General features: G+C 53.4%; 1 protein-coding gene across 9 annotated transcripts; it reads left to right on the top strand.

Moving 5' to 3' along the window:
* Positions 1-5,456: 5,456 nt before the first annotated feature.
* MBNL1 (muscleblind like splicing regulator 1) lies at positions 5,457-90,422 on the top strand. 9 transcript variants are annotated; one of them, XM_064165454.1, is made up of 11 exons: positions 5,458-5,884; positions 30,625-31,564; positions 61,928-62,098; positions 67,981-68,187; positions 74,530-74,787; positions 76,236-76,289; positions 77,185-77,338; positions 83,141-83,176; positions 84,105-84,199; positions 87,511-87,585; positions 89,838-90,422. In XM_064165454.1, exons 2-10 carry the CDS (start codon positions 31,391-31,393, stop codon positions 87,565-87,567), a joined length of 1,206 nt encoding a protein of 401 aa, XP_064021524.1. In that variant the 5' UTR covers positions 5,458-5,884; positions 30,625-31,390; the 3' UTR covers positions 87,568-87,585; positions 89,838-90,422. The 9 variants fall into 9 exon arrangements, with proteins under 9 accessions (XP_064021533.1, XP_064021524.1, XP_064021531.1 ...); XM_064165455.1 differs by lacking the exon at positions 5,458-5,884 and adding an exon at positions 6,064-6,157; XM_064165457.1 differs by lacking the exon at positions 5,458-5,884 and adding an exon at positions 7,248-7,266.
* Positions 90,423-103,195: the final 12,773 nt, after the last annotated feature.

Genomic DNA, 103,195 nt, shown 5'->3' with positions numbered 1-103,195 from the left:
GAGCCCAAAACTGAAGGCAGTACTCAAGATGAAGTCTCACCAGGGCAGAGCAGAGGGGAAGGAGAATTTCCCTTGATCTGCTGGAGACACTCTGCTTAACACACCCCAGCATCCCATTGGCCTCCTTGGCCACAAGAGCACATTGCTGTGCCATGGATAACTTGTTCTCCACCAGCACTGCCAGGTGCTCTCTGCTGAGGCAGGAGAAGGAGGCACAGATCAGACAGCAGTTATTTCTTTACAGCCAGCTCTGTGTGCAGCAAAGGTCACTCGTGCCAGACACTGATGTGCAGGAGGAACCTGGGCAGTGAGGAGTTTGCACTGAAGCAGCAGGAGCAGCAGCAGGAGCAGCAGCAGGAGCAGCAGCAGGAGCAGCAGCAGGGCTTTGGCGGTGCCCAGCCAACGGCTGCAGGCAGGAAGCAGCCTCACGTATTTCCTTGGGGTAGAGCAGGAAGAGGAAGAGCAAGAAGTGAGCCATGACAACACTCAGCTCTCAGGCGTGTGCCACCAGGGCTGCGGTTATCTGAGCAGAGCATCTGTGCTGCTGCTGCTGCTGCTGCTGCTGCTTTTTATAACGCCAGGAGAAGCCCCCAGGCTCAGGCAGCTGCAGACACGTGGCAGAATGCCAACTGCCACCAGTTCTACACCGAGCTGGGTTACACTCCTTTGAAACACAACTCATGGCCCATTTCCCTGGAAGAAAAAAGAATGGTTCATGTCCTTTCATTCTCCACTTTCTATTAAAAAGCCAAAGAGGAGAAACTGAACATTTCAGGAAGTATTCCCAGCTGGGGTCTTGTGCTCCCCTGGGATGCTCCTGGAGGCTGTTTGGCCTGGGCAGCTCCCTAGGAATCACAGAATTAGGCAGGTTGGAAGAGAGCTCCAAGCTCAGCCAGCCCAACCTAGCACCCAGCCCTGGCCAACCAACCAGACCATGGCACTAAGTGCCCCAGCCAGGATTGGCTGCAACATCTCCAGGGACAGTGACTCCACCACATCTCTGGACAGCCCATTCCAATGCCAATCACTCTCTCTGCCAACAACTTCCTCCTAACATCCAGCCTAGACCTCCCCTGGCACAGGTGGAGACTGTGTCCCCTTGTTCTGTTGCTGGAGGGACATTCCAGTCCCCCCCTTTTTCACCCTGCTTTCATATGCTGTCTGTTGGAGCAAAACTAGAAGTGGGTAGATTCAGACTGGATGTTGGGAAGAAGTTCTTCACTGTGAGGGTGGTGAGAGCCTGGCAGGGGTTGCCCAGGGAGGTGGTGGAAGCCTCATCCCTGGAGGTATTTAAGGCCAGGCTGGATGAGGCTGTGGCCAGCCTGATCTGGTGTGAGGTGTCCCTGCCCATGACAAGGGGGTCAGAACTAGGTGACCCTTGAGGTCCCTTCCAGCCCTGACAATTCAATGATTCTATGATTCTGTGGCAGGGCGTGACCAGAGCAGCCAAAGTTGTTAATTGTATTCAGCAGGGTGAGAGAAGTGATCCTGCCCCTCTGCATTGGTGAGACCCCACCGGGAGTGCTGCATCCAGCTCTGGAGTCCCTGGGACAAGAGGGCTGTGGAGGTGCTGGAAGGCATCTAGAGAAGGGTCACAAGGATGAGCAGAGGGCTGGAGCTGCTCTGCTGGGAGGAGAGACTGAGGCAGTTGGGGCTGTGCAGTCTGGAGAGGAGAAGGCTTAAAAGTCACCTTATTGTGGTCTGTCAACACCTTAAGTGGGCTACAGCAAAGCCGGGGAGGGACTGTTTAGGCTGTGAGGGAGTGACAGGACTGGGGGGAATGGAACAAAGCTGGAAATGGGGAGAGTCAGCCTGGAGCTTAGGAAGAAGTTCTTCAGCATAAGGGTGGTGAGAGCCTTGCAGGGGTTGTCCAAGGAGGTGGTGGAAGCCTCATCCCTGGAGGTGTTTAAGGCCAGGCTGGCTGAGGCTGTGGGCAGCCTGCTCTAGGGTAGGGTGTCCCTGCCCACGGCAGGGGGTTTGGAACTGGCTGATCCTTGTTTTCCCTTCCAGCCCTGACTGATTCTACGACTCTGTTGCAGGGTGTGATCAGAGCAGCCAAAGAAGTTAATTGTATTCATTCCAGGCTGTGTGATAGAACCAAAGCCTTGAGAAGGCGAGAGCTGGAGCTTGGCTGTGTGGAGCAGCTAATCGTATTGCCTCCTAATGTAAAGCAAGGACTTAGTCATTAAAGCTGAAAAGCACCTTATCACCTCATTTCATAAAACACAGCTCTGCTGGCTCAGCCCTGACTGTGGATCAGGGGAGGGGGAAAAAACAGATTTAAAAGCAAATTTCTTCTACTCTCCAAGCCTGATAAATTTCAAAGCAAACAGCAAAGTGGTTTGGGTTATTCTATTAGGGACTGAGGGACGTGGGAGATGCTTTCCTCAGCCATCAGTGGATATTTCAGAAGTCAGCAGAAGCTCAGTATCTACAAATGGATAATAGCAGGATTCAGTTGCAGGGGTGATGCTCCTTTAGTGCTGATGGTTTTCATTTGTAAGGTGAAAACAAATATCCTGGAATGGCTGGGTCAGGGGAACAAGTGATGCTCAGCATTATAGACACAAGGTACCAGAGTTAGGGGAAACAGAGAAGTACCAGAGGGATAGAAATGCACAGACCAAGTTCTCACAGACCTGTAACTCCCAAGGTATTTGCTAGAAAAGGAAGCTGGGACAAGGTTTCTGTGTTAACAGAGATGTTTAACACAAGCAAGCTGCACTCTTGATCCTGGAGGTAAATCCTTTGCTTTTTACCTTGTCCTCTGATGTTGATGTCCCCTGTAGTTTGCTATTTGTGTTAAAATGCATGGCACAAGAGTTGCAGTCTGTGGCAGCAGAGAGGCTGAAGGTAAACCCTGTCTGAAGACAGGAGCCCATTTGGGGATGGGAGGCTTTGGGTTTGTTTTCTAGCAGCATCCAGCCCACTGCTGTGGCCATTGGTTGCAAGAACCTGGTGTGGTGGTAATAGAAGAGGCAAAAGTTAAGAATAGAATCACAGAATCAAGCAGGTTGGAAGAGACCTCCAAGCTCAGCCAGTCCAACCTAGCACCCAGCCCGGGCCAATCAACCAGACCATGGCACTAAGTGCCCCAGCCAGGCTTGGCTTCAACACCTCCAGGCACGGCCACTCCACCACCTCCCTGGGCAGCCCATTCCAATGCCAATCACTCTCTCTGCCAACAACTTCCTCCTAACATCCAGCCTGAACCTGCCCTGGCACAACTTGAGACTCTGTCCCCTTGTTCTGTTGTTGTCTGCCTGGTGGAAGAGCCCAACCCCACTTGCCTACAGCCTCCCTTCAGGTAGTTGTAGACAGCAATGAGCTCTGCCCTGAGCCTCCTCTGCTGCAGGCTAAGAAGCACTTTGAAAAATACTACTAAGCAAAATGCCCCCAGAATGAGTGCAAGTAGCTGTAGGCTTTGGGTGTCAGCTTGGCTAGGACAGGACTGCTGCCTTGATATCAAAAGGCAGAGAATCCTGCTGCTGGTTTTATTCAAGTGGTGAAGCACAGAGCACTGAAGCTCATCATTTTCAAAGGCTTAGGAATCTTTTATAGCAAATAGGGGAGAAAAAAAAGGGGAAAAAAAGAAAGGGAAAGCATTAAGGATGTACCAGGGATGCTGAGCCTCGGGTACACACTGCCTGCACGCTGTAAAAGAAGAATGGATCAAACGGAGCAAACCTCGGAGGGCTCAGGGTTAGAAAGAGCTGGGAGAGGGATCACAAAAGGTCACTTAATCTGTGCCCTTGCCCCAGGCAGGATGGATTGTACCTAAATCACTTCTCCAGACCAGTGTCTGTCTTTGATTTAGTAGCTTTGCCAGTCTCTTTCCCCCAGCCCTGCTCCTAAACCCAGCTGGAATCTCTCTGTCTGCAGTTTAAGCCCATCTCCTTGTCTTCAGCACCACAAATAACAGCGACGAGGTGGTTCCCTGCTCTTCATCCTGTCCTTAAACCTCAGAAGATCACTGACGTCCTCCCTCCAGCCTCGGCAGGCTTTTTCCAGATCTTTCCATCACTTTGTCCTTGCCACCATCCCTGGAGCTCCCATTCTGCATCCTGGTGGGCTGACACTGCTGGGACTGGACCCTGCGTAGCCCCTGGCACCCTCCCAGCCACCATCCCTCTGCGTATTTAAGTGTCTTGTCCTCTTTTCTGTGGCTGAGGTTAGTGTCACATCCTGAGGCCATCAAGTATGGCCCTAAACGTGAGTGCCCTGCATGGGACACATTAATTTTTGCAACCATTTTTTCTTAAGGTTTATTATCTTTATTTATTGATGTTGGACACTGAGTGTGGTGAGACCTTGGCCCAGGGTGACCAAAAAGGTGGGAGATGCCCCATCCCTGGAGCCATTCCAGGTCAGGTTGGCTGGGGGCTCTGAACAATCTGTTCTATTTGTAGATGTACCTGGTGCTGGACTCGGTGACCTCTGAAAGTCTCTTTCCCACCCAACCCAGCCTATAGGTCTATGACTTACACCATCCTAGACCCGTTTTCTGCACTGCTCCTGCTGGCATCACTGGAGTCACAGAATAGAATCACAGAATCAAGCAGGTTGGAAGAGACCTCCAAGCTCATTCAGTCCAACCTAGCACCCAGCCCTGGCCAATCAACCAGACCATGGCACTAAGTGCTCCAGCCAGGCTTGGCTTCAACACCTCCAGGCACGGCCACTCCACCACCTCCCTGGGCAGCCCATTCCAATGCCAATCACTCTCTCTGCCAACAACTTCCTCCTCACATCCAGCCTGAACCTGCCCTGGCACAGCTTGAGACTGTGTGCCCTTGTCCTGTTGCTATTCCCTCTCTGCCTGGCTGCTCTCAGCCACTCTGGCCCCAGCCTGTAGCACTGCGTGGGGTTGTTGTGGCCAAAGTGCAGAACCCTGCACTTGGCCTTGTTCAGTCTCATCCCCTTGGCCTCTGCCCACCCATCCAGCCTGTCCAGGTCCCTCTGCAGGGCTCTGCTACCCCCCAGCAGCTACACACCTGCTCCTAGCTTGGTGTCATCTCCAAACCTACTCATGCTGGACTCAGATCCCCTTAGTCCAGATCATCAATAAAGATATTGAACAGGACTGTGCCCAGCACTGGCTCCTGGGGCACACCACTAATGCCAGCTGACAGCTGGATGTGGCACCATGCACCAGCACTCTCTGGGCCCAGCCCCCAGCCAGTTCTTGACCCGTATTAGAGTGAATCTGTCCAAGGCAGGAGCTGCCAGCTGTGCCAGGAGCTGCTTGTGGCAGAGTGTCAAAGGCTTTGCTGAACTGGCACAGCAGAACCGGCACCTGGGTGATGGGCAGGCTGCTCCCCAAGGGTCAGGGTCTCCCGGGAGCTGGGAGGGCCACGAGTCCACGGCAAGGGATGCCAGCCCGTGGGCCAGCCGGGCACCCCCCGGGCCCCTGCGGGTACATCTGGCCGCTTCGCACCGCGCTGCTCGCCCAGAAAGGGGCATACGGGAAGCCGGATGCGAGCCGGGGCTGGCGGGCGGGGGGCTCCGGAGCCAGCAGGCCAGCGGCTGCGCGGGTAGCAGGGCCCCGGCGCGGCGGAGCCATTCGCCGCTCGCCTCCCTCCCCCCGCGGCGCTTTGCTTTGCTTTGCTTTTATTTTATTTTCTTTTCTTTTTTCTTTTTTTCTTCTCTTTTCTTTCTTTTTTTTTTTTTTTTTCCTCTTCCCTTCCTCCCAGAGCGGAGGCGGCGGCGGGGCCGGGCACGTGTGCTGGGGCCCGGGCACCGTGACTCATGAGGCGCCGGGGCTGAGGAGGGCGAGTCCCCGGGGGAGGGCCGCCCGCCCGCCCGCCACGCTGCCGCCGCCGCCGCTTCGCGCCCCTGCCTCGGCTGCGCGTCTCCCAGACCCCGGAGCCTGCGCCTGGCTTAGGTGAGCGCTGCCGGAGCTTCTCCCGGAGCTTCTCCCGGCGCCGGGGGCTCCCCGGGGCTCCCCGCGGGGCTGCAGCTTCCGGACGGGGCGGGGGCGGCGGCGGAAGCCGGGGCCGGCTCGGGGAGCCCCGGGCCGCTGCTGCCGCCTCCCGCCAGCCCGCCCTGCCGCCCGCCGCGCCGGCGGCGCTCGCTGTCACCATGCGCCTCTGAGCGGGCCGGGCCGCCGCGGCCGACACCGCCGTGCCCGCGCAGCGCCGCCGACAGCATGCCCGAGGTGAGTGCTGGCGGCGGCGGCAGGTGCCGGGGGTGCCGCTGCCCCCGGCCCGGCCCGGCCCAGGCCTCCCCCCCGACGCGGCGGCTGCGGCCTGCCTGGGGCGGCGGCGGCGGCGGCGGAGGGGAGCGAGACAGGGGAGGCCCCGCTTGGCGCGGCGGGGCCTTGGCGGGGGCAGGGCGGGCAGAGGCCCGCTCTCCGACCGGGGAGGGTGACCGAGAGCGCGGCCCCGGGGCGCGGCCCCGCCGGCCCTGCTGCTCTTACCGCCAGGCTGCGGAAGGTCGCCCGGCGGGCCCCGGGCCGGGAGCCGCAGCGCTGCTCGCGGCGGCCGTGTGGAGCGAGGCCGGAGCCAGCGGCGTGGTCCCGGCGGGGCAGTGCGGGGCCGGAGCCAGCGGCGTGGTCCCGGCGGGGCAGTGCGGGGCCGGAGCCAGCGGCGTGGTCCCGGCGGGGCAGTGCGGGGCCGGAGCCAGCGGCGTGGTCCCGGCGGGGCAGTGCGGGGCGCCGGGGCCGCGTCCTGGCAGCGCGGGTGCTCGGCAAGCACCATCTTTGGGTCAGGTTTGGGAAGAGGACGGCGGCTTCGGAGGGCTGTCCCGGGCTGGGGACACGCTGCTGATGGCGGTGCAGGGCACAGCCCCAGCCTGATGCGCACTTCCCAGCCCTTCGGGACCGTCTGACTGAATCGGGGGGTGAGGGAAAACAGAGCTTTTTGCCTTGGTTTTAGAGAAAGTTCTTGAATTGAAAAAGCTTTTTCTTGCCTTTTTTTTTTTTCCCAGAGCAAATTCTGGAATTCAGAACTTTGTTTTCCATCTACTTAGTGCAAACCAATCTGTTGGCATGTCGGTGTAGGGGGAGAGCAGCACGCAGGGCTGCCGGCTCTGTGAAATGGTTGCACTAAGTGCTTGGTTATTTCCTTTAGGTAGAAGTTGTTTCTTTGGCTGGTTTGCGGAGAGGGGGCGGGGGGAATACCTGCTGCAGAACATGGCAGTGGCAGGAGGACTCATTAGTGGCTGCAGCTGATGATCTGGGAAGGCTTTTCCAAGGGAAATAGGTGAGCAGAGCCCAAGTGCAGGCAGGGCAGGGATGTAAGGAGCGGGACAGAGGCACAGCAAACTGTGAGTAACAGCCCTGAAGAAATATTTACTCTACCTCTTTAGCATCACAGAAGAAAGGTTCTGAGGATATAACGACGCGTTCCGAGGTGACAACTAGGAAATAATTAGCATAATGAATAATTAACCGGTGGCACTTAGCCCTGCAGGGGAAGGCTGAGAGCCTAGAGGCGAGGTGCTTGCAAGGGGTGGTGGATCTCGCAACAGGGCTGCGCTTGGGTCTGACCCTTGCCAGACCTGCTGGCTTAAAACTGTGTTATGACAACTTGAAGTTGATAAAAGAGAAAACAAGGAGAGGCTTGGCACGGCTGAAGTGGGGGACGGAACTGCTGCGTGGGCAGGTTGGGACGTACCAGTGCAGGACAGGAGGTGCTGGGGTCTGTCCACTGGCAAGGGTGTGTGGGCTGAGCTGGTGCTGCTGCCTCGGGGGTTTCCCGGGGAGCAGAGTACCACAGAGGTCCATCAGGATGGGATGAGGGTGCTGGGTCACAGTATCACAGTATCACCAAGGTTGGAAGAGACCTCATAGGTCATCAAGTCCAACCCTTTACCACAGAGCTCAAGGCTAGACCATGGCACCAAGTGCCACGTCCAGTCCTGCCTTGAACAGCTCCAGGGACGGCGACTCCACCACCTCCCCGGCAGCCCATTCCAGTGTCCAATGACTCTCTCAGTGAAGAACTTTCTCCTCACCTCAAGCCTAAGCCTCCCCTGGCATAGCTTGAGGCTGTGTCCTCTCGTTCTGGTGCTGGCCACCTGAGAGAAGAGAGCAACCTCCTCCTGGCCACAACCTCCCCTCAGGTAGTTGTAGACAGCAATAAGGTCACCCCTGAGCCTCCTCTTCTCCAGGCTAACCAATCCCAGCTCCCTCAGCCTCTCCTCGTAGGGCTGTGCTCAAGGCCTCTCCCCAGCCTCGTCGCCCTTCTCTGGACACGCTCAAGCATCTCAATGTCCCTCCTAAACGGGGGGCCCAGAACTGAACACAGTACTCAAGGTGTGGTCTGTGCTGAGCTCAGCTCTGTGGCTGCAACATGTGCTTTTGCAGTTCACATTTTGTAAGGCCTATGTCAAGGTTGGATCTAAGTAGTCTTTAGTTAAGGTCCCTTCCCTCAAAAGCGTTCTGTGTGACTCTGCTATTCTTGGTCACGTCAGGGGAAGAGTGGAGCATTATCTAACGGGGTTGGGCTTCCCTGGGTTTAAAGTTCTCGGCTACAAAACTGCTGGGGGGTCATTTGCAGCAAAAGATATTTAGATGGAGGAGTGGTGGCAGTAGCTCTGCATTCTGAGTTTTATAAGTAGTTACACTCCAGACTTGAGACGATGTTGGGAGTGTATGGCCCTGTGTGTCGCTCGTGTTGTGGAGCTGCCTGGTTTGTGTGGCAGCTAACAGCACAGAGGTGTGCCAAGTATTTAGTGAGGCTGCTGAGGTAAGGTGTACAGCCATGGATTTCTTGATACATGAGAGAGAAAGTGGCAGGAGATATTTATTGTCCTATTTCCTTGCATCCATCCTTGGGTTAAGTTGATTTTGAATGGCAGGCAAGGCAGTGAGTGCAGGGGTGCTTGGCAGTGCTGTGAGGCAGTTGAGTTTGTGGGCAAAATTGGGGCATTCCATGGCCAACTTGCAACTCACCACAGCCAGGAAACGGTGCCAGAGCTGCTGTCTGGTGAAGCTCCCCTGGGCTGCAGCAGAGGCTATGGTCTCCATCACAGGATCACAGGGTGGTAGGGATTGGAAGGGACCCAAGGAGATCATTGAGAGACCTGGGACTTTTTAGTCTGGAGAAGAGAAGACTGAGAGAGGATTTAAGAAATGTTTATAAACATCTGCGGGCTGGGGGTCAGGAGGGGGGGCAGGCTCTGCTCACTGCTCCCTGGGACAGGACAAGCAGCAATGGATGGAAGCTGCAGCACAGGAGGTTCCAGCTCAGCACAAGGGGGAACTTGTTGACTGGAAGGGTCCCAGAGCCCTGGCACAGGCTGCCCAGAGAGGTTGTGGAGTCTCCTTCTGTGGAGCCTTTCTAGCTAGGCCTGTCTGGATGTGTTCCTGTGTGCCCTGAGCTAGACTGTGTGGTCCTGCCCTGGCAGGGAGGTTGGACTCGATCTCTTTGGGTCCTTTCCAACCCCTAACATCCTGTGAGCCTGTGAGTTCATCCATCCACTGCACCCTGCCAATGCTCCCCATGCTGAGATCACCCTGGTTTTGGCATTCCTGTTCATCTCCCACAAAATCCTCCTTGCTGCTCGCTGCCTCCGAGGTGTTGTGGGGCACAGCTGTACCATGTGCTGGCTGGGCACAAGCTTTGTGGGTTTGGGGCTGAAAGCTGTGAACGAGCAGAGAAAATCACCAGGTTGGATGTATCCCGTGGCTGATGGCAGCTGGGACCCTCTTAGGCAGGTGTCTGACTGTGTTCTGGTCTGGTACTGGTCTCTCCTCACAGGTAATTGCAGACAGGCCAAGGGGAAATGGCCTCAGGCTGAGGAATTTTAGATTGGACATTAGGAGAAAGTTTTTCATGGAGAGAAAATGGAATGAGCTGCCCAGGGAGGTGGTGGAGTCCCCCACCCTGGATGTGTTTAAGGGTGGTTTGGATGTGGTGCTTGTGGCTATGGTTTAAGGTGCATCTTATGGAGCAGGGTTCTAGGTTGGGCTTGGTGATGCCGAGGGGCTCTGCCAGCATCTGTGATGCTGCACTGCATGTCTGGAGATGGTAGGGTAGCTGGTAGATTAACAAGGCAGTGCAGAGTAGCTGTCTTCAGGATTATCAACAAAACAGTTTAATTAGTGGGAGCAGAGAATATTAGACAGTTCTCTGGTACATTATCAGCTAATTGTGGAAGCAATCACAGTCCTCCTTCAGAGCAGGCTTTACTCAGGGTTGTTCTGCAGGCATTTGGGGCCAAGAAAGTTCCTCCTTCGCTGTGGCTGGTGTGCAGTGGTGTGAGGAATGTCAGCCCCATGTGTCTCAGGAGATCCCCAAACCACAAGCCTAAGCTCAGGATGCTGGAATGGGGGTCGAGGGATCTGAGCAGGTTCCTGGGGTACCTCTCCATTATGGCAGCTGAGGCTGGGCTTCAGGTGAGGCTCCATGCTGCAGGCTTCAGTGAGGGGCACCCAGCTTCTGCTGCTGCTGCTATGGAGACACATCAAAATTTCAGGGAGATTTGCTGATTTTTCTTTAGACTGGAGGTGCTTCCTCCCTGGAGGTGTTCAGTGCCAGGCTGGATGAGGCCTTGAGCGACCTGTTCTAGTGGGAGGTGTCCCTGCCTATGGCAGGGGATTGAAACTACATGATCTTTGAGGTCCCTTTCAACTTAAACCATTCTGTGATTCTGTGCTCTTTGTTCATTGTGCTTTGGGAAGCTCAGCAACCAGAAAGCAGTAAGCATGAGCCAAGCTGTTCCAAGCCTCCAATGTAGATGTTCATTTTCAGCTCTAGGGAAAGGTTAATTTGCTTTTTCATTGCTCCGCCTCTTGATTTCTCCTCCTTTGTTGCTTCCCTAAATGCTGTTCATCATTTTCTAGTGTGACTAGGGAACAAACCCTGAGTTGATCTATATTCTTCTTCTCATGATGAGGCCAAGGAGTGCACAAAGCAGCAGTCTCAGCCAGCTTAGTGCCAACTGCCACACGCTGACAAGCGTTTGAAAGTAGCAGGTGCTGCTGGTGTCGCTGTCCTTTAACACCTGCTTTGCATGCAGCTTTCTGGAGTCTGTCCAGTTGCATGCCTCAGAAGCACTGAAAATGCTACTTTCCAAACTTCCATAAGCAGGGAAGATGCTCCTGAAAAGAAGGTGTGATGGTGAGTCACTGCTACCTGTCCCTAGAGTGGCGTTTAGAGGACATGTCTCAGCTGCACCCCTTTGCATCCCTGCCTTTGGGCTTCCCAAACTCAGAGCCCTTGTGTGTTGGAGATGTGGAGACTACATGTGAAGTGCAGGAGGAGGTGATCATAGAATCAGAGAATCAACCAGGTTTGAAGAGATCTCCAAGCTCAGCCAGCCCAACCTAGCACCCAGCCCTGTTCAACCAACCAGACCATGGCACTAAGTGCCTCAGCCAGGCTTTTCTTGAACACCTCCAGGGATGGCAACTCCAGCACCTCCCTGGGCAGCCCATTCCAATGCCAATCACTCTCTCTGACAACAACTTCCTCCTCACATCCAGCCTAGACCTCCCCTGGCACAACTTGAGACTGTGTCCCCTTGTTCTGTTGCTGGATATCTGGCAGCAGAGCCCAACCCCACCTGGCTACAGCCTCCCTTCAGGTAGTTATGTCTCACCAAACAGCTGCAGCCAAAAGCAAGCAGTCAGGGAGTGTTGCTCCACTTTGCTTGCCAGGGGCCATGAAAGCTGCATGGTTTCACCTTACTGCCCAGCCTGGGTTCTGTGGCTGCAGTAAAGGTTCTTAGACCTGTGCAGTTTAAAACAGAAACTTTCCTCTCTGCTTTTGTTCCCTTTAAGCACTTCTTTTACCCTGCTTGGGTTGAATGCAGAAGTGGCAAGAGCACAGGAATGCCTATAATGAGGAGGCTGAGCCTTAGCACCTCTTGCTGTCCAGCTGGAGCATGAGCTGTGCTTAGGAACTGCCTATCCTGGCTGCAGACAGCATTTGTCTCGCAGCTAACACCGAGGAAGTCACAGTGCTGGATTAAAGAGATGCCTTGCAGGAGCTACTTCTTACTTTCAAAGGCTTAGTAGGTGTTTGCCTTATGCAGCCTTAAACCCAAATGCTGTGGGGAGGTGATGCTGCTGTTAACAAAGCCCAGCTTGTGGAGATAAAACTGAAAATGAACTTCTGGTCCCTTCTGCTGTGGTGTTTTGATGATTTGTGACCATGCTGAGGGTGAGTTCTATGACTGGGTATTTATCTGCACATTCCTGCAGCTGCTGCTGTTCAGAAGGAGTTTTGCTGTGGTTTTGTGTGTTTTTGTGATGATTTTCCAGAGTGAGCTGGGAAGGGCACAAATGTCAGCTCTCAGGTGGCAGGATGCTCCTGCAGACAAATGTGCTTGGAGTGCTGCTGAGGTGTGAGTAGATCTAAGGTCCTATTCCTGTGCTCTATGCATCTGCCAGCTGCAAGGTGTGGGATTGGAAGAAGCCTAGGATTTGGGGTGGGCTGGAGGGTAGCTGGAAAGAGGCTTCTGACTGAGGCATGCAGTGATGGGATGAGGGATGATGGCTTTGCTCTAGAAGAAGCTGAATTTAGATGAGATACTAGGAAGAAATTCTCCTCCATGAGGGTGGTAAGGCACTGGAACAGGTTGCCCAGAGTGGCTGTGGAGGCTCCAAGCCTGGAAGTGTTGAAAGCCAGGTTGGATGGGGCTTTGAGCAGCCTGGCTTGGTAGGAGGTATCCCTGCCCATGCCCGCTCTGTGGTTCACTCTGTCAGTCTGGCTGGGCTTGGTGACTTCCCTGGGGACTCTGTTCAGCTCTGCTCTGCCCAGCACAGGGCTTTCCTTTGCCTCTGTGTCTGGTGGTCCCCACTGTTTGTGTTCCTGAGGGATTAGAGCAGTTGGCTCTGATTATTGTTTTAATTTTAATTTCATTAACAATTACATAGTATAAACTTTAGTTTCCCAAGTAACGCAGCCAAGTAAACAACATTTCCTTCCTGCTACCCTGCAGTTATTTACTGAGAGGATCAAGATGGGAATGTTTTTGCTGCTGCTGCTGCCCTGAGTGACATTCGCAGGCTGTGCTGCCCTGAGCGTGGGCCATTGATTCCCATTAGTGTCAGTGGGAGCTTGCAGCAGTAGCAAAGGAAGAGAAAGGACCATTAAAGCTGTGTCACAGTTGTGGTGAACACATCCCTAGTTAGGTTGATGGGTCACAGAACTTTAGAGGTTGGAAGGCACAATCTAACCCCCCAGCCAAGGCAGGATCCCCTAGGATAGGTCACACAGGAATGCATCCAGGTGGGTACTGAAAGTCTGCAGAGAAGGAGACCCCACAACCTCTCTGGGCAGCCTGCTCCAGCACTCTGCCACCCTCACTGAAAAGAAGCTTCTCCTCACATTGAGGTGAAACCTTCTCTGTTCCAATTTGTGTCCATTGCTCCTTGGCTTATTGCTGCTGACCACCCAAAAGAGCTTGGCCCCAGCCACTGACACCCACCCCTCATATTTGTAGACATTGATGAGATCTCTCAGTCTTATCCAGAGTAATCAGTCCCAGGGCTCTCAGTCTGTCTCCATAGGGGAGATACTCAAGTCCCCAAATCATCCTCATGGCTCCCCACGGGACTGTCTCCAGCAGGTCCCTGTCTCTTCTGAACCACTAAGGTTGAAATCATTAAGGTTGGAAGAGACCTCCAAGGTCATTGAGTCTGACCTGGTGTCCAGCACCTCCATGGCCACTAGACCATGCCCCAGAGTGCCTTGTCCACTTGTTCTTTGAACAGCCCCAGGGATGGTGACTCCACCGCCTCCCCAAGCAGCCTGTTCCAGTGCCTGACCACCCTTTGAGAAAAGAAATCTTTCCTACTATCCAACCTAAACCTCCCCTGGTGCACTTTGGGGCCATTTCTTCTTGTCCTGTCACTAGTTACTTGAGAGAAGAGGCCAACACCAGCCTCACTCCAGCCTCCTCTCAGGAAGCTGTAAGAGACCAGTGAAGTCTCTTCTCAGCCTCTTCTTCATCAGGCTAAACAATCCCAGTTCCCTCTTTTTAAGACATACTCTCCAAACCCCTCAGCAGCTTCCATGCCCTTCTCGGTACTCATTGATTTGAACTCAGTGATCTCAGAGAGCTTTTCCAACCCAAGTGGTTCCATGATTGTATGTTTAATACCGGGGGTTGAGAGGTCGAGGTGGTGTGGTCTGTGGGAAGGGTGTTTAAGCCAGCAGTCAGTGGTGTTCAAGCCTCCAGTCTGTGCAGGGTGAGGGCCTCAGTCGTGGCTTTGCTCAGAGGGCAGCCCCAGTGCCAAGTGTTGTCTGCACCCTTAGGTGCATTCAGAGCCAGCAGGACACTGCCCTGCTTGGGGGCTGAGCTGCAAGCACTGCCCTGGCTCCACTGGAAGCAGCAGCCCTGGGCTGGGCAGGTGGAGGCACAGGAGGTGTTTGAAGGCTGCTGAGGGGTCGGTGTGTGCTGAGCACAGGGTGGGACCCAGCTGTGTATTGGGACAGCTGCTGTCCTCTGAAGTGGCTGCTTGCTGTCAGCTGCTGCTCTGTGGGACAGGCCTTGCTTCAGACCCTGTGCATGTGCTGCATGGTTGGAAAAGAATATTTGTAGCCAAAAGATCTTTAGTTTGGGCAGAGGAGGCTGAGGGGAGACCATTCCAGCCTCCTGGGGGGGTCAGTCACAGCTCCCTAGTGTCAGGTGATTGAAGGAGAGGAAGTGGCCTGAAGCGGTGCCAGGGGAGGGTTAGGTTGGAGATTGGGAAAACTTTCTTTGCTGAAAGGGTGGTCAGGCATTGGCACAGGCTGCCCAGGGAGGTGGTGGCGTCCCCATCCTTGGAAATGTGTGGCCATGGCACTTGGGACCATGGTTTAGTGGCCGTGGTGGGGTCGGGTTGAAGGTTGAGCTCAGTGATCTTGGAGGTCTCTTCCAACCAAAACAATCCTATGATTCTATTTAAGGTTGCTGGGAGGACTCTCTTGTAATGCATTGTAACAGAAAGCCCAAGTTTGCAGTAGGTGTGACCTGTTAGCTCTCACTGAAGCCTAGCACAAGTTTTCCCCTAAATGCAGCTTCAGTTTCCAGTGGGATAATGGCAGTTTGGTAGGAGTTAGGAACACCAGCAGTGACCTGTCACTGGGATGCTCAAAGTGAGCTCAGTTTGTTTCCAGTTGAACCTGCAGAGTGCACAGGAGGACTGAGGGAACCAGGGCAGGGTAAACCACAGCTGGCTATGAGCTTTGTGTTGCCAGGCTCTCATTTCCATAAGCCAAGAGTACAATGGGCACAGGTAGTGCTGTCTCTGCTGTCACACAGCCTGGTACCAACTCAGCCCCCACTTCAGTGTGTCCTTTTGCAGCCCCCCCACCTTCTGGAGCTGCTGGGTGGCAGCTGCTGGTGAGAAGTCTTGGAGAGAAGCATCCTTCAGCCCTTATTTGAGCATTGTCTAAAGCCTGCAATTGCCTGTGCTCTTCTGAGGCTTTTGGCAAATAGGCCAAATATTTGTTTTCACAGAAAAATTCTTTTGGGATATAAATATGCCAGCTGTTCAGCTGAACCAGAATGGATTTCAGCACAAGAAAAAGGACCAGGCAGGTTAAAATAGTACCTCTGACCCTCTGAGGTTTTGAGAGGTGGGCTCTCAGCCCTCCAACACCAGCTCAGCTCTCTTGGATTCGTTGTGTTTGATTCCTTCTGTGTTCATGTTTGGTGTCCCCCAATGTAAGGAGGACATAGAAATGTTGGAGTGAGTCCAGAGGAGGCCACAAACGTGACCCAAGGGCTGGAACACCTCTGCTTTCTGAGGGAGCTGGGGTTGTTCAGCCTGGAGAAGACTCCAGGGAGACCTTAGAGCTGCCTTCTGATACTTGAAGGGATCCTCCAGGAACGCTGCAGAGGGACTTTTCATAAGGGTGTCCAGAGACAGGACCAGGGGAAGTGGTTTGAAGCTGAGGGAGAACAGGGTTAGACTGGATCTTGGGAAGAAGTTCTTCAGTAGGAGGGTGGTGAGAAGTCTGGAACAGGTTGCCCAGAGAGGCTGTGGATGCTCTCTCCTTGGAGGTCAAGTTGGATGAGGCCTTGGGCAGCCAAGCGCAGCTGAGAAGCATCCTTACCTGTGGTGGGGAGGTTAGAGTAGATCTCTAAGCTCCCCTCTAGCCTAAGCCGTCCTATGATTTCTTTGACTGCCTGGTGGCACTTCAAACTCCAGATTTCCCTGTTGGGATCATCCCTTCCTGCCTGGCCTGAAGGAAGCCTGCTGCTGTAGAAGGGCTTTTGGTCACTTAGGCACTTGTCAGTAAGGCTGCATTTGAAGCTGGTTCCAACAGAAGCACATCAGCCTTGCGTGCGGTGGAAGAGAGAACTGAGCAGAGCAGGCACTGAGCTCCCCCTTATCTCACCAGACCACATTTCATGTATCTTCTAGCGAGATGTTTTGTTTCTACAGCTTCAGACTTGGTGTTTCAGAAGATTAATAGGCTCAGCAGCCCTGTTTGCTCAGCTCGGTGATGATAACAATGTCCTAAGTCATGAGACGGTCGCAGATCATCTGGCAAGGCAAAATATGCCTCGGGCTTGAACTTGGAGCAGGTATTATTTGGAGAGAGAAAAGTGAAATGTCAAAAGCATTATAAATAACGTGTGCCCTGGCTTGGGTGGCTCTTGAGTGCAACGTCTGCCTGGAGAGCCAGCACGGGGAGCTGGGCTGGGGGCACCTCCCTCACCCTCCATACGTGTCCACAGAGGTCTGGCACTTGGGAGGCTCAGGGGTGCTGTGTGATGCAGCAGGTGTGGGCACAGAGGTGTTGCCCTGGGTGTTTTGTTGCTGGCAGTGGCTGGAGGAGCAGCATGGGGCTGGACCCCAGGCTCCTGCAGCCCTTGCTGCCCACCCTGCCTGGGCAGCTCTGCCTGTCCCTGCCGTGCTGTCGGCTCCTGCGCAAGCGAGGCCAACTGCGAGCCATGAGTAAGGACTTGGGAACCCAGGGCATGTGTGGGCTCTGGGCCCAATCCTGCTTCCAGAGGCCTTACTGGGAGTTGTTCCTTCTAAAAAAGGGAGAGCGGGCAGAGCTTCTTAGCCTGGCCCTGCACAGCCTCAGCACTCCTCTCTTGGTCATGCCTCAGGCCCCAGCTCTGCCTTTGGGCAGGGAGGGGATGGTCTGTGAGTGCACAGCCAAAGGCCCCCATGGGCCAACCCGCAGCAGGCATAGGACAGGGCCACACTCCTGAGAGCTTTGGCTTTGATGGTGACAGTCTCTGCTGCAGTGACACCTACACAGTGCTCCAGGAGAGTCACAGAATAGTTTAGGTTAGAAGGGACACCTCCCACCAGCCCAGGGTGCCCAAGATCTCATACAACCTGTCCTTTAACACCTCTAGGGAGGAGGCATCCACAACCTCCTCTGGCAACCTGTTCCACTGTCTCCCTACCCTCACTGTAAAGAATTTCTTCCTAACAAACCACAGTCCCAGTCACAGAGGGACAGGGGTTGGAAGGGACCTCTAGAGATCACTGAGTCCAAGCTCTTGCCAGAGCAGGGTCAGCCAGAGCAGGTCACACAGGAATGCATCCAGATGGGGCTTGAAAGCCCTCAGAGATGCAGACTCCACAGCCTCTCTGGGCAGCCTGCTTCAGTCCTCTCCTGAAATTTCAGTCCATTCCCTCTGTAGAGCTTGGAGGAAAAAACTCCAAGCCAAAGCTGTTTCTTGCAGTGCTTGGAGGGCTCCTTTATGCCTGAGCAGCATTCTGGGCTTCCTGTGATTGCTTTGGGTTTGCAGTGAAACCCTTTCCATGGGTAATTTCCTATGGAAACCCTTAGAATCATAGATTGGCAGGGGTTGGAAGTGACCTCTGGAGACGATTGAGTCCAACCTCCCTGCCAAAGCAGGGGCACCAGGGGCAAGCTACACAGGAAGGCATCCAGACAGGTCTCAAATGTCTCCAGAGAAAAAGACTCCCCAGCCTCTCTTCAGTGCTTGATCTGTGGGCAACACTGAAGCTGACTTGGAGCCTCTTTCCCCAGCAGTGAAGAATCAAAGGAGCGAGGCTGTGATGCTCAGGGTGGTTCTGTGCTTTGCAGCTCTCTGATGTGCAGCAGTTTAAGATGCTCTTCGGGGAGTGCAGGCACTTGCTGCTGTGCCTGAGCCTTGCAGGCTGCTTAGTAGAAAGTCCCTGGGAAAATACCTTGCTGCTTATCAGTGTTGTGTTGAGCTCCTGTGTTTATGGGCAAATACATTCCAGAAATCAATCTTTTGAGGAGCATATTTCTTTGGAGGGGGGTGAGAGGCTTGAGGACTTGGCTGAGATAGCTGCAGGCTATGTGGCCATCCAGTGAGACCTGGACAGACTGAGAGCTGGGCACAGAGGAACCAAATGAGGTTCAACAAGGACAAGTGCAGAGTCTTGCACCTGGGGAGGAATAATGAACTGCAGCAGTACAGGCTGGGAGGTGACTGCTGGAGAGCAGCCCTGTGGAGAGGGACCTGGCAGTGCTGATGGAGAACAGCCATGGCACAGCAATGTGCCTTGGTGGCCAAGAAGGCCAAAGGGATCCTGGGGTGTATTAAGCAGAGTGTGCCCAGCAGATCAAGGGAGGTTCTCCTCCCCCTCTGCTCTGGTGAGACCTCATCTTGAGTACAGCCTTTAGGTTTGGGCCCCCCAGTTGAAGAGGAACAGGGATCTGCTGGAGAGGGTCCAGCAGAGGGCTGAGAGGATGAGGGGACTGGAACACTGCCTGGCAAGGAGAGGCTGAGGGACCTGGGGCTGTTTGGTCTGGAGAAGACTGAGAGGGGATTTAAGAAATGTCTGTAACTATCTGAGGGCTGGGGGTCAGGAGTGGGGGACAGGCTCTGCTCACTGCTCCCTGGGATAGGACAAGCAGCAATGGATGGAAGCTACAGCACAGGAGGTTCCAGCTCAGCACAAGGGAGAACTTCTTGACTGGAAGGGTCCCAGAGCCTGGCACAGGCTGCCCAGAGAGGCTGTGGAGTCTCCTTCTCTGGAGCCTTTCCAGGCTTGTCTGGATGTGTTCCTGTGTGCCCTGAGCTAGATTGTATGGTCCTGCTGTGGCAGGGGGGTTGGACTGGATGATCTCCTTGGTTTCCTTCCAACCCCTGATACCCTGTGATTGGTGAAGAGCAGACACAGCTCTGTTCAATCCTAATTAAATACAGTTGATGGTGGCAACTGAAATAGAACAACTTGAACATCTTTCACTCCTTTTTCTTCATGGCTGACAAAATGATTGGGGTTTCTTTGCTTTGTTTCCTACAGCTATGAAGCCTCCTGGCTTTAATCACCATTTTAATACAAACTGCTTTTTCTCAGGTCTTCTCAGATGCTATTAACCAAATTTCCATGTTTTGGTGTTTGCTTTGGGTTTATTTTTTTGTGTGTGTGTGAGGCTGGAATTTTAAACTTGGAATATTCAGAACTTTTAAATGGATTTTTAGATGTAGGAGTGAGAACAATAATAATAATATTAGAGCTTTGCCCCAAATTCTTTCCTTGTGCTGTTAAATTTGGGGGGCTGGCAAAGGTTGGTTAATGAAAAAGGGGACAGATGGAGGAGAGCTCAAGTAGAGGACACAGAGGAATCTTCCAAGTGTGGAATACTGTGGGAAAGTGGATGAAAAATGGAAGTAGGCTGTGAAGATGAATGTTTTGGGTATCATTAAGCCTCTCTCCTTGCTGTGCAGCACTGCTAGCAAAAATAAGGCTGTTTAAAGTGACTCTAATGACAAGGGTGTAACAGGAGTGCTTTAGGTAGTTAAAAATCTGTCTTTCATTTTTGGTCCCCAGGGCCTTTGACACCTTTACATTGACTTTTTTTTTTCTCCTGTTGTAGCAGGTATTGGGGGGGAAATGATCCATTTTTTTGCATTGGTTGAGTATGCAAAGGCCATTTCTTTGCAAGGAGTGTTAAAGGCAGCAGAGTAGGCTGGGGTGCATCAGGAAAAGGGTGGCCAGTAGGTCTAGGGAGATACTTCTCCCCCGCTACTCTACCCCAGTGAGACCACACCTGGAAAACTGTGTCCAATTTTGGGCTCCTCAGTTCAAGAGAGACAGGGACCTGCTGGAGGGAGTCCAACAGAGAGCTAGGAGGATGACTGGGGGACTTGAACATCTCCCCTGGGAAGAGAGGCTGTGAACATCTCCCCTGGGAAGAGAGGCTGAGAGCCTTGGGGCTGTTTAATCTGGAGAAGACTGAGAGGGGATCTGATCAATGTATACAAATATCTGAGGGGTGGCTGTCAGGTGGCTGGGGCCAAGCTCTTTTTGGTGGTCAGCAGCAATAAGTGAAGGAGCAATGGGCTTGCTGGAACAGAACAGAGAACTGGAACAGAGAAGGTTTCAGCTTGACGTAAGGAGAAACCTCTCGCCAGTGAGGGTCCCAGAGCCCTGGATCAGGCTGCCCAGAGAGGTTGCGGAGTCTCCTTCTCTGGAAACTTTCAGTACCCACATGGATGCATTCCTGTGTGGCCTACCCTACCTTGGCAGGGGGGTTGGACTGGATGATCTCTGCAGGTCCTTTCCAACCTCTCAAGTTGTGTGATTCTGTGAGATAGCATTTACTGGCAGGAGCTGCAGTTTGGCAGCTGACAGTGGGAGACCACAAGGAACACAAAGGTGCATGAGGGTAATGAAGGCTCCACAACACCTCCAGAGACAGCAACTCCACCACCACCCTGGGCAGCCCATTCCAGTGCCAGTCACTCTCTGCCAACAACTTCCTCCTGACATCCAGCCTAGACCTCCCCTCACACAGCATGAGACTCTGTCCATTTCTTCTATTGCTGCTTGCCTGGCAGCAGAGCCCAACCCCACCTGGCTACAGCCTCCCTTCAGGTAGCTGCAGACAGCAATGAGCTCTGCCCTGAGCCTCCTCTTCTGCAGGCTGCACCCCCCCAGCTCCCTCAGCCTCTCCTCACAGGGCTGTGCTCCAGGCCCCTCCCCAGCCTTGCTGCCCTTCTCTGAACACCTTCCAGCACCTCAACATCTCTCTGGAGTTGAGTGTCCCAGAACTGGACACAGCACGCAAGGGGTGGCCTGAGCAGTGCTGGGCACAGGGGCACAAGAACCTCCCTTGTCCTGCTGCCCACACTGCTCCTGAGCCAGGCTTGATACAGACCTTTTGTAACATTCTTCTTCTGGGTACTGAACTAACCAGAAATCTCATTTTCATCCTCCTGGAAGTTTGCCTTCATTACACACAGCGAAAGACTAGAAACAAGAGGCAAGCTGCATGCAAGTGGATGCTGAAGCAGCATTAGGCCATCTGGGTCGTTCCCACATCAGGGAATCCATCAGCAAAGTGAGTGTTGCAAAAAATTTGTCACCAAGCCCTGCTCCTGAGGGAGGAGGTGGGGGGAAGACTCCCTGTGAGCAGTGTCACAGAATCCCAGACACATCCAGGTTGGCAAAGCCCCTCAGGATCACCAAATCCAACCTAGAACCCTGCTGTACAGGATTCACCTTAAACCACAGCCCCAAGCACGACATCCAAACCATCCAGGCTGGGTGACTCCACCACCTCCCTGGGCAGCTCATTCCAGTCCCTGACCACTCTCTCCTTGAAAAAACTTTTTCCTAATGTCCAATCTAAACCTCCCCAGCCTCAGCTTGAGGCCATTCCTGTCTGTCTCCATCTACCTGTGAGCAGAGCCCAGCAGCAGCCTCTCCACAGTGTCCCTTCAGGTAGCTGTAGAGAGAACAGAACAGAACAGCTGTCACCTGCATGCTGGGCACAGCCTTGCCTAGAAGTCCCCCGAAATTCCCCTCAGTCACTTTTGGTGTTGGTGCTGCTGAGTCTGTGTGCAGCAGGAGCTTTTCTGAGCAGGGGCCATCGGCGGGGCCGTTTCTCATCTTTATTGTTAGCTACGTAAATGCAGGCACTCAAGATGAAGCAGAACAACAGTCAGTCATAGCAAACACTGATTAAAAGTGGTCTCAAAGCCATTGTTCACTTCTCTGCTGAAATAAAGCAAAGTCATTCAGGTTTTTGTTATTTCTTTTTAATGCTGGTGACTAATCTGGAGCTTTTCCTTGCTCTCTGAAGGCCACGTGTGTTCAGCTTGGGTGAGATCATTCACGGTGCAGAATTCATCAGCTCACTAAGTGTTTCTCTGCTGCTGAGTGCTCCAAGTGTAATCAGCTCTGGGAAGCTCAAGGAAAGCCTCTCCTAAACTTGAACTGGAACAGGTTGCCCAGGGAGGTGGTGGAGTCACCTGTGCATGTGACACTTTGGGACATAGTTTAACAACCATGGTGGTGTTGGGTTGAAAGTTGGACACAGGTCTTGGAGGTCTTTTCAAACCCAAACAATTCTGTGATGATTTTTTGCTGCATGGTGAAGGATTATTTCATTCTCAGTGTGTATAGCTCAGATGGTGGCAGAGCACAGAGGATTAGAAAGCTCCATTCTGTAGGACTTTAGAGTCTTAAGTAATGAAAAGAAATGACTTTGAATTCATTGTGTTTTCTGATAGGTTATCTAAGTTCTTACTGTGCTGGAAGAATAGGACTGATAAATATAAATGAAGTGTAAGTCCAGAATGTGTTAAAGCATGGAAAATACTCCCTTCTGGATTCTTGGAGAAGCAGACAGCTTTGAACTCCAGTTCAAGCACGGTTGGTTTTACCTCCTGTCTTCCACCAGGTGCTGGAGTAGTTTTCCAGTGCTATCGTTGCTTGTGACTCATGTTAACAGGAGCTGGGCAGTCTCATCCTCACCCTGCCCTGGTGGTACCTCTCTGCTGTGGGTGTCCCTGGTGTGGCAGCACTCTGAATGTTGGAGTCTGGGGTGGTTTTGAAGGTGTGGGTCCCCCCCCGGCCTTTTCTCAGGGTGCTGGGGAGATGGCTTGGCACTGTCCATAGCTCCCCTTCAGTCCATACTGCACCACCAACCCCATTTTCACCCACTCCCACGTAGTTTTCTCATCCTTGGAGAGAAGCCGTGGTGATCACAGCACTGCCACAGCTCGCCAGTGCTGAGCTGAGGTGGCCAGGCCGTCCAAAGCCGAGGTGCAGCTTGCTGTCGAAAGCGGAAGGCGGTGTAACGTGTTCCTCTTTCTCTGTACTCGTGTCCCTTTTTGGTTGCCCTCAAGTCAGATGCAAGATGGAGCAATGCACTTCATCATAACTTCGGTGTGCCTCTCTGGGAGCATGCCTGGTGTGCAGCAGGCACTCAGCCCCCAGCTGCCCCACTCTGAATGCTTCTGAAGGTGCCTGCTCCTCGCTGGTGGCCCCACGGTGTTGAGGTGAGACAAGGTGCCAGCTCGGAGCAGGCGACATGAATGACCTGCTCTGGTAGTTAAGTTCAGCTTCAGTCTCACTGATTCATTTGATGTGTGCATGGCTGTGGTGGATGCATCCAGACTCCTAGCTCCTCATCACTCACACAGCAAAGGAGCTGTTGTGCAGAGGAGCAAGGACTCTGCAGCCTGGAGCTGGGTGAGGAGGCAGACAGGGGAAGGAGGAGCTCACTGCCTGGGGCAGATGCCATTAGTCATATATTAATAATGGTGGTACCGACCGTGCCTGTGCTGTAGTGCTCACCACAGTGACTTCTCCAGACCCCCTGCACCCGCTGCTGGGGTCTGCTTCTGGGGAAGGAGGGGGCCAGGCTTGGCAGCCAGCTGCCGTGGGAGGGGAAGTGAGAAACGATAGAGGTGGTTGTAGAGCAGTGGGAACCTCTTGGAGGTAACACAGATGTCGTTTAGAAGCTTAGCAGTAGCAAGGTGCCAGGATTTTTCCCCTTGCTAAGCAGTAGATGCTCAGCATCTGACCTGCATGCAGCTTGCCTGGGTGGCTGCTGCATCTCTGGTGACCTGAGGAGCTCTCACTCCTCCTCCCTGAAAGCATCGGCATCAGCGGAATCTGCTGTCGGAGGGAAGCAGCCGTGTCCCGTGCTGAGTCATGGACCTGGCTTTTCGCTGTGGCTGTTGCTGTGGGTGATGCTAATCGTCCTGCTTTATATGTGCAACGTTTTCTATCTGCACACCCGAGGGCAGCCAGAAATCCCCTGCCTGTCTGGGGCTGTTTTCAGCGCTGTGTAGCTCTTCGTTCAGCCACCGTTACAGGAACAGTTTTCAGTCTCGGTTGTGGGACTCATCCTGAGCTTTGCCATGTGGCAAACATCCAAACCAAGTGAAATGTGCCCTTCTGGTGGCAGGGGATGGTGTGGGGCAGACAATTTGTCCAGACCAGCCTTATCATGATGCCCCAAAGGAGAAGTGGGCTTGTGGGAGACTGGTCCTGGTGGGAGGCTGTGACCTAGGTTGTCTTGCTGCTCTCCTGTGTCCCTTGGCTTATGTGTGTCTGCAGTTAATCAAACAAAGTGTCTGTAATGGGCAGGAGTCTGATTAATGAATAGCTCTGTGCTTTTGGGAAGGGTGCAGAGCTGTTTTGTTACAGCCCCTCTAATATCTGTGTTTAATGTTTGTTGGAACAGGCACTTAAGGCTGATTTTAGTCACAGGTTTTTAGTTAGTAGTTTGTTTTCTTCTTCTTTTTGTGTTTTTAATTGCTTCTGTGAGCTTTAAGTTAAATCACTTGATTGAGCTTCACTTTAAACAACTTCTCGTTGGGCTTGTGTGGGAAAGGGACTTGGGTCCCTTGTTTTAGGGCTGCAGTTCCCTCTGTCAGGATAATGCACAACTTCCTAATTCTCTGATGTATGCTGTAAATGCTGTGGTGAAGGAAGTACAGTATGGATGGGTTTATACTTAGCATAAATAGTCTGTGATGCATGAGTGCTGTGGATGGCTGCTGGGCAAGTGCTTTGTGAGACATAAATCAGCAGAAAATGGATTAAAGTGAGTGTCCTTCCCAGCCTTTTGTGGCCGTGGCATGCAGGCTAGAGGAGCAGAGCGATGGCAGCGCCCACAGCCTGGCCTGGGAGCACTCACTGACCTTCCTCTGCTGTGCTTTACAAATGCACATCCAGCTGATGCGGCCAGACGAGTGGAATTCTGCATTTCTGAATCCCATACTCTGCAAAGGAGGCTGATAATAGACTGGGTTGTGGTGGAAAAGCTACAGCAGGCTTATTTCTGGATGTTACAGTTGGTTTTAATTACAGTAACAGTGGTTAATTCATAAACATCTCCTCTTTACAACTTCCACAAACCCACTTTCCTCTAGTGGAACTTCTTGACATGAAAGCAGCTGTGACTCAGCACTGGTCAGGCCACACCTCAAGTCCTAGATCCAGTTGTGGACTCCTCAATTCAAGAGAGATGCTGAGATGCTGGAAGGTGTCCAGAGAAGAGTGACAAAGCTGGTGAGAGGCCTGGAGCACAGCCCTGTGAGGAGAGACTGAAGGAGCTGGGGGTGTGCAGCCTGGAGAAGAGGAGGCTCAGGGCAGAGCTCATTGCTGTCTGCAGCTCCCTGAAGGGAGGCTGTAGCCAGGTGGGGTTGGGCTCTGCTGCCAGGCAGCCAGCACCAGAACAAGGGGACACAGCCTCAAGCTGTGTGAGGGGAGGTCTAGGCTGGATGTGAGGAGGAAGTTCTTCACAGAGAGAGTGATTGGCATTGGAATGGGCTGCCCAGGGAGGTGTTGCAGCCAAGCCTGGCTGGGGCATTTAGTGCCATGGTCTGGTTGACTGGACAGGGCTGGGTGCTAGGTTGGACTGGGTGAGCTTGGAAGTCTCTTCCAACCTGGTTGATTCTATGATTCTAATCAGAGGAAGGAAAGACTGGGCTATGGGATCCGTAGATCAGTGCCTCTCCCTGTTGTTAGGAGCTGGTTCAGAGTTTCAGTAGGGATGTGAATCTTGGAGAAGTGATTTCAAGGAATTACCTTGTTGCTGCACGCTGCAGTAACCCATGCGGCTGAGGACACTTAGTTGTGACATGCTGCCTCTTTTCCCATGGTTTATCCAGTACTTTAGGACATGTTTTAATGGTCACAGTGGGCTTAGGTTGGCAGCTGGACTCAGTGATCTTAGAGGTCTTTCCCCCACCCAGACAATTGTAGGACTCTGTGATTTTTCAGGAAGTGAGCACACTTGGGTGTGCTGCCTTCAGATGCAGTGTCTCAGGTAGGTGGTGCTGCTAAAAGGGTTTCAGAAGCTGTGAAGCAGACTGGGGATCAAACCACGGCTGAGAGGCTCTGCCTGAGAAGCCCACTGAAGTCGGTGGGAGGTTGTGCAGTGCTGTCAGAAATAACCTTTAAGCACTACTACTGCTACAACTGTGTGTATTCTGCAGAGTATCTGGGTCACAGAGGTAGTCTTGGCAGGTGTCTTAAAATCTGATGTGGGACTTCCTCAGTACTTCAGGGCTGGTTTGTACTTGTAGCTTCAACGAGCTCTGGTGGGCACAGGGGGCTGGGAAGTAGCATCTCAAATGGTTCAGTGTCTGAACTTTCCTACTTCAGAGTTGGCTGCTTAGTGTTCTGCCTTTGCACTCTGCTTTCCCCTCAATAGATGTGGAAGTACAAGAACAGAGAAGGGTCATGTTGCTTCGAGGTGCTGCCGTACAAGAGTGGTGGTTGCAGTTTCTACAGAGCAATGTTGCAAGTCCAGCCTGGTTTGTTCAGCAGTGGCTTACTAAAGAATGTTTTTCTTTAACCAATCCTTCACTGTTATGTGGCCAAGATGTTAATTAGCTCATTGTTTCTGCTTAATTTTGTGACAGCACTGTAATTATACCCCTTGATGGTGCCACGAAGTAATTGCTGTGTCTCTTCCAAATGTTCTGTTGAGATGTGTTATTGGTAAACTTCGGATTTGGCAGAGAGGTGTTGGGAAAATACTCAAAGGCACTCAGTAATTTTGGTGTTTCTTTATTTAAAAGACAGCCATTTGGCAATTCTGAGCCCTGAGACTCGTCAGTGTAAATAGAATATTGATTTTATTCCATTTCCTATCTTGTTAGAGTCGTTGTCATGAGGATGGATTTACGTTGTGTAATTATCTGCTCTTGCTGACAGGTCTCGTGTCACTGAGGCTGGGGTTCTGAGCTTCCTCCTTCCCTGAGCATAAACCTATCGTTCTCCACTGCCATGTTCTTCCTCAGGGGTGTAACTTTTGCCTCTCCAGCTTTGTAGCCGCTGAGAGATGTATGTGTGAGTAAATAGGAGGAGCATCCAGCAGGAGTGGCAGCAGTGGCTGCGTTGAATGCTGCTGGGTGGGTACTCTTTTGTGTCCAAGGCTGTAGGGAGGGGAGGGAGAGACCTGACCCTGCTGCATTTTTATAGCAAAAACAGGAAGTACTAAAAATGGAACATCCTTAATCAGAACTTAGAAGCCATCATCACATGGGCCCCTCTGTGCTAGTTTCACTTTCTTGGGCATTTCCTGGTAACCTTTCCATTGATTGGTGGAGCTGCTTAGTAATCATTGTCATTGACCCAGCTCAGCAGAGAGTCAACTCATCTCTTACCCTCTCCCCAAACACCTTCTCCGTCTGATTTCTCTCTTGTCTTTTCTGAGAGTCACTTTTGCATCTGCATTCAATAGTTTTAGCATCTTTTCCCCTGTATTCCCAATAATCAACAAAAGGTTCAATGAAGCCTTAAGTGACCTGTTATAGTGGGAGGTGTCCCTGCCTGTGGCAGGGGGGTTGGAACTGGCTGAGCGTTGAGGTCCCTTCCAACCTAAACCATTCTATGCTTTGGCCAAACAAGTAGCAAACACTTCCACCCTTCAAAAGGTGAGCTTCCAAAACCCAGCTGTGGGTTAAGAGCAGCCTTTAGTGCTGAGTGGGGTACTGGGTGGAGTCTAGAAACTGCCAGCCTCCAAATAAATATTAAATTAGCAAAAATTAGCTCAGTCTCTCCCTGTCTTGTCCTTGCACTGTGCTTCTTCCCTCTGGATTTGCTGCAGCCTTTTCCTGGCTTATCAGAGACAGCCCGAAGTGACATCACGCTGATCTGCTGGGCTTTGGCAGACAGTGGTGTCCTTTAGTCTCTGAGGCTGACTGGGGACTCCTTATTGCACTTGGAATATCACAGGAGCGTTTCAAAGTGAAGGGAAGATAGTTTGTGCAGGTTAAAACACAGTGATCTGCTAACCTCTCCTTTTTTTGTAGTGGAGATCCCAAAGACAGACCTCTGGTCTGAACTCAGCCTGATTTTGCTGGAAGGCTATTTTTAAAGCTGACATTTCTGGCTCTGTTTTCAGGTAGATAACCAGTTCTAACAACACTATTTTTCTTCAAGTGGTTGTGCAGACAGGATATCCATCTAGCCTTGCTTCACGCTCAGGAGATGGACCTGTGAGGTGTCACAGCTCCTCAGGTAATGCTTTTCTTCTTGTAGCTGGCAGCCTGGAGCACAAAGGGTGAAATTCAACCTGGTTTAGTTCAGCTGCAGACATGTCAGTGACCTCCAAAGCAGCAGGATTTCACTGCAAGTGGCTGGTCCCACTCCAGATAAAAACTGCATTACAAAGGTAGAAATAGAGCATGGTTCTGTGGGTCTTACCAGGGAGGTTGCTCCTTCCTCTACTTGTGAGCACAAAAGGCAGCTCTGTCTGCTTTCATTTTGTGTGTTGTCTTGGTGCTCTCTTCCTTTCCTCCTTAGGTCTGACTACTCATGTTGTGAGAGTGAGATGGAACACCTTGCTTTGGCAATGTGTCCTTTAGCTTGCCTTGGCCGTAGCATGTAGAATCTGTCAATTGCTGCTCTAGCTCTTGGTGGGGGTTGGAAAAATCTGTGCTTGGGATGGGTTGTATGCCAAATGATGACCAGATGGGTTGTGTACCAGTTGATGACCAGATGGGTTGTGTACCAGTTGATGACCAGATGAATTGTGTGCCAAATGATGACCAGGAGATAATCACTGTTTAGAGCTGTTCCACAGCTTCCAAGGAGAGGTCAATCTGCCTGCATCGGCATCACCCTCTCCTCAGACTCTCACAGGGAACAGAAGTCCAGATCAGAATCTCATCCAAAAGTCATTGTTCTGTGGTGTTTAAGGGTGACATCTGTCACCTGTGCAAGGACAAAGAGTTGCTGTATGCTTCATCTGGGGTCTGGGTGATGTGTTCTAGACTGACAGTTATCTGATGTAAATGGCAGTCCTGCACAAGGTGGCTTGGGGATGCCTGGAGCCTGTTCCACGAGGGCACCCAGCTGGGCTTGGCTGGTGTGTGGTATCCTGAGTCCCAGCCTATGGTTCTGCACTTTCCAGGTCTTGGTACTAACCCAGCTCAGCTGGGTAGCATGGCACAGGGGAAGAACCAAACTAGTTTGCTGGAGCACTTATGGAGTTGTTGAGACTCGAGTCTCTGCTGTAGGCCCTGCTGCTGTCTGGGATGACTCCAGCCTCTGAGTTTGAGACAGATGAAGCAGAAGTGTTTACTGAGAAGACCCTTTGCTGTTTACTTGTGCTTGAAAGTAATTATACAAAGTTGCCTGCTGTTAGCAGGGATTAAAATGTGGGCATGATTAGAGGGCAGGGAAACCACTGTCGTAGTCTTACTAGCTGTAATAGGTGTGCTTTACTTCTGGAGTTTGTTCTAACCGCTTAGTCCCTGGGAAAAAAACTCCTTGTAGATGTTCCCTGTCTTCGTTTGCATCCACATTGAGTAGCTCCACTTCCCAAAACGTGTTTCTGGTGGCAGTGTTGGTGATGCTGCTTTGGGTGCAGTGGGAGACAGGCCTGTTCTGGAGCAGTGTGAGTGTAAAGACAGGGATAGGGATGGGGACAGCCCTTCCTCTCACCGTGGATGGGATGCTGCTGGCAGAAGTCTTGCTGTTGGTGTTGCCTGTGGGCTCTGGTGGGCATTGCCATGGATGCCTCTCTGCTTTGGGCTGCTCTTCAGAGATCTCCATGTGGGACAAGAGATGTAGTTACCACTTTTGTTACATTGGCACATGGCACCAGAGTTGTGTGGCAAGTCCAGGCACCTGAAACTCCTCTCAGAAAAGCAGCCGTCCCCCCTTGGCACCCGAGGGGAAGGTTTGCCCCCTAGTTCCTGGGGGTGGGTCGCCTGGCTGTCATTTTTGGCTGAGTGCCGTGGTCAGAAGCGTGCAGCTCATCCGCGCCTTGGGCTGGGAGAGAGCAGTGCTGTGTGACCGTCAGCATCCTCGGCAGGGCCAGCCCCACACTATCCCGCACCGTACCCGAGCTCTTCGGTGAATCCAGGCCTAAGCACCTTCGCGGTACCCCCGCAATGACCACGTACGGGGTGGCTTTGCTTAGCTACCGGTGCGCAGCCCGCCGGCGCACCGGGCCGGCCCTGTCCTGGGAACAACCTGCATTCCCGGGCCGTCGTTAGGAGTGGAAGCGCCGTGTCAGGGCCTGGCTCCAGCCGGTAAGCACCGCAGGGCTGGAGGTGCGGGCAGCCCGGTCGCTGCGGGCCGCAGGCGGCGGTAGCGGCGGCAGGAGGGGGCCGTGCGGGGCGGAGCGGCGGCGGCGCGCAGGCGGAGGGCGGGGGCGGCGGAGCGAACCACTGGCGGCGGCGGCGATGGTGCGGCGGCGGCGGTGCGGCCCCCTCGCTGCATGCCGGGTAGCGCCCGGGCCCACCCGCGTCCTGCGGCGCCCGGCGAGCCCCGGCGGGCGGGCGGGCGCTCGGGGCAGCCGCTGACAGGCGCGACCGTTCATAAGACGGCCCCCGCCATTGGCTCCCCGCCCGGAGTATCGCTGCAAGGCTCCCCGCGATTGGCTGGCTGCGCGGCATGCCCGGCGCGGCGCGGGGCAGCGGCCCCTCTCCGGCTGGCCTGAGTGCGGCCGGGCGGCGGCTGGCGGGAGCCGGGGGAGCCGCGCCGCGACTGTAACCTGTCTCTTCTCTCTGCAGGTTGGTACTAAGAAGTGCCTTTCCTGACGTCTCCGCTGCTAGAGCAGCCGCTGCTTTTGCCTTGCTTGCTGCCAGCTAGACCGCGAGGACAGCGCATCGCCGCCACCGGGCCGGGCTCCGCCGAGGGAAGGGCGCTGGCGGGCCTTGCCGCAGGCTGCTTTACTGTACAATAAAAGTTTGCCGCCAAGGTCAGACCTCTGCTGCCCGAAAACCGAGGAGAGGAGAGAAAACAAACAAACAAACCAAACCACCCCCCAACAGCCCCCGTCTCGGTCGCTGCTCTAAACTGCTGCATCTGTCTATGCCAAACTAATCGATCCCGGTTGCACCACAGACTTCCCCCCGCTGCCTGGAGACCCCTCTGCCAGCCCCTCCCTGCCAGCAGCTCGGACACCCCGCTCCCGGGTCCATGCTTGCCTTGTGGGCTCCGCTGGGCTCCCAGGATGGGCTGCTGAGCCCCGGCTACACCTTTTAACCTTCACCTCTGCTGGCAAACTCGGCCTTGCTGGGAGCGCGGAAGGCTGCGCCGGGTAGCAGTGGCACGCTGTGAGCTCCCCGCTGGCACCGCTGCTCCGTGGGAGCCTCGGCCACCCTCTTTCTGCACGTACTGTGAAAAATAGGGAGCGGGGCGGGGGGGAAAAAGGAGAGGAAAAAAAAAAAAAAAGAAGTATTCTGGAGGTGGCACTTTCATCATTTCCAGTTTGATCAGTTCAGCGACTCGTTGGTCCGTTCCGTCGGAGCTTGTAACTACCTGTAAAGGCTAAAGATGGCTGTTAGTGTCACGCCGATTCGGGACACAAAATGGCTAACGCTGGAGGTGTGTAGGGAGTTCCAAAGGGGGACTTGCTCACGACCAGACACGGAATGTAAATTTGCACACCCATCGAAAAGCTGCCAAGTCGAAAACGGACGTGTAATCGCCTGCTTTGATTCATTGAAAGTGAGTAAATGTTACATTCTTTCCGAGGCTGTGTGCGTAATGAAAGAAGCAGTTGTAGCCAGAGGAACCCTGCAGCCCAAAAAGGGAGCAGCGAGTGCTGGCTGCCGGCGCTGGGATGTTTTGCTGCTCGTGTTTTATTGATGCTTGTTCATTTGGGTGTTGTGGTTTTTGGTTGCTTTTTTTTTTCTTGCTGCTTTTCCTCAAGGGGAAAGGGAAGGATCAGGGGAACGAAGGGAAAAATATGCCTGGTAGGGCTCAGATGCTCCGGTGTGGCTACAGCGGCTGGTTCTTTGCCTCCAAATTACTCGCTGCTTGTAGCTGGAATAAAGGGCACTTCACGTAGAAACAGCAAAGTCACTGTGAGGACTCTTTGTTTTTAATAGCACAAACCACGTAAGCAAGATGAGGATTTGTTTTCCATCTCGTAACTCCCAGCGGGTTGTTGGTGTCTCTGGACAGCTGATGGTGAATCTTAGAAGAGTGTTTTCCTCCCTGGGTTATTTGGGTGGCAGTGAGCACCCTGCTTGTATTTCTGTGGCTGGGACTGCTGTGCTGATCTTGTCTCTGTTACAAATGCTCTCCCTTAAGGGAAGGATGATGCTTAGCAGAGGGCAGGGTGCCTCTAGACATGCAGGCAGAAGAGGGTACAACCTCAGGGGGGTTTTAAGAGGCATATCTGAGTTTGGGCTCTAAATATACAGCTGCTGTTATACCGTAGCTGCTGTTTCAGCAATAGGTCTTGAATGTTTGGATCTCAGACCCTTCCCTTCTCTTTTCTAGTGAAATAACATTTCAGATATCCATCCCACAAAGCAGTACAGAATTAATTCAATAGCATCCTAAATAATCAAAAGCTGGGAAAGAAAAATGTGCCTGTGAGGTTTGATATAAAGTGTTGTTTTCTTCTTGGAACCAAATCCCAGGAAGCAAGGCAGAGGCTGAGTGTGTGGAGTTGGCTCCCGGCAGGGCCATGCTCTAGGGAGGGAGTTGTGTTTGTCACCAGTGGCTGCAGCCAGGCCCCATGCAGCAGCAGCTGGGCAGGCAGAGGGGTGATGGTGGTTTGATACCAACCCTGCTACCTTCCTGTCTTCAGAAGAGTGTCTTCTTGTGGATCAGGGTGGGGAGTGAACCTCTGAAAGGCTCTTGGGACTGACATTCCCAGCCCCACCACCCCACGTCACGCTTTCACTTACAGGTACTGGAAGTGTTTTGTTTGTGCTTAAACTGATTTCAAGATCACACTAATGCTAATTCAGGGGGAGGAAGGAAAACTCTAAACCGAGGAATTGAAATGTTTCTATGCATGGAGGAAGTGTTGGCACTAGGAACAGTGCAGGGCTGTCAGTGCTGATGAGAGTCCTGGCCCCAAGACATCCCCCTTTTGGTGGACAAGTGGCCACCGTGGCCACCACCATGGCCTCAGAGACCTAAACCAGCCTCTGGTGAGGGGGTGTGGGAGCGAAGACGGATTTACTGGGACAGTAACACCCACAGCATTTCCTAGGCTAATTCCCACTGCACTGCTGTTGGGTTGCAGCAGCCTGACCCCGCTGGCCTTGCACTTTTCCGAGCCAGGACCCAGGGGAAAAGGTTGAAACAAGACACCAGAGTTACTTGGAGGTGAATCTCCTTTGCTGTGGGAGGAGGCATCACCTGAGTTTGCCGTATGCTAGCGTCCTGCTCTCAGATTTCTGATGTCTGTGGTCACTGTGCCAGTGCCTCCACATCTCAGTGCTGGAAGAGGAGGCTGACGGCGACAGAGCTGCAGCAGCAGCCTGAGCCTGTGTCTGGATGAGGGACGCAGCAGGGACCGGCCAGCTTCCCTGTCCCTGCGGCGTGGCTGGCTCTTCCGTGGCTGCCAGCAGGGCTCTTCCTTTCTTTTTTTGATGAAGGAGATAATTGCCACCCTTGTGAAGGGCTGCCAGGTCCGTGTGTTAGCAACTGAAGGTGACATTAGAGCCTCACTGCGCCGCTTCTGAGCGTGGAGAGGAGTCTTCTGCTGCCCACGCAGAGGCTGCACCGGGGCTAGGTTGTAAACTGGGAATAAGTCTGCTGGTTTTCAGTGAAGTAGCTTGGGCAGTGTAGGAGAATAGCTAATAAGCAACCTGGAATAGATCCCTTCAGTGGAGCCCTGTCCAGCCTAGACAGCAGAGAAGCAGCTGCCCAGGTTTGGGTTTGTTTCAGATCTTTGTCAGCTTTTGTGTGTAAGCTGAACAGGCACTTTGGAACCTTTGCTGCAGTACCACAAGCCGGAGATGTTTTGCAAAAGCAGTTTAGGGAAATGGATCAGATTTGTCTGGAAGCTGTCAGGTCAGTTATTAGTTTACCAAAAAAAAAAAAAAAAATTTAGGACATTCAGTAGTAACTTTTTGCTGTTTCAGCAGTTCAGTGTGGCTGTGATGTCCTTGCTCTACTCAAATAGCAGTGCAACAAAAAAATGGACCTTAATATCGAAGTGTTTGATTTCCTATCCTGTGTGTAATGTTAATATTCTCCAAGGAGCTATTCTTGTATTGTTTCTTGGACACCATGAAGTTTTTCTTTACAAACTATGACTGCATCTTCCACTCCTGGTGCTTCCAAAAATTGGTGTGTCTTGGAGGAGATGCCTGCTGTGTGTGGAGGGCAGGCAGGTGTGCGAGTGCTGCAGAGAGCTGCAGCCCGGCAGGAGCTGGCCAGGGGAGCTCTGCTATCTTTAGAACACAAACAGGCAGAGCACACACTTTGAGGAGCCCCTGTGTAATGGCAGCACCCTCCAGCTCTGCCTGCCCAAGCCTTGGCCTCGGTCTCAGGTGTCCTCCAGCACAGCCAGCCCACAGCAAACACAGCTCATCTGCTTTGCCCCCAGGAGGCAAAAATAGACCCCAGGAGGCAAAAATAGACCTCAGGAGGGGAACTCTCAGCCTTTTTTTATGTCCTCCCTGTGAAATGAAAGCAAAACCTGTTCGTATAGGTCTGGAGCAAAAAGTGAGGGGATCTGCTTCCCAGCATCTCCTCCGTGTTGAGATACCACCTGCTGTACCTTCATGAGGGCCACCGAGATGACCAGGGGGCTGGAGCACCTCTCTGTGAGGACAGGCTGAGAGAGTTGGGGCTGCACAGCCTAGAGAAGAGAAGGCTTCAGAGACATCTTAGAGATACATTTTGATACCTAAAGGGGATCTACAGCAAGGCTGAGGAGGAATTGTTTGAAAGGGCCTGTGGGGATAGGATGAGCTCCAACGATTTGAAACCGGAGCAGAGATTTAAGTTGGACATGTGGAGGAAGTTTTTGCAGTGAGGGTGGTGGAACACTGGAACAGGTTGCCCAAGGATGTGGGTTGAGGCCCTGTCCCTGGAGGCATTCAGTGTCAGGCTTGATGTGTCCCTGAGCAGCCTGATCTAGTTGGAGGTGTCCCTGCTGCCTGCAGGGGGGTTGGACAAGACGACCTTTGAAGGGTCCCTTCCAGCGCGATGCTCTCTGTGAGTCTGTGTGGGCAGGGGGGCTTGTGGCACTGCAGCGTGGACCTCTGGGCATGTGTCACTTGTTGGGACACACGTCCTTGTGTGCACCTTTTGCCTCCTCCTCAGCGCCGAGAGGTGCTTGTTCCATCTTAATTAGGAGAAAAAGGGAGACAGGAGCAGTGCTGTGACCTCGGCGAGTAGTGCAAGGAGGAGGTCAGGGCCCTGTCAATCACAGCGAGATTTTATCCTGCGGCTGTTGAATGCTCTGCTCTCTAATTAGTCCTAATGAAATCTGCAAGGCTGTCCCGAGGGTAGTTCATTCAGCAAGATAAAGGCTTGTGGGCTAATCCAGCCGTCAGATAGCAGGGGATGATGTTTAACCCAGCCTGGATTCAAATCGGGCGCCCAGCCGCTGAGTCAGCTCCCAGCCCGGCCTCTGCCTCCTTCCAACGCCACAGAATTCGAGTCCTAAATTTGGCTGCCTGTGCAACTGTCTGCAGCAAGAACAAGCACTCAGCTTCTTCAGTCAGAAAACTGCTCTGCAACAGAAAGGTGGTTTGGATTTTTAGTAGAATTTGAAATCGCTTTCTCTTTGGTTTCTGGTTTCTTTTCCTTGGGAAAATGTGCCCGAGGAGAACTCGGTTTCGAGATGACGTTAGCCCCATCAGATGCTCCAGAGATGAGTCATCTGATGGCTCCTGCGAGATCAAAATGTCTTCATGCAGGGGAGAGGGATGTCAGATGCAACCCTTGCAGGAGCTGCAGCTGCACTGAGGACACCTCAGCAGCCTGCTGCCAGCTCCTCTGCTGGGCCACCTCCTGTGGCTGCCACACCACCTTCCCTAGCCGTGGAAAGGATACAGTGAGGAGGAAAGAGAGGAGAGAGGGTAAAGAGGACTCAGCCTGGTTGTGGGCTCTGGCAGTTGGTGCTGCTCCAGCAGAATGGTAGGGGTTAGAAGGCACCTTGAAAGCTCAGTCCAACCCCCCTGCCAGAGCAGGATCACCCAGAGCAGATCACACAGGAGCACATCCAGGCAGCTCTTGAATATCTCCAGAGAGGGAGACTCCACAACCTCCCTGGGCAGCCTGTGCCAGTTTCAATCTCCCCTCTGCCAGTTTAAACCCATTCCTCCTCATCCTGTCATTGCAAGACCTTGTCAGTAGTCACTCCTCAGCCCTCCTGGAGCCCCCTTCAGATCCTGGAAGGCCATTCCAAGGTCTCCTGGAAGCCTTCTCTTCTCCAGGCTGCACAGCCCCAACTCTTGAAGCCTGCCCTCATAGGAGAGGTGCTGCAGCCCTCTGAGCATGAATATTAAGGAGAAGAAATTTAAAGAGGCATAAAATCATAGAATAGTTTAGATTGGAAGGGACCTCAAAGATCATCTAATTCCACCCCCCCATAAGCAGAGACACCTCCACTAGAGCAGGTTGCTCATTAATAAGCAAGCCTCTTGTTGAGAGCATTCAGCCCTTTGTCCTGAGTCTTGGGAGCAGTGGTGGGGAGCAGCCTGTGAGGCCTCTCCCCTTCCTGGGGTGACCCCAGTGTCACTCTTGCTCTGCTTTCTGAGTACAGAGGCTTCATTGCCAAGGCTCACTCCAAAAGCTGCTGGACGCAACAAATGACATCCAGGATGGAATGTTCACATCTGGTTTTTGACTTTGCATCTGGCATTAATGCTTCTGCAGCAAAACCTGCTAAGAGGAGAACCATTGTTGTCTGGGGGGGTGGGCACAGTTCTGATCCTCCTTCAGTTTTCATAGAATCATAGAATGGTTTAGGTTGGAAGTGACCTCAAAAGATCAACCAGTTCCAAGCCTTCACCATAGGCAGGGACACCTCCAACTAGAACAAGTTGCTCAAGGCCTCGTTCAGCCTGGCCGTGAGCACCTCCAGGGAGATTGTGGAGCACAGAAGCACAGAATGTGATATTTGATCTGTGCTTCTATCCTCCACCACCTCCCTGGGCAACCTGGGCCAGTGTCTCCCCACCCTCACTTCTTCCTAACATCCACTTTCAATCTCCCCTCTGCCACTTTAAACCCATTCCTCCTCCTCCTGTCATTTCCTTGTGCTTCCTTCTGTGCTGTGTCCTTCTTCCCCATGGGTTGGTGAGGAATGCGTGGGACTGGGCTGGTGGAGAGCCATGTGCCTGCTCTTCCTATTCCCAGCAGCAGTGCTCACCCTGGGGGCTCGCTCTCAGCTATGTTCCAGCACTGGTTGAGGTCTGGATTTTGGGGTAGGAGGGTGGTACAGCAGTGTCATGCGTTCAAGCACAGGCTTGGAGTAAAGAAGGCTTTGGTGAGGAGCAGTTAACGTGATTCTTGTGTGTGCCCTGTCCTTGCTCTTCTCTGTGGTGCTTTCAGAGGAAGCAAGCAAAGTCTGGCTGGGCATGAGGAGCATTGCTGCCTGCAGCACCAGGCCAGCTCTGCTCTTTGAGGCCCAGGGACCCAGCCAGTGACACTAACTGCCTGGGTTTATCCCTCGCTGGTGCCACTCTGCTCGGGGGCAATCAGGGCTGACCTTCCTGGCCTTTTAAAGTGTGTGAAGCCACTGAGAGGTGTCTCTGGCTGACTGTGTGCTGGCAGATTGGACCTGTGCAGGTGGAGCTGCCTTTGAGCAGCACTGGCACAGCTGCTCCTGCTCCCTTGGCTGTGCCAGCCCTATCCGTGGCTGGGGGGACCCAGGTTTTGAAGTTCTTCCTCCAGAAATGAGTTAATGAGCTTAAATGAGTCCTTGTATAAACTAACAAGAGATGCTTTTATCCTGCCCCGGAGTTGTGCCTTTTTCCTTCAGGAGAAGGATTACTGCTATTGAAATAAGCTTTAGCAGCGAGCTGTCAGGTGCTGAGACACAGGATTATGCAAATAGAAAACCTATTTGGGGCTTGTGTTTGAGTTTATTGAAATACTTAGAACTTATCCCCTTCATTAGGGAACATCTAATTATTTAACTGATGCAGAACACCCGTTGAGGTGGTTGGAAGCAGCTCCAGCAGAGGACAATATTAACACCTGATGCAGCAGATCTTTCAGGAGCAGAATGAATGCAGCTGCTGGAGTGCTGCACACCAGCAGGGGCAAGCTGGGGGCTGCAGCAACTTCATGAGCTCCTGCTCAGTGGGTGGCAGTGACAGAGGAGACTTTGAAGGACCTATGGTGACCCATCAGGAGCTGTGCTGGAAGCTAGTTGCTCGCTGGAGAGTGCAGTGAGCACTTTGAGAGAGTCCCTTCCAGCTCAGTCTGTAATGTCCCAATCACTGCATGAACTTCTGAGCGCCAAACCCAGCCGCCCTTTGAATCCCAGTGTGCTTCAGCTGCCAGCTCTCAGCCCTGGAGATCCTGACAAGTTCTCTTGCCTTTCCAAGATGCACCAATGCTGCTCTGATGGGAAGTGCTGCTCCTTGAGAAGTTTGCTCAGAGGCTGCTGAGGAGCAGTGGGGCTTCAGCAGGAGCACGGAAGGGGCCAGCTGGGGTAGCAGGCTTGGAGTGAGCTGGCGTCTCCAGAGCACTTAAAGTCCTGACAAGTTCCTGGAAAGACTCTTTTCAGCTCCAGTTTCCTTTGGTCCATTCCTAACTTGGCAAAACAGTGCAGAGAACCAGCAGAAGAGGAGAGGAGGCTTTGAGGAGAGGAAACAGTGTGGTTTGCTTTCTGTCGGCATGGTTTCAGTGAGCCGGAGTGGGAGCGCTTCCAGGCCCAGCTGTGAGCATAAGGGGCTGGGAGAGTGGGGCTGAGAGTTGGAAAAGAGAGATGGCAAAGTATGGAAGCTGTCCTTCCAGTATGTGCACACTGCTCATCCTGCTGTGCCAGCTGCAGGGGATGGCATCTGTCCTATGTGCCCAAGGGGCCAGGAGTCAACTGGCATGAAGAGGGGCCATAGGGATGTGGGTGGCTCTGAGGCCACCTTCACTGGGGCAGTAGGAGCAAACACTGTCAAAGCTGTGATGGAGCATTGGCAGCTCATGGCTAGGGTTGGCTCAGTTATGAGGAGGTCTGCAGTGTCTCTGGGGAGCAGGATCATTTGTTGGTGGCCACATGGAAATAAAACGGTCCAGGAGCAGCCATGCAAGCCCAGGGCAGCTGTGGCTGCAGTAGGTAACCATCACTGCTAAGGTAAAGATTGTTGCTTTCTGCTCTTCTGAAGTGGTTCCTATCTCCTGCCCTTGGATTGCTCTCCAAGGGAACTCCCCACCTGCAGAACCTCAGGAACAGCAGAAGCCAGATGGCATTTTAGCCTCTCAGAGCATTAATGCTGCTTCTGTTTCCAGCTCAGGACTCGCTCTAAACCTCCACAGGCAAAGCAGATACTTGGAGAGGGGAAAAAAAAAGGTGGAGTTGATGATGCTCTTGGAACAAAACTCGGCCATCAGTGTGCAGCATTGGATAGCTGGAGACAGGGTGGGCTGGAGCTGGGCAGGCTGCTGGCTCCCCTGTCACTTCCCATTTCCTGCAGTGGGATTGGGGTTGAGAGTCAGCTTTTGGTGGTAAATTGTGCCTGTAATTGAGCATTCTGCTGTTGGGGCATGTTCTAAAGAGCATTCACAGCAACATATCCTTGCGTATCCTGCGGCCTGGTGAAGCCTTGCTACAGTCAGCTGAGTTCAGAAGCAGCTCAGGTTTGTGCAGCACTTGGAGCTAAATGAAAACACAGGGGAGTTAGGAAAGTTTTGCGTGGGGAAAGTGAGTGAATCGGGAGCTCACCCTCAAACTCAGTGCCCCTCAGGGCATACAGCAGGGCCCCTGCTTTGTTTTCGTTCTGTTGTTACTGGTTGCTCTTGGTGTTGAGCCCTGAGCCGGCAGCTGGTGTCCTGTGGAGCAGAGTGAGGTGGTTCCCATGGGCGAGGCTGGAGAGCACAAGCACAAGCTGCTCATCACCAGATTAAGGCTGCAAGAGGTGCCCCAGCAATTCCTGCTAGTTTGCCCTCTCCAACTCTACTCCAGGGGAGCAGGACCTTGCAGCCCTCTGCTCCTGGGTGGGTGGAGGGTTCAGGCTTTGGGGATGCTCTAAGCTGCTGTGGCTGTCAGAGCTGACAGCTGCCTTTTTCTCCCCCAGGTACCACCACAGGGTGTTCACTGAAGTGGCTGTAAGGATTAAGGGGTTTATGTGCCCTTCTCCCTTTGAGTAGCACTTTGAGAGGTGAGCACTCCCAAGTGCACGCAGATCTTGATGATCTTCAGAGGTCTCTTCCAACCTTTACCTTTCTGTGGTTCTGTGTTCAAGAAGGACAGGGACTAGTTGGAGACAAGGGGGACAAAGATGCTGAGTGGAGTGAAACATCTCTGCAAGGAAAGGCTCAGAGAACTGGGGCTGGTTAGTCTGGAGAAGAGCAGCCTGAGGGGGATCTCATCAGTGCTGCTGATCAATACTTAAAGGGTGGAGATCAGGGGGATGGAACCAGGCTTTGTTCAGGGGTGCCCAGTGACAGGACAAGGGGCAATGGACACAAATTTGAACATCAGAAGTTCCATCTAAACAGGAGATTAGGGGACTGGAGGCATGTCTTGTGAGGAGAGGCTGAGGGGCCTGGGGCTGCTTAGGCTGGAGAAGAGAAGACTGAGAGGGGATTGAATCAATGTCTATAAACATTTGAGGGCTGGGGGTCAGGAGTGGGGGACAGGCTCTGCTCACTGCTTCCAGGGATAGGACAAGCAGCAATGGATGGAAGCTGCAGCACAGGAGGTTCCAGCTCAGCACAAGGAGGAACTTGTTGACTGGAAGGGTCCCAGAGCCCTGGCACAGGCTGCCCAGAGAGGTTGTGGAGTCTCCTTGTGTGGAGCCTTTCCAGGCCTGTCTGGATGTGTTCCTGTGTGCCCTGAGCTAGACTGGATGGTCCTGCTCTGGCAGGGGGTTGGACTTGATGATCTCCTTGGGTCCCTTCTGACCCCTGATATCCTGTGAGCCTGTGAACTTCTTTAATTTAAAGGTGACAGAGCCCTGGAGCAGCCTGCCCAGAGTGGTGGTGGAGCCTCCATCTCCAGAGACATTCCAAACCCACCTGGACGTGTGACCTTCTCTGGGTGATCCGACCTTGGTCAGGGGGTTGGACTTGCTCTTCAGAGGTCCCTTCCAACCCCTGCCTTTCTGTGGTTGTGTGCAGTGTTGCTCATTTGACTTTCAGAGCTAAGTTTTGACTCATGCAGCTAATGAATTCAGATGAAGTGTGCACAGAAATGGAGCCCTTCAGAGGGAAGTGAAAAAGGAAAGTAGTCAAAGGGGAAGAGGAGGTTGATGGCCATGGGTGTGCTTCAGCTTGCAGAAATAAAACGTGTAGGGAGGTGATTAAATCTCCAATTAAGAACACAGAGCAGAAGGGAGAAAAGACAGAAAAGGGAGAGGAACTTGAAGGAGGTCAGATGCTGTTACACCACCTGAAACATGGCCAAGGAGGAAGGACTTGGTTTGAAAAGTGTGAGCAGACAGAAGGGGAGGAGAAAGTAAGTGTAGGGCAGGAGAGCTATTGAGAAATGAGCTGTTGAGGGCAGTGCATGGGTTGGATGCAGCATGCAGAATGCCTTGAGATAAGAGAAACTGCAGTTGTAGTTCTGCAGGGCAGGCTTCTGTGCCTAGTTCATGGTTACTGCTGGGATTTGGGATCTGCCTGTTGGGAAAGCTGATACTTGGTGCTGGAGCTTTTGGAGCAGAGAGGGAAGTGACCCTGATTTTGCCTTGCTGAAAACTTGTAAGGTTTGGCTTAAGGAATAACTGAAGCCCTGGGGCTGCCTCTGGAGCTCTCAAGCTGTTAGCTGCTGCTACTTGAGTGTCTGTAAGCCTGTGAAGGATCTTTACCCAGTGTTTGCCCACAGTCATTCCTCAGGTGTTGCTGCTAAGTACCCAAGTGGTTAGGCACTGACAGAGTGTGGGACTTGGAAGCTGCTGGCTCTAAAGCTTGCAGCTAACTGTTTTACTCCCTGCTGTGTGGTGTGTGTACTTACAGGCTGGGTACCTACTATGTGTGTGTGACAGGTTAATGACAGGGGATGGCACAAAGCAAGGGTCACTGGAGTCAGGTGAGGAGCACAGGTTGCCCAGGGAGGTTGTGGAGCATATTCTGTGCTTCTGTGCTCCACACCTTCCCTGGAGGTGTTCAGGGCCAGGTTGGATGAGGCCTTGAGCGACCTGTTCTAGTGGGAGGTGTCCCTGCCTATGGCAGGGGGTTGGAAGTGGATGAGCTTTGAGGTCCCTTCCAACCTCAGCCATTCTCTGAGAGCTGTGGGCAGGCTCTGTACCAGTGGGAGCAGCTTTCAAGAGTGTCAGTTCTCCTTTGCCCAGGGCAGCTGTGTGTGCCCTGGTGCTTCCAGTGCCAGCTGTGCTGGAGCCCAAGCTGGTGCCACAGGGCTGAGCTGTGCCTCTTGCCTTGCTTACAGCACTGCTCTCATAGTGTGTGTGCAGGCTCTAGCTGCAGGCAGACTGCCTCAGAGGGGCTTGGAAGGGCCGTGGGGTTTAAGTAGCAATGTTATCAGAGTTGCTGTAAGGTTCCAGCAGTGGGTTTGGACTCTGACAGTGTCTGGCACCAGACACTCAGGAGCTGGCTGCCAGCAGACGGACTGATGGTGCTTGGGCACGTGTGTGGGCACATAAGCAAAGGAGCTATGCTGGACCTCTGCCACACATCTGCATAACACGGAGGGCCAGAGGTGTTCCAGCTGTTACCTGAGCCACTGGGCACTGCACAGGGCTTTCTCTTCATGGGATCACAGAGAACTGTTTGGGTGGAAAAGGACCCTCAAAGATCACTTCGAGCAGCTCCTTTGCAGTCAGCAGGGACATCTGCAGCAAGCAGGCTGCTCAGAGTCCCTCTGTCTGTATCATAGAATCATAGAATCAGCCAGGTCAGAAGAGACCTCCAAGCTCATCCAGTCCAACCTAGCTCCAGGCCCCTCCCCAGCCTTGCTGCCCTTCTCTCAACACCCTCCAGCACCTCAACATCTCTCTTGAATTGAGGTACTATAGAGGTGTTTTGTGGGGCTGGGTTTTACACCTTTTTCCTGCTTGCTTTCTTTTTGGTGTCATTTGAGCAGTGTGCAGGAGACCTCCCCCAAGGACGTGTGGGCGAAGGCAGGGGAAATGCTCTGGGGGTGTTCAGCAGAAGTAGGGCTTTGGGCAGGGACAGTTTTGTTCCCTCCAAAGCCAGGAGAGAAGCACTGAGTGACCTGTGCAGGACTAGACACCTGCTGGCTATCTTTTATGTCCACTTGAAGACTTGGTGAAGTGCAGGGGTAGAGACTGATGAGCTCTTTACTTACGTCTTTAACCTAAGCTCTTTTTCCTTGAACTCTAGATTGGCACAGTCTGTGAATAAAACTTACAGTGAAGTGTTTGAAGCATAGAAAAGCATTTTGGGAGAAATAAAACATTCACCCAAGCTAAGGCTTAGTCAGGGTTGTGCTTCCATACCCCCCATGCAAGACACCTCCTCCTACCTCGGGCTGGGGCAGTGCCTGCACTGGGCTAGGGCTGAGCTCGGCTGGTTGGCAGCCCAGGGGCACTGCATGGCCCTGGGAGCCAGCAGCTGTGGCCAGATCAGCAGGTCCCAACAGGGTCTCATTCCTGTCACTGCTGCCTTTGCTGGTGGCAAGTTGATGGCAGTGAGCCTGCAGGACTCCAGGTACATGGGACTGTGCTCCTTGTTGCCTGCTGCAGGGCCAGGCTCACCTTGCCCTCTGTCTCGGGTCCTTGCTGTTCTTCCAAGGGGAAAACCCCTCTGAGAAGCTGAGTTTGATTCTTGGCTGTGCTCTTCTCCCTCACTGGCTGTGTGGGTTTGGAAACAGCTGAGCTTGGCTTTACTCTGTTTGATTTCACGTGGCAGCTTTTGAAAGCTAAGCTTTACCATGCAGGTGGCAGTGTCAGAGTGGCTGCCTCCATTCCTCACTTGTCCTACTACTGGGTCCAGAAGAGCTCTGAAGCTGCAGGGTGCCTCTCTGACTCTCTTCTGTCACTGTGCTGGTAGAGCTGGGGTTGGCTGTGGTGGGTGTCATTGGTCAGCACAGATGGGCAGGTCTGACTGCTGCAGCTCTGTTTGCAGTTCTTTGGTTTGAATACTGTTTGCACAGGGCACTTTCCCCTCTCTCCTGCCCCTTTGCTCCGGGTGGGAGAGACCTGCACTCAGCCTTTTGGGAGGGCTGCTGGTGACACCCTCCCTGACGCCCAGAAGGTGTGAGCTGTCCGGGTGGGTGGCACTGCTGAGGTGAGTGCAGGGCCCCCAGATGTGGTGTGAGCTATGGCTGCTCAGTGTGGCATGGACTCTGCTGCTGGGCACCTACCTGGGGATTTCCCCTGGGTGGGAGGTGGGAGCTTGGGACATCAGAGCTGTTATGGTCCTGGAACAGACTGTGACTGCCTGCAGCTCAGAGATGAAGTGGCTGTGGTGACTGGGTGGCATCCTTAGGCATCCAGCAGTGCCAGCCCATCTCTCCTGGCTCCTTAGGGCTTTCTGTAGATTACTCCAGCAGTTGCAGCAACCGGTGCCAGGTGCTGTGCTTTGTGCCTTGCTTTTGGGTTTGCCTGTGAAAGGGACGCCTTCAGCAGCTGGAAAGGCCTTTTGTGAGTTGAGAAACTCTGCCTTGTGCTTAAACAAATCGAAAATAGCAGTTGCTAAAAATACCCTTGCAGTTAATTCGTACTCCCTGGGAGGCAGGGCTGGCTTTTATTGTTGTCTGGAGTACAGCAAAGGTCCTTCTCCAGCACCAGCCCTGGCTGCTTCCTTCTCTTCTCCCTGTCCCATTTAAATGACAATAGTAACATGTTATTTGGTGACTGCTTCGGTTGTGTGTTGGTCGCCTGAGAAATGACTGCTCTGCTCCTGAGCTCTGCTCAAAAGCTGTCTTGGCCTTGGGGACAGAGACTTCCCGAGGCTGTGGCACTGCTGTATTGGTGCTCTGATGGCAACAGTGCCTGTGTCCCGGGGCAGAAGTGCTCTGTGCTGAGCACTGGCTGCAGGACCTGCCTAATCCCAGGTCAGATGCTGCTGGTAGGGCCAAGTCCAGGAGCACATGGAGGCATCAGTAGTGGAACACTGGAACAGGTTGCCCAGGGAGATGGTTGAGGCCCCATCCCTGGAGATACTCAAAGTGAGGCTCTACAAGGCTCTGGGCAACCTGATCTAGAGGAGCATGTCCCTGCTGACTGCAGAGGGGTTTGGACTGGATGAGCTTTGGAGGTGCTTTCCAACCTATCCCCTCCAGCTCACCATTCAGTGATCCTGTGGTGAGTTGAGAACCTTCATTTTGTGTTTCCATGATTCTGGCTAAGTAGGGTCCTCCTTGCCCTCTGATGTTGCTGTCTTCACTGTGAAGGCCAAGGAGGAGGTAGAGAAGGGAGGTGGCGTTGCCTGGAGCAGCAGTGGGAAGATCCAGATCAGTTCTCCCTCCAGCTTTCATCCTTCTTCTTTGTAGAGGCTTCTGGTCCCTTCTTCCTCCTTCTGCTGTGCCTATGATAGGAGGCAGGTGGACTCCAGCCCTCATTCCTGAGGTGGGAACATGAATTTTACCAGAAGCCTGATGTAGAGTGGCTTCATCTGTGCAGAGGAAGAGGAAGGAGGTGTGTGCTGGTGAAGCCACGTCTTGTCCTTCACCACTGTCCTTGGAGGTGCCATGGTGAGGTGGGATGTGAGCTGTCCCACCTCTTGTTTGGCTGTGTTTGGAATCCATCTGGTCTTCCTTTTTAGAATCAAAGAACCTACAGTGTGTGTGGGGAGAAGAGGGGACTCGAGGGGAGCTTTTGTTTCCTTTCAGTGCTCAGAGCTGAGCTGTTGGAAATGTGTTGGAGCAGAACTCAGGTTCTGAGAGCAGCTACCTGTGATGCAGCTGCCCCAACCCAGCCCCGAGGCTGCTGCTCTCATCTCTCTCACTCTGATCCTGCCTCACACATGCTGAACAGAGGGGAAAAAGTGCTTCTCAGATGAGCTCATGATACTCTGCTCTTCCTTCTGAATGTTGCTTTGTGCTTCATCAGCTCGGCTGGCTCCCACACACGGAACATTTTCACTTTCCCACCAGCTCTGTGGCTTGAATGCTTCAAGCCTGCAGGTCCTAGGCATGCTCTTCAGCTCCTGTGCACCACCAGGTATCTGCAGAGCTTCTGATGGCTCTTTCTCCCGGCTGTGGGAAAGGTGATGGAGCTCTTCAGGTGTCCTGCAGTGAGCTGCAAGTGCCATGAGTACAGGGCTGCTCCCTAGAGATTGCTTCTGCAAAACAACTTCTCAATGCCTTTTCATTGCTGCCTTTGGGGTTTTGGACCTCCCTCTTGGGAAGAAGCCCTCGACCCAGCCCCATCACCAGAAAGACCCAGGGGGGACCCCACCTTCCATCCAGAGGAATCACAGGAGCAGCAGGAAAGCTTCTGCTTCTGTCGGCAGAGCTTGGTTTTGTGACTGGAGGTCTCAGTTCTCAGCACCCATCTCAAAATAAGCAATGAAGGGAAGTTCTGACCCCAGAGCAGTGTCTGACACGTTGTGGGATTGAGTTTAGGACAATGGGTCCTGCCAGCTCTGCTTCCCACCACTCTGTGTCCACTGCTCTGATCAACAACTTGGGCCAGCGCAGGTTGAGCTTCATCTCTTGGTTCCTGCAGAACCCTGATGCTCTGTCTGGTCTTGCAGATGCTGGGAAGCAGTTTCTGCTGTTTCTTGGTGCTTTCTGCTCCTCTCACATCCTTGACACACATCTCAGAAGCTTTTCTGAGCTGTCACTGCTCTTTTTTTTTTACCTCAGGACGTGACTTTGCCAGGGTTCAGCTTGTCAGGGCTTTGATCTCAAAGGCTGGTCCTGCAGCCACGTTTCTGAGCCACACGGGCGCCTGCCTGGGTCCTCTCCAACACGTGTGTCTGCAAACCGTGACGGGGCTGTGGCCAAGGCCAGCCAGCAGCTTCCCTGGGAATGGGCCAGGGACACAGGGCTGTGCCCACAGCCCGAGAAGACAGACAGGCATATCCCTTGCTGTGCCCAGAGCCCCCAGCCCTCTCTGCTGCAGTGAGATGAGCTTTGTGTGGGGCCTTGCAAAGTCCCCAGCTCCTTGAGTGAGAACTGCTGGTTCTGGCAGTGCAGGTCATAGAATCGTGGAATGGTGGGGACTGGAAGGGACCTCTGCAGATGGAGTTCAAGCCCCTTGCCAAAGCAAGATCACCCAGGGCAGGTCACACAGGAATGCATCCAGGAGGGGTTGGAATCTCTCCAGAGGAGACTCTGCAGCCTGTCTGGGCACCCTCACTGTAAAAACGTTTCTCCTCTTGTTGAGGTGCAACTTCCCAGGTTCCAGCTTATGTCCTTTGCACCTTGTCCTGTCACAGGACAGTAGTGAACAGAGCCTGGCCCCTCCTTGACCTGCTCAAGGCAGGGATTTGTATGGCAGGGTGCTTTAGTAGAGAAGGCAGAGAGCTCCTGAGGGCAAGGGATGTTTCCTCATGGCCTTAATGCTGTTTGCCGTGCTGTGTGCAGGGAAGGCAGGGCCTGGCTTTATCTGCACACTGACTTACAGAGGCTCTTTTGTTCTCTCCTTTGATTGCTGGTTTGTTTTAACGCACAGAGCCAGCAGGGCCAGACCTGTGGTGTGAGGGCTGAAGGGATCCAGTGTGGCCACAGCAGCGCTGGTGGCAGATAGGAGCTAATCAGTGCTTGCAGCCCACATCCAGCTTTGTCTGTGGGCAATATTGACCCCAAATATCAGTGGGAAGAGGCCCACAGAGCACTGAGTGTAGGAAGTGATCCCAGCCTGTATGAAAAACCACTCTGTGACCAATAGAGGCCTGCTGAGGCCACCACTGCTGCCCGGGCAGCAGCACCCTGCCCTGCCCCTTGCTGCAGGTGGTGCAAGCAGAACTCAGAGCAAGAAATTCTGCCTCTGTTTGGGCTGAAACTTTCAATTTTGGTGGCATTCCCATGGAGCTGCTGCTGCTGCTGGGACCATTCCGTGGCGTGGCAGTGGTGGAGTCAGGCACTGACCTGAGGGCACAGTGGCTGGGCACTGGGCTCAGCCTGTGCCTCGGGTGCTGTCTCCTGAAGGTGAGCCACCACAAACTGGCAGGATTGAAGAGCCCAGAACTGGACACAACACTGAAGGTGAGCCAGCAGTGTGCACTTGCAGCCCAGAAAGCCAAGCAGAGCCTGGGCTGCAGCAGCAGAAGTGTGGTCAGCAGGTCAAGGGAGGTGATTTTCCCCCTCTGCTCTGCACTGGTGACATCCCATCTGGAGTACTGCATCCAGTTCCTGAGCCACTATTGCAAGAAGGATGTGGAGATGCTGGAGTGTGTCCAGAGCAGGGCCAGGAGGATGCTCAGAGGGCTGCAGCAGCTCTGCTGTGAGCACAGACTGAAAGAGTTGGGGCTGTTCAGGCTGGAGAAGAGGAGGCTCCCAGGTGACCTTCTTGTGGCCTTTCAGCATCTGAAGGGGGCTACAAAAAAACTGAGGAGGGACTTTTCAGGCTGTCAGGTAGTGACAGGACTGGGGGGGAATGGAGCAAAGCTGGAGATGGGGAGATTTGGACTGGATGTGAGGAGGAAGTTGTTGAGCATGAGAGTGGTGAGAGGCTGGAATGGGTTGCCCAGGGAGGTGGTTGAGGCCCCATGGCTGGAGGTGTTTGAGGCCAGGCTGGCTGAGGCTGTGTGCAGCCTGCTCTAGGGTAGGGTGTCCCTGGGCATGGCAGGGGGGATGGAACTGGCTGATCCTTGTATCCCCTTCCAACCCAGACTGATTCTATGACTTGAGCACAGAGGCAGAATAACCTCCCTTGTCCTAATGGCCACACTTCATGGTGCTGGTCTCCTCCTGTGCTGGCCTAGGGTGCTGGTGTCCCTGTGCCACACGTGCTGTGCCAGCCACCCCCACCACACCATAGCATGCCTGTGCTGTGCACCATTCTGAGGAGGCCACACAGGCTTCCCAGCAGCTGAGATGGGATCCTCACCCTGGCTGTAGCTGTTACACCCTCCAGGGCTGTGTTTGGCTTTGGTTTGGAGCAAACAGGCTAAGTGCAGCCCAGCAGGTGAAGCAGAGCTCTGTGGGCTCTCACGTGCTGCCCCACTGGCCCAGCCTCCAGCCCAGGCCCACTTGGCTTTGCCAGGGTCGTGGTTAGCCTGTGGGGACTGTGAAGTTGTTTGTTTGATCAGGAAGCTTTCACTATGCCTTAGCACACACTGGCTGGCGAGAGCAAACCTGGTGTGTCAGCCTTTATTTGCCCACCACACTTTTCCTTTCCTGCCTTTGCTCCCTTAAACTTGTTCTTTGTTAAAACACTTTGGACTGGCTCCCTCCTTTCCTCCTGATACTACCAAATACATCAACTGCTTCTCCTGATCTGCCCCTGAAATCTGAGTGGCAGACAGACAGAGCTTCTCTGGGGTCACTTTTAAACCGTATCCTTGGTTAAGTTTTTGTGTTTCCTTGCTGCTAAGCCATTTGTTCATTTCACAGGCTCAGGGCTTGGAAGGGACCCATAGAGATTATCGAGTCCAGCCCCCCTGCCAGAGCATACAATCTATCTCAGGGCACAGAGAAACACATCCAGACAGGCCTTGACAGGCTCCAGAGAAGGAGACTCCACAACCTCTCTGGACAGCCTGTGCCAGGGCTCTGGGATCCATCCAATCAAGAAGTTCCCCCTTGTGTTGGAGGGAGGCTGGAACCTCCTGTGCTGCAGCGTCCATCCATTGCTGCTTGTCCTATCCCAGGGAGCAGTGAGCAGAGCCTGTCCCACCCTCCTGACCCCCAGCCCTCAGATATTGATAAGCATTTATTAAATCCCCTCTCAGTCTTCTCTTCTCCAGCCTAAGCAGCCCCAAGTTCCTCAGCCTCTCCTCACCAGGCAGTGCTCCAGGCCCCTCATCATCCTTGCAGCCCTGCACTGGACCCTCAGGAAGATGGTGAGTGGCCTCAGGCTGAGGCTGGGGAGGTTTAGGTTGGACGTTAGGAGAGAGTGGTCAGGGACTGGAACGAGCTGCCCAGGGAGGTGGTGGAGTCCCCCACTCTGGATGTGTTTGGATGTGGTGCTTAGGGCTATGGTTTAAGGTGAATCTTGTACAGCAGGGGTCTAGGTTGGACTTGGTGCTCCTGAGGGGCTTTGCCAGCCTGGACGTGTCTGTGGTTCTGTGGGTATCCTGTGCTTCATCAGGCACGTTCAGCTCACCTTCTGAAGCTGCTCTGCAGTAGGTCTGAGTGGCCATGGTAGTAGTTCAAAATTCAGTGCTTCCTGAGACTCTGCCTGCTGGACCTCAGCCCTCCTTGGCCTTGCCTGTCCTGGAGCTGAGCAGCCGCGGTGGCCTCCAGAGGAGGTGCTGGTGGAGCAGTTTAGCTGGGTCGTGGTTTAACTCCAGTCACTAGCAGCAGTTGCCTGGGGGTCAGAGGAGCCTGTGCAGCAGATCCTGCTGGATTCACCTAGGGCTTGCTCTGCCGGGGCTGCCTGGCACACCATGGAGACACCTGGGCAGGACAGTCCTCTTCTGGTCAGTCCAGTGTCCAGAGCAGAGCATCTGCCAGGCCTGCAAGCCGAGCTCCACTCTGCAGGCCCTCTCAGCCCAGCTCAGCTCCCCTCCCAGCCCCCTCCCAGCTTGGCTGGTTTTGTCCAGCAGTGACTAAGCTTCCTGTTATTCCACTCTGTCAGTTTTTCCCCAATGCTGCTGTCGTGTTGAGCAATATTTACTTGCCAGCAGCTTCCTTTGCTGCTGTCCTGCTCCCTTCTCTTCCCACCTCCCTCTCACCAGCCATGCTTTGTTGTTAGCAGCTGCTACTGATGTTCACAGTCACTCAGTGCACTCCTGTCCACCACAACCAGTATAGGCTAAGAGAAGTGAAGCCCAGAAGAGCTTTAACTGCTCCAGGAGTGTGCTGTGAAGCAGCATTTAGCCTGCAGAAGGGACAGCTGTGCTTAGATTCTTCCTCTAAGCAGTGTTGTGGGTACAGCCAGGGTGGGCACCACGAGATTGTCCTCATGGTGAGTGCTGCTACTGTGTATGAAGGAATGGTTCCTGCCTGGCTGGAAACCCTGGGCACCTTGTGGTATAGAGGTGGTGGTTGGAAACCAAACATCTCTTCTCCAGCAGCAGCAGCTCAGGTAAAGCCTTCCTTCCAGAGCTCCAAGGGCAGCGTGAAGGTTGGTGGCTGGGTACCCAGCACAGGTGGCAGAGTGGGTGGTGGCTGGAGGTGTTTCTTGTAGACTCCCCTGGCACAAGGAGCTCTCCCAGCCCTCTGCACCAGGTGAAAAGGGACAGTCCTGATCCAGCATCTTGTGCAACTCAACCCACCAGAGCTGCTGGGGTAAAAATAACACCTCAGGAGGAACAAACAAGTTATTTTGGTGTGTGAGGGGTGGCCACCAGCCACCGAGCCAGGGCCTCGCCTGGCTGAGCCACCAAGGGCTCACTGAGGCATCCTGAGCAGGGGACAGTTGGGGCCTTTCTCCTGGTGTTCAGAAGGTGGGGGGGGTGGGGCATAGCAGGCTTCAGGGCTGTTGCTGCTCTCAGGCTCAGGGCTGTGTGCTGTCTGTGCTCCTGGGTGCATGGTGCTGGGTTCATTCGCTCCTGCTGAACTACTGAGCAAGGCTGGTACAATGCCCTTGCCATTGAGAGCTTGTTAGGAGTGGCAGTGCCAAGCTACAGGACAGCTTGGAGTTGGCACTTGGGTGAGGTGTGCTGAAGGGCTGTGTTGAGCTGACCCTTGAGCAGCTGGCCCCGTGCTGGGGCAGCAGAGCACTCCAGCTGCCCCTGTGCTCGGTGTGTTCAAGGCAAGGTTGGATGTGGCACTTGGTGCCATGGTCTAGCCTTGAGGTCTGTGGTAAAGGGTTGGACTTGATGATCTGTGAGGTCTCTTCCAACCCTGATGATACTGTGATACTGTGTGCTGCTGGCAGCAGCTCCCCACAGTGCCAGCTCCAGCCCTGCAGTGAGCAGTGGTGAGATGTGGGCACCTCTGGGTTTGGCTGGGTGTGCAGAGCAGCTCTTGGCTGCAGATTCTTGCTGTGCCCATCCCAAGGGCACAGTTCAATCCAGTGCCTCTTTTGTCACGGCTTTCGTAACTGCCACCAATGCTGCGTTTCTGTGGGCTCTGCCAGGCTGTGCCTACTGTGCAGTGGGGCACAAAACACAGGTCTCACAAGTGACAGAGGTCTCACAAATGGCTGTGCCCCAGGGCAGTGCTGTCTGGTGTACATTGGAGACAGGACCGTGTGCCATGGGGGCTGCTGCAGGAGCACATAACCCTGAACTTAGCTGGCACAGGGCTAGGGGGACTGGAGCAAAGCTGGAGATGGGTTGGTTCAGCCTGGCAGGGAACCTGTTTGCCATCAGCCCAGGAGAACCAAGCTGACTGCAGAGGGGCTGGTGGCAGTTTTTTGAAGGTGTGTTTTGTACCCAAGCAGAGCCCACCAGCTGTTGCAGTGCTGTTAGCTGCTGTAACAGCCAGGAGAGCCTCTGCTGCAGTCCCCTGCCATCTCTCCCCTGCCCCTCCGTGGCTTGCTCTGGCAGTACCAGCTCTGCAGTGGTGGAGTAGGAAGTGTGGAGGCTACTGAAGCAATGTGCTTCATCTGAGGAAGTTTAGTGCACTCTAAAATGCCTCATCTGTAGGGGTTAGGGACTGAGGAGCTGTCAGCATTCCTGAAGGTGCCTCCTTCCAGCCGCTTGCCCTGCACAGCTGTGCCCTGCAGTCAGAGGGTTTCCCTGCAGCTGAGGGCTGCTGGGTTTGGTTTTCCTGGTCCTGACTGAAAATGCCTGGCAAATTGATTCCATTTGTCCTTAAAATAGCACGTGCAGGTGCTGTATTTGCTAAGAGCAAGCAAAAGCCCTACAGAAGCGATAGCAAGATCTACAGATGCTGTTTGCAAGGCAAGAAAACAGAGGAGTGTGTAACTGTTGTGTAAACCACAGCAACAACCATGCTCAGGCAGAGGGGTTGGTTTGGATGTTCTTTTGAGGTCCCTTCCAGCTCCTAGAATCATAGAATCAAGCAGGTTGGAAGAGAGCTCCAAGCTCACCCAGCCCAACCTAGCACTCAGCCCTGCCCAATCACCAGACCATGGCACTAAGTGCCCCAGCCAGGCTTGGCTTCAGCACCTCCAGGGACAGAGACTCCCCCACCTCCCTGGGCAGCCCATTCCAATGCAGATCACTCTCTCTGCCAACAACTTCCTCCTAACAATTTGAGGCTGTGTCCCCTTGTTCTGTTGCTGGTTGCCTGGGAGAAGAGCCCAACCCCACCTGGCTACAGCCTCCCTTCAGGTAGTTGTAGACAGCAACATTCTGTGATTCTATAACCCCCCCAACGTGTCCCTGTGCTGTGGCATTTTCAGCTGCCATTCCAGCCGGGGTGCTGCGGGGCTGCAGTTTTCACCAGGGCTTCTCAATCTCAACCTCTAGGCCATAAAAATCCAGCCAGAAAATAATAACAGCCTTTGACCTTCAGAGAGCTGGCTGAAGGAGGAAGGGCCTTTGGTGTGCTGGTGGGAAGAGCAGAACAGTTTATTGATGGATGTAAATTTTGGTGTCATTCAGCAATGACCTTAACGATAAAGGTGAGGAGAGGCTGCCCAGCCCCGGCACAGCCTGGCACTTGGTGTCCTCACTTCATCTGGGGCTTCATCCCTCAGTCAAGTGAGGATGAGGCAGAGGAGACACCTCCCACATTCTCTGCCTGCAGTTTGCTTACAACCTAATTCTACAGGGGACCCAGCACCAGGAGCTTGCAGGAGACATTAAACACCACCACTGCAAAACTGCACTAGTGCCAGGGAGTTCTTCTGCCTTACCCAGGCTGCCCAGGGCAGTGTTGGAGTCCCCAGCCCTGGAAGGGTTTCCAGGACATGGAGATGTGGTGTTGAGGGCCTTGGTTTGGTGGTTTGAAAGTTCTCCTCCACCTCTACACTGCCCTGGTGAGACCTCAGTTTGAGTAGTGTGTTCAGTTTTGGGCTCTCCAGTTTCAGAGGGACAGGGATCTGCTGGAGAGGGTCCAGTGGAGGTCTGTGAGGATGATGAGGGGACTGGAGCACTGCCTGGTGAGGAGAGGCTGGGGGACCTGGGGCTGCTTAGGCTGGAGAAGACTGAGATGGGATTGAATCAATGTCTTTAACTATCTGAGAGCTGAGGGTCAGGAGTGGGGAGGACAGGCTCTGCTCCCTGCTCCCTGGGATAGGACAAGCAGCAATGGATGGAAGCTGCAGCACAGGAGGTTCCAGCTCAGCACAAGGAGGAACTTGTTGACTGGAAGGGTCCCAGAGCCTGGCACAGGCTGCTCAGAGAGGTTGTGGAGTCTCCTTGTGTGGAGCCTTTCCAGGCCTGTCTGGATGTGTTCCTGTGTGCCCTGAGCTCTGGCAGGGAGGGTGATCTCTTTGGGTCCCTTCCAACCTCTGACACCCTGTGAGCCTGTGACCTGGTGGTGATTGTTTAAGGACTGGACTTGATTTTGAAGGTCTGTTCTGACCAAGGCAGCTCTGTAGTGCTGTGTGTCATTGCCTGTGCAGTCTAGGGATGAGCTTTGTAAGCTGAGCACCAGGGTGGCATCACCCTGCAGCACAGGGGCAGCCAGGGCCACCCCAGCACCGTGTCCTGCTTGCTGCCAGCTCTCTGTGGTTGCCCTCAGTGTGTTCTGCTGGCAGATGCCAGCAGCAGGGATTGGCAATTTCTTCTCTCTTCAAATCACAAGAGCAAGCTTCTAGCAGTTGAGTTTTAAACTCGGCACTCACAGAGGAGAATTCTGTGGTGTCTTACTGGGGTGAGGGCACCAATTGCCCAGTTTAGACCACCAGGCCAACCACTTCCCCTTCTCTCCAGGTGGGAGAGACTTACAGTGCCAGTGCACTGCACGACAGTAACATCTGGGCTGTTTCACATCTGCATTCCTCTACCTTCAATGCTCTGTTTGATGTCTAATAGGACACCACCTGAGTCGAGGGGGTGGTGCAGGGAGTGAAAGGAGATGGGGTTGGGGTGGTGAGACAGCCAGCATGGCTCTCCAAACAGCTCTAGAATGCATCAGTGATGTAAAAAGGTCTGTAGTGACATGCAGAGTGTCACCCCCCTCCTGGTATTCCGTTAGATTTGTTGTGAAGGACCCCAGCTGATTCCAGCAGCTCTGCAGGATGAGGGCCATCTCCTTTTGGTTTGTCCCCCAGTTTGGATGCAGTGTTTGACACCTTCCTCTCTCCTGTCACACCAAAACCAGCCAGGAGCCTGCAGTTAGTAGGAAATGTTAGTTCTGCATTCAGCAGGTGCAATGGAACTCAATGGCTCTTCAGCTTCTGCTTCTCTTCATGATTTACTTGGAGCTGCTGAGCTCCTGAGTGCAGAGGCTAGGCCTGCAGGGGCTGTTGTCACACCAATCACTGCAGGGAGGTGGCACACCATGAGCAGAGCTGGTGGGGAAGGAGTCCTGGGCAGGTGGCACACCATGAGCAGAGCTGGTGGGGAAAGAGTCCTGGGCAGGTGGCACACCATGAGCAGAGCTGGTGGGGAAGGAGTCCTGGGCAGGTGGCACACCATGAGCAGAGCTGGTGGGGAAAGAGTCCTGGGCAGGTGGCACACCATGAGCAGAGCTGGTGGGGAAAGAGTCCTGGGCAGGTGGCACACCATGAGCAGAGCTGGTGGGGAAAGCAGTTCTATGTGCTGAAGCTGGTGAGGCTCTGTACAGCTCTGCCCCGTGCTGCTGGTGCTGTGTGAGGCAGTGACAATGCAGAGGTTTAATCTTGTCTGGGTTTTTCTTCATCTTGACAGAAAGTTACTCATTTTACTCTTAAAATGTTGGGTTTTACATGCTTGAGTAAGGATCAGGGGGATTACTAGAGATTGCTCTAAAGGGATTTTACGGCTTTAGGAGTTTCTGAAGCCCTGCTGGAAATGTCTCATAGCCTTAATGCTGTTGTGAGCCACCTGCAGCCCTGGGGAGGTGTTTGGGTTCCCTGGGGAAGCCTGCAAAACACAACTGCCTCCTGTCCTGCAGTGCAGCACTACCTGGGGGGCAGCTGGGGGAGGTGTCCTGCAGGCTTTCCATGCTCCACACAGAATCACAGAATTAGGCAGGTTGGAAAAGACCTCTGAGATCATTGGGTCCAACCTGTCAGCTAACACCTTCTAATTAACCAACCCATAGCACTAAGTGCCTCATGCAGCCTCCTCTTACCTCCAGAGATGGGCACTCCCCGGGCAGCCCATTCCAATGCCAATTGCTCTTGCTGGGAAGAACTTTCTAACATCCAGCCTGAACCTGCCCTGGCACAGCTTGAGGCTGTGTCCTCTCGTTCTGCCCCTGGGTGCCTGGCAGCAGAGCCCAACCCCACCTGGCGACAGCCTCCCTGCAGGTAGCTGTAGAGAGCTCCTCGAGGTAGCCTTCCCTGCTCTGCCCTGCCCCTTGCTGCCTGCAGCAGGGCCCGCATGGCTTAGCGGTGGCAGGCAGTGAGCAGCAGAGCTCAGAGGAGCCTGCCCCCCAACACTTCCACTTGCCCAGCTCTGGTTAAAGGGTTAGAAACGTCTGTGCAACCGGGGGCTGTTAGGAGACATCAGATGCAGAGGGTGCCAGCCCCAGCTGGACTGAGTGGGTCTGCAGTTTGTGCCTCAGGTCAGTGGAGTCAGCCCTGGAAGTCTTCTGTATTGCTTCAGCTGTGTCAGAGCGGTTGCCTGGGGGGCAGCTGCTGCAGCAGGCTGTGTGTGCAGTGTGCTTTAGCAGAGCAGCCCCCAGCCTACGTGCAGGGAATGTTCTCCTGTCCAACACGTGGCACCAGCAGGAATAGTTTGCCCATTTACAGGCAGTGTTGGGTTTTCCACAGCAGCCATCTTCCTGCCTGGGCTGCCAGCACAGAGTCACAGCACCATGCAGGTTGGCAAAGCCCCTCAGGACCACCAAGCCCAACCTGTTACCCTACTCTACAGATTCACCTTAAACCATAGCCCCAAGCACCACATCCAAACCACCCTTAAACACATCCAGGCTGGGTGACTCCACCACCTCCCTGGGCAGCTCATTCCAGTCCCTGACCACTTTCTCCATGAAAACCTTTTCCTAATGTCCAGTGTAAACCTCCCCAGTCTCAGCTTGAGGCCATTCCCCCTTGGTCTTTCTCCAGTTTCCTATGATGCTCTGAGCTCTCTGCTCCAGGAAGGAATTTCTGCTCCCTAGCAGAGGAAGGTGTCTGGTTTGGATCAAAACCACTCGGTTCTCTGAGAGCCATCCAGCTCTGGCTCTCATGGGTGTGAGAGGGGATGGCTGCTTCATCATGGGGGGACCAGCAGCACTGGGAACAGGCATCCTCAGCTCTGGCAACAGCTACCCAGTGCTGTGGCACACCTGGGACTGCCAGAGTGGCTGAGTTAGTTATGTCAGTTGTTAATCACAATGACAGAGCAGCTGTGGGTGGTACATCCTTGTGCAGGGCAGGTAGGATGTGCAGCTCTTGTAGGAGCAGCTGCTGGCCACAGAAATGTTTGGGTTTGTTTTTAGGAGGTGCCCTGTTAAATAGTGGTGCAGTGTGCAGGTGACACACCTGAGGGATGGGATCCATCCAGAAGAGACCTGGACAAGCTCAAGAAGTGGGCCCCTGTGAACCTCATGAGGTCCAACAAGGCCAGGTGCAAGGCCCTGCAAGTGGGTTGGGGCATATCTTGCTATCAACACAGGCAGCCCAGAGCCAGCCCTGTCCTGGGCTGACCCCAGGGATGCTGGAGGCAGAGCTAGGGTTTGTTGCAGGGACACTGGGGCAGAGCTAGGGTTTGTTGCAGGGATGCTGGGGGCAGAGCTAGGGTTTGTTGCAGGGACGCTGGGGCAGAGCTAGGGTTTGTTGCAGGGACACTGGGGCAGAGCTAGGGTGTGTTGCAGGGACACTGGGGCAGAGCTAGGGTTTGTTGCAGGGATGCTGGGGGCAGAGGAAGTGGTTCATTCAGGGATACTGGGGGAAGAGCCAGGGTCTGTTCCAGGGACGCTGTGTGAAGAGCTAGGGCTTGTTTCAAGGAGCTCAAGGTAAGAGCCTGGGTCCATCCCAGTAACATCTCCACATGTAATGAGCTGCATGCTGGTGCTGTGGTTTCTGCTCTGCCCCTGGATTTCTCTGGTGCTGTCTCCTGGCAGGGTGTTGGTGGAGTGCTGAAAGCAAGCAGCTCCTGCCTGGCTTGGGCAGCAGCAGCTCTTGTGTAAACAGGGGCAGAGCGGAGCAGCAAACGCTCCGCAGCTACTGCAGTGCTGTAAAAATAGCACAAACAGCCCCAGCAGGGCTCCCGGCAGGGCTGCAGCACAGCTGAACCTTCCCAGCCCACCAGCTGCCTTTGGGACACTTGTCCCTGCCCCTGTGGTCACCCGCGGAGGGTGGTCGAACTTACCTGACTGCAGCAGCACAGGGAAGCTCTGGAGCCGGGCAGCTTGCCCTAGCTGCAGGAGGGGCTGGGGCTGTCCCTGGGCTGTGTCGCTGAGGCTGTTTGTTGTTTCTGGGTGGCTGCTGCGGAAGGTTAAGCTGAGGGAGCAGTGGCAGGACGGTGGTGCTCAGCGTGCGCTGAAGGGTGAGCTTTGCTTGGAGCCTCTCCCTTCCCGGTTCCTCCGCATGCCTGCGGGGTTGTGCCCCATCTGGTGGCTGCCGCTCAGCTCTTCAGCGGAGGATGTTCTCTGGCACTTCGGCCATCCCGGGCTGTTGGTCTGCCTCATCACCAGCATCCTTGCAAACAGCAGTGCAGGCAGATGGGATTTACAGGATTTGGTGCCAAGTTGATGTCCCCCGGCAACTGGCACAGTTGTGCCAGAACCTGTCCAGGTGCAGAGCTGACACCAGTGACACATCAAGGTGCTGCAAGTAGAATTGCTTTGGGAAGCTCTGCTTTGGGAACCCCAGCCTGAGATTCAGGGGGCACTGGAGATGGCAGGAGCCCTGGGGATGCTTCTGGAAAAGGAGAGTTCCTGGTGGGCATTGCACTAGGTGGCCAAGGAGACCAATGGCATCCTGGGCTGGCTCAGGAGCAGTGTGGGGTTGAATCTGCAGGTTGAGGTCAGCTTTGGTAATTGCTTTTCTCTGGTTCTAACCACATGCTGGAGCTTCATGGGACTCAGTCAGCAGCATTTGGCTCTGATTTTTATGCCGTGCTGATGGGAGGTACCATTGAGTCCAGCCTTTAACCCAGCACTGGCAGGTCACAGGCTCACAGCATGTCAGGGGTTGGAAGGGACCCAAAGGGATCATCCAGTCCAACCCCCTGCCAGAGCAGGACCATCCAATCTAGCTCAGGGCACACAGGAACACATCCACACAGGCCTTGAAAGGCTTCAGAGAAGGAGGCTCCTCGGCCTCTCTGTCAGCCTGTGCCAGGCTCTGGGACCCTTTCAGTCAAGAAGTTCCCCCTTGTGTTGAGCTGGAACCTCCTGTGCTCCAAGTCACCACCAAACCGTGCCCCTCAGCACCACTTCTCCACAGCTTTGAAACCCCTCCAGGGACAGAGACTCCTCCACTGCCTTGGGCAGCCTGAGCCAGACATTGGCAATGCTTTTGGGGCAGAAATAGTTCCTCATATCCAATCTGTACCTCCTCTGTAGGGGGAAGAATCCATGTTCCATAAACACAAATTCCCATGGCCACCATCACTTTGCCTTTTCTACTTCTAAATCATCAGTGTTTGTTCCTGAGGAGTCCTAATCCATATTTGCAGTAGGAAACTCCATTCCCCTGCAGAAATATTTTCTCAGGCCTCATGTGTTGTGTTCCCCCAGCTTATCTGTGGTGTGGTTGTTATGCCTGTAGATTGGTGCATTCTCTGCCCCCTGTCCTGGTTGCTTTCCAGCACTTGGGCTGGGTGATCTTAGAGGACTTTTCCAGGCTAAACAATTCTGTGATTCTATGCTTTGGGGCTGTGTTATTTGGGGGAGCTTCTTGCAGATGACCTCAGTGGTCCTTCCCATACCTCAGCTGTGTCAAGGACACACCAAGGAGCAGTCTCCAGTCTATGTCAAAGGAAGGCAAAGGCCCCACAAAGTCCCCCCCAAGGGCTTGGGGCCCCCTCAAAATCCTGCCCTGAGGAGACCAGGGTCTGCTGAATTTCACCCAAGGAATTATGCCCAGGGAATGAATGGGTGCTCAGGAGGATGGATACCCTTTGCTGTGTCCCAGTGTGGTCTGTATGCACCTGTGGGCTTGGTGTGCAGCCAAGAGATGCACAGAGCCTCCCAGCTTGTTCTGAGGAGCAGGGGGGTCCTCTGGCACCAGCTGGCACTTGACTGGCAGGGGTTTGAAGAGCTTTGCCTTGCAGCAGGAGAGACAGCTCGGGAGCAGGGCAGCACCAGACCCTTTCTCCCAGCCCTGAGGACAGAGCAAGCTCATGGCACAGCTGGGTTGCTGGCAGATCCTATCAGGGGCACAGCTGGATTGCTGGCAGATCCTGTCAGGAATGGGGGTTTGACTTTGGGAGCAAGATCTCAGTACGAGGTCAGACTCTATTGGATTTGTTTGCTTCCTGATCAGACTGGCTTCTTTCTTAAACTGAGACTGCCTTTTGCCTTGTCACTGCTCCTGCTGGCATGTATTTCAAAGATGAATGAGGAGAGGAAAATAAATGTCATGTCTGGCTTCATCCAGAGAAGGATGAAGTTCTGCTTTGCACCTGGGATTTGTCCTTATCATCCCTTTAGTGAAAGTGCAGCCCCGGTGGCACCACGTGAAGGGACAATTAGTGTGTGAAGCGTCCCTGGTAATGAAGGTGTATTTTCTCAGGTCTTAGGGTGTGAGATCACAGCTGGCCTGTTCTCTTCCACGGGAGAGGAGGATTCTGTTCTGCAGGAGAGGGAGATTCTGTTCCCCAGGAGAGAAGGATTCTCTTCTCTTACCGAGGAGATGAGGATTCTGTTCCTCAGGAGAGGAGGATTCTGTTCCCCAGTAGAGGGGGATTCTGGTCCCCAGGAGAGGAGGATTCTCTTCTATTCCCCAGGAGAGGAGTATTCTGTTCCCCAGTAAAGGGGGATTCTGGTCCTCAGGAGAGGAGGGTTCTGGTCCCCAGGAGAGAAGGATTCTGTTCCCCAGGAGAGGGGGATTCTGGTCCCCAGGAGAGGAGGATTCTGGTCCCCAGGAGAGGAGGACTCTGCTCCTCAGGAGAGGAGGATTCTGTTGGCCAGGAGAGGGGGACTCTGGTCCCCAGGAGAGGAGGAGTCTCTGCTCTTCCCCAGGAGAGAGGGATTCTGTTCCCCAGGGGAGGGGATTCTCTTTGACCTCTCTGACTGTCGAGAGAGTTGTCTGAGCAGGGCTGTCCTGTGTGTGAGGCTGGTTTACTTGGTAACAAGGAGAGATGCTGTACACAGAATTATTTCTTCTTATTTCTGGGCTGTCTATCTGATGGATGTTCTTTCATCCAAATAAAATTAGTGCCTGGAATTGGTTGTTTACCATGTCTGAATTTAATGAAAAATTAGGGAACAAATCAATTCTGATTCTCTTGTTTGGTTTATACAACTGCAAGAAGAAATGCATCATAGCTCAAAGATTTTCTTCAGAGGTGCTGTGCTGCAGGTCTAGTGAAGGAGCTGCTCTTCCTGGTCACAGTGCTGCTGTGATCACAGCTCTGGCTGGCAGCTCAGTGCTGCTCATGTCCCAGCGTGGCAGAAAGAAAAGCATTTTGAGAGCAGGCAGTGAAGCTTTGCAGGCTCAGTGCTGCAGCCACACCACCTGCCCTTGCTTGGTTTTCTGGCTTCCTGGAGGCAAATCTGTGGGCAGGAGGAGCCCGTGGGCACAGGGAAGGGCATGCTGGACTTGGCATGCCCACGTTCAGTTACTTCTGAAAGCAGCAGCAGCTTGTGGAGGTGTGCTGCAGAAACACTGCCAAAGCCAGCAGCTGGCACCTGGATGGTCCAGTGGCTGTGGTCAGTAAGTGATGGCTTAGAGAAACAGCTGGAGGTTTTGCTCCAGGGTCTGTGTTGTGTTGTGGTTTAGCCCATGCCATAAGGAACAAAGATGCTGCTCCACCTTCTAAGCCAACTGTGTCAATTCTCTTCCTCAGGGTCGATGTTCAAGGGAAAACTGCAAATATCTTCACCCACCACCACACTTAAAAACACAGCTGGAGATCAATGGACGCAATAACCTGATCCAGCAGAAGAACATGGCCATGCTGGCCCAGCAGATGCAGCTTGCCAATGCCATGATGCCTGGTGCCCCACTGCAGCCCGTGGTAGGTGCTCTTTCTGGCTTCCACCTGTGGGTGCAGGGGGTTGTGGGTGGAGGAAGTTCACAGCTGTGCTCTTCTGTTGTACGCTGGAATGTCAGGAGCTGGTGATGAGGAATCAAATGCAGCTAAATGCTGCTCTGTTTCTTTCCCTGCTGCTTAATTCTCCCTTGCAGTAGTATTGTTAATTGAATTAATTTGGTTCATATGATTTTTTGCAACATAGAATCATAGAATCAGTCATGGTTGGAAGGGACCACAAAGATCATTTGGTTCCAGCCCTCCTGCCATGCCCAGGGACACCTGGCACTAGATCCCACAGATGTCAGGAGATGGTGATGAGGAATCAAATGCAGCTAAATGCTGCTCTGTTTCTCTCCCTGCTGCTTAATTCTCCCTTGCAGTAGTGTTGTTAATTGAATTAATCTGGTTCATTTGATTTTTTGCAACTTACAATCACAGAATCAGTCATGGTTGGAAGGGACCACAAAGATCATTCGTTTCCAACCCCTCTGCCATGCCCAGGGACACCTCACACTAGATCAGGCTGTCCAGAGGCTCATCCAGCCTGGCCTTAAACACCTCCATGAGGGATGAGGCTTCCACCACCTCCCTGGGCAACCCCTGCCATGCTCTCACCATCCTCATGGTGAAGAACTTCCTAACCTCCAGGCTGAATCTCCCCGTTTCTAACTTTGTTTCTCACAGTGGAGTGAGTGATCCATGTGGGATTTCCCTCAACAGGTGTTTCCTTTGCAATTTCACAAGCTCTAGGAAATTCCTGGCTTTGAGAAGAAGATTCCCACTGGGTGCTTTCCATCTTCTCAGGGAATTACCTGAAGGCTTAGGTTGGACATGAGAAGAAACTTCTCAAACAGTGGCACAGGCTGCCTGGGGGGGTGGCTGAATCCCCATCCCTGAAGGGTTTAAAAGCCACTGAGATGTGGTGCTGAGGGCCATGGCTTAGCTCACAACTTGGTAGAGTTAGAGAATTGTTGGACTTGATGATCTTAAAGGTCTTTTCCAACCCAAACCATTGCTGGATTCCATGAGTTGGACTTTGATTTCCACAGCACTGTCAGGCAGAGCAAAAGGCTTTCCCTGAGTGATGTATGGAGCCTGTCAGGCTAAGCTGCACCATCTCCAGCTTGGGCTTGGCAGGAAGAGGAACAACAAATAAGCAGATTTTCTACAAGCAGCCAAGGGGTGGGGAAGGAGAATCAATCAGAAAGCTCTCATCTGGTGACAGTAAAATCTGACCATGCATCTCTGTTCGGTCAGGGCAGCCTCTCCTTTTTTGCTCACACCTCCAGAAGTGAGAATGGTGTAAAGGTTGAGTAAGAAAATGGATTAGTTGTTCTGGTTTGGTTTGGTTTTAATGAGGACTGTATTGTAGAAGTATCCAGGAAGGTAGTGAGTGAATGCAGGAAGGACACAAATCATCTTCTGAGTTCTTCAGTGCAAGGTTTTTGTTGTCCTTAAAAAGAAGCCCATGGAATGTGTGGGTTAAGCATGATGCCCCCTTCCTGGCACCATTCAGGGCCAGCTTAGATGGTGCCTCGAGCAGCTTTCTCTAGGGGAAGTTCCAAACCCCATGGCAAGGGTTTTGGAACTAGATGATCTTGAAGGTCTTTTCCATCCCAAACCATTTTGTGATTCTTACAGTGAACACAGGGCATTGTTCCAGGAAATCAAACAGCCTGGCTGAGCCTTGCTCTGCAGCCACCCCTTGCTTCAGCATCCTGAAGGTGGTTGGCATCACCCCAGCAGCCAGGTACACTTCTGAGAGCTGAACACCCTGTGCCAGGCCCCCCTCTAATGCAATCCAGAGAGCTCCTTTGAGCTAACCTCAGAAGACATTTTGCCCAGAAGCCTTTGGATATCAATTTCTAGCTGAGACATTAGAGGGCACTGATTAATGTATGAGTGAGACTGCTGCTGGTTAATGCATGAGCCAGGCTGGAAAGGCAAACAGTGCCCCCCTGGCTGGAGCTCTCCCTTTCAATGGCTAAAATGGCAACAAAAGGGAAAATAACTTGGAAAAAATACATAAACCAAATCTGTCTGCATTAGCACTTCTCTGACAGTTCTTTTATGCCTTTCTTGCTGGCAGAGGGAGGACTTAGGGAGTATAATTCACCTCTGGATACCTTCCTTAGGAAACTTCACTTGGTTAGAGGAGTTCTTCAGCTTCCATTTCGCACAGCACACTGACAGTTGCTCCTCAACATGCAGCTAAACCCTCAGGATAAGTCAGCTCAGCAGCAAGGACTCTGCTGCTTGTGCCAAGTGGTTGGCTGGCTCCCTGCTTTTTGAGTCTGCAAAACACCAGGGAGTATTCTGTAGCTTATTTGATGCAGTTCTTGTCACCGTTACTGTCCCGCAGAGCTTTCTGCCTGGCTGCTGGCAGGGACAGCAGGAAATGCTGTGCTGGGATCCTCACAGGAAACTGCAGAGTGTGAGGAGGTAGCACCTTGTGCTCTCTGCCTTTGGGTTGCTTTTCTTGAACTAAAACTGTGTCACCCTAGCAAGGTGGAGCTGAGGCAGCACCAGCACACAGCCAGCAGATGCTGAGCTTTGGAGATGCCTCAACCCCTTGCTCCCACCTTGCAGAACTGGGGCTGCCTGTGAGCTGCTGCCAGATCAGAATTCGGAGCAAAGTGCAGTGTCTGTGCAGTCAGACAGCTGAGGGCAGGCTGTAATTTACGTGCTGCAACTGCAGAGTGACCTCAGAGAGACGTTTCAGTCTCAGCAGCTCGGGCACACAGCTTTACTTCCCCTGCCTGCTTTGGAGGCCAGCAGCACAGCATCAGTGCCAGCAGAGTGATGTTTGAGACTAAGAGAAGTGCAGCCAGCAGCAGTGAGAACCATGGCTTCAAACATTCATCCCTCTTAAGCTGTTGGTGAGTTTGTTTCATGAGCTGTGCTGGGTTTGTTGAAGCAGTCTGCAGGCACACAGCAGCAGCTGGGAGGACATGGACAAAATCCCAGTGCAGTCCTTTGGATTAGCTGCCTTTTTAATAACAAGGGAGGCTGGTGTGATCTAAATCAAATTGAAATGCTCCTTTGTGCTCACTCACAGAGTCCCTAAGCAGCAGAATTGAAGCCAGTGTAATTTGAAGGGCAGCACAAGCCTTGTAGCTCTACCTTGGCTGTAGAAGAATGATGGAATCAGAGATTCTGGGCTCATTCCCTGGCACGTTGCTGGAGTTCAGGCATCACAGGCTGGGTGTTCTCAGGATCTGGTGGTCTCTTAGAGTTCTTTTCCAACCAAAGCAACTCTGTGATTCTCAGAATTAGTCCCATTCAATGCCAGGACCCATGGCAAGAGTGTCCCAGCAGTATATTTCCAAGTGGATGTCATACTTACTCATTTGGCCTTAAAGCGACCTGATTATTTAGCTCAGTGGAAAGGGGATCTTGCTCCAGGCTGCTCTGACAACTTGATTTCTGTCCTCCCATCCAGCCATGCCTCAGTCTGGTTTGTTTCACAACAATCAATACTCTGCTCTGACAAAAGGCAGTGAACTAATGACAGATTAATTTGGTAGGCACAGCAGCAGGATCTTTTCCCTCTTACTGCTGGTTGGTAAAGGGTTTGACATCAGACTTGGCAGACAGAAAATAGTTGGGTTCAGTGAGCTTTTCCAACCCAAAACCATTATGTGATGAAGATTTCAATTATCTTAGCTGCAGGTAATGTCTGTGGACTTTTCCCACCTCTTTTTTCAGATCACTCTTTTATCTGCCTTTAGCTGGCACTCAAAGGAGGGGAGGTGGAATGGGGAGTGGGAGTCCTGTGTCCTGCTGACCACAGGCAGCCAGACCCCAAGGAGGAGCCCTGTCTGGGTCAGTGCTGCCCTGCATGCTTGTAGATCACTTCAGGGGATCTGAGCTCAGCTAGATCAGGGTTTTTTTTGGTTCATCCAGACCTGCACAGGCTGGAGAGGAACTGGCATTGGAACAGGCTGTTGAGGGGGGTGATAGAATCATAGAATCAAGCAGGTTGGAAGAGAGCTCCAAGCTCAGCCAGCCCAACCTAGCACCCAGCCCTGCCCAACCAACCAGACCATGGCACTAAGTGCCCCAGCCAGGCTTGGCTGCAACACCTCCAGGGACGGCGACTCCAGCACCTCCCTGGGCAGCCCATTCCAATGCCAATCACTCTCTCTGACAACAACTTCCTCCTAACATCCAGCCTAGACCTCCCCTGCCACAGCTTGAGGCTGTGTCCCCTTCTTCTGTTGCTGGGTGCCTGGCAGCAGAGCCCAACCCCACCTGGCTACAGCCTCCCTGCCGGGAGCTGCAGGCAGCAATGAGCTCTGCCCTGAGCCTCCTCTGCTGCAGGCTGCACCCCCCCAGCTCCCTCAGCCTCTCCTCACAGGGCTCTGCTCCAGGCCCCTCCCCAGCCTTGCTGCCCTTCTCCAAACACCTTCCAGCACCTCAACATCTCTCTGCAATGGAGGAGCCCAGAACTGGACACAGCACTGCAGGATTGGCCTGAGCAGTGCTGAGCACAGGGGCAGAAGAACCTCCCTTGTCCTGCTGCCCACACTGCTCCTGAGCCAGCCCAGGATGCCATTGGCTCTGCTGCCCACCTGGGCACTGCTGCCTCCTCTTCAGCTACTACCTAACAGCACCCCCTTTCTGCCAGGCTGCTCTCAGCCACTCTGGCCCCAGCCTGTAGTGTTGCTTGGGGTTGTTGTGGCCAAAGTGCAGAACTCTGCCCTTGGCCTTCTTCAATCTCATCCCCTTGGTCTCTGCCCACCCATGCAGCCTGGCCAGGTCCCTCTGCAGGGCTCTCCTACCCTCCAACAGCTCCACAGCTGCTCCTAGCTTGGTGTCATACAGTCACCATCCCTGAAGGTACTCAAGAAATATGGAACATGGCACTTTGGGGCATGTTTTCCTGGCCATGGTGGTGTTAGGTCAGTGGTTGGGCTCATGGATCTTTTCTAACCCAAACAATTCTATGATTCTATGAACCTCTTGAAGTCCAGCAAGTGCAAGTGTAGAGTCCTGCCCCTGGGAGGAACAAACTCCTTCAGCAACAGAGGTGAGGAGTGACCTGCTGGCCTGTGTAGAGCCACAGTGCAAACCACCTGTGAGTCCCAAAAGCACACGAGGTGGCTGTGGTGAACCTGCTGCTGTTGTGCAGTGCTCTGAAGGCTGCAGGGTGTTTGGGTTAGTGTAGAATGATCTCAGTAGGAAGTAGATGGAGTGGGGTTTTTATTGACTGTGCAGAGAGTCTGTTGGGCTGAAGTCAAACACTGCTATCTCTGGAGTCACACTGACAGGCTGGGCCCTGCCTCTGGTGTTCATTATTGCATAGCTGATAACACAGCCACGAGGAGTGCAGTCAGTTAATAGTGAGGCAGGAGCAGGGCTGTATGCCTGGCAAGGCTGCCTGTTGGCATTCCCCTGGATGAAGCAGCAAAGGCCTCTCAGGCTGGAGGAAAGAAGGCTCTGAGGGGACCTGATTGTGGCCTTGCAGTACCTGAAAGGGCTACAGGAAGACTGCTGAGGGACTTTTTAGGGTGTCAGGTACTGATAGGACTGGGGGGAATGGAGCAAAACTAGAAGTGGGTAGATTGGATGTGAGGAAGTTCTTCACCATAAGGGTGGTGAGAGCCTGGCACAGGTTGTCCAGGGAAGTTGTGGAAGCCTCGTCCCTGGAGGTTTATAAGTCCAGGCTGGATGAGGCTCTGAGCAGCCTGATCTAGTGTGAGGTTTTCCCATGGCAGGGAGGTTGGAGCTGGATGGTGCTTGAGGTCCCTTCCAGCCCTGACAGTTGTGTGGTTCTGTGATTCTGTGGCCCTGTGCAAGGAGGCTTTGCTCCAGGAGCTGCCAGGTGTGTTGAAATCCTCTCCCTCCTGCTTGCCTTGCAGCCGATGTTCTCCGTGGCACCCAGCCTAGCTGCCACCAATGCCTCAGCCGCCTTCAACCCCTACCTGGGGCCTGTGTCCCCAGGCCTGGTCCCCACGGAGATCCTGCCCACTGCGCCCATGCTGGTGACAGGGAACCCTGGCAGCGTCCCGGTGCCCGCCGCTGCCGCCGCCGCCGCCCAGAAGCTGATGAGGACAGACAGGCTGGAGGTAGGAGCTGCTCTCTGTCACTTGCTCTTGGTGTTGTTTGCTGTTGCCTCCTAGGTTAAAAATGGTTCTGTTGTGGAAGGAACTGCAGCAGGTTTCACCCCAGCTGATAATGTCACGTTCAGGGGAGACCTTCTGGCTCTCTGTGACTCCCTGAAAGGAGTTTGGAGCCAAACAGGGACTGGAACAGGCTGCCCAGGGGAGTTGTGGAGTCTCCTTCTCTGGAGATACTCAATAATGTCACATTCAAGGGCGACCTTCTGGCTCTCTGTGACTCCCTGAAAGGAGTTTGGAGCCAAACAGGGACTGGAACAGGCTGCCCAGGGGAGTTGTGGAGTCTCCTTCTCTGGAGATACTCAATAATGTCACATCCAAGGGAGACCTTCTGGCTCTCTGTGACTCCCTGAAAGGAGTTTGGAGCCAGATGGGGACTGGAACAGGCTGCCCAGGGGAGTTGTGGAGTCTCCTTCTCTGGAGATACTCAAAACCTGCCTGGATGCATTCCTGAGTGACCTGCTCTGGCAGGGGGATTAGATTGGATGAGCTTTGGAGGTCCCTTCTAACTCCTAACATTCTGTGATTCTTTGCTCTCTTCCACAATGATAGGACAAGAGGAAACAGCCCCAGGTTGTCTCAGGAGAGGTTTAGTTTACACATGAGGAACGATTCCTTCCCCCACAAGGTTGCCCAAGCCTGGTTCAGGGCAGTGGTGCAGTCCCCATCCCTGGAGGGGTTTCAAAGCTGTGTAGATGTGGTGTTGAGGGCCATGCTTTAGTGCTGAGTTAATGGTTGGACTCGATGATCCTGAAGATGTCTTCCAGCCAAAACAGTTCTGTGCTTCAGCCTTGGTGACAGGTAAGGACATGGCCTGACTGACCACTGAGCAGTCAGTGCTTGTGGTTCTGCTGCAGAAAGGAGTGGAAGTACTGGGCCCTCTTAGGAGTGACCATGGCAGCAGACAAACCCCTCTACAGTGTTAGTGTGTGCCAGGGGGAGCTGACATGCAGGTGCAGGCAGGGGTACCAAGCCCCAGGGCAGCTGTAAGGGCAGACCTTCAGCTGCCCAGGTAGAAGAGGACCTTCAGCCTCCCTTAGCTGTGTTCTGGACAGATGGTGCTAGCACTCCCCCACCGCCTCTCATGCCTGCCTTATCATCCCTGCTACAACCTGACAAGTGTTGGTGCTCTGCAGCTGCTGCTCCCACCCCCTGCCCTGATTCTTCCTTATCTGAAAAACCTGACAGGGTTCTCAGCACCTTATCAGCAGTGCAGGCAGGGAGCCAGCACCGTGCCACGGCTGCCAGCAGAGCCCAAAGCTCAGCCCTGTGCCGTGCCGGCAGCCCCAGCCAGCTCTGGGTGGTGGTAGGAGAGGTTAGTTCAAAGGTGGTGTTGGGAGAGGCTGGTTCAAAGGTGATGAGGGAGGAGGCTGGAGTGACCCTCTGTCACCCCATTTGTGCAGTGGGCACGGTGTGCTGGGGCACACAGCTGCCAGAGGTCAGCCCTCCCCTCTCCAGCGCCACGCCGCAGCCAGCAGCAGCCCTGGTGGGTGGTGGTGAGAGCTGAGCTGTGCCATGACCTCAGCTCCTAGCCTGGAGCCCTGTGCTCCTGCAGCACTGGTGCAGGGACAGGGCTTGGACATCCTGCTAGGGCAGCAACTCTGCGTGGAGAGGATGTGAAGGCTTAGGGGTGTGGGAGGTGAATGTTCTGCTGAATCTAATCTAAGGTGAGTCTTGTAGAGTAGGGTCATAGGTTGGACTTGCTGGTCCTGAGGGGCTTTGCCAACCTGCATGCTTCTGTCATTCTGTGATTCTGCTCTTGGGCATGGTGCTTGAAATCAGGGAGCAGGCTGGAGGAGCCTGAAAGAGCTTCGGTTTTGGATGCAGCCAGGAATTGCCTCTGCTGTGACAGGCATTTGCTCTCCTTGCAAGGGAAACTCTGGGGGTCAGCATCTATGATTCTATGATTCTGGATACACTACACAGCTATTCACTGAAGTGATGCATTGCTGAGCCTCTGCTCCAGAGGCAGCTGGCAGTGTTCCTGGTCTAGTGAAAGGTGTCTCTGCCCGTGGCAGGGGGGTTGGATCTAGATGATGTTCAAGGTCCTTCAGGGTCGCTCCCAACCCAAACCATTCTGTGAATCTGAATCTCTGAAAGGTTTTGCCTGCTCTGGTTCTTGCCTCTCCCAGAAGCCAGCAGGTACCTACCTGCTCTTTGAGGGAGCTCCTGGCTGTGAGCATTGTCATTTGCTGGGGCATGATCTGAGAGCTTTGTAAGGCTTAGGTCTCTCTGCCTTGGAATGAGCCATGCTGGATAAAAATACCCTCTGTGATGTTCCCATCTAATCCTGGGGTATGATGTGTTCTGCCTTGAGTTCCCTACGCTTCTTCTCATGACTGATGCACTCTGGTGTTCATTAAGTTGGCACACGTGTCCTAGGGTGCTGAATCAGGCTGTTCCACCACCAGAAGGCCACAACACAAAGCTGCCAGGAAGGAGCCTGAGCTCCTGAGTTGATAAGAACACTCCTAAGATAAGGTGGGGGTGACTGTTAGAAGCAGCAGGACTGATTCCATACCTCTTTGGACCATGCTGCTGGTACAGATGGCAGGCAGATGGTTGTGTGCCCAGTGCCTTCAGCCTCTCCCATTAGAAATCTGGGTCTCAAGATGGAAATCCCAGGAGTTGAGGCTTTTCCTACAGCTTTCCTCAAGCTGCCAGAAATAATTTTGGGCAAAAGTGTGGCTCTTCCAGTGAGCTGGAAGAGAAGCAAGGGGAGGGAAGCGAGAGAGAAGGGAGCTGCCTGAGTGCTCTGACGCCGGTGCCTGGGATTCCATCGTGTGTGTGGGAAGTGTCCAGCAGACAGGAGTGACCTCAGCCAGCCTGCTGCTTCCTGGTTCTTCCAGATGTGCTGGGGTTTTGCCAGGAACAGGCAGCTTAGAAGACCTTGGAGACTCAGATGTTGGGTAATCAGGAGCTCTGGTGGTTGTGTTGGTTTAGATGCTCAGAATGGGGTAAGAATCCACTCGGTTTGGTCAACTCTGTTCAGTGCAGAGCAGGAGACAGGAGAGGAGGATCCGTGCTCAGGACAGGCATCTCAGCTCTGCTGTCCCTGGCCCTCCAGCCAAAGCTCTGCCCAGCCTTTGGGTGAGCAGTTTGGAAGCTTTGCCTTAGCTGCAGTGACCCAGTGTTTGTCTCCCCACCCCGGTGGGCAAGTTGACTCCTCGCAGCAGGACAACCAAAAATAAACTCAGCCCAAAGTCAGACGACATTGAGTGAATCCCTGTAACTCAGCGTTTTCACAGGCAGGCTGGAGACCTGCAGGTGCCTTTTTTGTTTCTGTTTCTTAACATCCTGAGTTGAAAAGGATGGTACTAATTACAGGGCTCTTAATAAGGAACTGAATCAAAGCTCTGCAGGGCCAGACAACACGCCACGCTTCCCTGCCTCTCTGCTCTGCGTCACACACTGCTGTGTGCCCCTGCCAAAAAGATGGCACTCTTCCCAGGGCTCCCTTCTAAATGACCAGGAACTGGATATGTTGGGGGTTTTATGACCATCACAGCCATTGCTGGTCACACTGGTCAAAAGGACTGGCAGTGCCCTGGTTTGTGTCTGCCTGCTGCAAAGCATCCTTCAGGGGTTGGTTAAGGAGAGCTGAGAGGGAGCCATTCGTTGTCTTACCTCAGCCTAGGGTGTGACAGCCCCGGGAGAGTTTCCTCTGGGCATGCCAGAGGCTCTCTCTGCCTGACCAGCTCCCTGGTCACTCTTCTTTGGGCTTTGGCTAGGATAAAATCATCTTATCTGTGAGAGCATTTTCTTTCTAGACATTTCTAGATATGTTTGCCCTTATATATGAACATACAGAGATCATCATTGTGTCATTAATGGAGTGGTTCTTGCTGACACATGGAGTTTTGAGACCTTGGCTTTTGTGCATCACCAGTCTCAGACAAAGAGCAGAGACAGTCAGCTGACGTTAGTTGCCTCCTTTATCTTCAGAGGAAGAGCCTTCAGTTTACTTCTGGGCTGCAAACAAATAATCCAAGGAAATGCTCCAGTGTTGCCTGAGCTGCATGGTTTGGCTGTGCTGCAGATAGCAGCCAGAGCCTTTTGTCACCCTGGGGGAAACAGAAACTGCTGGAAGGACCCTGGGCAGGTGGAGGCCTCCTGTGGGCAAGTTCACGGCACTCTTGTCACCATTCTGTGACTTCTAGATGATGGCTTCAGCTAGTGGCTGAAGCAGCATAGAGGTTAAAAAGCAGCTTGAATCAGAATCACAGTCAGGGGCTGGAAGGCATCTCCAAAACTCATCCCATGCAACCCTCCCTTCCAGAGCAGGATCACCTAGACCAGATCACACAGGAACACATCCAGGCAGAGTCTGAATATCTCCAGAGAGGGAAGCTACACACTCACCCAGGGCAGCCTGCTTCAGGCTTCTGCCACCCTCACAGGGAAAAAAATCCTCCTCCTGTTTAAAGGAAACTTCCTCTTGCCTCAGCTTCTGCCACTGCCCCTTGTGCTGGCACTGGCATCACCCAGCAGAGCCTGGCTCCAGCCTCCTGCCACTCACCCTGTACGTCTTTATAACCATGAATGAGGGCAGCCCTCAGCCTCCTCTGTAAGCTCAAGAGCCTCAGCTCCATCAGCCTCTCCTTGTAAGGAACATGTTCCACTCCCTTCAGCATCTTTGTGGCTCTGAGCTGAGCTCCTTCTTGACCTGAGCACTAACATGGATGGAACCAAATAACAGCCACATTTTGTTTGGTCAGGGACCAGAGCCAAGGTCCTTGAGGAAATACTGATGAGGCAGGCTGATGGGCACCCACCTTTAAAAGGCAATTCCAGCTACTTAAGTAGTTTTATTTGTACACAGACTCAGCTGCCTTTGTCCCTCTCTGTTTCCTGTAGCCTGTGGCAAACAGAGACGACAAAAGTCATTTTTGTCTGAGATTTGTGAGGAGATGACCAGAAAAGGGACACTCAGGGTTTGAGAGGTGTGTGAAGAGGGGGCTGATGTTTGGCACTTGGGTGATGCAGTTGATGTCTGCATGACTGATGGTGGCAGTCAGGAGGTCTGGGCTGGAGCTTGCGTTTCAGGACTATGATGTCCTCTGCCAGGCAGCAATTTCTGATCCCTTCAGCTTCATCTGGCTGCTGGCATGCAGTGGTGGCATGGCAATGGGACCAGTCACCACGCTGGCTGCATCCTCTGCTCCTTCCAGATGTGGCTCATTTTCCACCAGTCACAGTCACAGACTGGTTTGGGTGGCAAGGAACCTTTCAAGGTCATTTAGTCCAGCCTTTTGCAGTCAGCAGGGACATCTGCAACTAGAGCAGGCTGCTCAGAGCCCCTGACAACCTGATCTGGAAAGGCTGCAGCTTGCTCCTTGGCATAGCATGAAGCACCTTGCTGATGGAGCTGCTCAGGGTGGCCCCAAAGTCATCCTCCTGGCACCATTAATTAAAGCCAGGCACCTTAATTAATGCCTTGGGTTGTTGCTAACTTGACACAGTGGAGCCCTGCAGTAGGCTGCACAGAGAGGCTGCAGAGTCTCTCCTGGAGAGCTTCCAACTCTGGCCATTGTGGTGCTGGGCAAGCTGCTGTGGGTGCCCTGCTTGAGCAGGGGGGTTGGAGTGGATTGTCTCCAGAGGTCCCTTCCAAACCCTGCTGTGAGTGCTGCCATGTCCAAGCACCGTGATGCTGGAGGTGATCTCAGAGCTGGCCACAGCTCACAGAATCACAGAATTAACCAGGTTGGAAGAGACCTCTAGGATCATTGAGTCCAACCTATCACCTAACCCTTCTCATTAACTAACCTCTGGCACTAAGTGCCTCATGCAGCCTCCTTTTATACACCCCTAGGGATAGGGACTCCACCACCTCCCCAGGCAGCCCATTGCAATGCAAATCACTCTTGCTGGGAAGAACTTCTTCCTAATGTCCAGCCTGAGCCTGCCCTGGCACAACTTGAGGCTGTGTCCTCTTGTTCTGTTCCTGGGTGCCTGGGAATAGAGACCAACCTCTCCCTGGCTACAGCCTCCTTTCAGGTAGTCGTAGAGAGCAATAAGGTCTCCCTCGAGCCTTCTCTTCTCAAGACTGAGCAACCCCAGCTCATGTAGAAACCCTTGTGGGTGGCTGAGCTGACCTGGTTCCTGGTGGGCTTTGTCTCTCTGACACCAGAAGTGGCTTTACAGAAGCTGAGTCCCTGCTACCAGGGAGCTGATTCCTCCTGGGAGCTGCGGGGGACTCAATGACACTCAGAAATGCCACCCTTGCCCCCAGCCGTGCCCCACACCACCTGTCACCCCATGCTGAGTGGCTTTCTCCTCCCGCCGTGGCAGGTGTGTCGAGAGTACCAACGTGGCAACTGCAACAGGGGGGAGAACGACTGCCGCTTCGCCCACCCCGCCGACAGCGCCATGATCGACACCAACGACAACACCGTCACCGTCTGCATGGATTACATCAAGGGGAGGTGCTCCCGGGAAAAGTGCAAATACTTCCACCCTCCTGCCCACCTGCAAGCCAAGATCAAGGCTGCCCAGTACCAGGTTAACCAGGCTGCAGCTGCCCAGGCAGCAGCGACTGCAGCTGCCATGGTGAGTGCGCAGGTGGCTCCCTGGACAGCAGCGCGGCAGCAAGAGACTGGCAGCGAGGGGTTAGCTGGGCTGGCTGGGGGAGGTGTGCTCGGGGGGCCCGGTGGTGACACGGTGCAAGGAGCTTTCTCAGCATGTGGTGCCAGGTCTGCTCTGGGTGGGGGTGGCAGTTTGAGAGCCTTGGGGTGTCTCCCTACTTTGCCTGCTGGCGTGCAGATATCTGTATGTACATCTGTGTGTGCATACGTCTGTGCCTGCCTGCGTCTGCAGATCTGTCCCTATAGCTGAGCCTGTCTCTGTGTGCGGGCAGCTGTGCATCTCTGGAGCTGCACAGAGAGACGACCCCTTGCCAGCCACTCTGTCTTTGCAGAGACTCACTTGGAACTCCACCTTGCTGTGTAGATGACACCCGTAGTTCACTTTCATCCCAATCTGAGGGCAGGCAGCAGCCCCCTGGGGGTGCCAGCACAACCCTCCAGTAGTGGTAGTAGTTGTAGCAGCCAGATCTGGAACCCCTCAGGGCCTGGTTTGCAAGCAAGGAGAGGCCAACACCCCGAGGAGGGCTCTGCTGCCACCTTGTCCTGCCTGTGTTGAGTCTGGCAGGGTGTGGGTGAGAGAGGTGCGGGCACTGGGGTGCGGTGGCCAGGAGCAACACTGCTGGAGGACAGCCCCCAGCTCCTGGGAAGGCTATGGCACGGGTGGCAAGCTGCTGGCTGGTTGTGGGAAACCCTATGTCCACTCCTGCAGGGCCATGGGGAGCCTCAATTCCACTCCTGCCAGGCCGTGGGGAGCCCCAAGCCCCAATGGCATTCCTGCCAGGCCATGGGGAGCCCCATTTCACTCCTGCAGGGCTATGGGGACCCCCAATTCCACTCCTGCAGAGCCATGAGGAGTTCCATTCCACTCCTGCCAGGCCATGAGGAGCTGCATTCCACTCCTGCTGCTCCATAGGGAGCCCCAATTCCCCTCCTGCAGGGCCATAGGGAGCCCCATTCCCCTCCTGCAGAGCCATGGGGAGCCCCATTCCCCTCCTGTAGGGACATGGGGAGCCCCATTCCCCTCCTGCAGAGCCATGGGGAGCCCCATTCCCCTCCTGCAGGGACATGGGGAGCCCCATTTCACTCCTGCAGGGCCATGAGGAGAGCCCCAAGCCCCAGCTGCCCTCCTGCAGGGCCATAAGGAGGGCCCCGGGGCGGGCCCCGGCTGCCACCCTGCCCTGCCCTGCCCTGCCCTGCCCTGCCTGTCCCCGCGGCGTGGGGGCCCCGCCGGCCCCCGGTGCATGCAGAGTCTTGTTCCCGTTGTACACAGCATCCGGTGATTTGTTTTTATTTGTTTTTTCTCACCCCCCCAATGCACTGCTGCCCCCATGACGCACCTCTGCTTGCTGTTTATGTTAATGCGCTTGACCCCACTGGCCATTGCCATCATGTGCTCGCTGCCTGCTAATTAAGACTCAGTCGGCTGTCAAATCACTGAAGCGACCCCTCGAGGCAACCTTTGACCTGGTACTATGACCTTTCACCTTTTAGCTTGGCATGTAGCTGTACCGTAGAGTTTGGGGTTCATGTGTAGAAATGGAATATCCTGCTCCCCCCCCCCACCCCCCTGCCCCTTCCCCGCTCCAATCCCCGGCGGTGGGCACGGGGGCAGCGCTGCAGAGCAGGACCTCGCTGCCCCCGCGCCCTGCTGGCTCCTTCCCTGGCCCCTTCCCTTCCCGCCTCCTTCCCATCCCCTTCCCGAGGGTGCCGTGGCCGGCCGCGGGCGCAGGGTGCGTTGGCATGGCTTTGGTGGCGCGGAGGCGGCCGGGGGTGCCGGCATGCGGCGTGGCTCTGCATGCCCAGGCAGGCGCTGGGGTCTGGGGAGTGGGTTGGCACTAGCAGCTCTGCCATCCGCCCCAGACACTGACTATTAACATGGCTTCTACGTGTGGATGATCCTGGAGCTGGCAGTGCTGCTTCCCCTGCCCCGAGAGCCTCGCTGCCGGCAGTGCCCGAAGCTTGGCCCTGGCGCTGGGCTCTGGGCCGGGCTCTGTAGCCCGCAGCTGCCCCTTAGCTGTGCTCCGTGATGGTGGCTGAAGTGGTGCTCCCTGAGAGCTTCTCCCTGCCTTTGGTTTAGTAGTTCAGCTCGCTCTGCTGCTTGCTTGCTCATGGATAAACATGGTGCTGCCTGGTGGGTTTGGCCTTCTACTGATTTTTCTTTTTTCCTCTCTCTCTCTCTCTCTTCCTTTCCTTCCCTCTCCCTCCCTTTCCTTCCTTCCCTCCCTCCCCTGCCGTCCCTCCCATCCCTCCTCCACACCCCATCCTATCCCCCCCCCTCCCTTTTTTTTTTTCTTTTGTTTTTTTGTTTGTTTGTTTTCTTTTTTTTACTGGACTTTGTTTTTATCCCCATCCCCTCCTTCAGGGAATTCCTCAAGCTGTACTCCCCCCATTACCAAAGAGGCCTGCGCTTGAAAAAACCAATGGTGCCACCGCAGTCTTTAACACTGGTATCTTCCAGTACCAGCAAGCTCTTGCCAACATGCAGTTACAGCAGCATACAGCCTTCCTCCCACCAGGTAAGTGCTGCTCCTTGGCCTTTTTCTGCGGGGTGGGAGGTGGGGGAAGGAGGGAGGATGCTTAAAACAGTCATCCTAGGACATAGCCCTGGTGGCAAACGCAGAGAGGTATTTGTGTGATGCCCACTGCAGGCAGGTGCCCGGTGCAGGCAGCCCCTCCAGCCTGTGGTGCCCAGTGGGCAGAGGAGGTGCTGGCTGCAGGTAGGTTGGCCCCTGGCTGCTTGGCTCGGAAGCTGGGTGGGTGTTTTCCAGTCTAATCCCAAAAAATCAGTGTCATGCTTTGTCTGTCACCCCCCAGTCAGAACTTGCCATCTTCTCTCTCGTCTCTCTGCCCCTCGGTTAACTCCCTCGTCCTCACCCATCTCTCAAGCTGTTGGATTTGTTTCTCTTTGCTGTAAGACCCCTTTGCCTTCGTGTGCTTAGCACCAGTTGCTGAGCCACACTCTGAGAGGTTTAGCTTTTAATTACAGTGCAGTGACTGTGGAAGGTGCAGGCAGGCTTGCAGGTAGCTAAACCTACCTGAGAAATCACAGCTCAGGCCTCCAGAACCTCAGGGCTGATTCAAGACTCAGCAGAGGTGAGATGCCCATGTCCAGTGTAGTCACTGAAGGATCGATGGTTGTGCTGTCCGGAGGACAAGTGGTGGAGGTGGAACACAGGTTTTGGTTCTGCAAGCAGCACCTGAGGAGCAGTGGTGCACAACCACACAAATGTGGCGCTGTGGCTGTGTGGAGCCAAGCTGAGGGAGCTTTGACACAAGAACCCCACTAGAGCAGTGCTGTCATTCTAGGAGGTGTGCAGAGGACATCTGTGCTCAACACTTGGAAGGGATCTGCAAGAACACCCCTGTGTGATGCAGACCAGCTGGGAGGAGAAGGCAGAATACAGCTATGCAGTCTGTACCCAAAAAGCTGAGCATTTGATTTCTGACCAGTTTTGGCTTCCGAAGAATGATTTTTGATGCCCTTTCCCTGGTGCACAACTGGCCTGTGGAATTCAAATGGCATAAAAATCAGTTGCTCCATGTTGTACGGTTCCATAACTCATTTAGGCTCCAAAAGTGCACTGCAGGCACTGAAACCTCGCAGTAAAAGCTTTTTGGAGGCTAGAGAAAGGCTGAGCCCACGTGCTGGAATTGAGATCCAAAGAGTGATGCAGGTATCACAGCTCAGAGAATGACTGGTGGAGTCAGAGAGCTGGGAGCTTCTCCAGCTTCCAGGAATTCAGCAAGGGGATGGCTGGTGCTGGAGAGGACTTGGAGCTGCTTTGACTCACACCTTTTGAGCTCAGAAGCTGAGGTGACAGCTCATGTCCCTCAGGCTCTTTTGCACTGCATCACTGACCAAGATTTCTCACATCGGGTTTTCCACAGCCCACCTCTACTGATAACCTCCAGGAGTTTGTGCCGTGGCTCTTGGTGCTTTGTTTCACCTCTCCTGGCTACTATGTAGGTGTAAACCAAGAGAAGGAAAGGGAATTTTCAGCTTGAGCTCGAATCAATTCTCTGTTTTTCCGATAGCAGCAGTTTGAGCTTTCAGGAACCCAGTAAAAGCTTGGAGATGTTATTTGCCACCTGTCCCTTTTTCATTAGCCCACCCACAGTGAGCCAGTGTCAGCCCTGCTGGTGCTCAGCCACCTGGAGATTCTCCAGCACTCCCTCAGAAGCAACAGGGGAGCAGGGAGCTTGGGTGCCCTCAGCTCCCCTGCCATGGAGCCAGAAGCAGGTTAATGAACTAAAGGAATGGCTCTCAGCTTCAGACACCCCAAGCGTAGTCACTGAGATGTGTCCTTAGCTGCTTCAGCCACAGTGCAGCAGATCTGGAGGGCAGGACACTCACAGAGCCATCAGTTTGTATCTCAGTGCAGGGTGCTTGAGGGTTTTCCACTCATGGTCTAGACAAACCCAGAGACCACTTCTAGGTGGTAAGGCATAGCCTGGCTGCCTGTGTGCCAGGGGTACATGAGAGTCATTAAAGGACTTGGCTGTGCCAGAGGATGGGCACTGGTGCTCCAGCACACTAAACATGATCGAAGACACTCAGATCCTCATCTCACCACTCCCAAATTAAGCTCCCTCTTTGCTTGGCTCCCCTCTGAGGGCTCCTGGCCAAGGGGCTGCTGGAAGCTGTCTCCAGACTGAGAGGCATCACAGGGAGGAGCTGGGCACGTTTGTGGTACTGCCTAGGTGGAAGAAGTTGGGTTAGTCTGCTGAGCAAAGAGGCTCTGCACCACTCAGGATATGCCCACAGCTGTCTGTGGTACTTTGTTGCTGACTGCCAGCTCTGGGCACCTTGTCAGGTAGGGACAAACATTTAGCTGTGGGGCTGTGAAGATGCAGAGCAGCAGTTACTTGGCATCAGCAATTCCTGTGCCCAGTCACTGGGAGCTGGCTAGGGGTGAGTTTGTAGGAGCAGACAAAGCTCCTGTGTGCCTGGCATTTCTGCCCCGGTGCTTGTCACCATTGTGTGCCACTGCCTGCCCAGCAGTGCTATTCTGGGCTGTGTGTGTGGGTTCGGCAAGCAGGAGGTCGTTGGAAAGCAAAATCATCCGGAAGAAAGGGCTGAGGTTCACAGGTCCCCAAGTAGCTGCTGTCCTGCTGCAGCTGGCAGGGACAAGGCAGCCCAGCAAACGCTTCAGCCACCTCTGCTGTCGAGCCAACGAATTGCATTTGGAGTCGGCTCCTGCAGCGTCAGCCCCAGGGAAGGAAAACTGCTCAGCGCACAGCTGTCTTCCCCCAGCGCTGAATGTCTGAGCACCTCCTCCGTGGGGCTTCTAACCCTGCCAGACTCTCAGACTGCAGTGTTTTGCTCTCCTCCTTCAAACTGCTAGGGAGGCAAGAGCGGGTACCACTGCTCACCTCCACAGGGGAGTATTTTTAATCAGGATTTAGCAGACTGGACAGAATAAAGCACCTGGGAGTAATAACCAGAGAGAGAAGAGAAGAGAAAAAAAAAAAGACCTGCCTAGAATCCAGTAAACCTGGAATGTTTCTGGAAGCAGCTTCATTCCACTGGAGAAAGGATCTTGAGTGTGAAGTTAGGATCAGTTAACTGAGCACACAGCCTTGAATTAGAATGGTGGTGGTGCCTCGTGCTGCACAGCCAGGGAACATCTCCGACTGCACATTAATTATTCATGCCTCCTCGTTAGTCAGTCAGAGCTTCTGAAGTTCAAGATGATGATTAAGGTCAGAGGGAAAATTATTTTTTTATTGCTGGTAAGAGGGTCCTACAGCATCATGTCTCCATCTCTGCCAGTTACTGCACCCCAGCTGGTCTCTTCGTCTCTGCCTCACTTCCATGCGCTTCAATCCCCTTCCTAAACTGTGTGCGCTGGTCGGAATGTTCACACTGACAGCTCAGGCTAAACCTTGGAGCTGCAAAGCTGCAAAGTGGTTATTTCAGAGCCATTAAGAACGTCTCACTCCTCTGTAGCTGTGTAGGTGTATTCATGGAATGATGTCATGTCCCAGGTCTAGTGATGTAAGCCTGGCAAACAGGGCACCGAGCTCAAAGATTCTTCTCTCTAACCTCATTAGCGCTGCTGAGACATCACCGGAGGGACTCAGAAAGCAGCTTCGTACCTCATAGCCAAATTTTGCTCCAGTTTGGTTTAGTCTTGCAAGTGGTCCCACAGACTTCAGCCATGATTTTTGTGTGTGGGGAGGTCAGCAAAGTCAGGAGCCCTCCCTTCTTTTATAGCCTTCCTGCCAAATATTTTCAGCCTCTCCCGTGAGGCAGAAACAGAAGAGCAATTAGGAAGCATGATTGTGCCTTTTGCTTTCTAGCCTGTGATGATAGAGAATGACCTTGGCCACAGCAGTAGTGACACTGACAGACTCTTTGCCTGCTTCTTTAAATGCTCTGGAGCTTGTGAGACCACTACAGGGCTTGGCACTAGCTGAGACAATTTCCTGTCCCTGTGAGATGGTCACGGAATGCCAAGGAAGCAGCAGTGCAGGGCTCCCACTGGCACTCCTCTGGGAGATGTGTTCACTTCCACTGCAGTCCCTTCTCCCAGATTTCAGGTTCAGTTTCTGCTGTCTCCAGTGTAGTGAGCAGTGCCAGTGAATGCTGTTTGCTAAATAAAATGGTAACTAGGTTATTAAGAATGGGGGTTCTGAAAGATCAGGAGCTTAGATCAGGGACAGAAATAGCAGAGGCAGAGGTCAGTCAGGTGGAAGGCAATTTGCTGTGTCAAGTAAGCAGAATCACCAGCTCTGGGATGCTTCAAAATGATCCCATCCTATTCCTAACCCCACCAGACTGCTGCAGGCTCTCTAGTTGCAGGGCAGAACTCAGCAGGCACTGTCACTTCAGTTTACCTTTGTGGAGCTTGAAGAGAGTTGTGAGCCCAGACACCAGCAGCTTAAAATAGGCCCCATAATGTAGGGGAAAAAAATGCTGACCAAGTGTTCTCAGGTGCTGCCTTGAGCTGCTGAGGAGGCTTTGGCTGTTCAGTCACTCCTGGCCTGTGTGAGCAAAGGACTGCCAGGAATCACAGAATCAGTCGGGGGTTGGAAGGGACCACAGGAACCAGCCAGTTCCAACCCCCCTGCCATGCCCAGGGACACCTCACACTAGAGCAGGCTGCCCACAGCTTCATCCAGCCTGGCCTTAAACACCTCCAGGGATCAGGCTTCCACCACCTCCCTGGGCAACCTCTGCCAGGCTCTCACCATCCTCATGGTGAAGAACTTCTTCCTAACCTCCAGGCTGAATCTCCCCTTTTCCAGCTTTGTTCCTTTCCTTCCAGTCCTGTAACTCCCTGACAGCCTAAAAAGTCCCTTCCCAGCTTTCCTGCAGGTCCCTTCCTGTGACTGGAAGGTCACAGTAAGGTCACCTTGGATGGCTCCCACTTCACCAGCAGCTCGTGGAGCTCATACATCACAAATCTACTGCATGCCCAGTTCACAGAATCACCAAATCCCAGCATGGCAGAGGTTGGAAAGGACCTCTGGAGTAGTTTATCCAGTTCAACCCCCCTGCTAAAGCAGGGGCACCCACAGCAGCGTCCTGGTGGGTTTGGAATCTCTGCAGAGAAGACTCCAGAACCTCTCTGCGCAGCCTGCTTCAGGCTGCAGTGCCCTTAGAGTGAAGTTTCACAGAGTCACAGGCACATCCAGGCTGGCAAAGCCCCTCAGGATCACCAAGTCCCACCTAGAACCCTACTCTACAAGATTCACCTTAAACTGTATCTCTAAGCACCATGTCCAAACCACCCTTAAACACATCCAGAGTGGGTGACTCCACCACCTCCCTGGGCAGCTCATTCCAGTCCCTGACCACTCTCTTTCCTCATGTCCAGTCTAACCCTCCCCAGGCTCAGCTTGAGGCCATTCCCCCTTGTTTTGTCTTCAGTTGCCTGTGAGCAGAGCCCAGCAGCAGCCTCTCCACAGTGTCCCTTCAGGTAGCCGTAGGCAGCAAGTTTGTGCTCCTGTGCAGGTTTCAAGAGGAAAGCAGCAGGGTAGAGACCATGACAAAAGGCAACAACACTGAAGAAAAGGCATTTCCAAGCAAAACCAAAGCAGCTTTTGCTATCCATGCTGCTCCCCCCAGCAGTGCTCCAAAGGCAAACAGGACACAGCAGCACACAGTTCCACCAGCTCTGTCCCCTCCTCACCCTGGCTTGGTTCTAATGGATCTCACTGTGCTATTGTATGGTTTGATTGTGCCACTGTTCCCATAATAACAGTTTTTCTTCTTTGTTCCAAATGCCAATTCCTAATGACACGTGTGATGGGTTGTTTTAATTCTTTTCCCTCTCCAAATCCACCTTCCTGTTGCAATGCATGATGGGCAGGCTCAATATTGTGCATGACACCCGCTACAAGTGTTGGTAGGTGCCAGCTTTGTTTCTTGATTCTCTTAAACCTGTCGGTGTGCAGCTCAGGACCCTCAAAATCCACTGCTGGATCGGAGCTCTGCTGGCGCTCCCAGCTTCCTGGTGGGGCTGCCAGCTTCCTGGTGGGGCTGCCAGCTTCCTGGTGGGACTGCCAGCTTCCTGGTGGGGCTGCCAGCTTCCTGGTGGGGCTGCCAGCTTCCTGGTGGCTCTCCCAGCATCCTGGTGGGGCACTCCAGCTTCCCCCCCCTCCTCAGTGGCCTCCTGCACTAAGGAGCTGTCAATTAAATGCAGTGGGTTTGCTTTAATTGATGCGGGCACGCCGAGGAGGTGGTGGGGGTCGGTTTGGACGGCAGGTTTTGGCCTTGCACGCTCCATCCTTGGTGGATTTTGACTGGACTATGAGTTCCAGTGTTTAGAAACTTTGTGTTTAAAGTGAAGACCTTTGTCCCTTGCTGTGAGAGCTCCCTTCCTGGCCTTCGAGGAGATTGAGTTCTTTTTGCTTTTGTTTGCAGCAAACATTTTTATTTTCTGGGGGGGGTTTGAAAGGATTCGCGTTGGAGGTTTTGGAACTCTGTAAAACCTAAAGGCATTGAAAACTTCTGCTGTCGAGGTTTTTTTGGGATTGAAATGGTTAAGCTTGTTTGTGTCCATGTTCTTGATGTGATGGTAACAAACCTTTTCCCCCCCTCCCCTTTCCCCTTTTGTTTTTTTTTCCTCTCTTTCCCCCCTTCCCCTCCCTTCCCTCTCTCCTCCCGGAATGTGGTCCTGCTTTGCACTCTGGTTGCATGTCACTCGCTGGCACTGATGCCCTGGGCTTCTCGCTGTGCCAACCCCATGCTCCACTGCCCCTCCACATCTGGCTCTGGTTCCCATCCTGCTCCACTCTTCTGTACCTTTGCTTATCTGATTTTCCTTCCGAAAGTTCCCATGGTGCACGGTGCTACGCCAGCCACTGTGTCTGCAGCAACAACATCTGCCACAAGTGTTCCCTTCGCTGCAACAGCCACAGCCAACCAGGTTTGCTAATTTACAGCTTTGTTCCTTACAGACAACTCGAGATGGGTGCTTTTAATGAGCATGGGGGAGTGGATTTTACCTCTTGTTGGCCTACACATTCTCTCTGAGATCTGCAGCGCGGCTTAATCAGCCTCCAGCCTCGCTTGAGAGGTGCTGCAGCCCCGTTTCTGATGCTAAAAATAACTGATAATAGACTTTCTGACTCAGGCTTAACATTTAGGGGCCATGCTGCTTGTTTCTGCTCCCAGAGATGTGCAGAGAAAGGGATAGCACAGGGAAGCCATGATTTATGTCTATTTCTGTGGAGCAGACAGCTCCTGTTAGCACTTCCAGCTCCTTTTAGCTTCTTGAGAGCTCCATCAAAAGGCAGTGAAATCTTTGTGCAGAGGGCTTGCAGAATCCCAGTTATTACAGCAGCCTGAATTTAGCAGTCTGAGCATGTTCTGACACTCCTCTTCCCAGAGCAACACAAAACCTCTTGAGCAGGGGCCCAAGAGAAACTTCTTTGACACCTTTGTTTTAGCTGGTGGTGCTGCATGGAGCTGGCTGGGTGCTGGTCACAGTGGGCAGGCTGCAGCTCAGAAAGTTCCCATCAGGGTCTGGTTTTGTTGCCACATTAACAGTGCTTTGTGGCCGTGTTGGGGTGAATCTCAGGAATAGAAAACTGATGCTTTCCCAAGTGAGTGATTCTGAGTCCTCCCAGCAAGGCCACCAGGCAAGCACCAGGGCTGAAGGAACTGCAGTCCCCGCAGGCTCCAGCTGGAGCTGCACTGAGAGAAGAGCATGAGCTGCGTTGTCACAGGGAAGGTTTCTGTCACACAGCTGCCTTGAAAGTGACAGTAAAAACGTCTTAAAAACCTTCTTGTTCCTCTTATAAAAGCAAATTAGTGAGATTTATGAGGAAGTCAATTGCCAGAAAGCATCAGTTGTGGTCTGATGTGCAGGTCCTGCCCTGGGCTTGGAGGGAGTCCCACTCGTGCCTTTAGAGATAGAAGTAACCATGGGCTCCAGCACTGTGCAGGCTCTGCCCCTGGCATTCACCCTGGAGAGAAAGGGCAGGTGTTCAGGCAGCCTTACCTGGCACACTCAGCTCCCAGGCACCAGAGCCAGGTCCTCAATGTCCAAATCCCATGGTGAAGCTGCCAGGATTGCAGCTGGACGTCAGGCAATGCCCTTGTGCCCATTTCCCTGAGTGCAGGGGTGGGTGCAGAGTGCTGATGCCATGGAGAGGGTCAGGCTCCCACTGGATTAACTCTGGGGTCTCTGGCTTTGAGCCTTCCCACCTGGTGCCTGCTGAGCGTTTTGCATCACAGCAGCTCTACCTCTTTTGATACCTTCTGACCCTTCCGAAACACCATTCCAAAGATTATCCTGCAGGTAGGAGGGCACATCCTGAGTCCCAACAAGGGACCTGGATCTTTTTATTCCCAAAAAAAGAATTCAATTCCACAAACCACTCAGGTTAGTCTGCTTAGCAGCTCCCACTGTCTGCTGAGTCACATCTGGATTTGTCCACAAGATCCTAAAGCAGGTTGGGTTGGAAAGGGCCTTCAAGATCCTCCAGTTCCAACCCCCCTCACCATGGGCACTAGCTCAGGTTGCTCAAGGCCATATCCATCCTGGCCTTGAACACCTCCAGGGTGTTAAGACTGGAAGAAGAATGACTTTGCAGTTTGAAAAGGTAGCTTCTAGGTAGGACCACATCCACATAAATGCCACCTAAGCAAGCAGCCCAAAGTGTGCCTTAAGAGTCTATTTATTACCCCTTTAAGTGAGCTCCTGCAGCCTCCACGAGTCCAGGGAATTGTGAGAACAAGCCAAGCCTCAGCAAAACATCCACTTTTCAAATCCTCCAAGTAATCCTCCCCCAGCAGAGCAGAGGGCAGCTTGCAGTCTGATCATTTCATGCATAGCCTCCCCAGAGCCTCCCAGCACCACCCAGCGCAGCTCTGCAGCCAAACCTCCCCCTATACATATATGGCACACATGGCACATATATGTATCTGCTGTGTGAGCAGCTGGAGTGCCTGAATGCAATCTGCATGCATGCCAAAAGTCTTCAGAGCTGGCCCTCCATCTTCACTGAGCCCTGTTGAAGGTCCTTGGTATGTTCCAACAGCACTATCCCTGATGCTTCAACACAGTTGGGTGCAACAGCCTGGCCTGCAGCAGTAGGAAAACATGGTATGAGAAGCTTCCTTGTGCTTGAAGCCCATTTCTGTGCCAGTTGGCAGGGTTGTGTGAAGCTGCCAGGGGAGGAGAGGGCACAGGGTGGGTGGAGAAACCAGCACCAAGACCTGCAAACCATTCAGTTAATCAGAAAGCTCCCCAGGCCCTGGCTTGAGCAGATGAACAGCTCCAGCCTTAGAGGGGAAAGAGTCTCTGCAACTGCAGCAGCCCTTTGTGGCCCTACAAATCCCTGCTGTGTTGTATGCCCCTGGCATGGTTCCCTGTTCCTCAGCAGCACTTGGCTCCCTCTGGTCAGGCTTTGGGTCCTGTGTGTGTGACACAAGATTGTCCCCAGTTCCTCCACACCCACACTGCTCCAGTGCTGGCCCTGGTTGGGGCCCCTGTGCACCCATCAGTATGAGTTTGTGCTGCTGCTTCTCTAGTCTGCTTCTATACTGGTGTGAAAATGGGGCACTTGAGGAGAGCCAGGTGATGGGTTCTGTTCTCACAGACAAGCTTTTTGGGAACTCTTTCACTGCTGCTGGGCAGGATCTGAGCTCTGCAGCTCAGCCACTGTGGGGAGAGCCTACAGCTTGAGAGTAAGTCCTCACCAGCCGTGAAGATTGAGCTCAGGCCATCTTAGCTTTGATACCCAAAGCCCACCAGAGCGAGCCAGCAGCTCGAGGGTGGGTTCTCACCAGCCATGAAAATTGAGCTCAGGGCATCTTAGGTTTGGTGCCCACCAGAGTGGAAGCAGTGAAGAGTTCCCAAAAGGAGGCTGAAGCAAGGCCACCGTGGAACTGATCGTTTGAAGCGATGCACTGAGAGCACAGGATTTTGTGTAGGCCAACAAAAAGGGCTCTTCTCAATTACTGCACTGCATGACTTGGTAGATTTGTACTCCTCCTACCTCCCAACCAACCAACAACCCTGATTGAATGTTTGTCAAGTAGTACTTAACCTTGTCCCGTTGTAAAGCTGCTCTTGTAGCCCCCTGACTTTTTAACTCGTGGTTGCGATGTACAACCCACCAACTGCCAGCTGCCCCCCACTTCTCCAGCCTCCTGTTCTCTAGCAGAATGCTGTCTGTGGGGCAGCTCCTTGCACCTCTTACTCACTGTTTCTGTTTCTTTTACCTGTAGATACCCATAATATCTGCCGAACATCTGACTAGCCACAAGTATGTTACACAGATGTAGACGTTTTGTCATCAAACAGTAAGTTCCCAGCATGTTGCTTGCATTGCTCTTACCTCTCTCTATGCAGAATGAGTCCTGTCCAGGGGCAGAATGGTTTTGTGTTCCCAAGGAAGCTGAAAAGATGTAGGGGAAGAGGCTCTAACCTCCCCCCCAAGGGATGGTGCTCCCACGGGGAGGGCCCACAGTTGGCAGCACCCACCTTAGCTGGTGTGTTGGATCAGAGGTCAGAATTGTTTGTGCATAGCCTTACAGCAGAATCAGTCTGAAGTGAGAGGTTTGTGGTTTGTTTAGAGGGGATGGTGGCTGCAGCACTGAGTCACAGATTGCAGCAGGTGGTCATCTTGACCAGGCCTCCTGAAGGCAGCAGGGATATCTCCAACTAGAGCAGGCTGCCCAGGGCCCCATCAAGTCTGAGCTTGAATGTCTCCAGGGATGGGGCCACAAGCACAGCCCTGGGCAACCTCGTCCAGTATTTCACCTCTCTCATTGTGCAGGACTTCCTCCTGATGTCCAACCTAAATCTCCCCTGCTCGGGTTTCAAACCACTGATTTTTGTTCTATCACCACAGGCCCTTCTAAACACTCCCTCCTCAGCCTTGCTGTAGCCCCCTTCAGGTACTGGGAGGCTGCACAAAGGTCTCCCTAGAGCCTTCCTTTCGCCTGGCTGAACAGTCCCAACTCTCAGCCTGTCCCCATAGCAGAGCCTCTCCAGCCCTCTGATCACCTTGGTGGCCTCCTCTGGACCCACTCCAGTAGATCCATGTCCCTCTTGTGCTGGGGGTCCCAGAGCCAGGACTCCAGGTGAGGTCTCACCAGACCAAAGTGGCAGAATCACCTCTCTCAATCTGTCAGGGCCCAGAGAGGGGCCACATTCAGCTGCCCTTAGAGAGGACAAGTCTCCATCTTTGGGGAGCCAGCATCCCTGCCCACACAGGTCCAGTCTCTGCCTGGCTGCTTTCCCTGCAGGTCAGGCTGTCAGGCCTGCCATGGGCAGTGTTCTGCTAGCATGGGTGGTAGAGCCGGGAGAGGTCCCGCGGCGCGGTTCAGAGCTGCGCTGTGCGGTGTGGATGGCAGCTGCAGGCTCCCTCTGCTGTCGCCTTTCCCCTCAGAGCTAGGTTGGTGTATCCACAGCTGAGAGAGGTTTTACTCTGAGGAACCTGTGGCTCCCAGCCTGCCCCTGGGGTGGCTGTGGTAAGCAAGGGCACATCACCTCCCCAGGGCAGCTCATGCTCCCTAGCACCTTCCTCTCCCTTCTGCTCCATTTCTGCTCTGCGTATTCCTGAGCGGCTGAGCCGTGATGGGATTAGAAGGCAGGGGAGGATTAGCTGATCTTCCTCAGGGGGTTACCATAACACTTGTTCTTCCAGCTGAGCACAGCTTGTTAAACTGCTCCAGTGGCTGGGCTGGCTCTGGCCTGCAGCCTCAGTCTGCTGCCAGCCTTCCCTCTGCAATCTGAGGGGGGCCCCATTTGAGAGACCCTCCCAAGGAGGAATCGTTCTCGAGAGATGTCTCATGTGATAGGCAGCAGAGACCAGAGGAAGAGCTGCACAAGATGGGCAGCTAAGTCAGAAAAAGGATCCTGGGGATAGAGGACCAAGATTTCTAAGGCTGTTTAAGTGCCTCTCAAATATTTGTTGGGCTCCTGAGTCTGCCAGGGGCAGTGACAGCAGGACCTGGGAGGAGAGAGGGGCAGCAAGCACATGGTGAGGAGCTGGCTCCCAGGTCTGGGCTTTGGGGGCTGGGACATGTCCTCCAGGCTCTGATCCCACAGCTGAAGGCTCAGGGACAGAAGGAGGTCATAGAGACTGGATTGGGTTGGAAGGGATCTTTCAGGGCCATCTAGCCCAGCCCCCCTACAGTCAGCAGAGGCACCTGCAACTGGAGCAGGCTGCTCAGAGCTCCAAACAACCTGACCTGGAATGGTTGCAGGGCTGAGGCTTTCCCCAGCAGTCTGTCCCTGGAGTACTGCATCCAGGTGGAGGCCTCGATACAGGAAGGACATGGACACCATGGAGCAGGTCCAGAGGAGGGCCACAAAAATGATCAGTAGTCCCTCCCCAGCCTTCCTGTCACCCCCTTCAGATACTGAAAGGTCTCCTGGAAGCCCTTTCTTCTGCAGGCTGCAGATCCCCAGCTGTGCCCTCAGAGCAGAGCTGCTGCAGCCCTCTGAGCACCTTGGTGAGGCAGCCGCAGACACCAGGCTGACCAACAGTTGCGGCCGGTGCTTGCCAACCTCTTTTCCCTCTCTCCTTTGCTTTTCCCCTTTGCAGATCATAACAGAAGAGCAAAGGACAGTGTGTTTGGGTTGGGAAGAGGAGGAGCTCATCAGCCATAGTGTATATACCGCCAGCCACACCCCAACTCCCTCAGCAGTAAGCCCTCCACACCTTGCATGTTAAGCGGGACGAGCGAAGAGAGCGCGGCAAAGTCCGCCCCACACACTGTTGCCTATCTAAACTTTGTACATGGAATCGATATCTTTGTGCTGAGGTGATTTCTTTCCCTTGTCCAAGGAGTCCAGCATTGTCTCTCTTTTCTAGCAACAGGGGCTGGGGAGGGGGGAGGGCCCACGTGCCTGGCTCAGACTCCTTCCCTTCTCCACAATCACATCAGTCGCCTGGAAAAGACAGCCGATGGCGCGGCCGCGACTCTCCCCATGTGTTGGTACGTCTGTAGACCAAGAGATCCTTCTTTTTGTTTTTGTTATGATGATGATGATGATGATGATGATGATGGAAAGCAAAGTTTTCTTTCATTCATTTCCTTTTTTTCCAAGGTTTACAAATAACAAAAGGTTGCACCTTGTATTTAAAAGTCGCCATGGTAGAGCAGAGAGCCTGCATGCACAGTGAAAACCCTTTGCTTTCTTTTTTTTTGGGGGGGGGGGTGTTTCTTTTTAATTAAAGAGTTGATATTTTTAATGTAATGAGATTGTAAGGAGAGGGAAAAGGAGAGAGAGAGGTTATCTTGACAGATGAATGTGCCAAGCGAAAACCACAGCTGTGTCTGTTTCAAAGCACACCCATGGCTTTAAGCAACCGCCTTGGCGAGGATCCTCGTGAAGTGCCATAGACTTGTACATCCCGCCAGAGTATTACTTCTGCAGTGTTACTTTTCAGAACCACCTTACTTTTGTCTCACTTGCTTTTGTCCAGTGGCAAGCAGTCAGGGGGCACCCTTCTGTTTTCAAACCAAAGCTGTCTCAGAAACGGCCGGCAGACTCCTTTTACAGCAGGGACGAGCTCTGCGTCCGCGAAAGGGAAAAAGCCATTTCTGAGACACAGGAGGAAAAAAACAAACGTTTTTGAGGAACTTCTTGGGCTTTGTTTTATTCTTTTGTTTGTTTCTTTGTTTTCTTTGCTCTATTTATAGCCTCTGTGGCAAGTCGCCAGGACTATAAATGCTTTTTGTTTCGCAGAGGTTGGGTTTCACTTTTTCCCTTCACCGCAGTCACCGCTTCAGGCGGCGACTCTAAAGACAAAGACAAGGAAGCACTGACATGGGAATGCATGACAAAACCAAAAGATGACAAATGGAGATGTTTAATTAGCCTAGGAACAGGGGTTGGGGGGGGGGGGTGGGAGGTTCAAATCCTGGGGGGTGAGTTTTCTAGATGTGATTTTTTTTTCTTTTCTTGGTTGTTGTTGTTGTTGTTGTTGAGATTTAACTGCTTAGAGCCTTAGAAAAGCCTTTACAAACTAAAAGGGAGAAAAAAAAACACACACACAAAAAAATAACAAAAGAAAAAAGCAAACAAAAAAAAAAAACTTATCAATCAATAGATGTGCATCCAGAGGTTTTGGAAGAGAGGATTCATCCAAAGGAATTCCTTCCTGTGGTTTGGATGTTGCAGCCAGTGAAGGGGAACTCCTGCCCCCTTCAGCCCAGCGCTGAGGCTGGCGGTCGGGAGGCTGGTAAGGGGTAGCAGGAAGAAGAGTGGGTTCGGTTCTAGAACTCTCCATACTTCCCAGCTCCCCTGTTTTTAGTGCTTGAGGGAGAGGCTTTGCAGGAGCCAGGGGTTGATTTCTGATTGTACTGTACATCTATTAAAGCCTTAGATGATTACATTACGGGTTCCAACCCATACCAATGTAACTTCAGTCGCGTTAAGGAAGCGTAGGTGAACTTCACATCTTAATTGTAGTTATTCCAGTAGAAGATTATTACTTTTAGGTTTGTTTCCTTCTTTTTAACCTAGTTTGGGGTTTTTGTTTGTTTTTTTTCCCCTTCCTTTAACATTTATTAAGCTTTCCTTTTTCTATTACCAGTTCAGCTTATTGCCTTTTCTCACACCCATAACCAACCCTCTCCTTTGCCCCCCACCTGCCCCCCAACCACCATCACCTCCTCAGTTGGCAGCAGCCACGTTAAGTGTCATAGGAGTTGTTTCTTCTTCTTCTTCTTGCTCCAACTGAATGATTTGATTGTTTTGCTGATTCCACTCTGACAATGTAAGAATGTCAGTAGTCACTGTTAGAATTCTTGTTCAGTTCTCATTCAAAAGAACAAAAGTCTCTTTTCTATGGATAGGGCTGGGGGATAGGTTGGACTGGATGATCTTGGGAGGTCTCTACCAACCTGCTTGATTCTATTCTATGATCCTTAATAATTCTAGAATCATTGCTAAGTCAAAGGACATCTTTAAGTTGTTGCCATCACAACGATCCTGGCAGACAAACTGAGTTAAAATATTGTCATGATCTTTAGGGGTTTGCTTTTTTTTTTTGTCTGTAATTAGGTTGTTAACATTAAAAAGGAAAAAAAAAAAGAGTTAAAAAAAAAACAAATTTACTTCCTTAGATATTAGAAGAAAAAAAATATTTTCTACTGTATCCATTTCAAATGTTAAAATATTGTTTAAATATTATTATTATTATTATTATTATTATTTTTGGTGGGGTGGGGGTGAGGGGAGGAGGGGAAAGGGAGAGGGAAGAATCCCTGAATATCATCAGGCCTTGGTTATAAATAAGCTGCATAATCAAAATAGATCAAGGGACTTGGTTTGGGGTTTGTTCATTTTGTTGTAGAGGGTGTGTTGGGGGGTGGGGGGGGTGGTTGGGGAGGTGAGAATATTTTTGGGGGGAGAAGGGGGTTGTGTTTTATTTTTTGTTGTTGTTATTGTTGTTGTTATTGTTGTTGATAATCCAAATACTCAACCAGAAGTTTACGTAAGGAGAATTCTATATTAAGAGTTGTGTGTGCAAACTCTTGAGGGGTTGATTTATGCTGCAGTTTAGGCAACGTTGAGGGGAGGGAGGGGAGGGGGGAGGGGGGAAAAAAAAGGTTTGACTTTTTTGCACTTCTGTATATAGTCAAGATAAAAGTTAAAGACAAAAAAACCACACAAAAAAAGAAAACCACAAAAAAAAAAAGAAACTTGTATCATAGTAAGATCTTATTTTGAATAAAAATGTCTATAATTACAAGAAGTTTTTTTTTTGTTAAGGCTTAATTAAAAAATTGAAAGAAAAAAAAAAACCTTTTAACCCCCCCCCCTCCAAAAAAAAAATTATTATATATATATATATATATATAAATATATATAAAAATATATGAACAGGCTTGCAAAAGTGGCACAGAATTTAGCACTCCATAAACCACCACCACCACCACCCCCCCCTTGGAAAGAACAAAAACGCTCAAAAAAGAAACCAAAACCAAACCACCCACAAAGTTGCTTTGCTTTGTTGTGGACAGCTTTGTAGTTTGCCAGGATATATCTTTAGTTTTCTTGGGTTTGGTTTGTTTCGTTGTTTTTTTTTCAGCTGGAAAAGATTTAATGCTTCATCCTTTCCAAGATCTCATGACTGACAACACACAACACACACACAAAAAAAAAAGCTCCACTGGATTAACTAAACAACAAAGCAACCAAAAAAAAATAGTTTTGCCTGAAAAATCATTAATTACAGAAGGAAAAAAAAAAATAACAAAAAAGACAAAAAAAGGAGAAAAAAAAAAGAAAAAGAGGGAAAAAAAATGTACAAAGGTACTTCAAAAAGCATCGAGGTGAAATCATGGCTCAAATCTTGCCTCCATTACTCAAAACCTACTGCATGTTTCAAGTATCCAAGGATATATTAATGGTATATGCTACTCAGAGCAGTTTCTGATGAGTTCAGTGGTTTATCCTTCACAAAATAATAATAATAATAATAAAAACAACAAAAAAATAGGGAAAGAAAGAAAGAAAGAAAGAAAGAAAGAAAGAAAGAAAGAAAGAAAGAAAGAAAGAAAGAAAGAAAGAAAGAAAGAAAGAAAGAAAGAAAGAAAGAAAGAAAGAAAGAAAGAAAGAAAGAAAGAAAGAAAGAAAAGAAAAAAGAAAGAAAAGAAAGAAAAGAAAGAAAAGAAAATGAAAGAAAGAAAGAAAAGAGAGAGAGAAAGGTTCTTCAGAAGGAATACTGACTTTCACACAAGAGGTAAATCATGAGCAGGCAAACCAAACAGCACACCCTAGCTGGTAGTCCTTAGGTGATTCTTTTTTATTGCTGTAGTGCTCCTGTGCTTTTAGCAGGTGAAAGGAAACAAAACCACCCCTGGGAAATGGCACCACTTTGGTGGGCAGGGCTGGAGCAGCCTTAGTGCTCTCCATGCCCAAGCTGGAGCAGCCTTGCCATTCCCCCGTGCCCATGCTGGAGGAGCCTTAGTGTTCTCCATGCTAGAGCTGGAGCAGCCTTAGTTGTTCTCCATGCTTGAGCTGGAGCAGCTTTGGTGTTCTCCATGCTAGAGCTGGAGCAGCCTTAGTTGTTCTCCATGCTTGAGCTGGAGCAGCTTTGGTGTTCTCCATGCTAGAGCTGGAGCAGCCTTAGTTGTTCTCCATGCTTGAGCTGGAGCAGCTTTGGTGTTCTCCATGCTAGAGCTGGAGCAGCCTTAGTTGTTCTCCATGCTTGAGCTGGAGCAGCTTTGGTGTTCTCCATGCTAGAGCTGGAGCAGCCTTAGTTGTTCTCCATGCTTGAGCTGGAGCAGCTTTGGTGTCCTCCATGCTGCAGCTTGAGCAGCCTTAGTTGTTCTCCATGCTTGAGATGGAGCAGCTTTGGTGTCCTCCATGCTGCAGCTGGAGCAGCCTTAGCGTTCTCCATGGCAAGGCTGGAGCAGAGCTGCACTGATACTGCTGCTTGGTGCCTCCAGCCCTACACTGAACCCTCCCCCCCAACCCAGGTGCACTTATTTGCAACCCCACAGTTTCACCTGCTGAGAGCACAGCTGGGCTTGGTTTTTACCAGTATGTACTCACTGACTTACTTTTTTGCTTGTAGTTGCTCCAGATTATGTACTCTGTCCTGGGCTGCAGTTTGTTTTTATGCTTATTTTATTATTACTGCTAGAGTTGACCTTGCTGTATGGAAAACAAAATAAAGTGAAATTGCCCTAAGAAGAACTCTCTTTGCTCAGCTCTCTTTTTCTCTTGCCAGGTCACAGGTCACACACACTGCCTGCTTCAGTTCCTTCTGTGTGTTCACCTGAAACCCCCTCCAGTGGGGATCCCAGAATGGTAGGGGTTGGGATGAATCTCTGGAGATGATCCAGTCCGACCCCCACCCTGCCAAAGCAGGGTCAGCCAGGGCAGGTCACACAGGAAGGCATCCAGATGGGTCATGGAAGGATCCAGGGAAGAAGACTCCACTACCTCTCTGGGCAGTCTGCTCCAACACCCTCACACCAAACAAGTATCTCCTCATGTTGAGGTGGAACTTCTGGGTTTTAGTTTGTGTCCAGAGCCTCTTGTCCTGTCACAGAACAGCACTGAGAAGAGCCTGGCACCACCTTCTTGGCACCCACCCCTCAGGTATTTATAAACACTGAGAACATCTCTCAGATTAGGGGCCTGGAGCACAGCCCTGAAGGAGAGGCTGAGGGAGCTGGGGGGGTGCAGCCTGCATCAGAGGAGGCTCAGGGCAGAGCTCATTGCTGTCTGCAGCTACCTGCAGGGGAGGTTGTAGCCAGGTGGGGTTGGGCTCTGCTGCCAGGCCCCCAGCAAAAGAACAAGGAGACACAGCCTGAAGCTGTGCCAGGGCAGGTTGAGGCTGGATGTTAGGAGGAAGTTGTTGTCAAAGAGAGTGATTGGCATTGGAATGGGCTGCCCAGGGAGGTGGTGGAGTCACTGTGGCTGGAGGTGTTGCAGCCAAGCCTGGCTGGGGCACTTAGTGGCATGGTCTGGTTGATTGGACTGGGCTGGGTGCTAGGTTGGGCTGGCTGAGCTTGGAGCTCTCTTCCAACCTGCTTGATTGTATGGTTGTCTTAGTCTTCTCCAGACTAAGCAGCTCCAAGGCTGTCAGCTTCCCCTCAGCAGACAGGTTCCAGTCCCTTCAGCATCCTCATAGCCTCTCTTGGACACTCTCCAGTCTATCTCTGCCCCTCTTCAACTGGGGAGCCCAGAACTGGACACGATACTGCAGATGCAGTCTCAGCAGGGCAGAGCAGAGGGAGAGGAGAAGAACCTCCCTTGAGCTGCTGGCCACACTCTTCTGGATGCACCTCAGGAGTCCATTTGTCTTCTTGGCTCTGAGGGCACATTGCTGCCCCGTGGACAACCTATTGCCCAGCAGGACCCCAAGGTCCTTCTCCATAGAGCTGCTTTCCAGCAGGTGAGTCCCTCCCCTGTCCTGGTGCACGGTGCTGTCCCTACCTGGGGGCAGGGCTCTGCCCTTGCCCCTTGGTGAAGCTCCTGAGGTTGCCCTCTGCCCAGCCCTCCAGCCTCTCCTGGGCTGGCTGACCGAGCACAGCCACTCCTGCCAGCTTGGTGCCATCAGCAGGCTGGCTGAGGGCTTCTGCCTCACTCAGCAGTGTGGGATGTGCCAGCATGGGGCACACCTGGAGCCACAGCTGCACCCACAAGGGCACAGACGAGCCCCAGGACACCCTGGGCCCAGGCTGAGCCGTTCCTGCAGCAAGGCTCCCGAGGTGCAGGCAAAGAGAAGGTCCCTCCAACCTCTGCCCCGTGGGGTGCCCACGGCACAGTGCTGGCTGACGTTAGAGGGAGCCCTGTGCCCACGCCTGCTGTGCTCATCCCTCCCACAGAGCACAGGCTCAGACTGCAGCAGGTGGGAAGGGACCCGCAAAGGGCATCTTGGCCAAGCCCCTGCAGGCAGCAGGGGCAGCTCCAGCCAGAGCAGGCTGCCCAGGGACACATCCAGGCTGAGCTTGAATGTCTCCAGGGATGGGGCTTCGAACACAGCCCTGGGCAGCCTGTGCCAGTGTCTCACCAGCCTCACTGTGCAGAGCTTCCTCCTGATGGCCAACCATCGAAGGTCACATTGGGTGCTTGTGTGCTCCACAACCTCCCTGCAGGTGTTCAAAGCCAACTGGATGAGGCCTTGAGTGACCTGTTCTAGTGGGAGGTGTCCTTGCCTTTGGAACTGGCTGAGCTTTGAGGTCCCTTCCAACCTAACCCATTCTATGATTCTAGAAGTGAGGACAACTCTGGCAGCTGGCAAGGGCCAAGTGCAAGGATGCTGTACGAGGGCACCCCCAATGTGTGTGCAGCTGAGCCACTCTCTGGAGCCAGGGAAGGGTTCAGGCTTTTGGGGAAGGAGGAGCAGGACCTGCAGAGGAGTTGGAGTGGCCTTCATCTGCTTTAGGATGAGAGCAGAGGAGGAGTCAGGAGGAAGGAAGCAGAATAACTCTGCAGGGCCCCTTTTTTTTTGCACCACACATACACAAAGGAGCTGTGCTGGGGCAGCACTGTGGGGTGCCCTGTGCTGGGTGCTCACTGCCTGCTCCCCTGGGCTGGAGAGGTGGAGAAGTCTGTCTTGTTTATCTGGATTCAAGGAGCAGACTGAAAGCAGTTGAGGAAGTGTCCTGTTTGTTGTGGGAGCTTGAGGCAAAGCAGCCCAAGCCTTAAGGAGCTGCTGGTGGCCTCTTCCCACCCACAGCTCATTCTTCACTGCTCCAGGGAAAGGTCAGCAGTGGAAGCTGCTGCTTTGTGCTTCCTCTGCAGCAGGGCTGGTTCTGAAGAGCCCTAAACCACACTTTACACAACCCCAACTGGTGTCTCCTGGTCAGCAGCAGTGGATGCAGCTGCGGGGGAAACTGTGGCGACGGAGCTGGCCCTGCCTGAGTGGGCAAGTCACAGGCTGACAGATGTCAGGGGTTGGAAGGGACCCAGAGGGATCATCCAGTCCAAGCTCCCTGCCAGAGCAGCCTGCTTTAGCTGAGGGTGTCCCTGCTAGGTGCAGAGGGGTTGGGCTGGGTGACCTTTGGAGGTCACTTCCAACCCAGGCTGTTCTGTGGTTTCACATGCAAAAGGCTGTGTAAGGCTCAGCCCTGCCCCAAAGCCAGCTCTGAACAGCAGCCCTGGAAATGTCAGCCCAGAATAGAAACCCTGAGACACAGCAAGGAGGAGGAGCTCATGGCAGGAGCCTGACAAGATCTGCCTTGTCCTCTGAAATCACCTGGTGGGGGTCTGAGTACCTTCCCCTGCTCCTTCTGAGCATTCACAGAATCACAGAATCAGGCAGGGCTGGAAGGGACCACAAGGAGCAGCCAGTTCCAACCCCCCTGCCTTGCCCAGGGACACCCTACCCTAGAGCCTCCTCACCTCCAGGCTGACTCTCCCCAGCTCCAGCTGTGCCCCTTCCCCCCAGTCCTGTCATTTCCTGGCACTATTGCTGCTGCAGGGCTGGGTGGGCTGCCCTCAGCTCCAGGGCTCAGTCTCTTCAGCCCTGTGCCCAGTGGCACTCCACAGGGGAAGGGTAGTTTAAGTTGCACACGAGGAGCAATTCCTCCCCCAAAAGGGCTGTTCAGGCCTAGCCCAGGCCAGTGGTGGTGTCCCCATGGTTGGAGAGGGTGGAAGCTGTGCAGATGTGGTGCTGAGGGCCATGGGTTGGTGGCAACCTGGCAGTGCTGGGCCCGTGGCTGGACTCAGTGACAGTAAAGGTCTCTTTCAGCCAAACCCATTCTGTGGTTCCATGATTCCAGGGCACCTGCTGGAAGTGGTCAGGGAGATGCTGTGGTGTTTCAGGTCTCATCAGTCCCCATGACCACAGCTCCCTCTCATGGTTCCCTTCCCCAGCATGGCTGTGTCACTGGGGCAGGACCACAGGATGAGGATGCTGCTGTCTGAGGCTGTGCCACAGCTCTGCAGCCCTGGCTCCCTAGCCAGGACTTGCCCAGCACTGCTGTGGCAGCAGATGCCAAACCCAGCCCAGCCCCTGATGTGCAGCTGCTCTGCCAGCAAAGTGTGGGCCTGGGTTCCCCTTTCCAAGGTTGCTGCTGGCTGCCCTGGGATTCTGCAGTCCAAGGGAGCTGCTGGAGAGCAGCTGTGCCAGGCTTGCTGCTCTCTGACTCACCGCGGGTGAGTTGGGCAATCTCCTCTTTCCCAATCTGTGTTTTCCCAGGAATTCAGCCCTTGATCTGCTCTCAGGCAGCAAACCCCGAGCCCAGCTGCCAGCTCACAGCTCACAGCCACCCCTCAAAGCCCTCTGTTCCCACAGGAAGGGAGTTGGGGCTGTGCCTGCCACCTTGGCACCTGCTGGATGGACCTTGTAGGGCTGTGACCTCCTCCTCTCTGCTCCTGGCCCACAGCCTGCACCACATCCTGGGGTCCTGCTGGCCCCCAGCTGCTCCCAGGGTGAATGCTGCATCTGAAGGTATGAGATCCCTGTGAGCCGGGACTGCTACAGGAATGGGAAAGGACGAGGTGAAGTAGGATGGGACGGGACAGGATGGGACAGGACAAGGCTGGCTCCATGCCCTGAGCTGCCCCAACACGCAGAGCCACGTCCCACGGGCAGCAGCCAGCAGCAGAACCTGCCAGAAGCCAGCTCTGCGTCTCCGCAGCCTCTCCCGTGCCGGTCACACTCGGTGCTGCAGCCTGGTCCCCGCCGCTCCCGGGCCACTCCGGCAGTTTGCATCCCTCTCCGCCCCGGACCTGGCAGCGTTCCCCTTCTGCAGCACCTCACTGCCCTCAGCTGGGCAGGGTGAGGTCCCTCCAGCTGGCTGCTGGACAGCAGGGAACAGGACACACTTCCCACTTCCAATCCCTTCCCTTTCCTTTTTCTCTCCTCTCTCCTCCCCCAGTTCCCCGCTCCGGCTGCAGGCAGTGCTCCGTGGTGCTGCAGGTTCCCTGCAAACCCTGCCCCAGCAGCGCAGCTGTCAATAACCACAGCAACCAAGCTGCTGCTGCAGCCTTTGGCGTTCCCGCGGCACCAGTTCGGGCTGCTCGGGGGCTGGCAGCCTGCTCTGGGCATGCCTCGGCACAAACAGGGTTCTGTGCCCGGGGTTAGTCCCCACGTCCTGCCCGGTTGGTTCTGGGCAGAAATCTGCTCTCTGGGCGTGAGTTCCCCGCAGCGCCGCTCGCCCTCCGCTTCGGCTGGGCGCAGCAGGAGATGTGCCAGCAGCTCCCTGCCTCTTCTTGCCTGGCAAGCAGCATCCCGTGCCAAAGCGCTGCTGCCTTTGGGCAACGAGCTCCTGCCGACAGCATCCTTGTGCTGCCGGGCACCGGCATCCCGGGATGCGCCTGCAGCCCTGCTCCCCAGCAGCCTTCCCCCGGGGGCTGTGGACAGACGGGGACCTGCCCAGCTGATGCCACCAGCTGGCATGGGCTTGGCTGGGTTTCCTCCACACGGCTCCTGCACGCTCCGAGGGGGAGGCTGAGTCATCCCCTCGTGTTTTGCAGCCCGGGGGAGGCTCAGCTGTCTGCCCGCCGGGCGTGGAGCATCTGCTGCAGCCTCCCTGGGAGCCTTGGTGGCTTCCACCTCATCCTGCGGCGTTCCCGGGCACCGGCGCACACTGGCGGGCAGTCGCCGTGCCAGGCGTGGTGGGATGCTGAGAGCAGTGTGCCCAGGTGGGCAGCAGAGCCAATGGCATCCTGCGCTGGCTCAGGAGCAGTGTGGGCAGCAGGACAAGGGAGGTTCTTCTGCCCCTGTGCTCAGCACTGCTCAGGCCACCCCTGGAGTGCTGTGTCCAGTTCTGGGCTCTTCCACTGCAGAGATGTTGAGGTGCTGGAAGGTGTTTGGAGAAGGGCAGCAAGGCTGGGGAGGGGCCTGGAGCACAGCCCTGTGAGGAGAGGCTGAGGGAGCTGGGGGGGTGCAGCCTGCAGCAGAGGAGGCTCAGGGCAGAGCTCATTGCTGTCTGCAGCTGCCTGCAGGGAGGCTGTAGCCAGGTGGGGTTGGGCTCTGCTGCCAAGCAACCAGCAACAGAAGAAGGGGACACAGCCTCAAGCTGTGCCAGGGCAGGTTCAGGCTGGATGTTAGGAGGAAGTTGTTGTCAGAGAGAGTGATTGGCATTGGAATGGGCTGCCCAGGGAGATGGTGGAGTCTCTGTGCCTGGAGGTGTTTAAGAGGAGGCTGCATGAGGCACTTAGTGCCATGGGTCAGTTAATGAGAAGGGATAGGTGCTAGGTTGGGCTGGCTGAGCTTGGAGCTCTCTTCCAACCTGGTTGATTGATTGATTGTGTGATGGCTCTGCTCACCCCTGCCCTCCAGGCAAAGGGGCATAGGAGCAGAGCACCAAAGCCGTGTCCTGCAGGCCGCTGCAGCTGGGGGACGCTGGCTTCGGGCACCTCTTTCTGCAGAGCCCATCTGGAGAAAGAAGCAGCAGCCACACAGGCTGCCCAGGGCAGTGCTGGAGTTCCCAGCCCTGGGTGGGTTTCACAGCCCTGGAGATGTGGTACTGAGGACCACAGTCTGGGGGTGACCTGGCAGTGCTGCCTTAGGGGCTGGAGTCAATGTCTGATAACTCAAGGACATAAGCTGCTGCCCAGCCCGGAGCTGGACCACCACTTCCCAGCCCCATTCCTTATCCTTAGATCTACATGAAGGAGGCAGAAGATCACCAACCTGCCCAGCCCTCTGGCTGGGATGGGCCCTACCCCCCCCCAACACCCATTTTAACCTTATCAGAGGAATTTCTGCACCTCTTTAATGTCAGGACCAGCTCTGCTGAAGGCTCGGGCAGCCCTGCATGGCATCACTGATGGGGACCCAGCACCCACGTGCTGCTCCATCACCTTCCCTGCCTGGAAGTGCCCCCCTGGCTCAGCCTGGGGCTGAGGAGCTGGGCTGAGGAGCTGGGCTGACCTTTGGCTTTGTTTAGTAGTTTTCTGTTTGTTTTGGATGTTAACTTCCTCCTTTGGCTGCCTGGCAGGGAATCAAACTGCTGCTGCCCTCCTCTCCACCCTGGATAATCCAAACCGTGGCTGGGACAGGTCCCTCCCACAGGCATCCTCTTTTCTTCCCAGGCTTGCTCTGCCGTTGGCTTGAGGTGGTTTTGGTAAGGGCAATATCACCTCCTACCAAACCTGACCCAGTCCCTGCCGTGGAGCTGCTGACAGCCTCCTCACAGCACTTGGTAAAATCATTTTGGTTGCAAGAGGCCTTTGAGGTCAGCCAGACCAAGCCTTACCCCAGCACTGCCAGGTCAGCACCTCACCTTTGAGACCCCCTCCAGGGCTGGGCACTCCACCACTGCCCTGGGCAGCCTGTTCAGCTGGAGCTTGTTTCTCCAGGTGGGCTCTGCTCCTTTGCACACCCAAAAGCTGTAGGGAAGCAAGTCTGAGCTCCTGAGCTACAGCAGTGGCTGGGGACAGCTCTGGCTGGGTGCAATTCATCCTAATTTGGGTCTTCTCTTTTCGGTTTGCCTTTGTTTTGGCTGCAATGGGCTGTAATTAAGATTGTTTGCAAACCGTGTGGGGATTTGTTTCAGTTAAGTGCTGCCTTGTCAGACACATGCTGGGTCACAGGCTGCACAGCCAGGGTTATCTCTTCATTAGCTGAGCAGCTTCCCTGCTGGGAGATGCCTGTGGGAGGGACCTGTCCCAGCCACGGTTTGGATTATCCAGGGTGGAGAGGAGGGCAGCAGCAGTTTGATTCCCTGCCAGGCAGCCAGAGGAGGAAGTTAACATCCAAAACAAACAGAAAACTACTAAACAAAGCCAAAGGTCAGCCCAGCTCCTCAGCCCAGCTCCTCAGCCCCAGGCTGAGCCAGGGGGGCACTTCCAGGCAGGGAAGGTGATGGAGCAGCACGTGGGTGCTGGGTCCCCATCAGTGATGCCATGCAGGGCTGCCCGAGCCTTCAGCAGAGCTGGTCCTGACATCAAAGAGGTGCAGAAATTCCTCTGATAAGGTTAAAATGGGTGTTGGGGGGGTAGGGCCCATCCCAGCCAGAGGGCTGGGCAGGTTGGTGATCTTCTGGCTCCTTCATGTAGATCTAAGGATAAGGAATGGGGCTGGGAAGTGTTGGTCCAGCTCCGGGCTGGGCAGCAGCTTATGTCCTTGAGTTATCAGACCTTGCAGATGGGCAGCCCAGGGAGGTGGTGGAGTGCCCATCCCTGGAGGTGTTTTAAGAGGAGGCTGCATGAGGCACTCAGTGCCAGGGGTTAGTTAGTTAGTTAGAAGGGTTAGGTGCTAGGTTGGACTCGATGAGCTCAGAGGTCTTTTCCCACCTGGTTCATTCTGTGGCTCCAGCCCCTAAGGCAGCACTGCCAGGTCACCCCCAGACCGTGGTCCTCAGCACCACATCTCCAGGGCTTTGAAACCCACCCAGGGCTGGGAATTCCAGCACTGCCCTGGGCAGCCTGTGTGGCTGCTGCTTCTTTCTCCAGATGGGCTCTGCTCCCTGCATGTCTGTGCAGGGCCAAAAAGGAGCAGCAGCTCCAGCCTGGTTGTCCTTATAAACCCAAGAAGCT

Source organism: Pogoniulus pusillus, chromosome 26, assembly GCF_015220805.1.
Source record: "Pogoniulus pusillus isolate bPogPus1 chromosome 26, bPogPus1.pri, whole genome shotgun sequence".
Lineage (NCBI taxonomy): Eukaryota > Metazoa > Chordata > Aves > Piciformes > Lybiidae > Pogoniulus > Pogoniulus pusillus.
Note: the sequence above shows the minus strand (reverse complement) of the source record. Positions and strands in the feature narration are given on the sequence as shown.

Bases quoted from the DNA above. Each gene is read 5' to 3' on its own strand.
- MBNL1 (XM_064165454.1), top strand. From the start codon at position 31,391: ATGGCTGTTAGTGTCACGCCGATTCGGGACACAAAATGGCTAACGCTG. The intron at 62,099-67,980 runs GTAGGTGCTCTT...CTTGCCTTGCAG, and splicing joins GTGCCCCACTGCAGCCCGTG to CCGATGTTCTCCGTGGCACC. The intron at 74,788-76,235 runs GTGAGTGCGCAG...CTGCTAATTAAG, and splicing joins CAGCGACTGCAGCTGCCATG to ACTCAGTCGGCTGTCAAATC.